The following is a 139,597-nucleotide window of genomic DNA, read 5'->3' as shown; positions in this document are numbered from 1 at the left end:
AACAACAATAACTACAACAATAAAACAACAAGGGCAACAAAAGGGAATAAATAAATAAAATAAAATATTTTTTTAAAAAATCATAGGAAGAAATGCTTAACACCAGTCTGCTTCAAGTTTGGTCAATTAAACTGTTTAAATGAGGACACTGTTTTTCCTCAGCACTCCAAGGAGGAGACACAAGAAGGGGACAGAGTAATGGGTGAAGTATTATAAATATTAGGAGTGTGTTACTGTAGTCATCATAGTAGTTGAAGGGACTTTATTTTTAACAGAGGCCAGAGTACATTGGAGATATGAACTAGTAACAGGCTGCTTTCTTTTTCATTGTTGCCAGCCAGTTGTTCTCTGCTTAAAATGTAGAAGTGAACTTTAGCCCTACATATTACAAGAATGTTATAGTAATCCATTAATCAAAGGTAACTCTCATGATTTGAATAGGTTCCTAACTTGCAGAATAAAAACTCTAAAACTGATAGTGGGATTAATTTGACTGTTCTTTTTAATTTTTTAAAAAATTATATTTATTTATTGGATAGAGACAGCCAGAAATCAAGAGAGGGATGATAGAGAGGGAGAGAGACAGACAGACACCTGTAGCCCTGCTTCATCACTCACAAAGCCTTCCCACTGCAGGTGGGAACTGGGGGCTTGAACCTGGGTCCTTGCGCATTGTAACATGTGCACTCAACCAGGTGTGCCACCGTCTGGCCCCTTGACTGTTCTTTTTTAAATTTATTTCTTTATTGGAGAATTAATGTTTTACATTTGACAGTAAATACAATAGCTTGTACATGCATAAAATTGACTGTTCTTTATTTTTATTTTTAACTGGAGAATTACTCAGTTCTAGATTATGTGGTACTGGAAACTAAACTTGGGACCCTGAAACCTCAGGCTCCAAGGTGTTCCCCCTCTTCATCATTCTGGCATATGGGATGCCAGGGAGTGAACTCATGCTTGAGAATACAACACTTAATCCACTGTGCCATTTCTTGGGCCCCTTATTTTACTTTTTTTATTTGCTTGCTTGTTTTTGTTATTATCACTATTATTGTTTTTTGTTGTTTTTTTTTTGCCACCAGAGTTATTGCTGGGGCTTGGTGCAGGTAAAATGAATCCACTCTCCTGGCAGCTTTTTTGTTTTTAATTAGATAGGACAGAGAGAAATTGAGAGAGAGCAGAGAAGGTAGAGAGGGAGAAAGATAGACACCTGTAGACCTGCTTCACCTCTCCTGAGTTGGACCCATTGTAGGTGGGGAGCAGGAGCTCGATCGAACCCAGGTCCTTGTGCTTGATAATATGTCCACTTAACCAGGTACACCACTACCTGACGCTCTTTATTTTACTTTAATAAAGGGGGAATATGTACATCAATATTGAATTGCTAACAAAAACAAATAAGGGGAGAGTATTACCCTAATTAATATTGAAAATGTCACCTTCCACTTAGAATATTTGTCCAAACATATAATTCAGAGTTGCATTTGGTCTTCAGAAGTTTTAAAAGTTTTTGTTTGCCCTGAAATGTTAATACTTTAAGAACAGGAGACAGAATAGGGTGAGAGAGATATCATAATGATTATACACAGATATTTTCATGCCTGAAGCTCCAAAGTCCCAGGTTCAATCCCCTGGGACCACAGCCAGAACTGAGCAATACTATGGCAAAAATAAATAAATAAATAAAAATAAAATAAAATAAGGGGCTGGGTGGTGGCACACGTGGGTAAGTGCAAATATTACCTTGCATAAGGACCTGGGTTTGAACTTCCAGTCCCCACCAATGGGGGAGAGCTTCAGAAGCGGAGAAGCAGGGCTGCAGGTGTTTTTGTTCTCTCTCTCCCCCTTTCTATTTCCTCTCCCTCTCAATTTCTCTCTATTCTATCAAGTAAAATAAATAAAGTTTTAAAAAGTAAAAATAAATAAAATAAAAACAGGACACAGAAAATCAAATTCTATGATAAGTTTTCTAATCAAGAATATGTGTGAAGTATATGCAGTAAAACTTAAAGTTAATTTAGAACTAAAATCCAAAGTATATTTCCTCCCTAATTTGAGGCCAGACCCCATAAACCTAACATTAGTTTGTATACAATACATGACACTCAATGCTTTAACAACTGGGAGATAATATAAATTCATCAGATGAAGAAAGGACTACAAAAGATGGATAAGGGCAAGAGACTGGCTCACTTAAAGATGGACTTTTTGCTCAATACTTTTTGGTCAATACTGGGCCACCCTAGCATCTGGGGCCCTAGTCGAGGAAGACTCTCCTGAAATGAGTGCAGCCTAGACTATTCCCAGCTCTGACCATGAACTGCAAGCTCAGACTGACAGGGACTCGGAGGTAACATAGCCTCCAGTGTGAAATATGAACATATATAGGCCCTGGGTCAGATCTGTGGGGCTAACAGTTAGTTGCATTGATATACTTTCTTCAAGTTTGGGAGCAACTCTCTAAGTCACCTTTCTAGCCCTATTCTCAAATCTGACACCATCTCTCCAGACAATATTTATAGCCCACCAACATGGTAGCTATGAAGTTCAAGCTAAAGTTACTAAAGTCATGTGCCCCTTCAAACATACTTAAAATAGACTTTCTACCTTCTATCCATCCTAAGATCCCTATTTTCACCTGCTCTATTCCTACTTTAAGGTACCTGTTTATTAAACATTTTGTCCTGCTTCATATTTTACCACCTTTCAGCCACCAAGTTGCATATAGTACAATGATTTCATCCTGACTTCCCTGGGCAGACAACCACACCAATGTGCCCTAGGACCTCACCTCTCCAGAGCCCTACCCCACTAGAGAAAGATAGAAACAAGCTGGGAGTATGGGCCCACCTACCAACATCCTTGTAAGGTGGAGAAGCAATTACAGAAGCCAGAGAACTCTTGTCTTCTGCAACTCAAAAAGGATTTTGGTGTATAATCCTGCAGGGGGAGAAATGTTAGGGGAAGATGACCAGAGGGCTCTGAATTTTAATTCCATCAGGATCTGGAGAGAGAAAATGATAAAAGGAAGGAATTTCAGTAGTAACTGGTGTAGGAGTGATTTAGAAAGGAAGAAGAGGCAAGGCCATAGGAAAAAAAGTATATATATATATATATAATAGTCAATTCATATCTGTGACTTTGGGAGAACTACTGCAGTTTCCAGTGGAGGGAAATGGGGACACAGAACTCTGATGATGGAATAGTGTGGAATTATACCCCTATTACCCCATAATTTTGTAAATAAATATTAAATCATTAATTAAAAAATAAAAGAATATGTTGGTAGACCAGGGAGATAGCATAATAGTTATGCAAGAGACTTTTATGCCTGAAACTCTGAGGTAATAGGTTTAGTCCCCAGCACCATCATAAGCCAGAGTAGTACTCTAAGTTAAAAAAAAAAAAAAAAGAAGAAGAGGAAAAGAAAGAATATGTATGTTGGTGTGTCATTTAAAATGCCATTAGAAAATTATAAACCAGGGAGCCAGATGGTGGCACACCTGGTTAGACATGTTACATACAGTGTGCAAGGGCTCAAGTTCAAGCCCCTGGTCTCCAACTACAGAGGAAAGCTTCATAAGTGTTGAAGCAGGGCTGCAGGTTTCTGTCTATCTGTCTCCCTCTCTATCTCCTCCTCCCCTCTCAATTACAGTCTGTCTCTGTCCAATAATAAATAAATAAATAAGTAAAATATTTTTAAAAGAAAAGGAAATTATAAACTATGTCTTGCTCACTAAACACCAGCACATTCTGTACATGCACATATGCATGTGTGTCTCACTCTGTGTGTAGATATGGTGCAATGCTTTTGCTAGAAATATAAGGACTCATTTCAAGACCAGTCTTCCTTGAGTGGCAGAGTATGTTGACCCCGGACTTCCTCTGGAGAGTGGGGCAATTTCTACCACTGTTGTTCTACATTGAGGGCAATGTCCTATAGAGGCCCACAAGAGGGCCTCTATGATGCTGATTCTGATGGAGATGACCAGTGATGGCGGAGAGAGGGATCTGTTAGAGGTCTAGGCCTATCACATTTATGTGGAAATCCCAGGATTCCCTGACTAGGGCCCCATATGAGCTGGTTGTAACCAAATGGGCTATCATTAAAATGTACAGGTCTCTTGCCCTTATCCAGCTTTTGTAGTCATTACTTTATCTGATCATTTGGATTTAGAGTGATTGAGGGAAGTGAAATAGGGAGTAGATGAGGAGGATATCTAGGTCTAAGTAGAAAATATTTGATTAAGTACATTATGGTGTCTCTTTTAGGTCTTTCTGCTTGCTTGCTGCACTTACTGAGTCGCTGTAGACTATTAGGTACTTTTACTTTAAGGTATGGAATGCGAGCTCAGACTGACAGGGATGCAGAGGTTACACAGGTTCCTGTGCTAAATATGAATAGCCAGAGGTCAGATTTATGGGGTTTACAGTTAATGATATTTATATACTTTTCCCATATTTGGGAGCTTCTCTATGCCCTGATTCAGCTTTCTAGTCCTATCCTCTACTCTGACACCATCTTCCCAGACAATATTCCTAGCCCACCTGCAAGTTACCTGTTGGGCTTAGTCAAAAATTAGTAAAGTTTTGGTCTGGGAGGCGGCACAGTAGATAAAGCAATGGATTCTCAAGCATCAGGTGCTGAGTTCAATCCCCAGTAGCACATGTACCAGAGTGATGTGTGGTTCTCCCCTCCCTCCCTCCTATCTTCTTCATGAATAAGCAAATAAAATCTTTTTAAAAAATAAAGTCATGGGCCCCTTGGAATATACCTAAAATAGATTTCCTAGCTCCTTCCAACAAGAAGACCTCAAATTTCATCTGCTATACTTTTGCCTTTAAGTTCCTGATTATTAAACAATCTTTTCTGCTTTATATCTTAATGCGTCTTATCCACCAAGTTGCAGATGCTACTATGATGTCAACCTGACTTCCCTGGGCAAACAACTTCAACAGTGTGTCCTGGAACCCCACCTTCCCAGAGCCCCACCCCACTAGGTAAAGACAAAAACAGGCTGGGGGTATGGATTGACCTGTCAACACCTATGTTCAGCAGAGAAGCAATTCCAGAAGCCAGACCTCCCACCTTCTGTACCCAATAAAGATCTTTGGTCCATATGCACAGAGGGATAAAGAATAGAGAAATGTCCAGTGGAGGGAATTGTACCCCTCTTATACCACAGTCTTGTCAATCATATTAAATCACTAATAAAATTATTTTTAAAAAACATGTACTAACACAGACACACAAAAAGAAAAGAAAAGAAAAGAAAAGAAAAGAAAAGAAAAGAAAAGAAAAAGAGATATAAATATAAAGACTTTGCCCACTCTTAGGTAAGGTTGGAAGGCTAGATACAGTGTCAGCGTATGAGCCATATATAACTGTTATCCAGGAAATTAAAATATAAAGTTAACCAAAAACCTGGTAAAGATTTTAGGGATTGTTTTCATTTTTAAATACATTTTATTTGTCTATTTAGATACAGAGAGAAATTGAGAGGAAAGTGGGAAGACAATAGGGAGGGAGAGAAGGAGGGGGAGAAAGAGAGTGAGAGAGAGAGAGAGAGAGAGAGAGAGACAGAGAGAGAGAGACCGAGAGAGAGAGAGACAGAGATCTGTAGCACTGTTTCACCACTCATGAATCTTCTTCCCTGAATATGGGGACTGAGGATTTGAACCCAGGTCCTTGCGCATGGTAATGTAGACCCTGGTGGTGATTATAGAAATGATTCTTCCATATTTGGAAAAGGATTTGGGGAAGATTGTTGTGTGACAGTGATTATTGCTGGGCATAAAGTAGTGATTTAAGCAGCCCAAGGAATAAAAACTCCATAAGCAGGTGATTTATTTTCCTCCTCCCTCTTTCCTCCCTCCTTCTCTCTCTTCTTTCTTTCCTTCTTTCCCTCCCTCCTTCCTTCCCTTCCTTTTTTTTTTTTCTTTCTTTAGCTCACTTTTTAACAAAGCACTGCTCAGCTCTGACTTACGGTAGTGCTGGGGATTGAACCTGGGACCTCAGAGCTTTAAATATGTAAGTCTTTTGTATAGCCATATGCTTTCTGCTCATCACTTCCTTTAAAAAAATTTTTTAGTATGATTAATAGTTTGTTACAAGATAGTAAATTTAGAGTCTAGTTCCACACCATACCCACCATCAGAGTTCGTTGCTCCACCTTCCCTCCTTCCAAGGATAACCATGTAGTTCTCACTGGTCTTAGAGTTCGCTTGCTTCTGTTTTTTTTTTTTTTTTTCAAGTAGGTGTGTATCAGTTCTTTAGAATCCATATATGAATGAAACCATCTGCATTGCTCAGCTCTGGCTTATTGTGGTGCTGGGGATTGAATCTAGAATTTCTAGAACATCAAGTATGAAAGTCTTTTTGCACTTCCATTATGCTACCTCCCAGCCCACTGTGAATAGTTTTGTATGAAAAACATTTGCCAACTTTCTTGCAGTCCTCCAGTTTTATCACCATCTCTCACCTTTTCCCCCAGAAGACCTAAACTTTATGGTGGGGTCTCCTGTTTTACTATTATCCTAGGGACACAGGGCACTCTACCATCACACTCCTCCTCTAGTCTTCCTACCAATGAGAAAGAGGTAATCTTTTTTAAAAAGATATTATTTATTTATTCATGAAGAAGATAGGAGGAGAGAGAAAGAACCAGACATAATTCTGATACATGTGCTACTGGGGATCGAACTCAGGACCTCATGCTTGAGAGTCTAAGGCTTTTCTACTGTACTATCTCCTGGACCACAGAAGTAATCATTTATACCAGGGGAAGGAAAAAGGGAACTGTACTTTTCACAAGATCCACTTCTGAGGATTACTGAAAATCTAAAGCTTTGGCAGTGATGGCAGTAATTCATAGCAGAGGAAAAGGTTTTGAACAAGTGGGGTTGGCTGAATCTTATCTATATTCAAGTTCAAATCCTTGCTGAAAGAGACAGGGCAGGTCAAGAAAACAAGGAAGTTTGTTGGGCTGAAGAGAAAGTTTGATAAGTACTTCAGTACAAAGTACATGCCCTTTTTCTCTTACCTATCTACCATGAGTAATAGTTACTGCCACAGTGAGGACCAAAGAGCAGAGAGGAGCGGAGATAAGCTGCACTGGAGAGGTGATGTCCTAGAGGACTTTGAGCATAGCATTGCTTGATGTAGGAAAATTCAGAAATTCTAATATGAATGTGACTATTTTAGTATGAGCCATTCATTCAAATTGTGAGAACAAACCAAGCAAAGCAAACAAACCAACATGTCTGGGTCTTTAAAAAGGACCTCTCATTTCTGACTGCTGGCTTAACATACTAGCAGCGAGTAAATGAGCTGAGGAGAGGAGAGGGAATTCTGGTCAGAGGTGTTCCCTTTTGTATATGTCCATACTGCCAAAATGGCAGGCTTGCTTTTCAGTGACATTTTGTTCAATTCAGCAACTGTGCACAGAGTTGATCACCATTAGCTGAACTTTTTGCTACAGGCTGGAAAACTGTCACTGTTGACTTTTACAACTACTTTTAGAGAATTTGACAGAGCAGGCTCAAATATTCAGGCCCTATGACCATGGCTTTCAGTCAGACAGTAGATTAATGCTTATGGGGTCATAAGATTTAAAAGCTAGTTATTTTAAAAAATTTCTTTATTGGGGGATTAATGTTTTACATTTGACAGTAAATACAATAGTTTGTGCATGCATAACATTTCTCAGTTTTCCATATAACAATACAATCCCCACTAGGTACTCTGTCATTCTTTTTGGACTTGTACTCTCTCCCCACGCCCCAGAGTCTTTTACTTTGGTGCAATACACCAACTCCAGTTCAGGTTCTACTTGTGTTTTCTCTTCTGATAAAAACTAGTTTTTAAGACCACCCATAAAGAAAAAGTTGGATGTGTTAAATTTTTCCTTAACTTTTTTTTTATTTATAAAAAGGAAACATTGACAAAACTAGGATAAGAGGGGTACAACTCCACACAATTCCCACCACCAGACCTCAGTATCTCATCCCCTCCCCTGATAGCTTTCCTATTCTTTATCCCTCTGGGAGTATGGACTCACGGTCATTGTGGGGTGCATAAAGTGGAAGGTCTGGCTTCTGTAATTGCTTCCTTGCTGAACATGGGCGTTGACAGGTCGAGCCATACTCCCAGCCTGTCTCTCTCTTTCCCTGGTGGGATGGGGCTCTGGAGAAGCGGGGCTCTAGGACACATTGGTGGAGTTGTCTGTTCAGGGAAGTCTATTTGGCCTCATGGTAGCATCTGGAACCTGGTGGCTGAAAAGAGAGTTAACATATAAAGCCAAACAAGTTGTCGACTAATTATAAACCTAAAGATTGGAATAGTGCAGATGAAGAGTTGTGGGGGCGGGGAGGAGTCCTCCGTTTTGTAGATAGCTAGTAGGCATATTTTAGTTATATTCCAAAGGGCCCATGACTATACTCCTCTTTTTTTTTTTCTTTTCTGAGCCTGAAATCTGATATGCAGGTGGATCCAAGTTATTGTCTGGGAAGATGATGTCATGGGTGGAGAAAGGACCAGAAAGCTAGATCACGGAAGAGAGTAACTCCCAAATATAGGAAAGGTGTATTGTTGACTGCAAACCCCATCGATTTGATCTGACCTGGGTCCTATATTCAGCACTCACTCCAAAGCTAACCTTATCAAAGCAAGGACTACAAAAGCTGAATAAAGGCAAGAGATAGGCATACTTTACCAATGACTCTTTAGTCACTATCAGGCCACCCCATCAGCTGGGACCCTATTTGGGGAGTCCTGAAATTTCCAAACAGACATGATGGGCCTAGACCTTGAATAAATCCCTCTCTCCACTGTTACCAGTCATCTCTATCAGGAACAACAGAATAAACCCCTTTGTGGGCCCCCATAGGACCTTGCCCTCAATTTGGATCAACAAAAGTAAGAAATGTTCCATTCTCTGAAAGAAGCATGGACAACATACTCTGTGTTCCACCTGAGGAAGATGGGTCCTGAAATTGAGGCAGCTTGGAACGCTCTTACTCATGACCACAGAATGTGAGCTCAGATCTATAGGGATGCAGAGGTCACATAGGCTCCTAAACTTTTTTTTTTTTTTTTTTTTGGAGGGAAGGGCATGGGGAACTGCTTCATCATAGAGACCAGCTGAGTACTTCTTACCCTGTCAGTTTTTCCTCCAGTACTAGAGTAAAGTTATTTTTCCTTGGAGTGAGTACCGGCAAAGTAGTCACTTGATTTTTGAGGCTAAGATCTCAGAATGACAAGGCTGTCTTATATGAGAAGGGGAGTATGATCCGAGATTGGTGGATTAGATTGAATTTACATATCTTTATGCTGTCTACAGTCAGTATGCTGAAATTAAATTTGGAAAATGTGTGTCCCGAGAGGTGGTGCTGTGGATGGATAAAGCATTGGACTTTCAAGCAGGAGGTCTCAAGTTCAATCCCTGGCAGCACATGTGTCAGAGTGATGTCTGGTTCTTTCTCCCTCTCTCTCTCTCTCTCTCTCCTCTTATCTTTCTCGTTAATAAATAAAAAAAATTTTTTTAATTTTTGGAAAATGAAAGGATATACATTCCCACCTCCACTGCTGTTGAGCTGGTCCTTTTAAAATAATAAGGAATAAATTGAGACCCATTAAAAAAAAAGAACTGGGGAGACAGCATAATGGCTATGTAAATAGACTGTCAGCCTTGAGGTACCAAAGTTCCCAGGTTCAGCCCCCAGCACCAACATAAGACAGAACTGAGTAGTACTCTAGTAAAAAAAAAAAAAAAAAACACCAATTATAGGCTTTGTTCTATGAGGTAGTGTAAGACAGACATGAACCAGAAGGTGGGAACATCTGAGGACATCACCCCCCCATCCCCTAGATCTAGATTCCTTGTTTTCTGGCCCTATATGTTCTATGTCTCTCTCTCTTTCTCTTTCTCTCTCTCTCTCTCTTTCCCTTTTTGGCACCGGGGTTATTGCTGGCACTTAATGCCAGCACTATGAATCCACTGCTCCTGGTGGCTATTTTTTTTTTAAATATATATAAACTTGACAGGACAGAGAGAAACTGAGAAGGGAGGGTGAGATAAAGAGAGAAAGAAAAAGAGAGATGCCTGCAGACCTACTTACCTACTTCACTGCTTGAGAAGCATTCCCACTGTAGGTGTGGAGTGGGGGTGGGGGAGGCCTCGAACTCTCGTTCCTGCACATGGTAATATGTGTGCTTAACCAGGTGTACTACCACCCAGCCCCCCCTTACTTGACAGAACAGGGAGAGTTGATTTGAGTAATAGCTCCTGCTTCTGTTGTAGGTTTGAATGTAAAAAAAAAAAAAAAAAAAAATTTCCTCAGTGCAAAATCTGATGTGACAGGGTTTGACTTTTTGTGGCTGTTTGACTTTCTGTGACACCAAAGCAGTGGACCTGGTAGGGGAAGCTGAGGGCTGTGGGTCCCTGAACCCCAGTTAGCCAGCCCTATCTGAGACCAGAGCCCTTATATATATATATATATTTATTTATTTTTCCTTTTGTTGCCCTTGTTGTTCTTTATTGTTGCTGTAGTTACTATTGCTGTTGTTATTGATATCATTGTTGTTGGATAGAACAGAGAGAAATGGGGAAGACAGAGAGGGGGAGAGAAAGAGAGACACCTGCAGACCTGCTTCACCGCCTGTGAAGTGACCCCCCTGCAGGTGGGGAGCCTGGGGCTTGAACCAGTGCTTTGTGACACTTGCACTTAACCCGCTGTTTTTGCCACATGTTGCCCCTATGAGAAGGGAAGAGTTAAAAGAGCACCAGGAAACACCATTCACCACAGGAAAGGATTTAGAAAAGGAGCAAGGTGGGAGTTGGAAGGTAGCACAGTAGATTAAGCTCATGTGGTGCCAAGCATAAGGACTGGTGTAAGGATCCCAGTTGGAGCCCCTGTCTCCCCACCTGCAGGGGGGTAGCTTCACAAGCAGTGAAGCAGGTCTGAAGGTGTCTGTCTTTCTCTCCCCCCTCTGTTTCCCCTTCCTCTCTTCATTTCTTTCTGTCCTATCCAACAACGACAGCAACAACAACAATAATAACTACAAGAACAATAAAAAACAAGGGCAACAAAAAAGGAAAATAAATAAATGTAAAATTTTTTTTTAAAAAAGAAAAGGAGCAAGGCCTGGAATAGCAGTCCAATCAAAAAGATATTCTCTACAAAACCTTCAAAGAAGACCTAATACCTCTACTTTTAAAAGTCTTCCAGAAGATTGAAGACACTGGAATACTCCCTGCCAGCTTCTTCTTCTTTTTTTTTTTTTTGCACAAAGACAGAATGAAATTGAGAGAGGAGGCGGTAGAGAGGGGCCAGCCTCAGCAGGTAATTAGGGTACCTGAAAGAAATGGGGAGTTCCTGCCAGCTTCTATGAAGCCAACATCACTCTGATACCAAAAGCAGACAGGGACACAACCAAAAAAGAAAACTACAGACCAATATCTCTGATGAACATAGATGCGAAAATATTGAACAAAATTCTAGCCAACCGGATACAGCAGTATATCAAAAAGATTGTTCATCATGACCAAGTGGGGTTTATCCCAGGCATGCAAGGTTGGTTTAATATATGTAAATCAATCAGTGTGATCCACCACATCAACAAAAGCAAGACGAAAAACTACAAGGTCATAGCAATAGATGCAGAGAAAGCCTTTGACAAATTCTAACATGCCTTTATGATCAAAACACTACAAAAAATGGGAATAGATGGAAAATTCCTGAAGATAGTGGAGTCTATACATAGCAAACATATAGCCAACATTATACCCAATGGTGAAAAACTGGAAGCATTTCCCCTCAGATCAGGTACTAGACAGGGCTGCCCACTATCACCATTACTATTCAACATAGTGTTGGAAGTTCTTGCCATAGCAATCAGGCAGGAGCAAGGAATTAAAGGCATACAGATTGAAAGAGAAGAAGTCAAACTGTCCTTATTTGCAGATGACATGATAGTATACATGGAAAAACCTAAGGAATCCAGCAAGAAGCTTTTGGAAATCATCAGGCAATACAGTAAGGTGTCAGGCTATAAAATTAACATTCAAAAGTCAGTGGCATTCCTCTATGCAAACACTAAGCTAGAAGAAATTGAAATCCAGAAATCAATTCCTTTTACTATAGCAACAAAAACAATAAAATATCTAGGAGTAAATCTAACCAAAGAAGTGAAAGACTTGTATACTGAAATTTATGAGTCACTACTCAAAGAAATTGAAAAAGACACAAAGAAGTGGAAAGATATTCCATGTTCATGGGTTGGTAGAATTCACATCATCAAAATGAATATACTACCCAGAGCCATCTACAAATTTAATGCTATCTCCATCAGTATCCCAAGCACATTTTTTAGGAGAATAGAAAAAATGCTACAAATGTTTATCTGGAACCAGAAAAGACCTAGAATTGCCAAAACATCTTGAGAAAAAGAACAGAACTGGAGATATCACACTCCCAGATTTCAAATTGTATTATAGGGCCATTGTCATCAAAACTGCTTGGTACTGGAACATGAACAGACACACTGACCAGTGGAATAGAATTGAGAGCCCCCTGAGCAAGTTGTGGTATATATACACAATGGAATACTACTCAGCTGTAAAAAAATGCTGACTTCACTGTTTTCAGCCGATCTTGGATGGACCTTGAAAAATTCATGTTGAGTGAAATAAGTCAGAAACAGAAGGATGAATATGGGATGATCTCACTCTCAGGCCGAAGTTGAAAAACAAGATCAGAAAAGAAAACACAAGTAGAACCTGAAATGGAATTGGCGTATTGCACCAAAGTAATGGTGGGTGGGTGGGGAGAATACAGGTCTATGAAGGATGATAAATGACATAGTAGGGGTTGTATTGTTAAATGGGAAACTGGGGAATGTTATGCATGTACAAACTATTGTATTTACTGTTGAATGTAAAACATTAATTCCCCAATAAAGAAATAAATTTTAAAAAAATGAATTGAGAGCCCAGAAGTGAGGCCCCACACCTATGGACATCTAATCTTTGACAAAAGTGCCCAGACTATTCAATGGGGAAAGCAGAGTCTCTTCAACAAATGGTGTTGGAAACAATGGGTTGAAACATGCAGAAGAATGAAATTGAATCATTCTATTTCGCCAAATACAAAAGTAAATTCCAAGTGGATCAAGGACTTGGATGTTAGACCAGAAACTATCAGATACTTAGAGGAAAATATTGGCAGAACCCTTTTCCGAATAAATTTTAAAGACATCTTCAATGAAAGGAATCCAATTACAAAGAAGACTAAGGCAAGTATAAACCTATGGGACTACATCAAATTAAAAAGCTTCTGTACAGCAAAAGAAACCAATACCCAAACCAAGAGACCCCTCACAGAATGGGAGAAGATCTTTACATGCCATACATCAGATATGAGTTTAATAACCAACATATATAAAGAGCTTGTCAAACTCAACAACAAGACAACAAATAACCCCATCCAAAAATGGGGGGAGGACATGGACAGAATATTCACCACAGAAGAGATGCAAAAGGCTGAGAAACACATGAAAAAATGCTCCAAGTCTCTGATTGTCAGAGAAATGCAAATCAAGACAACAATGAGATACCACTTCACTCCTGTGAGAATGTCATACATCAGAAAAGGTAACAGCAGCAAATGCTGGAGAGGGTGTGGGGTCAAAGGAACCCTCCTGCACTGCTGGTGGGAATGTCAACTGGTCCAACCTCTGTGGACAACATTCTTGAGAACTCTCAGAAGGCTAGAAATGGACCTACCCTATGACCCTGCAATTCCTCTCCTGGGGATATAGCCTAAGGAACTCAACACATCCATCCAAAAAAATCTGTGTACACACATGTTCTTGGCAGCACAATTTGTAATAGCCAAAACCTGGAAGCAACCCAGGTGTCCAACAACAGATGAGTGGCTGAGCAAGTTGTGGTATATATACACGATGGAATACTACTCAGCTGTAAAAAAATGCTGACTTCACTGTTTTCAGCCGATCTTGGATGGACCTTGAAAAATTCATGTTAAGTGAAATAAGTCAGAAATGGAAGGATGGCTATGTGATGATCTCACTCTCAGGCCGAAGTTGAAAAACAAGATCAGAAAAGAAAACACAAGTAGAACCTGAAATGGAATCGGCATATCACACCAAAGTAAAAGACTCTGCGGTGGGTGGGTGGGGAGAATACAGGTCCATGAAGGATGATAAATGACATAGTGGGGGTTGTATTGTTATATGGGAAACTGGGGAATGTTATGCATGTACAAACTATTGCATTTACTGTTGAATGTAAAACATTAATTACCCAATAAAGAAGTAAAAAAAAAAGATATTCTCAGTGGTCCGGGAGGTGGCGCAGTGGATAAAGCATTGGACTCTCAAGCATGAGGTCCTGACCTGAGTTCAATCCACGGCAGCACATGTACCAGAGTGATGTCTGGCTCTTTCTCTCTCCTTCTATGTTTCTCATTAATAAATAAATAAGTAAATAAAATGTTTTTTAAAAAAGATATTTTCTGGAACACAATGGTGCAGGAGGATCTAGTGGGGATTGAATTGTTATGTGGAAAACTGGGATATGTTATGCATGTACAAACTATTGTGTTTTACTGTGAACTGTAAACCATTAATCCCCCAATCAAGAAATAGTAATAAAAAAAAACCCAGATACTCTCAACAGGCCAATAAAAGTTGAGTCCAGGTGAGAGTAGGTCTGAGGATAAAATAAGGAAGAGGAGCCAGTGGGTTCTGTACTGTGTAACCCTTGTAAGTCTAAGCTCTCGTCATCTGTTCTTCACTAATAAATCTGTTCCTGTACACAATCTAAATCACTTTTCTGAAGTAAAGTTTGCATGCTACATCCACAGAGTCTTCTGTCATTCTTCCAAAGTGACATCTGTGAACAGAGTAGCAACCCTGGGGAGACTGGTCATTAGGACCCTCTTGGACCCAGAGGCAACCCTCCTGCAGTAAACTTATATTCAGCTTTAATTTTCGACTAAGCAGTTCTAAAATGAATTTTTGCCTTAAAGATTGGCATCCAGGCTGGCAAAATAGCTCACATGGTTAATGGGCTGCTTTGTCATGTGCTCTACATGGATTCAAGCCTGGCACTGACTGCATTGAAGGAAGCTTGGGTGCTGTGGTCTCCCTGTCTCTCTCTGCGATGGACCGCTCAGGTGGAGGAGCAGCAGGAAGGATCAGGGAACTCTGAAGGTTACCACCAGGGTGGGTCAGGAGGAGAACAGAATACAACACACTCTGTTGGAGGGTGAATCTGAACTCAAGTTTTATTTAGCAAGTGAGAGTTTATATATTCTTCAGCCTTACATAAACAATATCTGAATACAGAAATTAATGGCCTTTCGGTTTTACAGAAATGTCATACTTCGTGGGGTGATGTATTTCTGAGTAACAGGCTTAGCAGATAGTATCTTACGTAGAGTTTTAACATATTTAATAAGAGGGGGTGAGTAAGTATTATTAAGAATTTTTCCTAAAACTTTATGTATTTGATGACCCATAACTTTGTACACTTCATTTCTTGTTCATCTGTATCTAATCTGGGAACAGGGGCTGTTTGTCCCCGATTACAAAGCATCATTACCATGTATATAATGAAAACAATAATCAGAGTTTGCAGTTTAGATTTGCTCAGGATGCCAAGACCCACTCCCAGAATTCTTCTTCCTTGAAGAGAGTTTTCCTGGGTGCTGACCCTGTCAGACCCATCATTCTGGAGTTGAGTGGGGCGTGGCATCTCTCTGTCTCCCTCTCTCTCTCCTTCTGTCTAAAAACAACTGGAATCAATGGGAATGCTCACACTGAGAGTTGTCCAAGGACTGAATCCTCTAGGACAAAAGGTGGATTTCTGTTCCTTCCCTCTCTCAAAACGATACCTGTGTGCAATAATCACTATTTTACTTTTCTCATCTAATGTCTGTAGTCTTGAAATTTAAATTAAGGCACAAGGCACTAGACAATTCTATTGTAAGTATTTGGTTATAAGAAAAGTCATGATTTTTTTTTTTTTATCAAAGCATTGCTCAGCTCTGGTTTATGGTGGTGTGGGGGATTGAACCTGGGACTTTGGAATCTCAATCATGAGAGTCTTTTTGCATAAACATTATTCTATCTACCTCCACCCTCATGGTGTATTTTTGTATAGAAAAATATTGGGATTCGACTTCCAGAGGTGGAGCTACGAGCAACAGATCGCTTTCTCTCCTCTCCTCTCCTCTCCTCTCCTCTCCTCTCCTCTCCTCTCCTCTCCTCTCCTCTCCTCTCCCGGATCAACTAGGAATACCAAAGGAGACCAGTAAAAAAGAAGTAAGAGATCTCAAAAAGAGATTAAGAGATGCTGAAAACAACAACAGAGTCCTATGGGATGACTGCAAAAGAAACAATATATGCATTATTGGCATACCAGAGGAAGAAAGAGAAGGAGAGGAAGAAAGCATTTTCATAGCTATACAAGCACACATTAGGAAACAAGAAAAAGCACAAATAAACAGCCTGATTGCACATCTTAAAGTCCTAGAAGAATAACAACAAAGGAACCCTAAAGGAACCAGAAGGACAGAAATCACTAGAATTAGGGCAGAAATAAATAACATTGAGAACAGGAAAACCATACAAAAGATCAACGAAAGTAAACACTGGTTCTTCGAAAGAGTGAACAAAATCAACAAACCTTTAGCCAGACACACAAAACAAAAAAGAGAGAAGACCCAAATAAATTGGATAGTAAATGATAGAGGAGATATGACAACAGACACTGCAGAAATTCAACATATCATGCGAGGCTTCTATGAACAACTATATGCCACCAAGCTAGAGAACCTGGAAGAAATGGACAATTTCCTAGATACCTACCAACTTCCAAAACTAAGTAAAGAGGAAGTGGATAACATGAACAGGCCCATCACAGCTAATGAAATTGAAACAGTTATCAAAAATCTCCCCAAAAGTAAAAGTCCTGGACCAGATGGTTTTACAAATGAATTCTATAAAACCTTCAAAGAAGAACTAATACCTCTACTTTTAAAAGTCTTCCAGAAGATTGAAGACACTGGAATACTCCCTGCCAGCTTCTATGAAGCCAACATTACCCTGATACCAAAAGCAGACAGGGACACAACCAAAAAAGAAAACTACAGACCAATATCTCTGATGAACATAGATGCGAAAATATTGAACAAAATTCTAGCCAACCAGATACAGCAGTATATCAAAAAGATTGTTCATCATGACCAAGTGGGGTTTATCCCAGGCATGCAAGGTTGGTTTAATATATGTAAATCAATCAATGTGATCTACCACATCAACAAAAGCAAGACCAAAAACCACATGGTCATATCAATAGATGCAGAGAAAGCCTTTGACAAAATACAACATCCCTTTATAATCAAAACACTACAAAAAATGGGAATAGATGGAAAATTCCTGAAGATAGTGGAGTCTATATATAGCAAACCTACAGCCAACATCATACTCAATGGTGAAAAACTGGAAGCATTTCCACTCAGATCAGGTACTAGAGAGGGCTGCCCACTATCACCATTACTATTCAACATAGTGTTGGAAGTTCTTGCCATAGCAATCAGGCAGGAGCAAGGAATTAAAGGCATACAGATTGGAAGAGAAGAAGTCAAACTGTCCTTATTTGCAGATGACATGATAATATACATGGAAAAACCTAAGGAATCCAGCAAGAAGCTTTTGGAAATCATCAGGCAATACAGTAAGGTGTCAGGCTATAAAATTAACATTCAAAAGTCAGTGGCATTCCTCTATGCAAACACTAAGCTAGAAGAAATTGAAATCCAGAAATCAGTTCCTTTTTCTATAGCAACAAAAACAATAAAATATCTAGGAATAAACCTAACCAAAGAAGTGAAAGACTTGTATACTGAAATTTATGAGTCACTACTCAAAGAAATTGAAAAAGACACAAAGAAGTGGAAAGATATTCCATGCTCATTGGTTGGAAGAATTAACATCATCAAAATGAATATATTACCCAGAGCCATCTACAAATTTAATGCTATCCCCATCAAGATCCCAAGCACACTTTTTAGGAGAATAGAACAAATGCTACAAATGTTTATCTGGAACCAGAAAAGACCTAGAATTGCCAAAACAATCTTGAGAAAAAAGAACAGAACCGGAGGCATCACACTGCCAGATCTCAAACTATATTATAGGGCCATTGTCATCAAAACTGCTTGGTACTGGAACATGAACAGACACACTGACCAGTGGAATAGAATTGAGAGCCCAGAAATGAGGCCCCACACCTATGGACATCTCATCTTTGACAAAGGGGCCCAGACTATTACATGGGGAAAGCAGAGTCTCTTCAACAAATGGTGTTGGAAACAATGGGTTGAAACATGCAGAAGAATGAAGCTGAATCACTGTATTTCACCAAATACAAAAGTAAATTCCAAGTGGATCAAGGACTTGGATGTTAGACCAGAAACTATCAGATACTTAGAGGAAAATATTGGCAGAACTTTTTTCTGCATAAATTTTAAAGACATTTTCAATGAAACGAATCCAATTACAAGGAAGACTAAGGCAAGTATAAACCTATGGGACTACATCAAATTAAAAAGCTTCTTCACAGCAAAAGAAACCACTACCCAAATCAAGAGACCCCTCACAGAATGGGAGAAGATCTTTACATGCCATACATCAGATAAGAGTTTAATAACCAACATATATAAAGAGCTTACCAGACTCAACAACAAGACAACAAATAACCCCATCCAAAAATGGGGGGAGGACTTGGACAGAATATTCACCACAGAAGAGATCCAAAAGGCCGAGAAACACATGAAAAAATGCTCCAAGTCTCTGATTGTCAGAGAAATGTAAATCAAGACAACAATGAGATATCACTTCACACCTGTGAGAATGTCACACATCAGAAAAGGTAACAGCAGCAAATGCTGGAGAGGATGTGGGGTCAAAGGAACCCTCCTGCACTGCTGGTGGGAATGTCAATTGGTCCAACCTCTGTGGAGAACAGTCTGGAGAACTCTCAGAAGGCTAGAAATGGACCTACCCTATGACCCTGCAATTCCCCTCCTGGGGATATATCCTAAGGAACCCAACACATCCATCCAAAAAGATTTGTGTACACATATGTTCTTGGCAACACAATTTGTAATAGCCAAAACTTGGAAGCAACCCAGGTGTCCAACAACAGATGAGTGGCTGAGCAAGTTGTGGTATATATACACAATGGAATACTACTCAGCTATAAAAAATGGTGACTTCACCGTTTTCAGCCGATCTTGGATGGCCCTTGAAAAAATCATGTTGAGTGAAATAAGTCAGAAACAGAAGGATGAATATGGGATGATCTCACTCTCAGGTCGAAGTTGAAAAACAAGATTAGAAAAGAAAACACAAGTCGAACCTGAAATGGAATTGGAGTATTACACCAAAGTAAAAGACTCTGGGGTGGGTGGGTGGGTGGGGAGAATACAGGTCCATGAAAAATGATGAATGAAATAGTGGGGGTTGTATTGCTAAATGGGAGTCTGGGGAATGTTATGCATGTAAAAAAAAAAAAAGAAGAAGAAGTAGAAACGCAAAGCAGAAATTGACTGAGTTTGGAGTATGGCACCAAAGTAAGAAAGCAGAAGTATACTAGAGTTTGCAGTGAGTACCTCCCTAATACTTCCTCTCCACCTTTCCAAGCTTTGGGTCCATGATTGCTCAACAATTTGTTTGGCTTTGTATGTTAACTCTCTTTTCAGTCACCAGGTTCCAGGTGTCATCAGGATGCCGGCCAGACTTCCCTGGATTGAAGACACCACCAATGTGTCCTGGAGCTCAGCTTCCCCAGATCCCCATCCTACTAGGGAAAGAGAGAGGCAGACTGGGAGTATGGACCGACCAGTCAACGCCCATGTTCAGCGAGGAAGCAATTACAGAAGCCAGACCTTCTACCTTCTGCAACCTCAATGACCCTGGGTCCATGCTCCCAGAGGGGATAGAGAATGGGAAAGCTTTCGGGGGAGGGGGTGGGATATGGAGATTGGGTGGTGGGAATTGTGTGGAGTTGTACCCCTCCTACCCTATGGTTTTGTTAATTAATCCTTTCTTAAATAAAAAAAAAAATGTAAAAAAAAAAAAATTCTTCCAACCCATGAACATGGAAAAAAAAAAAAAAAAGAAAGATATAGTGGTGGGTATATTTATTTAAAAAAAAAAAAAGAAATTGAAAAAGACACAAAGAAGTGGAAAGATATTCCATGCTCATGGGTTGGAAGAATTCACATCATCAAAATGAATATATTACCCAGAGCCATCTACAAATTTAATGCTATCCCCATCAAGATCCCAAGCACATTTTTAGGAGAATAGAAAAAATGCTACAAATGTTTATCTGGAACCACAAAAGACCTAGAATTGCCAAAACATCTTGAGAAAAAAGAACAGAACTGGAGGCATCACACTGCCAGATCTCAAACTATATTATAGGGCCATTGTCATCAAAACTGCTTGGTACTGGAACATGAACAGACACACTGACCAATGGAATAGAACTGAGAGCCCAGAAATGAGGCCCCACACCTATGGACATCTCATCTTTGACAAAGGGGCCCAGACTATTACATGGGGAAAGCAGAGTCTCTTCAACAAATGGTGTTGGAAACAATGGGTTGAAACATGCAGAAGAATGAAACTGAATCACTGTATTTCACCAAATACAAAAGTAAATTCCAAGTGAATCAAGGACTTGGATGTTAGACCAGAAACTATCAGATACTTAGAGGAAAATATTGGCAGAACTCTTTTCTGCATAAATTTTAAAGACATTTTCAATGAAACGAATCCAATTACAAGGAAGACTAAGGCAAGTATAAACCTATGGGACTACATCAAATTAAAAAGCTTCTGTACAGCAAAAGAAACCAATACCCAAACCAAGAGACCCCTCACAGAATGGGAGAAGATCTTTACATGCCATACATCAGATAAGAGTTTAATAATCAACATATATAAAGAGCTTTCCAGACTCAACAACAAGACAACAAATAACCCCATCCAAAAATGGGGGGAGGACTTGGACAAAATATTCACCACAGAAGAGATCCAAAAGGCTGAGAAACACATGAAAAAATGCTCCAAGTCTCTGATTGTCAGAGAAATGCAAATCAAGACAACAATGAGATACCACTTCACTCCTGTGAGAATGTCATACATCAGAAAAGGTAACAGCAGCAAATGCTGGAGAGGGTGTGGGGTCAATGGAACCCTCCTGCACTGCTGGTGGGAATGTCAATTGGTCCAACCTCTGTGGAGAACAGTCTGGAAAACTCTCAGAAGGCTAGAAGTGGACCTACCCTATGATCCTGCAATCCCTCTCCTGGGGATATATCCTAAGGAACTCAACACATCCATCCAAAAAGATCTGTGTACACATATGTTCTTGGCAGCACAATTTGTAATAGCCAAAACCTGGAGGCAACCCAGGTGTCCAACAACAGATGAGTGGCTGAGCAAGTTGTGGTATATATACACAATGGAATACTACTCAGCTGTAAAAAAATGGTGACTTCACTGTTTTCAGCCCATCTTGGATGGACCTTGAAAAAATCATGTTGAGTGTAATAAGTCAGAAACAGAAGGATGAATATGGGATGATCTCACTCTCAGGCAGAAGATGAAAAACAAGATCAGAAAAGAAAACACAAGTAGAACCTGAAATGGAATTGGCATATTGCCCCCAAGTAAAAGACTCTGGGGTGGGTGGGTGGGGAGAATACAGGTCCATGAAGGACGATAAATGACATAGTGGGGGTTGTATTGTTAAATGGGAAACTGGGGAATGTTATGTATGTACAAACTATTGTATTTACTGTTGAATGTAAAACATTAATTCCCCAATAAAGAAATAAATTTAAAATAAAAAAGAAAAATATTGTGTGAGTTTTCTGAGCACCCAATAAATGCCTCTATGTAAGACTAGCTTTTGCAGGAACCATACTTTTAGATAGGGCAATCAGTATTTCTGAAAGTATAGTCTAAACATTCCTAGAAGTTTTTAAGCATTCTGGGGGGGGGCACATATGAAGTAAAAGCTATTTTTATTGCAATACCAACATGCTATTTTCTAAACAAATACATTAATTAAAGTTAATGTATTTATTTATTATTTATTGAATAGGGACAGAGAAATAGAGGGGAGAAGGGAGATAGAGAGGGAGAGAGAAAGAGGGAGAAGGAGAGGGAGAGGGAGAGAGAGAGAGAGAGAGAGAGAGAGAGAGAAAGGAACCTGCAGCACTGCTTCACTCTGAAGCTTCTCTCCTGCAGGTGGTACCTGGGATCTTGAACCCAAGTACTTGAGCATTATAACATGTAGCACCTCCTACCCCTTTTCCTTGTTTTAAATGCTTATCCACACAAATGTATTTCAAGGTTCAGAGAAAATCACCCTGAACACCTCTGGGTTCTTCTACGCTGGCAACTAATCAAACAAACATCAGACTGATTGAATAGAGAAAGAAACTAAAGTGGATTTTTAACAATAATCACACAGAACTCCTATATACATGGGAAAAATTAAAACTGAATGTGGCTGGTATATCAGAAAGCCAAACAATGTAACAGTGGTTTTTGCTGGAAGGAAATAGCTGTTTATTACAGTCCAGAGTGCAATGGTGACCTGAAACGTGCTCAGATCTACCTCCCGTAGCCTCTTTATATAGGCAGATTTATATAGGCAGAAGGAGGGATTGGCAATGTGGAGGTGAGTTTTGAAGCAAACTGGATGGGAATTTGAGGCATTAAATTACCTGTCCTCCTAGATCATGATAAGTTTTCCTCTCTTTTAAAAAATACTTTTATTTATTTATTTATTTTTAAATTTTCTTTATTGGGGAATTAATGTTTTACATTCAACAGTAAATACAATAGTTTATACATGCATAACATTTACCAGTTTTCCATATAACAATACAACCCCCAACAGGTCTTCTGTCATGCTTTTTTAACCTGTATTCTCCCCCCTCCCCACCCATCCCAGAGTCTTTTACTTCGGTGCAATACGCCAATTTCACTTCAGGTTCTGTTGGTATGCATGAGACCCCTTCTGTTTCACTTGGTTTAAATCCCCCCTGCTTAACACTATTCTATTTACATACCCACTTCATTCTATTTACATAACCACTGTTAACAAGTTCCACCCTCCCTCCAGGGCATTTGTGGTTCAGTGATAGGATTCTCGCCTGCTCTGCCCCCTCTTTGTCACACTCTGATTTTCACCAGTCACTTTTCTCTCCACCCTCTCTATGTCACATCCTGTTTCCACCTTACTTGGCAAGTATATATAAAGACAGCATTGTGAGTTTTACAGTACTGTACTTTGAGTTTAACTTAGCTCGTCTTAGATTGTGCTGCGTCCTGCATGAATAAAGAGATACTGCCTACAGCTCAACCATGAGTCCCTGGTCGTCTGTTTCCCGCCCGTGAAGCCAGCCCGGCGAAAACAACATAACCCATTGAAAACAACATAACCCATTGAAAACAACATATGGCGCCTACAACATGGGACCAGACCTGCGCAACTCCCAGATAAGTGAAGACTTTGCCTACCTATGCACTATGGTCTTCTCTTCTACTTACGAAGAGGTTTGCCAAAGCCTCTACTGTTTCATTATGAGACAGTTTCTCTGTCTCTGGAACATTTTACTCTGGGCCACACTTCGGTTCCCTGACCGGGAACTTTGGTTTCTTATGACCGGGATCATAGAGCTTGGGAGATGCACGGAGATTTCTCCTTGGACTTTCTGGATTCCCTCTCCCATGTTTCCTGAGGAAAAGGACTACATTTTGCTCCGGGCCACAGTTTGGTTCTTTATGACTGTGATCGTAGACCTTGGGATATGCATGGGGATTTCCACTGGGACTTTCTGGACTTCTTCTCGAATGTTTCCCGTGGAGAAGGACTACACTAATTTGAAGAACATTCTCAAGTACCCTGGCAGTTCCCAAGTATGCAGACACGTGGTTAGTTCTACTCTCCTGATTGGATTCTTTCTTCGATGGGAAGACGCTTTTAAAAATGGGTGCCTGAAGCAATCCAGCAGGAACAGTCAGAAGCACCCTAAATGGAATTTCGAGGAGCTTTTTGGACTAGGACGCCCTCCGGGGACTCTTAATCCTACATGGTGAGATCTTGATAATCTGGTTCAAGTTGCGTTTCATAAGAGAATGATTTGAATGACTGAATTTTTGTTTCACATTGACTTAAAAAAAAATGCTGGACGCAGCCATGATTTCTCGAGACATCCAGAAACAATCCAAAAAATTGTTTTTTTCCTCCTTTAATTTCTCTTTTACGTCTTGGCATAAATCTGAAATGTTTAATCCTCAAAAAGGTATGAGTTATGGGTGGGGCAGATAGTGCAATGATTATGTTAATTATTCTCATGCCTGAGGCTTTTAACTGTGGTTCTTCTGTTTACCTTTCCACATTTTATTGAGTTTAAACTGTTTAATCAACCTTAAAATCATACTAGAAAAGACTTCCAATTATAATGGAATTATCAATTATAGTAAACTTCTAATCTGCTACAAGTTTTGTTCAACAAGTAAGTGAATTTCAGCTGTCAAGTCTTCACATGAAAAAGCATCTACTCAAATGGAATTCCCGGAAATCCATTTGGACCCCTGTTCTCTGACATCACCCACAAGATGGAATGACTACAACACACCCCCGGAAACCAATGATGAGACCTGGCACGACCTGAAGAAACAGATTCACAGACTCCAAAGATCAATCTCTACAGAAAATCAGAATTCTGGTGGCCAACATTCCCCATCGAGACAGACATGCAGCGTTTCATCCTCCAGCATTTTCTTCTGTGGTCAGCTACTTTGGACTGACACCTCCATCGGACTTACTGGTGCACACTGCTGTGTTCTCAAAGACTAACTTCAGCCAATTGCCTTGAAACTTTATAGACCATGTCCCCTCGCCTGCAGGCTCTGTCCCAGAGGTAGAAAACTCCCCCTCCTTATTAGGTTATGCCCACAGAGGCATGAAGCGTCCCAAGAGGCAAGAGATGCCCACAGAGGCAGGAAACGCCCTTTGAGGCAAGAGATGCCCCCAGAGGCATGGAGCATTCCCAGAGGCAAGAAATGCCATTTCGCCTGCTAGGCCTTGTCCTCTGAGGCAAGAAATGTTCCCCTTGACATCACATTGGTTATTGCTGCTCGCCTATTTTGTTTTCCATGTCTTATGCCAGTTCTTTTGAAAATGCCTGTACAATATACGTTTCTGTTCACCCCACAATGGCCATTAGTTAAAAAGAAAGGGGGAATTGTTGGTATGCATGAGACCCCTTCTGTTTCATTTGGTTTAAATCCCCCCTGCTTAACACTATTCTATTTACATACCCACTTCATTCTATTTACATAACCACTGTTAACAAGTTCCACCCTCCCTCCAGGGCATTTGTGGTTCAGTGATAGGATTCTCGCCTGCTCTGCCACCTCTTTGTCACACTCTGATTTTCACCATTCACTTTTCTCTCCACCCTCTCTATGTCACATCCTGTTTCCACCTTACTTGGCAAGTATATATAAAGACAGCATTGTGAGTTTTACGGTACTGTACTTTGAGTTTAACTTAGCTCGTCTTAGATTGTGCTGCATCCTGCATGAATAAAGAGATACTGCCTACAACTCAACCATGAGTCCCTGGTCGTCTGTTTCCCGCCCGTGAAGCCAGCCCGGAGAAAACAACATAGCCCGGCGAAAACAACAAGGCTCAACTTGTGTTTTCTCTTCTGAACTTGTTTTTCAACTTCTGCCTGACAGTGAGATCATCCCATATTCATCCTTCTGTTTCTGACTTATTTCACTTAACATGACTTTTTCAAGGTCCATTCAAGATCGGCTGAAAATGGTAAAGTCACCACTTTTTATAGCTGAGTAGTATTCCATTGTGTATATACCACACCTTGCTCAGCCACTCATTTGTTGTTGGACAGGTTTTGGTTGCTTCCAGGTTTTGGCTATTACAAATTGTGCTGCCAAGAACATATATGTACACAGATCTTCTTGGATGGGTGTGTTGGGTTCCTTAGGATATATCCCCAGGAGAGGAATTGCAGAATCATAGGGTAGGTCCATTTCTAGCCTTCAGAGTGTTCTACAGACTGTTTCCCACAGAGGCTGGACCAATTTATATTCCCAGCAGCAAGTGTACACATTATTACAGTGCACAGAACTCAGGTTCAATCTCCTGGTCCCCTACTGCAGGGGGGAAATCTTCATGAGAGGTGAAACAGGGCTGCAGGTATCTGTCTCTTTCCCTTTCTCTTTCCCCCTTTCCTCTCAATCTCTCTCTGTCTCTGCCCAATAATAAATAAATAAAAATATTTTAAATAAAATATTTGCTCACTGATCCTTCCGAAGGCGGAGCTACGAGCAGCAGATCGCTTTCTCTCCTCTCCTCTCCTCTCCTCTCCTCTCCTCTCCTCTCCCGGATCAACTAGGAATACCAAAGGAGACCACCCGGACCGAAACAAGACAGGACTACAATGACCACAGGAATCCAGTAAATCACCCGTGAGAACAAACACACGTGGCTGGTGACAGAGAAGAGAGAGGGGCGTAAGGAGAGATTAAGTGACTGCTAACAGTTCAACAGTTTATCAGTTGAGACACCACCTCCAGTCTGCTCCACCAACAAGGGGACAGCTGAAGGGAGGAAAGGACTCCCCAGAGACTCACCAAGTGCAACTCTGAGTCTCCATTGCTACTACCCTCAGAATCTGGAGCAACAACAGGGAGGGACACCAGGGGACAGAGATCTAACCGGGAAACTGAGGAGAAGACCTATACCTCGGTGGCATAGCTGAGGGGCTGTGAAAGTCTCTTTGCATAACCACTGGATTATCTCTGCCACACCCTGCTTTATCTCTTGCTCAGGAGTCAGTGATTAAGCTAAGAAGCCTATTGATCTCACAGCAGCCTATGACACGGTCTGGCACTGTGGTCTCCTGGTCAAGATCTCAAGATGCCTGCCTCCATGGGTGGCCAACACTATATCGTTTCTTCTCCAAAACAGAAGATTCCGGGTACATCTGGGTGACAAGTCTAGCAGATGGAGACTTGTCTCAAGTGGCCTCCCCCAGGGCTCTGTTCTGGCTCCTACGCTATTTAAAATTTACATCAATGACCTCCCAGAAACTTCTTCAAGGAACTTCATCTACACCGATGACATCTGCTGTGCAACTCAGGCATCAAAGTTCGACATCCTCGAGGAAACACTCACAAAAGACATGTCTCTGATATCTGATTACTGTAAAAAATGGCGACTAATTCCTAGCACTGCTAAAACGGTATCATCTGTTTTCCATCTATACCATGCCTCGGCCTCACGTGAGCTTAATGTGCAGCTTGGCGATACGAGAATCCGGCATGAAGCCCAGACAGTCTATCTTGGTGTTACTCTCGATCGCACTCTGTCATTTCACAAACATCTCACAAAAACTGCAGCAAAGGTGGGAGCGAGGAATCACATCATTGCAAGACTGGCCAGCTCCTCATGGGGCACGAGCGCTTCCACACTACGATCATCATCTCTGGCATTATGCTATTCCACTGCAGAATACTGTGCCCCAGTATGGTTCCGTAGCCCCCATGTCCACTTGGTCGATTCCAAATTATATTCCTCCATGAGGATAATTTCTGGAACCATCCGTTCCACCCCGGTTCCATGGCTGCCAGTTCTTAGCAACATCGTCCCGCCAGATATTCGCCGGGATGCGGCATCATCTAAGTTCATTTCCCACGTCTACGCTCCACCGGACCTGCCAATATACGCGGATATCTTCGCCCACCCTGTTCAACGCTTAACGTCTCGTCACACAATCTGGTACCCTACGCCGACACCGAACTTCTCTGTTCCAGTCTCTTGGAAACAGAGCTGGCAGTCAGCTGAGGTAAAGAACAAACACCTCATCACAGACCCCTGCAACTGTCAACCCGGCTTTGACCTAGCACGTTATGATTGTGCCCTTCTCAATCGCTATCGAACAAGCCATGGCCTGTGCACCGCTATGTTCCATCGCTGGGGAGCCAGAGATGACCCGAACTGCCCCTGTGGCTACAGACAGACTATGACCCACATAGTCAACGACTGCCACCTCTCCAGATTCAAAGGAGGTCTCGAAACTTTACATTAGGCTCAACCTGATGCTTTTGACTGGCTACGGAAGAAGGGCAAACGCTAGAAGAAGAAGAAGCCTATTGATAGTTTAAAAGCCCTCAGGCTCCCATAGCCTACAGGGAAGAAAAAAAAGAGGCTTTTACACCACTGAGCTCCAACTCAGGGCTTGAAAAAACTGTTAATTTCCACCACGGTAAACCCTTTAATTAAATTACTTAGACACAAGTCAATCCAGGCAATAGTGATCAATAATTTGAAAAGTACTGATAAAGGGAACTCATAACATAATATATAAAATGGTTAAAACAACAAGAAAAAATATTGAAGACTCGAACCAGGACAAGAGTCCAGTAAAACTCCTCCAGAGGGTGAAGAACAAAACAACGAGTTCAACATCCAAACATTAGCTAAGGAAATAATAACAGGAGTGAGTAAAGAATTTGAAAAAATTGTAATCAGAAATGCAGGAACAACAAATGAGAATATGGAAGAAAATTCTAATAATCTCATGGTTATTAGAGAGCTGAAAGCTGAAATCGCTGAGCTAAGAAGGCAACTAGCTGAACAAGCTAAAACAGTATCAGAGCAGGGCAACAAAATAGATGAACTCCAGAAAGCAGTAGAGGGCAGAGAGAATAGAATCTATGAGGCTGAAGACAGAATTAGCAAGATTGAGGATGAATTAAAGACAACTAAAAAAGAAGTAAGAGATCTCAAAAAGAGATTAAGAGATGCTGAAAACAACAACAGAGTCCTATGGGATGACTTCAAAAGAAACAATATACGCATTATTGGCTTACCAGAGGAAGAAAGAGAAGGAGAGGAAGAAAGCATTCTCCAGGCCATAATAGCTGAAAATTTCTCTAGTCTCGACAACACCAAAGACATAAAGATTCAAGAAGCCCAGAGGGTCCCAAACAGAATTAACCCAGACCTAAAGACACCAAGACATGTCATACTTAGATTGGAAAGGAATAAGGATAAAGAAAGGATCCTCTAGGCTGCAAGAGAAAAGCAGAGTCACCTACAAAGGAAAATCCATAAGATTAGCAGCAGACTTCTCCATACAAACACTACAGGCCAGAAGAGAATGGCAAGATATCTATCGAGTGCTCAATGAGAAAGACTTTCAGCCAAGAATACTATATCCTGCTAGACTGTCATTCAGACTACATGGAAGCATCTAAACCTTCTCAGACAAGCAACAGTTGAAGGAAGCAACCATCACCAAGCCTGCCCTGAAAGAAGTTCTGAAAGGTCTCCTATAAACAACCAGACCACCACAAATAGGACATATATCAAAACACCCTAAAACTCTACAAGAATGGCGTTAAAATATCTTCAATCTTTGATATCAATAAATGTCAATGGCCTGAATTCACCTATTAAAAGACACAGAGTAGGAAGATGGATCAGAAAACACAACCCAACAATATGTTGTCTACAGGAAACTCACCTAACGCAACAAGACAAACACAGACTTAAAGTGAAAGGATGGAAAACTATCATTCAAGCCAATGGCCCACATAAAAGGGCAGGAACAGCTATTCTCATATCTGACATGATAGACTTGAAAATAGATAAGATTAAAAAAGATAGGAATGGACACTACTTAATGCTCAGAGGATCAGTCAATCAAGAGGACTTAACAATTATTAACATCTATGCACCCAATGAAAAGCCATCTAAATACATCAAACTTCTACTGGAAGAGCTACAGCAATATATTAACAGTAACACAATCATAGTAGGGGACTTCAACACCCCACTCTCTCAACTTGACAGATCATCCAGGAAGAAAATCTGTAAAGACATAAGGGAGCTAAATGAAGAGATAGATAAACTAGAAATATTGGACATTTTCAGAGTCATGCATCCCAAGAATCTGGAATACACATTTTACTCAAATCCACATGGATCATTCTCAAGGATAGACCATATGTTAGGCCACAAAGACAGCATCAGCCTATTCAAGAGCACTGAAATCATTCCAAGCATCTTTTCAGACCATAGTGGAATTAAACTAACACTTAACAATCAACAAAAGATTAGTAACAGTGCCAAAATGTGGAAGCTCAACAGTACACTTCTTAACAACTTCTGGGTCAAAGAGGAAATCAAGGAAGAAATCAAAATGTTTCGAGAGTTCAATGAAAATGAAGACACAAGCTATCAAAATATTTGGGACACAGCTAAAGCAGTCCTAAGAGGGAAGTTCATAGCTATACAAGCACACATTAGGAAACAAGAAAAAGCACAAATAAACAGCCTGATTGCACATCTTAAAGACCTAGAAGAAGAACAACAAAGGAATCCTAAAGCAACCAGAAGGACAGAAATCACTAGAGTTAGGGCAGAAATAAATAACATTGAGAATAGGAAAACCATACAAAAGATCAATGAGATTCAACTTCCGGAGGCGGAGCTACGAGCAGCAGATCGCTTTCTCTCCTCTCCTCTCCTCTCCCGGATCAACTAGGAATACCAAAGGAGACCACCCGGACCGAAACAAGACAGGACTAGAATGACCACAGAAACCCAGTAAATCACCCATTCGACTTCCGGAGGCGGAGCTACGAGCAGCAGATCGCTTTCTCTCCTCTCCTCTCCTCTCCTGGATCAACTAGGAATACCAAAGGAGACCACTCGGACCGAAACAAGACAGGACTAGAATGACCACAGAAACCCAGTAAATCACCCGTGAGTACAAACACGCATGGCTGGTGACAGAGAGGAGAGAGGGGCCTAAGGAGAGATTAAGTGACTGCTAACAGTTCAACAGTTTATCACTGGAAACACCACCTCCAGTCTGCTCCACCAACAAGGGGACAGCTGAAGGGAGGAAAGGACTCCCCAGAGACTCACCAAGTGCAACTCTGAGTCTCCATTGCTACTACCCTCAGAATCTGGAGCAACAACAGGGAGGGACACCAGGGGACAGAGATCTAACCGGGAAACTGAGGAGAAGACCTATACCTCGGTGGCATAGCTGAGGGGCTGTGAAAGTCTCTTTGCATAACCACTGGATTATCTCTGCCACACCCTGCTTTATCTCTTGCTCAGGAGTCAGTGATTAAGCTAAGAAGCCTATTGTTAGTTTAAAAGCCCTCAGGCTCCCATAGCCTACAGGGGAAAAAAAAAAAGGCTTTTACACCACTGAACTCCAACTCAGGGATTGAAAAAACTGTTAACTTATATAAAATGGTTAAAACAACAAGAAAAAATATTGAAGACTCGAACCAGGACAAGAGTCCAGCTAAAACTCCTCCAGAGGGTGAAGCACAAAACAACGAGTTCAACATCCAAACATTAGCCAAGGAAATAATAACAGGAGTGAGTAAAGAATTTGAAAAAATTGTAATCAGAAATGCAGGAACAACAAATGAGAATATGGAAGAAAATTCTAATTATCTCATGGTTATTAGAGAGCTGAAAGCTGAAATCGCTGAGCTAAGAAGGCAACTAGCTGAACGAGCTAAAACAGTATCAGAGCAAGGCAACAAAATAGATGAACTCCAGAAAGCAGTAGAGGGCAGAGAGAATAGAATCTATGAGGCTGAAAACAGAATTAGCAAGATTGAGGATGAATTAGAGACAACTAAAAAAGAAGTAAGAGATCTCAAAAAGAGATTAAGAGGTGCTGAAAACAACAACAGAGTCCGGGATGACTTCAAAAGAAACAATATACGCATTATTGGCTTACCAGAGGAAGAAAGAGAAGGGGAGGAAGAAAGCATTCTCCAGGCCATAATAGCTGATAATTTCTCTAGTCTCGACAACACCAAAGACATAAAGATTCAAGAAGCCCAGAGGGTCCCAAACAGAATTAACCCAGACCTAAAGACACCAAGACATGTCATACTTAGATTGGAAAGGAATAAGGATAAAGAAAGGATCCTCAAGGCTGCAAGAGAAAAACAAAGAGTCACCTACAAAGGAAAATCCATAAGATTAGCAGCAGACTTCTCCATACAAACACTACAGGCCAGAAGAGAATGGCAAGATATCTATCGAGTGCTCAATGAGAAAGGCTTTCAGCCAAGAATACTATATCCTGCTAGACTGTCATTCAGACTACATGGAAGCATCAAACCCTTCTCAGACAAGCAACAGTTGAAGGAAGCAACCAACACCAAGCCTGCTCTGAAAGAAGTTCTGAAAGGTCTCCTATAAATAGTCAGACCACCACAAATAGGACATATATCAAAACACTCTAAAACTCTACAAGAATGGCGTTAAAATATCTTCAATCTTCGATATCAATAAATGTCAATGGCCTGAATTCACCTATTAAAAGACACAGAGTAGGAAGATGGATCAGAAAACACAACCCAACAATATGTTGTCTACAGGAAACTCACCTAACGCAACAAGACAAACACAGACTTAAAGTGAAAGGATGGAAAACTATCATTCAAGCCAATGGCCCACATAAAAGGGCAGGAACAGCTATTCTCATATCTGACATGATAGACTTGAAAATAGATAAGATTAAAAAAGATAGGAATGGACACTACTTAATGCTCAGAGGATCAGTCAATCAAGAGGACTTAACAATTATTAATATCTATGCACCCAATGAGAAGCCATCTAAATACATCAAACTTCTACTGAAAGAGCTACAGCAATATATTAACAGTAACACAATCATAGTAGGGGACTTCAACACCCCACTCTCTCAACTTGACAGATCATCCAGGAAGAAAATCAGTAAAGACATAAGGGAGCTAAATGAAGAGATAGATAAACTAGAACTATTGGACATTTTCAGAGTCATTCATCCCAAAAAACTGGAATACACATTTTACTCAAATCCACATGGATCATTCTCAAGGATAGACCATATGTTAGGCCACAAAGACAGCATCAGCCTATTCAAGAGCACTGAAATCATCCCAAGCATCTTCTCAGACCACAGTGGAATTAAACTAACACTTAACAATCAACAAAAGATTAGTAACAGTCCCAAATGTGGAAGCTCAACAGTACACTTCTTAACAACTTCTGGGTCAAAGAGGAAATCAAGGAAGAAATCAAAATGTTTCGAGACTTCAATGAAAATGAAGACACAAGCTATCAAAATATTTGGGACACAGCTAAAGCAGTCCTAAGAGGGAAGTTCATAACAAGCACACATTAGGAAACAAGAAAAGGCACAAATAAACAGCCTGATTGCACATCTTAAAGACCTAGAAGAAGAACAACAAAGGAATCCTAAAGCAACCAGAAGGACAGAAATTACTAAAGTTAGGGCAGAAATAAATAACATTGAGAATAGGAAAACCATACAAAAGATCAATGAAAGTAAATGTTGGTTCTTCAAAAGAGTAAACAAAATCGACAAACCTTTAGCCAGACTCACAAAACAAAAAAGGGAGAAGACCCAAATAAATCGGATAGTAAATGAAAGAGGAGAAATCACAACAGACACTGCAGAAATTCAACATATCATGCGAGGCTTCTATGAACAACTATATGCCACCAAGCTAGAGAACCTGGAAGAAATGGACAATTTCCTAGATACCTACCAACTTCCAAAACTAAGTAAAGAGGAAGTGGATAACATGAACAGGCCCATCACAGCTAATGAAATTGAAACAGTTATCAAAAATCTCCCCAAAAATAAAAGTCCTGGACCAGATGGTTTTACAAATGAATTCTATAAAGACTTCAAAGAAGAACTAATACCTCTACTTTTAAAAGTCTTCCAGAAGATTGAAGACACTGGAATACTCCCTGCCAGCTTCTATGAAGCCAACATCACCCTGATACCAAAAGCAGACAGGGACACAACCAAAAAAGAAAACTACAGACCAATATCTCTGATGAACATAGATGCGAAAATATTGAACAAAATTCTAGCCAACCGGATACAGCAGTATATCAAAAAAATTGCTCATCATGACCAAGTGGGGTTTATCCCAGGCATGCAAGGTTGGTTTAATATATGTAAATCAATCAATGTGATCCACCACATCAACAAAAGCAAGACCAAAAACCACATGGTCATATCAATAGATGCAGAGAAAGCCATAGACAAAATACAACATCCCTTTATGATCAAAACACTACAAAAAATGGGAATAGATGGAAAATTCCTGAAGATAGTGGAGTCTATATATAGCAAACCTACAGCCAACATCATACTCAATGGTGAAAAACTGGAAGCATTTCCACTCAGATCAGGTACTAGAGAGGGCTGCCCACTATCACCATTACTATTCAACATAGTGTTGGAAGTTCTTGCCATAGCAATCAGGCAGGAGCAAGGAATTAAAGGCATACAGATTGGAAGAGAAGAAGTCAAACTGTCCTTATTTGCAGATGACATGATAGTATACATGGAAAAACCTAAGGAATCCAGCAAGAAGCTTTTGGAAATCATCAGGCAATACAGTAATGTGTCAGGCTATAAAATTAACATTCAAAAGTCAGTGGCATTCCTCTATGCAAACACTAAGTTAGAAGAAATTGAAATCCAGAAATCAGTTCCTTTTCCTTTTTTTTTTTTTAAATACATTTATTTCTTTATTGGGAAATTAATGCTTTACATTCAACAGTAAATACAATAGTTTGTACATGCATAACATTCCCCAGATTCCCATTTAACAATACAACCCCCACTATTTCATACATCCTTTTTCATGGACCTGTATTCTCCCCACCCACCCACCCACCCCAGAGTCTTTTACTTTGGTGTAATACTCCAATTCCATTTCAGATTCTACTTGTGTTTTCTTTTCTAATCTTGTTTTTCAACTTCGGCCTGAGAGTGAGATCATCCCATATTCATCCTTTACTTTCTGACTTATTTCACTCAACATGATTTTTTCAAGGTCCATCCAAGATGGGCTGAAAACGGTGAAGTCACCATTTTTTACAGCTGAGTAGTATTCCATTGTGTATATATACCACAACTTGCTCAGCCACTCATCTGTTGTTGGACACCTGGGTTGCTTCCAAGTTTTGGCTATTACAAATTGTGCTGCCAAGAACATATGTGTACACAGATCTTTTTGGATGGATGTGTTGGGTTCCTTAGGATATATCCCCAGGAGGGGAATTGCAGGGTCATAGGGTAGGTCCATTTAATATATTGCTGTAGCTCTTTCAGTAGAAGTTTGATGTATTTAGATGGCTTCTCATTGGGTGCATAGATATTAATAATTGTTAAGTCCTCTTGATTGACTGATCCTCTGAGCATTAAGTAGTGTCCATTCCTATCTTTTTTAATCTTATCTATTTTCAAGTCTATCATGTCAGATATGAGAATAGCTGTTCCTGCCCTTTTTTGTGGGCCATTGGCTTGAATGATAGTTTTCCATCCTTTCACTTTAAGTCTGTGTTTGTCTTGTTGCGTTAGGTGAGTTTCCTGTAGACAACATATTGTTGGGTTGTGTTTTCTGTTCTATCTTCTTACTCTGTGTCTTTTAATAGGTGAATTCAGGCCATTGACATTTATTGATATCAAAGATTGAAGATATTTTAACGCCATTCTTGTAGAGTTTTAGAGTGTTTTGATATATGTCCTATTTGTGGTGGTCTGGTTGTTTATAGGAGACCTTTCAGAACTTCTTTCAGGGCAGGCTTGGTGATGGTTGCTTCCTTCAACTGTTGCTTGTCTGAGAAGGTTTTGATGCTTCCATGTAGTCTGCATGACAGTCTAGCAGGATATAGTATTCTTGGCTGAAAGTCTTTCTCATTGAGCACTCGATAGATATCTTGCCATTCTCTTCTGGCCTGTAGTGTTTGTATGGAGAAGTCTGCCGCTAATCTTATGGATTTTCCTTTGTAGGTGACTCTGTTTTTCTCTTGCAGCCTTGAGGATCCTTTCTTTATCCTTATTCCTTTCCAATCTAAGTATGACATGTCTTGGTGTCTTTAGGTCTGGGTTAATTCTGTTTGGGACCCTCTGGGCTTCTTGAATCTTTATGTCTTTGGTGTTGTCGAGACTAGAGAAATTTTCAGCTATTATGGCCTGGAGAATGCTTTCTTCCTCTCCTTCTCTTTCTTTCTCTGGTAAGCCAATAATGCGTATATTGTTTCTTTTGAAGTCATCCCATAGGACTCTGTTGTTGTTTTCAGCACCTCTTAATCTCTTTTTGAGATCTCTTACTTCTTTGTTAGTTGTCTCTAATTCATCCTCAATCTTGCTAATTCTGTTTTCAGCCTCATAGATTCTATTCTCTCTGCCCTCTACTGCTTTCTGGAGTTCATCTATTTTGTTGCCTTGCTCTGATACTGTTTTAGCTTGTTCAGCTAGTTGCCTTCTTAGCTCAGCAATTTCAGCTTTCAGCTCTCTAATAACTATGAGATAATTAGAATTTTCTCCCATTTTCTCATTTGTTGTTCCTGCATTTCTGATTACAATTTTTTCAAATTCTTTACTCACTCCTGTTATTATTTCCTTAGCTAATGTTTGGATGTTGAACTCGTTGTTTTGTGCTTCACCCTCTGGAGGTGTTTTACTGGACTCTTGTCCTGGTTCGAGTCTTCAATATTTTTTCTTGTTGTTTTAACCATTTTATATAAGTTAACAGTTTTTTCAATCCCTGAGTTGGAGCTCAGTGGTGTAAAAGCCTCTTTTTTTTTCTTCCCTGCAGGCTATGGGAGCCTGAGGGCTTTTAAACTATCCATAGGCTTCTTAGCTTAATCACTGACTCCTGACCAAGAGATAAAGCAGGGATATCTCTTGGTGGCAGAGATAATCTTGTGGTTATGCAAAGAGACTTTCACAGCCCCTCAGCTATGCCACCGAGGTATAGGTCTTCTCCTGAGTTTCCCTGTTAGATCTCTGTCCCCTGGTGTCCCTCCCTGTTGCTGCTCCAGATTCTGAGGGTAGTAGCAATGGAGACTCAGAGTTGCACTTAGTGAGTCTCTGGGGAGTCCTTTCCCCCCTTCCGCTGTCCCCTTATTGTGGAGCAGACTGGAGGTGGTGTCTCCACTAATAAACTGTTGAACTGTTAGCAGCCACTTAATCTCTCCTTAGGCCCCTCTCTCCTCTCTGTCACCAGCCATGCGTGTTTGTACTCACGGGTGATTTACTGGGTTCCTGTGGTCATTCTAGTCCTGTCTTGTTTCAGTCCGGGTGGTCTCCTTTGGTATTCCTAGTTGATCCGGGAGAGGAGAGGAGAGGAGAGGAGAGACCAGTTCCTTTTTCTATAGCAACAAAAACAATAAAATATCTAGGAGTAAACCTAACCAAAGAAGTGAAAGACTTGTATACTGAAAATTATGAGTCACTACTCAAAGAAATTGAAAAAGACACAAAGAAGTAGAAAGATATTCCATGTTCATGGGTTGGAAGAATTCACATCATCAAAATGAATATATTACCCAGAGCCATCTACAAATTTAATGCTATCCCCATCAAGATCCCAAGCACATTTTTAGGAGAATAGAAAAAATGCTACAAATGTTTATCTGGAACCACAAAAGACCTAGAATTGCCAAAACATCTTGAGAAAAAAGAACAGAACTGGAGGCATCACACTCCCAGATCTCAAACTGTATTATAGGGCCATTGTCATCAAAACTGCTTGGTACTGGAACATGAACAGACACACTGACCAGTGGAATAGAATTGAGAGCCCAGAAATGAGGCCCCACACCTATGGACATCTCATCTTTGACAAAGGGGCCCAGACTATTACATGGGGAAAGCAGAGTCTCTTCAACAAATGGTGTTGGAAACAATGGGTTGAAACATGCAGAAGAATGAAACTGAATCACTGTATTTCACCAAATACAAAAGTAAATTCCAAGTGGATCAAGGACTTTGATGTTAGACCAGAAACTATCAGATACTTAGAGGAAAATATTGGCAGAACTCTTTTCTGCATAAATTTTAAAGACATTTTCAATGAAACGAATCCAATTACAAGGAAGACTAAGGCAAGTATAAACCTATGGGACTACATCAAATTAAAAAGCTTCTGTACAGCAAAAGAAACCAATACCCAAACCAAGAGACCCCTCACAGAATGGGAGAAGATCTTTACATGCCATACATCAGATAAGAGTTTAATAACCAACATATATAAAGAGCTTGCCAAACTCAACAACAAGACAACAAATAACCTCATCCAAAAATGGGGGGAGGACTTGGACAAAATATTCACCACAGAAGAGATCCAAAAGGCTGAGAAACACATGAAAAAATGCTCCAAGTCTCTGATTGTCAGAGAAATGCAAATCAAGACAATGAGATATCACTTCACTCCTGTGAGAATGTCATACATCAGAAAAGGTAACAGCAGCAAATGCTGGAGAGGTTTGGGGTCAAAGGAACCCTCCTGCACTGCTGGTGGGAATGTCAATTAGTCCAACCTCTGTGGAGAACAGTCTGGAGAACTCTCAGAAGGCTAGAAATGGACCTACCCTATGACCCTGTAATCCCTCTCCTGGGGATATAGCCTAAGGAACTCAACACATCCATCCAAAAAGATCTGTGTACACATATGTTCTTGGCAGCACAATTTGTAATAGCCAAAACCTGGAAGCAACCCAGGTGTCCAACAACAGATGAGTGGCTGAGCAAGTTGTGGTATATATACACAATGGAATACTACTCAGCTGTAAAAAATGGTGACTTCACCGTTTTCAGCCCATCTTGGATGGACCTTGAAAAAATCATGTTGAGTGAAATAAGTCAGAAACAGAAGGATGAATATGGGATGATCTCACTCTCAGGCAGAAGATGAAAAACAAGATCAGAAAAGAAAACGCAAGTCGAACCTGAAATGGAATTGGAGTATTACACCAAAGTAAAAGACTCTGGGGTGGGTGGGTGGGTGGGGAGAATACAGGTCCATGAAAGATGATGAATGACATAGTGGCGGTTATATTGTTAAATGGGAATCTGGGGAATGTTATGCATGTACAAACTATTGTATTTACTGTTGAATTTAAAACATTAATTCCCCAATAAAGAAATAAATTATTTTAAAAAAAAAGAAAGAAAGAAAAATATCTATGGTTTCTCTTAGTGGCTAAGTCACAGTTTACACTACTGTGATTTGTTGTTTATATATATAATAGAAGGAAATGAATTTCAGTCAGAAGTTAGTGAAAGTAAGGATGTCACATTTTTTCCATCCAAGTTCATAAACTCTCTGGAAATCTAGCCACAGATCTCTTAGGTTCTGGTGGACCCTATGCTAAAATCTTTTTTAAAAAAAAATTTGCTAACCTTCAAGAATTGCAAAAACTGGATCCAGGCAGTGGTGCACCTGGTTGAGTATACCTGTTACTATGTACAAGCAGTGCTGCAGGTATATCTTAGTCTCTCTCCCTCTTTTTTTTTCAGTCTCACCTTCTCTATTCTTGTCTACCTCCCTCTTCCTTCTCAGTTTCTCTGTCTCTATCAAATAAATAACTATACAAAATTTTAATTAAAAAAGGAACTGCAAAAACTTAGCATGAAAACTCCATTCAAAAAACTCAACCGGGGCTGGGGAGACAGCATAATGGTTCTGCAAAAGGCTTTTATGCCTCCTCAGGTTTTGAGTTCCCAGGTTCAATCTCTAGCACCACCATAAACCAGAGCTGAACAGTGCTCTAGTCTCTCTCTTTCTATGCAATAAAAATAAAAATTAGTTAAGTGCATGTGGCGCAAAGTGCAAGGACCCATATGAGGATCCCGGTTTGAGCCCCGGCTGCCCACCTGCAGGGGAGTTGCTTCACAGGTGGTGAAGCAGGTCTGCAGGCGTCTGTCTTTCTCTCCCCCTCTCTGTCTTCCCCTCCTCTCTCCATTTCTCTCTGTCCTATCCAACTACAATAACATCAACTACAACAATAAAACAACAAGGGCAACAAAAGGGAATAAATAAATAAATAATAAAAATAAAAATAATAAAAATTAAAATAAATAAAAATTTAGAAAGAAAGGAAAAAAGAAAACTTGATTAAATTTTATCACCCTTTCTAGCAAACTAGGGCCCATCTGGGGATATAGCAGGCCCTGTTTGAGTTTCTGCCTGGAAAAGTTCAGGTATGTGGGGCTGACTAGTGACTCACCTAGTTGAGTGCATATATTGCAACGCACAAGGACCCTGGTTCAAGCCCCTACCACTTTTCTGCAGGAAGGAAGCTTCACAAGTAGTGAAGCAAGTCTGCAGGTGTCTTTCTTTCTCCCTATTCCTCTTTACCTTTCAATTTCTCTCTGTCTCTATCCAAATAAATAAATAAGTAAATTGTAGAAAAATTAGAAGACTAAGGAGGAGGAGGAGTATGTAGAGGAGGAGGAGAAGCAATGTCAGGAATTCCAAAAGAATATACTGTTTGTCCCCCTAATGCTGGAATTATAGGGTCCTAGCCTCCCTTTCTAAGAACATTTCCTCAAAGGATATATGAATATAAATCCTCCCTCTGTCCCGTCCTTCCTGTCTTTCCTTCTCCTTCTCCTTCTCCTTCTCCTTCTCCTTCTTCTTCTTCTTCTTCTTCTTCTTTTTATGTGATGATGTGAAACCACTGAGCAAATTCCTGGGCCCATTTTTCATTGGGTAGTTTTCTGAGAAGGAGTGGCAGACTGATGTGGTCCGAGAGTTGGTGCAGTGATGGAGCTTTGGACTCTCAAGCATGAGGTCCTGAGTTCGATCCTCGGAAGCACATGTGCCAGAGTGATGTCTGGTTCTTACTCTCTCCTCCTATCTTTCTCATTAATAAATAAATAAATAAATAAATAAAATCTTTAAAAAAAAAAAGAGTGGCAGACAAGACAAGTGGGAGATACCACAGCACCATATCACCACAGAAATCCCCCTAGTGGCATGTATAGTACTTTCATATGTTACTGGTGCTTGAATCCAGGGCCTCACACACAGTAGGATGCTAATCTCCAGCCCCCTCTTCTGTCTCTTTGAGATGTAGTCACACCTCCTACAACTCAAGAGTACCTTTCACAGTGACCTGAAAGCTATTCTTTTGGGAAGCCAGGTGGTGGTGGTGCACCTGTTTGAGTGTACATGTTACAATGAACAAGGACCCAGATTCAAGCCTCTGATCCCTACCTGCAGGAGGGAAGCTTCACAAGTGGTAAAGCTGGTCTGCAGATGTCTCTCTATCTCTCAGATTCTCTATCTCCATATTCCCTCTGAACTCCTCTTTGTCTCTATCCAAACTAAATAAATAAATAAATAAACAATATTATTTTTTAAAAAGAAAGTTATTCTTTTGAACTGTAACCATCAGGAAGAATAAAGACCCTGTCTTTCAGTCTCCGGGAAGAAAAAAATCCTAACTTTGGAGAACTGCAAGCTAGCAGACACAGCTGCCAAATTAGTTGTGTAGTGACCAACCCTTTGTTGTTTTTCACTTCCCAGACTGTATCTGAGCCTCTGCTCACTCCCTATCTCCTCTTTAAATGTCCAGTCACCTCTGAGCAAAAATGAATGGATCTCAGCTTTTATCACTTATGTCAATGGTTAGTGGATAAAATCTATTTCAGTGCTCCTATTGATGTTCAGGTTTGTTCATCTCTGAAATTTTTTAAAGAATTTATTTATTTATTCATGAGAAAGATAGGAGGAAAGAGAGAAAGAACCAGACATCACTCTGGTACATGTGCTGCCGAGGATTGAACTCAAGACCTCATGGTTGAGAATCTAGTAATTTATCCACTGTGTCACCTCCCAGACCTCCATCTCTGACATTATGATCACTAAAAATCACTTAAATCAGAAGTCAAAGGCAATTGTAAAGGAAGATAAAACAAAACACCTAGAAGTAGAGGTGCTCACAAAGATTAGCAGATCTCTGTCAACATACAGTCGGGTCGTACCGTACCAATAAATCTATTGCAACTTGAAAATAAATTTAGGTAAGCACACATGGTGTGAAGCACAGGGACTGCACAAGGATCCAGGTTCCGGCTCTGGCACTCCACCTGCTGGGGAATCACTTCCCAGTGGGGGAGAAGTGAAAGGAGCAAGAAGATAAGAGGGTTCTGAACTCCAGCTTCATCAGGACCCGGGAAAGAGGAAGAAAAAGGGAAGAACATTTGGATGTAATAATAAAGTCATGAGTGGCTTAGAGGGGAAAAGATGACTGGATCTGGAAGAAAAAAGGGGCAATTATATACAAATGTAGACAGATAGCTGTAGAGATGATAGTTAACCCATGTCTGCAACCTTGGGAGAACTGCAATGGTTTGCAAGGGAGGGATTGGGGATTCAGAACTCTGGTGGTGGGAACAGGATGGAATTATACAGATCCCTGTTGAAATGTAATTTTTTAAATCAATATTAAATACATAATAAAAGATTATGAAAACCTAAAAAAATTTTTTAAAAAAGAAAGATGTTTCTCAGCTTCTAGCCTGGCAAATCTAAACCACTCACAAGTAAGCAGCAGAACAGAAGACAGTATCCAAGGGCCATCTGAAATAGTGACTGGGTCACTAATAATCCCAGGACAAAGTTAGAAATTGTTACCTAAGCACAGGACTGTTACAAAGATGTTTGATATCAAGGCTTGGGCTGAATTTGTTGTGTGGAACGGGCTGTAAAATAACAAGTTATTGGAAGTCCTGCGGTAGCACAGTGGGTTAAGCACACGTGGCACAAAGCACAAGTACTGGCATAAGGATCCCTATTCGAGCCCCCGCTCCCTACCTGCAGGGGAGTCACTTCACAGGCAGTGAAGCAGGTCTGCAGGTGTCTGTTGGTGTGCTTCTAAATTCTGCTTCTAAGACCCCTTCTGTTGCATTGCTTGACGTTGTGGTCTATTTACATACTCATTGTTTTCATTGGTTTAATCCCCACTGGTTCAAGCTATTTTCCTTCTCCCCACCCCCTATCCTATGTACTTCCTCTTCCTGACACTTCTGCCTCAGGAGATATAAAAGACAGGGCTTTCTAATGAAGAGAGATTAGAAGAGATTAGATTGTTGAACTGCATCCCCGCTCGTCAATAAAGATTGAACTGCGTTCCCAGCTCAGCCATGAGTCCCTGGTCATCTGTCTCCAGCCTGTGAAGCTAGGCCGGCAGGTGACTATCTTTCTCTCCCCCTCTCTGTCTTCCCCTCCTCTTTCCATTTCTCTCTGTCCTATCCAACAACGACATCAACAGTAATAACTACAACAACAATAAAAAAAAAACAAGGCCAACAAAAAGGAAATAAATAAATAAATATTAAAAATCTTAAAAATTTAAAAATCTTAAAAAAAAAAAAAGACAAGTTATTTTGGCCCTTAATTAATTGTTTCTAGCAAGTACTGGACTGCTTTGAAAGTCTGCAAAGATGATTGAGACCAGGGACAAGCAGCGAAAGAAGAAGCAAAAAGTAAAGAAAACATTGCACAAGCTAAACAACCGAAAAGGGATTGAAGGAGGGCAGGACAGAGGTGCACAGGGTTAAGCACACATATTATTAAGCTCATGTACCCAGGTTTGAGGCCCCACTCCTCATCTGCAGCAGTCCGCTTCAAGAGTGGTGAACCAGGTCTGCAAGTCTCTCTCCTCTCTCTTTGCCTTTCTCAAGTTCTTTTTTTAAATTATTATCATTGTAGTTATTATTGTTGTTATTGATGTTGTCGTCGTTGGATAGGACAGAGAGAAATGGAGAGAGGAGGGGAAGACAGAGAGGGGGAGAAAAAGATAGACACCTGCAGACCTGCTTCACCACTTGTGAAGCAACTGCCCTGCAGGTGGGGAGCCAAGGGCTCAAATCCGGATCCTTATGCTGGTCCTTGAGCTTTGCTCCATGTGCACTTAACCTACTGCGCTACCGCCCGACTCCCCTCTCTCCATTTCTTTCTGTCCTATCCAATAAATGGGAAAAATGGCTGCCTGAAGTAGTAGATTCTTCGTGTTGGCACCGAGCCCCAACAATAATAGAACCGACTCTGCAACTATGGTAAAAAAAAAAAAAAAAAAGGGCCCAGGGAATTGGTAGGTAGCACAGCGGATTAAGCGCACGTGGCGCAAAGCACAAGGACCGGGAAGGATCCTGATTCAAGCCCCCGGATCCCCACCTGCAGGGGAGTCGCTTCACAGGTGGTGAAGCAGGTCTGCAGGTGTCAATCTTTCCCCCGTCTGTCTTCCCCTCCTGTCGATTTCTCTCTGTCCTATCCAATAACAACATCAATAAAACTACAACAATAAAATAACAAGGGCAACAAAAGGAAATAAATAAATATTTTTTAAGATAAAAATGGCCTAATAAGATCTCTTCTCTGGTGAGTTGGAAGGTAGTGCAGTGGGTTAAGCGCACGCGGTGCGAAGCGCAAGGACCAGAGGAAGGATCCCGGTTGGAGCCTCCAGCTCCCCCGCAGGGGAGTCGCTTCACAGGCAGTGAAGCAGGTCTGCAGGTGTCTATCTTTCTCTCTCCCTCTCTGTCTTCCCCTCCTCTCTCCATTTCTCTCTGTCCTATCTAACAACATCAACAACAGTAATAACTACAACAATAAAACAACAAGAGCAACAAAAGTGAATAAATATTTTAAAAAAGATTTCTTCTCTGGACTTTATGACAAAAGTATTATGTGATAAATGAATTCTGAACATATGGAAGAATTTTGTTAGTTCTGGTCTCATCTTGTAGCAACTTTTGGACTCCAGTGTAGAAGTCTGTTGGCAGTTCTTATAAACTGACACAGAGAGAGAGAGAGCCCTTACTCATGTGATGGCAGGCTCACCTTAGACAGCAAACCCGGCACATAGGTCTACCTTATAAACATCCAAGCCCCACCTTCACCTCCTTCTTAAACAATACCCACACCTGTTACCACTATTTCCTGTACAATAATTTCCAAGTGTGCCTAAGGAACATGTGTTTTGACGGGATGTAGTAGTGTCAATGTTCCCCTACTTACTTCCTTTCATTTCTGATGTGAACAGTTCCACTTTTCCACTTACTTTTTTATTAGTGATTTAATATTGATTTACAAAACAGTAATAAAAACAGGGGTATAATTCTATACAATTCCCACCTCCAGAGTTTTGTGTCTCATCCCCTCCATTGGTAACTTCCCTATTCTTTATCCCTCTGGACCAAAATTCTTCATGGGGTGCAGGAGGTAGAAGCCCTGGCTTCTGTAACTGCTTCTCTGCTGGACATGGGTGTTGGCAGGTGGATCTATAATGCCAACCTGTTTCTATCTTTCCCTAGTGGGGTAGGACTCTGAGGAGGTGGGGTTCCAGGATACATCGCTGTGAGATAATCTGTCCAGGGAAGTCAGGATGGAATTGTAGTAGCATTTGCAATTTGGTGGCTGCAAGCAGTAAGATAGAAAGCAGGACAAAATGTCTAATAGACAGTATCCAAAAAGTAAGGATAGAGAAAACAAAATTAGGAATCTTTGTGTGGGAAGAAGCTAGGAAGTCTATTTTAGGTATGTTCCACGAGGCCCATGATTTTAGGAATTTTAGCCTGAGCTTCATAGCTACCATGTAGATGGGCTATAAATATTGTCTGGGGAGATGGTGTCAGAGTTGAGAATGGGGCTAAAAAAGTTGACTTAGGGCAGATAGTAGTAGCTCCCAAACTTGAAGAAAGTATGTAAGTACAATCAACTGTTTACCTGATAGACTTGACTAGGGCCTATATATATTCATATTTAGCATATGAGCCTGTGTAACCTTTGAGTCCCTGTGGATTGAACCTGGGACTATATGGAGCCACAGGCATGAGAGTCTCTTTCCATAACGTTACACCCCCACTTACCATCTGCTTCTAACTCTGGTCTCTCTTTTCAGCCTTTCTTTTTTTTTTATTGGGGAATTAATTTTTTACATTCAACAGTAAATACAATAGTTTGTACATGCATAACATTCCCCAGATTCCCATTTAACAATACAACCCCCACTATGTCATTCATCATCTTTCATGGACCTGTATTCTCCCCATCCACCCACCCACCCCAGAGTCTTTTACTTTGGTGTAATATTCCAATTCCATTTCAGGTTCTACTTGTGTTTTCTTTTCTAATCTTGTTTTTCAACTTCGGCCTGAGAGTGAGATCATCCCATATTCATCCTTCAGTTTCTGACTTATTTCACTCAACATGATTTTTTCAAGGTCCATCCAAGATTTTTCAGCCTTTCTAGGGGGTCACCAAGAGGCATATAGTTTCCAGTTGACTATCAAAGTGTCTGACACTCCCTGAGTTACGTTATTACAACAGGAGTGGTAAACCTTTTTCTGTCAAGGGTCATTTCCCTATTTATAACAGCAGTCACAGGTTAAACAAAATTATCAACTTAAAAATTAACACTTAAAAAAATTTGCACTTAATGCCACCATGAAAAAAGTTCCCGGTGAACATTGCCATGGCAGGGCCAGACCGAGTGGTCTGTATTATAAGTGCTGTCACTGTTTTCTATATTCCTATCATGATTCTTCTTTTTTTTTTTTTAATTGTTGTAGTTATTATTATTGTTGTTGTCGTTGTTGGATAGGACAGAGAGAAATGGAGAGAGGAGGGGAAGACAGAGAGGAGAAGAGAAAGATAGACAACTGCAGATCTGCTTCACCGCCTGTGAAGTGACTCCCCTGCAGGTGGGGAGCCGGGGTTCGAACCGGGATCCTTATGCCGGTCCTTGTGCTTTGTGCCACCTGCGCTTAACCCGCTGCACTACAGCCCGACTCCCCATGATTCTTCTTTTAAAAAATATTTTATTTATCGGGAATCGGGCGGTAGCACAGCGGGTTAAGCGCACATGGCACAAAGCTCAAGGACTGATGTAAGGATCCCAGTTCAAGCCCCCAGCTCCCCACCTGCAGGGGAGTCGCTTCACAGGTGGTGAAGCAGTTCTGCAGATGATCTTTCTCTACCCCTCTCTGTCTTCCCCTCCTCTTTCCATTTCTCTCTGTCCTATCCAACAACGACTACAACAGTAAAACAACAAGGGCAACAAAAGGGAATAAATAAAAAATATTTTTAAATACTTTATTTATTTATTCATGAGAAAGATAGGAGAAAAGAAAGAACCAGACATCACTCTGGTACATGTGCTGCCAGGGATCAAACTTAGGACCTCATGTTTGAGAGTCTAATACTTTATTCATTGCACCACCTCCTGGATCACTCATTATTCTTTTAATAAACAAAAATATGTCATATACAACCCGCAGGGCAGGCATCCTCACACCTGTTTTAGAGTTAGAGTTAGCCACACTGTCATTCTGGAATGTCACAGGGAATATGTATTTTAGGATTATTTATTTGAGTAAAGCTTTAGCCACACTGTGACTTTCTCCATCAAGGAGGGAGAAGCCTCACTTCACTCTGTGAACAAACATCTCAATAACTGCACATCAATAGATAGCTAGCTGATGATGGGCCAGGAAGGCAACACAAAGGTTCTGCAAAAGACTTTCATGCCTGAGGTTCCAAGGTCCCAGCAAGTTCAGTCCCAAGCATTATGAACAAGAGCTGAGCAGTGTTCTGGGTTTTTCCTCTGTGTCTTTCTCTCTGTGCCCCTCCCCTGGCCCCCAGGCCCCCCTCCCCCACTCTCTCAAAATAAAATAAAATAACACTAAGGAGAGGGGGAGAGAGAGAAAGAGAGAGAGAGAGGGAGAATGCATACCGATGTTTCTAGGCTCACAACTCCATGGCAAAATCTTCTTGCCAGGCATCACAAATACCATTCCAACAACTTTTTAAAAAAATTGATATTTTTTTCTTTCTTTTTGTTGCCCTTATGGTTTTATTGTTGTAGTTATTGTTGTTGTTGTTATTGATGTTGTCATTGTTGGATAGGACAGAGAGAAATGGAGAGAGGAGGGGAAGACAGAGAGGAGGAGAGAAAGATAGACACCTGGAGACCTGCTTCACTGCCTGTGAAGCCACGCCCCTGCAGGTGGGGAGCTGGGGGCTCAACCCGGATCCTTCCCCAGGTCCTTGTGCTTTGCTCCACCTGTGCTTAACCTGCCGCTACTGCTTGACTCCCCATTCCAACAACTTAAACTTGTCTTAGAGGATTTGGCTGTTATGGGATAATTTTTGGCACATATTATACACTTCTGAATGAACTCTCAAATGGGGGGAAAAAAAGGCTTTTTAATGACCTGAATGATGGTCAACATAAATACTTATTTTGGATCAATGACTGGAGATTTAAAAAATAGGCATGTTCGGGGGCTGGGTGGTGGCACACCTGGTTGAGCACACATGTTACAGTGCACAAGGACCCAAATTCGAGGCCCCAGTCCCCACCTGCAGGGGGAATGCTTTGCAAGTGGTGAAGCAGTGTTGCAGGTGTCTCTCTATCACCCCCTTCCCTCTCTATCACCCCCTTCTCTCTCAGTTTCTGGCTGTCTCTATCCAGTAAATAAAATAAAGATAATAAAACAAATTTTAAAAAAATAGGCATGTTTGAAAATGGGATCTTGGGGCCAGGTGGTAGTGCATCTGGTTGAGCACATACGTTACAATGCTCAAGGACCTTGGTTCAAGCCCCCCGTCCCCACCTGCAGAGGGAAAGCTTTGCGAATGGTGAAGCAGTGTTGCAGGTGTCTTTCTGTCTCTCTCCCTCTCCATCATCCCCTTCCCTCTCAATTTCTGGGTGTCTCTATCCAGAAAATAAGTAAAGATAATATAAAAAAGATTTTTAAAGCAAAGAAAGAAAATGGCATCTTTATGACTCAGAAAAAGCCTCACTGATGATCATGGAAAACCAAGAGCTCTGCTCATGTGGATCACTGAGAAGCAGACACAAAGATAGGTTTTGATGTGCATGGAACATATAATGAGGAATGTCAGTGAGAGGTAAATGCAGAGGGGCCAGGGGTGGCACATCTGGTTGACTGCACATATTATAATGCACAAGGACCCAGGTTTGAGCCCCCTGATCCCCACCTGCAGGGGGAAAGCCTTGTGAGTGGTGAAGCAGGGCTTTAGGAGTCTCTCTATCTCTCTCCCTCTCTATCACTCCCTTCCATCTCAATTTCTGGCTATCTCTATCAAATAAATAAAGATAAAAATATTTGAGTACAAATGAAAAAAGAGATAAATGCAGAAAGAGAGAAAGGACATGGGGAAGTAAGGGAGAGGAATTGCATAGGTGTTTTAGAGTGTAAGCCAAGTGCTAGCATGCTAAACTGATGGAGAGCCCTGGAATCAAAGAGGATGGCTAACAGAAGTTGTTATCTCACAAGAACGGTGCACCTTAGAACTTGCACCATGCTCACTGGTGGGTGGGGAACAGCAGGAATGGAGATTGTGGACAGCCTAGGTAGCATGCAGGGCTGCAGGTAGGAGCTACTGTTCTTCCCAAAGGGGTTTTCTTGAGGGAGACCGGAGTCATCATGTCCAAAAGGACCACAAACTCCATTCATTTTGATGAAACTATAGAGTCAATGCTAAGTAGTTAATATTATCTTTTAAAAAAATCATTTATTTTCATGCATATTTGTTCATCAATTTGGTCGGTGTTATAAGTGCTGTTATAATTTCCTATATTCCTATGATGACTCATTTAATATGCAAAAATATTTTAAAATCCAAATAGAAAGACAAAAATTCGGTCTCTTCTCTGTGATTATTGGGCTTTGCCTTAACTTACCACTTTAATAGGTCACAAGCATTTAAATTGTTGTGAGTGTTAATGATGCAAATTTAAGCCAACAATCACACCCCTCCAAAGCAACCAATATTGTAGCTAGCAGGAACCTAATAAAGCAGCTAAGTGCTTCTCTTTGACAAGTATTCTCTTCCTGCTTTTTTTTTTTTTCATTTCAGATAGCATCTTTCATGCTACAGCACCTCTCCACTGTTGAACTTCCCCTGGTGTCATGAATGGTGTTCCTATATGGTGCCAGGTTCTTGAACCTAGGTGTTCACACATGGCAAAATGTGCAGTCTACCAGGTGACTACAACTGATCCTACAATTACTTTTCTGTTTGTTTATTCTTACCAGAGCACTTATCAGCTCTGGCTTATGGTGGTGCAGGGATGGAACCTGGGACTTTGGAGGTTCAGGCACGACAGTCTGTTTGTAGAACCATTATGCTGTCTATCTTTCATCCCAACCAATTTTCTTTATTCTGGTTTTATTTGATATACTTGGCTACTAAACCATGCTAAACAAAATTGGTATATGGCAGCGGACATACATTCTTTTCCTTTACTCAAGCAAGACACCTAGTGGCTTAGTCATAGAATGAATATCATTACTTACTTACTTTCCTGGTGGAAGAAATGTGATGTTATTGTCGATCACTACTTCCACAAAACTTTGTGTAGATTTGAGTTTTTCCCTATTTGAAAGAAATGTAATTTAAAAATATTAATTGGGGCCAGGTGGTGGCGCACCTGGTTGAGCACACATGTTACAATGCACAAGATTTGAGTCCCTGGTCCCCACCTGCAGGGGGAAAGCTTCACAAGTGGTGAAACAGTGCTGCAGGTGTCTGTCTCGCTTTCTCTCTATCCCACCCTTCCCTCTCGATTGCTGGCTGTCTCTATCCAATAAATAAAGGTAATAATTTTTTAAATAATATTAATCTATTACTGCTGTCTTTTTCTGTGGTCTGTTCTCATGTGTTTTTTTTTTAATTGAGTAAACATTTTCCTGGAATAATTACAGAATTTAATAAAAGAAAAATCACAACACCATCATTTCTCCTGTGGCATTTATCACTTTTTATTTCATTTTATGATTGCCACTGGAAATACTTTTGTTGATTAGAGAAACAAATGTTTAAAACGATGTGCTTGGCAGCCTAGGAGGTCATGTAGGGGTAAAATGTTGAGAGTCTCAAGTATGAGGTCGTGAGTTCAATCCCTGTTACTGTATGTGTCAGAGTGCTGCTCTGGTTCTCTCTCTCTCTCTCATAAATAAATCTTTTTTTTTAAACAATGTTCTTAGGTCAACAAAGTAGCATTCCTCCCACTCCCCTAATCATTTTTCCTTTTTTTTTTTAAATATTTATTTATTCCCTTTTTTTTTGCCCTTCTTCTTTTATTGTTGTAGTTATTGATGTCATTGTTGTTGGATAGGACAGAGAGAAATGGAGAGAGGAGGGGAAGACAGAGAGGGGGAGAGAAAGATAGACACCTGCAGGCCTACTTCACAACTCCCCTGCAGGTGGGGAGCCAGAGGCTAGAACCAGGATTCTTAGGCCGGTCCTTGAGCTTCACACCATATGTGCTTAACCCGCGGCGCTACCGCCCAACTCCCTCCCCTAATGACTTTTATCAAGTGTCCCAGTACCATACAACTATACCTATCATTAAACTGCCTATCTTTTGAAATCTGTTGTAATGCTCTCTAAATTAACCTGTTCTTAATTTTCTTTTTTTTAATACTTACTTTATTTACCTCATATGAGATAAAAGTTTCGTATGAAAGAAGTCAGAGGCCCATTCCAGTAAACGTGCCACCAGAACCAAAGAGGAATCTCAGGTACATGTTTTAGCAATTGAGCTATTCCCCAGCAGTCCTCAATTTTCTAAAAGAAAGCAAATACGTTAAAAAAAAAATCCAACTTCTCTCTCCCTCTCCCTCTATGGAGTCAACATCATAGGCAGAATTTGGGAAGAGTGCATGAAAAGGATATGAATATTCTACAGTTTTTAATGGCGATCACATATACTTCAAAACTCACAAAGATGACCTAGCCATTCATGCGGCTGCACTGTTCTTGTCAGCAGCTTTCCTTTGCATGTTCGCAACCAATAAACCAGCAGCACCTCATCCCCAAAGTGAGCCTCCTGGAGCTCGGCACAGGTGCCCCCACCCAGGAGCGCTTAGGACAACGTCACCTGCAAGGTAGCAGCGTCCTCTAGCGCCCAGCGGGGGAAGTCCCCCCAACCTGGGTCGCCAGTGGCTCGGGTTAATGTCCTGGCGCAGCTGCTGCTGTCAGTGCACCCACCAACGCGCCGCCAGGGCTCCGCCTCTCTCCCGACCCCTACCCTGCCCACCACTTTCTCGACCCCGCCCACCCTGGCCCAGCACTTCACTAGCATAGCCCCGCCCACCACTCGCTCGATCCCGCCCCTCAGTCGCCGGTCCCGCCCACCAGTGCTCGACCCCCGCCGTGGCCCCGCCCCTCACTCGCCCGGCCGCTTCCGCCACTCACCAAGCCCCGCCTACCACCCGATTGATCCCAGCGCCCTGGCCCCGCCCCAATTCTCCGGCCCCGCCCACCGCTTGCTCGGGCCCGCCTCCTCACGCGCAGCAGCGGCAGCATGGAGGGTGAGAGCACGTCGGCGGTACTGTCGGGCTTTGTGCTGGGTGCGCTAGCTTTCCAGCATCTAAGCACCGACTCGGACTCGGTGAGACGGGGCGGACCGGGGCGGCGGTGCCCCCTGCGGACGGCGGCCCTGCCCGCGCCTCTTCCTGCCTCTCTTCCCCGCGCCGGGCGGCTTCCGGGAGCGCACAGGCTGCCTTTGCGAGATGGGGTGCGCCCTGGGGCGCTCGCTTTCTTTTGAGACTGTAGTGGGAGAAAAAGCTTATTCGGGAATAGCGGACACTGGTTTTGTTTGCATTGGCATCGCATTTATTTTTAAAGCCTTCGCTAGTTCCCTTTCTTGTGCTTTCTGCTATGACTTATGTGTGTATAGGCCTATGTTCAAGTAGTAGCTAGCTTCTGCCTAGGTTCAGAAACCTTTGGATGAAGTTAAGTCTTTTTTTTTATATATATACATTCAGTGTGCAATTTCTAAAACTTGAAGGAAAAAATTAAAGCACTAGAGCTTTCATCCTAGCGTCTTAGAATGAGAGCTTCTTTTTTAAATATTTAATTTATTCCCTTTTGTTGTCCTTTTTTATAGTTCTGACATTTTATTAAGTTTTTATATTTATCAAGCCATGGATTTATAGGGAGTGGGTTCCAGCAGCTCTGGTTGCTTTCCATTGGTTCTCACAAAGTGTGCTTCTCTGGGTGGAGCAGGGTGGCACTTCAGTTGAACCCAAGTCCCCTTCTCTTTGGCTTCCTTTTTTTTCTGATCATTTTCCTTCAAACGTTTCAAGAAGCTGTCTCTGCTCTTAGAGTGCTTAATATGCTCAATACGAACATTAATTCTCTTGGCAAGAATCTTGCCCTTTTACTTCTTTGTTTACAACAATGCCAACAGCATGCTGGGTAACATTGTAGACTCTTTCAGTTTTGCCATGGTAACATCTGTGGGACATTCCTTTTTGAACAGCGCCCATTCCCTTTATAACTATAATACCACCTTTTTATTGTTTATTATTATTATTTTTTTAGATAGGACAGAGAGAAATGGAGAGAGGAGGGGAAGACAGAGAGGGGAAGAGAAAGACAGACACCTGCAGACCTGCTTCACCCACTGCGCAACCTCCCGACTCCCAATATCACCTTTCTTATAGATCCGCATATATGTGGCCAAAGGAACCGCATATATGTGGCGAAAGGAACAACTCCATGTTTTCTAAAAGACCTAGAGAACATATAGCGGGGTTCCTCTCCTCTTTCCCTCTGTGTTAGTCATTTTGGCGATTTACTGTGTGCAGTCTCCAGACGACCCCAGAGCACCGCCTCCGTAGCCACCAGGCTACAACCAAAGTTGATAGAACACGCCGGGCGCCTGGAGCCACGCAGGAACCGTACCTTTGTTGTTGTTGTAGTAGTAGTTACTATTGTCATAGTTGTTAGATAGAACTGAGAGAAATGGAGAGAGGAAGGGAAGACAGAGAGGGGAGAGAAAGACACCTGCAGACCTCCTTCACCACTTGTGAAGTGGCTCCCCTGCAGGTGGGGAGCCAGGGGCTGGAACCAGGATTCTTATGCCTGTCCTTGCATGTTGCGCCACGTGCACGTAACCCGCTGTGCTACCGCCCGACTTCCAGAATGAGAGCTTCTAACTTGCACATAGTTGGAGACTGCCACCAAAGCTAAATGCTGTGTCCATTTTCTTTTTAAAATTTCTTATTTGTTGTTGTAATTATTATTGTTGTTATTGATGCCCTCGTTGTTAGGGCAGAGAGAAATAGAGAGAGAAGACAGAGGGGGAGAGAAAGACACCTGCAGAAGACCTGCCTCACTGCATTTAAGTGACTCCCCTGCAGTTGGGGAGCCTGGGGCTGGAACCAGAATCCTTAGGCGGGTCCTTGGTGTTTTGCACCACTTGCACTTAACCCGCAGCGCTACCGCCCGACTCCGTCTTTCATTTTCTAACATAACATCTGGCCCAATCCATTTAAGATCAGAATTGATCTCTTTCATGTAGCTAATTTAGTTTTAGATGGAGACAGAATTTTAGGTAGAAGCAGTCAAGGAGAAGACAGCACTGGAGCTACAGCACTGGACGCCTGCTCCTGCATGTTATGCACGTTAACTAAGCTTGTAGGTTAACAACTAGCAAGTAGACAGTTATTTAAGATGTGTGTAACTGTGGAAATTATTTTTTGGATTATCTTAGTGTATCCATAAAACAGAATGGCTTCTTAAATTCTCTTGATCTTAAGGGACTAGCTTTTGGAAAATATCAGTGTCAGATCCTTTTTTAATTTAATTTTTTGTTGGTTTTTTAAAAAATATTTATTCCCTTTTGTTGCCCTTTGTGTTTTATTGTTGTGGTTATTATTGTTGTTATTGATGTCATTGTTGTTGCATAGGACAGAGAGAAATGGAGAGGAGAGGAAGACAGAGGGTGGAGAGAAAGACACCTGTAGACCTGCTTCACCATTTGTGAATTGACTCCCCTGTATGTGGGGAGCCTCGGGCTCGAACAATTATCATCTTTTTAAATTGTAGACTAGTACTCCATTGAATATATATCTTGTAACTTTTTTATCTAGTCATCTGTGAATGGTCATTTATCTGCTTCCATTCCATGGCTATTGTGAATAATACAGCTATGTTCCCTCAAATTAGTGTTTTCATGTCCTTTTTATTTATGCCTAGGAGTGGATCATAAGGTAATTCCAGTTTTATTTAAAATACTGTTTCCCATAAGGACTACAGTTAGTTTGTACTGATAACAACAGTGTGTCAGAGTTCTTTTTTCTCCACATCACACTTGGCATTTCCTTTTTTTGTTTATGTAGGCCCAGGTGTGGCGTGGAGTCTCAACATAGTTTTAATTTACATTTCTATAATGATAAGAGGGATTTGTTTACATATGTATATGGGCTATTTTTTTAATACAATCTATTTAGATCTCTGGCCCACTTTTAGTAAGTTGTTTTTGTTAACTGAGCTGTATGATTTCTGTATAGATGCTTGATATCAATACCCCATCGATGTATGATGTGCAAATGTCTTTTCCCAATTACTGGGTTGTCTTATCCTGGATGTTTTTAATGTGTAGAAGCTTTTCAGTTTGATGCAGTCCCATTTATTTAACCCTTCTGCACACACATCTTTGATGTTTCATTTATATTTTCTTTTGTGGATGGTATAGTTTAAGGTCTAATACCCAGGTGTTTGACCCATTTTGGTGTATGGTGTTAAGTGGTTGTCTAGTTCCATTTTTCCTTTTGCACCTGATTTTATTTTATGTGCTCCCAATACATTATAAAATAAAATACTTGGGAAATGGAGATAGCAAAATCGTTCACTTGGACAGTGTGCTGCTTTGTCATGCATGTGAGCAAGGCCCAGACCCCACCACACTGAAGGAAGCTTTAGTGTTGTGCTCCTCTCTCTGGCTCTCTCTTTCTCTGAAAGAAAAAAAAATCTTGGAAAATGGTGTTTAAGTGACTGAATGGCTATTTTATCACTGTATTTAAAAAAAATATTTATATTTTCCCTTTTTGTTGCCCTTGTTGTTTTATATTATAGTTATTATTGTTGTTGATGTCGTTAGATAGGACAGAGAGAAATGGAGAAAGGAGGGAAGACAGAGGGGGAGAGAAAGGGAGACACCAGCAGACCTGCTTCACCGCCTGTGAAGCGACTTCCCTGCAGGTGGGGAGCTGGGATCCTTACACCGGTCCTTGGTGCTTTGCGCCATGTGCGCTTAACCCACTTTGCTACCACCGACTTCCTATCACTGTATTTCATATGCTGCTTATTTCTGTTTTCCATAGGAAGGTTTTCTCCTTGGGGAAGTGAAAGGTGAAGCCAAGAATAGTATAACTGATTCGCAAATGGATGATATTGAAGTTATTTATACAATTGGTGAGTCAGTTATTTCTTTGTGTCTTCTATTTTTAATAGCTTATGCTAAAATAGGTCAGCATAAATTTCAGCTGTTAAAACATTTGCTAAGTGTGAAAGTCTTAAAAATAATAAGCCATGACTTATTTACCAAGCTATGACTTCTATTTTTGGTACTACAAAATAGTATTAAAAAGGTAGGGAAGACAGCATATTGGTTCTGCAAAAGACTTTCATGTCTGAGGCTCTGAAGGTCCTAGGTTCAATCCCCAGCACTACCATAAACCAGAGCTGAGCAGTATTCTGGTGAGAGGAAAAAACAAAAAAAAACACACAATATTAAAATTAACATTTTATAGATCATATATATATATTAATTTATTTAAAATATTTTATTTATGAGAAAGATAAGAGGAGAGAAAGAACCAGACATCAGTCTGGTACATGTGCTTCTGGGGATTAAACTTGGGACTTCATGCTTGAGAGTCCAATGCTTTAGCCACTATACCACCTCCCAGACCATTATAGACTATATATATTTGTGCCTTTGAGTGTATTCTGAAAGTTAACTTTCTAGAAGTAGGAAATCTTACCTTGAGGACTGCTTCTTGGAAAAGTCCTATCTTAGATTCTTCAACCTTATATTCCAACATCTAAGTCCTTATATTCCAACATTTGAGTCCCCATGTTCTTACCAACAGGAGGTACCATCAAGTCTTTTAGTATTTGCCAATTAGCTACATTTCTATTGGGCTATTTTGCCTTTTATTTCCATTTTTTAAATTTCTCTGTTGGGGATTAATAGTCTACAGTTGACAGTAAAATACAGCAGTTTGTACATATGTAACATTTCACAGTTTTCCACATAACATTTCAACCCCCACTAGGTCCTCTTTCACCATCACGTTTCAGGACCAAAACCCTTCCTCCACCCCAGTCTTTTATTTTGGTGCAATATATTTTGCCTTTTCCTATTGATTTTTTAATACTACAACTGAAGGTAATTAAACTTTTACTCTATATGTGTTTATACAGTATGTAACTTTAATTTGTTAATGTCTTTTCCTGTTTTGACAGGTATTTTTTACAAGTTTTATTTTTTAATACATTTTTTTTTAAATGAGAGAGAGATATATAAAGACAGAAATACCAGGGCACTTATCAGCTCTGTCTTTATGATGATGCTAGGGACAGAGCTTGGGACTTCAGAGCCTCACGCACATAACCTTTTGCATAATCAGTGCTATCTTCCCCAGCCCTGACAAACTTTTTAAACAAGCCCTTAGGACTTTATTTCCTAATTGGAATTGGCATACTGCCCAAAGTTATCTAACATATTTGGAGGAATTTAATTATGCAGCCATTTATTGAGCAACTAACTATTGTGCTAGGAACCATGCTGAGTTTTAAGGTATTAGGTAGGTGCTATAGATATTTATTTACTCAAATTTATTTGAAATTTTTGGGTTACTTTAAAAGCAGGTAAAACCTCAGTTCTGACAAAGTAATACATTGCTTTAACAAGATATTTATCATATTTGATAATTCCCCTTGTCTGTCATAGAGTTTAACATGTTTTGGTGGATGTCATTTCTTTAAAGGTTCGTTTCACCAGATAGAGAAGATCAAGGAAATCACACAGTGGTTGAAGCAAAAACACTTTTATGCCTGAGATAAATACAAAGAAAGAGTAGACAACCTTAGGGCCTCCTGCTTCAAGTTCAGTGCTCTGCACACTAACTACATCACCTCCTTAACTGTTTCCTAATCATATTGATAAGGGAAAAAAATTGTCAGGTGGGGGTAGATAGCATAATGGTTATGCAAAGAGACTCTCAAGCTCAGGGATTCAAAGTCCCAGATTCAGTCCTCCCACCACATAAACCAGAGCTGAGCAGTGCTCTGGTCAAAAACAAAACAAAACAAAACAAAACAAAAACAGCCATTATTGAATGAAACATTTGAGGCTTCTGTACACTATACAAACTGTCTCTTAAAGCTGAAAATTCTAAGAGCCTGTTAACTAATTTGAGGATTGGCTATCAGTTACAAACACAATACCTGTTCAGTATTTTGTTTTGATTTTTTTTCTCAGACAGGATCTATCCCAAAACAGAATACATTTGCTAGAAGAAAAATGTCTGGGGCCAGTTGGTGGCGCACGTTACAGTGCTCAAGGGCTCAGGTTCAAGCTCCCATCCCCACCTGCAGGGGAAAGCTTTGTGAGTGGTGAAGCAGGGCTGCAGGTGTCTCTGTCGCTGTCTCCTCTATTACCACCTTCCCTCTCAATTTCTGCCTGTCTCTCTCCAATAAAGATATTAAGAAAAAAAAAAGGCTTAAAAATCCCGGTTCGAGCCCCTGGCTCCCCACCTGTAGGGGTGTCGCTTCACAAGTGGTGAAGCAAGTCTGCAGGTGTCTTATCTTTTCCTCCCAGTCTGTCTTCCCCTCCTCTCTTGATTTTTCTCTGTCCTATCCAACAATAGCAATAACAACAATAACAGTAACAACAAGGGCAACAAAAATGGGAAAAATGGCCTCCAGGAGCAGTGCATTCGTAGTGCAGGCATGAGCCCCAGTGATAACCCTGGAGGCAAAAAACAAACAACAGAAAAAAAATTTTAAATATCTAATGAATTTTCACTTTTCCTGCATAGATGTCATATTTAAACTGACTAGAGAATAAAACTTATCTCTATTTATTATTGGATAGAGACAGAAATTGAGAGGGAAGAGGGAGACAGAGAAAACAGACAGAGACACCTGCAGCCCTGCTTCACTACTTGTGAAGCTATCCCTCTGCAGGTGGGGAACAGGGGCTTGAACCCAAGTCCTTACACACTAGTGTGTGTGCTTAACCAGAGTGTGTACCACTGTCTAGTGTGTGTGCTTAACCAGAGTGTGTACCACTTTTAAAAGATGACTTTTTTCCCCCTGTAGTTAACTTTGATAGATCCTTTATGAAACAACCACTTGGAATAACAAAAGAAAAACCCCTTTAGTAGCTATTTTCATCAATTGGGTAAAAAAAAAAAAAGCGGGGGGTTTCTACAAACTTTTAAAAACTGAATGAAAATAAATCAGTTTGAATTTATCTTTTGATATGTGGTCTCTATTTGGGTTTAAAACAATTTAGAAGGAATAGTGTTTGAGTTACAAATGAGACTTTCTGTCAAGTCTCACTACACCACCCACTTGGCTGGGCTACTTAATTTCTTACCTCATCTTTAAAATGGAAGGACTGATAACATCTGTCTCATTCTTAAGGTTAAATAATGTAAAATGCTTGAACATGGCATGTTCAAAACACATTATTCCAGTTATAATTAAGGTAATTGTGGCCAAAATTCTTCTTTTCCAGACATTCAGAAATACATTCCATGCTATCAGCTTTTTAGGTGAGTAGTTAAAGAACATGTCAGTGATCAGTGATCCATTGTAAAGATTCTTCTCTGCATGTAATTTGTTAAATTAACAACATATTTTAGTTATAGCTATACAAGGTGGTATTAACTAATAAGAGAATTTCCACCAAAAAAAAAAATTCACTAGTAACCCTAATAATTCTCTGCATTGATGATTGATGTCCTTACTTTAGCTGGTCTCCACTGCCTTCCCAGATGGATGCCAGTGTTCCTTGAGGATTGCTTTTCCTTCTCATACCCAGTTACTTCATTGCACAATATAAACTCAGCAAAGGAGTCAGGTGGTAGCGCAGCGGGTTAAGTGCAGGTGGCACAAAGCGCAAGGACTGGCGTAAGGATCCTGGTTCCAGCCCCCCGCTCCCCACCTGAAGGGGAGTCGCTTCACAAGCAGTGAAGCAGGTTTGCAGGTGTCTCTTTCTCTCCCCCTCTGTCTTCCCCTCCTCTCTCCATTTCTCTCTGTCCTACCCAACAACAACAGCATCAATAATAACTACAACAATAAAACAACAAGGGCAACAAAAGGGAATAAATAAATATTTAAAAAAATCTCTAGGGGCTGGGTGGTGGCACACCTGGTTGATTGCACATGTTACAGTGTGCAAGGACCCAGGTTTGAGTCCCTGGTCCCCACCTGCAGGGGGAAAGCTTTGCAAGTGGTGAAGCAGGGCTGCAGGTGTCTCTCTCTCTCACTCTCTCTCTATCTTCCTCTCCCCTCTCAATTTCTAGCTGTCTCTATCCAATATAATAAATACAGATAGTTAAAAAAAAATCTTTAAACTCAGCAGCACATCCTCCTTCCTCAGCAGCAGTCCTGTTGTTGCCATCAATGGTCCTTCTCTGGGCCCCAGAACTGGCAGAGTCGTACACAAAACAGTGTGTTCACCAAAGCTTAAAATAATTATCTTTTGACTCTTTACAGAAAAACTGCAAGAATTTCTGCTATATTTATTTTAGCACTTCATCTTATGGGCAAGTGGATATATGGATTTGTTCTTTTTTAAAAATTATCTTTATTTATTTATTGGATAGACAGACAGAAATTAAGAGGGAAGGGGGGGGAGATAGAATGGAAGAGACAAGAGAGTCACCTGCAGCACTGCTTCACCACTCATGAAGCTTTACCTCTGCAGGTAGGGACTGGGGACTTGAACCTGGGTCCTAGCGCATTATAACATGTACGTTCAACCAGGTGCACCACCACCTGGCCCCTATGGATTTGTTCTTAAGAAACTAAAAGTACAATTAAAGTCATTCGTGTTTTTAGTTTATTTGAAATGCCTTTGATTTTGGCTTTTACAGTTTTTACAATTCTTCTGGTGAAGTAAGTGAACAAGTTCTGAAGAAACTGTTATCAAGTGTCAAAAAGGTATTCCCCGATCTACCTTTTCTATTCTAGTACTATTTGTATTTTCAGCTCCTAATAAAACATGTACACCTTGGAAATCACATTTAAAGATTTGTCATCATTTTGCTCTTTAAAGCTAGTGACCAAAGACTTATACTTTCCAGAAATTCAGTGGGTTGCTAGGAAAGTAGAATAGCCATTGGTATTATCTTGTTCTTGTACATCTCTGGACTTGCTCTAATATGGATCTCTTTTTTCTATACTTTTCTTTTTAATTGATTAATTTTTTTATCAGAGCACTGCTCAACTCTGGCTGATCATGGTGCAGGGGATTGAACCTGGGACTTTGGAGCGTCAGTCATGAGAGTCTCTGCATAGCCATTATACTATCTACCCCCACCCTATACTTTTTTTTTTTACCAGAGCACTAGTCAGCTATGGCTTATGGTGGTGTGGGGAATTGAACCTGGGACTTCAGAGGCTCAGGCAAGAGAGTTTTTGCCTAGCCGTTATGTTACCTACCCCCCGCCCCCGGGCCCTTACTCCCTGTATTCTACCATACCCTTCCCAGTACCATTTATTCTAGGACTTAAATCTTCTATTAAGTTACATAGCTGCAGTAACTATTTTTAAAGCACTGGGACAATTTCCTATACTTCCCTATACAGACACCATAAAGAAAATCCATAGAAAGTTTTTTCCCCTTTAATCTGTAGAGTAAAATTGTAGTCCAGAAATTAGAAAGTAATTTAACTACAAGTCAGTTTGCTTATTTTACAAAAGAGAAAACATAAGGAAATGGGGCCAGGTGGTGGCACCCCTGGTTGAGTACACACATTACAGTGCAAGGACTAGGGTCCAAGTACCGCAGTCACCACCTGCAGGGGGGAAGCTTCACAAAGGGTGAAGTAGTGCTGTAGTTCTTTTTTTTTTTTTTTCCATATATATATATATATATTTTATTTATCCCCTTTTGTTGCCCTTGTTGTTTTATTGTTGTAGTTATTATTGTTGTTGTCGTCGTTGTTGGATAGGACAGAGAGAAACGGAGAGAGGAGGGGAAGACAGAGATAGGGAGAGAAAGACACCTGCAGACCTGCTTCACCGCCTGTGAAGCGACTCCCCTGCAGGTGGGGAGCCGGGGTTCGAACCGGGATCCGAACCGGGATCCTTATGCTGGTCCTTGTGCTTTGTGCCACCTGCGCTTAACCCGCTGCGCTACAGCCCGACTCCCCAGTTCTTTTTTTTTTTCTCTTTCCCTTTCCCTTCTTCCCTCTCAATTTCTCTGTCCCTATTCAAAACAAAAGAAAATCTTTTACTTACATATGCCCAGAACCTTACAAAATACTGAGAAAACTACTTTTTAAGGCTGTCAAACTTATTATGGTAAGACACTTAATAAATGTGACAAAGATGGTATACACTTTTTTTGTTTGTTTGTTTGTTTTACATTTTCTTTCAGGATGTGGTTGGTTGGTACAAATTCCGACGTCATTCAGACCAGATCATGACATTTAGAGAGAGACTGCTTCACAAAAACTTGCAGCAACATCTTTCAAGCCAGGAGCTTGTTTTTCTACTAGTAACACCAAGTATAGTAACAGAAAGCTGCTCGACTCATCGGTTGGAGCATGCCTTATATAAACCTCAGAAGGGGTAAGTGTTAGCCAGTCATCTGGTAACAGGAAAACGTGCCTAACATTCTTGTATTTTTTGCAGTTTGCTGAATAGTTTTGTGTATTGTTGCATTAGGTTGTCACAATAGTTCTCTGAAGTCAGTCTTATCACTTGGTCCTTAAATGAAGGCCTGATCAAGAAGTTAGAAGCCCAGTATGGAACAATGTTTTGTTTCCGATATTAAAGATTTACTAGTCTTTACTACAAAAAAAAAAAAAAGTCCTCTAGATACAGATAGCTGAAAGATAAATGTAGAATGCCGGGGCCCCCAACCTGCAGGGGGATCGCCTCATGGGAGATGAAGCAGGTCTACAGGTGTCTGTCTTTCTCTCCCCCTTTCTTCCTGTCCTCTCTGTTTCTCTGTCCTATCCAACAACAACCACAGTAATAACAACAATAATAACAACAATGATAAACAATAAGGGCAATAAAAGGGAAAAAATAGCCTCCAGGAGCAGTGGTAGTACAGGCACTGAGCCAATTTTTTTTTTCCTTTTTAAAAAATTTCTTTATTGGGGAATTAATGTTTTACATTCAACAGTAAATATAATAGTATCTACATGCATAACATTTCCTAGTTTTCCATATAACAATACAACCCCCACTAGGTCCTCTGCCAGCCTCTTTGGACCTGTATTCTCCTCCCCTCAACCCACCACAGAGTCTTTCACTTTGATACAATACGCCAATTCCATTTCAGGTTGTACTTGTATTTCCTTTCTGATTTTGTTTTTCAACTTCTGCCTGAGAGTGACATCATCCCATATTCAGCCTTCTGTTTCTGACTTATTTCACTTAACATATTCCCTTTTGTTGCCCTTGTTGTTTTATTGTTGTAGTTATTATTGTTGTTGTCATTGTTGGATAGGACAGAGAGAAATGGAGAGAGGAGGGGAAGACAGAGACGGGGAGAGAAAGATAGACACCTGCAGACCTGCTTCACCGCCTGTGAAGCGACTCCCCTGCAGGTGGGGAGCCGGGGTTCGAACCGGGATCCTTATCGGTCCTTGTGCTTTGCACCACCTGCGCTTAACCTGCTGCACTACAGCCTGACTCCGGAAGTCACCATTTTTTATAGCTGAGTAATATTCCATTGTTATATATATACTACAACTTGCTCAGCCACTCATCTGTTGTTGGACACCTGGGTTGCTTCCAGGTTTTGGCTATTACAAATTGTGCTGCCAAGAACATATGTGTACACAGATCTTTTTGGATGGGTGTATTGGGTTTCTTAGGATATATCCCCAGGAGAGGAATTACAGGATCATAGGGTAGGTCCATTGCTAGCCTTCTGAGAGTTCTCCCCACTGTTCTCCACAGAGGTTGGACCAATTTACATTCCCACCAACAGTGCAGGAGGGTTCCTTTGACCCCACAATCTGTCCAGCATTTGCTGCTGTTACCTTTTCTGATGTATGACATTCTCACAGGAGTGAAGTGGTATTTCATTGCTGTCTTTATTTGCATTTCTCTGACAATCAGAGACTTGGAGCATTTTTTCATGTGTTTCTCAGCCTTTTGGAGCTCTTCTGTGGTGAATATTCTGTCCATGTCCTCCCCCTATTTTTGGATGGGGTTATTCGTTGTCTTGTTAACCGAGCCAGTTCTTGATAATGCATCAAAATGAGCTCAAACTCCTCATGGGTTGTTCAAACATTTTCATGGAACATGGTAAGTAAAATAAGTGCCAACCGACACTTTTTCTTAAACTTGTATTTTATTTCTGCAGACTTTTTCACAGAATCCCTCTAGTGGTAGCCAACCTGGGTATGTCTGAACAACAGGGTTATAAAACCGTATCCAGCTCCTGTATGTCTGCTGGTTTTAGCAGAGCCGTGAAAACACACAGGTGAGATTCCTCAGCTGCTTCCCTGCTAGTTATTGTCGTTCACTTTTTAATACTTTGTTACACAACAGCATGATAAAAATGTAAGGAAGTATCACTCAAGTAAATGCCCTATTTTTTACTTTCTGTTTCTTTTTAGAATATGTCAGTTGAAAAGGAATGTTTCATATCTTCATATTTTAATATATTCTTGAATAAAATTAGCTAGCCTCAAAACAACTAGTCCAGGTTTTTGTTTCCTAAGGCAGCATATATTAAAATAGCATTATTAAAAAAAAAGAAACAAAAAAGATTTTAAAAAAATGAGACTTTAGGGAGTCGGGCAGTAGCACAGTGGGTTAAGCGCACGTGGCGCAAAGCACAAGGACTGGCATAAGGATTCCAGTTCGAGCCCCTGGCTCCCCACCTGCAGGAGCGGGAGTCGCTTCACAAGCGGTGAAGCAGGTCTGTAGGTATCTTTCTCTCCCCATCTCTGTCTTCCCCTCCTCTCTCTATTTCTCTCTGTCCTATCCAACAACGGCGACATCAACAATAACAGTAAAAAAAAGGTAACACAAAGGAAATAAATGCTTAATAAAAAGAGACTTTAGCCAACACACACGATAACATACAACTTTTTTGCTTTTGTTTAAGGAAATGTGAGAAATAACATTGATAATATAGGATACTTTTTACGAGAGTATAAAGTTTATGAAAATAAGGACTAGATTCTGTTTTTGTTTTCATAGTACATAGTGGCATATTTATGTAAATTGAAAGCCACATTTGATTGATTCTAAGTTGCACACATTTACGTTTGTCTTAAATTGGGGTGGATGTTTTACAAACCTTGTGCTATTAACATTTCTTTTCTTCATGGCATATAAAATGTTTCTCAGTAATGAATTAAATTCAACAAATATTTTTTAAATGCCAAGAAACCTTTCTTCCTCCTCCATAGCCTTTATTTTTTTACTTAACCTCTTTTCAAGCCTGGCAGTGGTACTTAGAAGTTAAAAAAAGTTTCTTGATGTAAAAAAAATGAACGAGGTTTTCCTGGTAGATTTTGACGTGTACATGTAGGCTTGTCAAAATTATTTTACAAAGCCTGTAAAAGAATCTTTCATCATTCCTCAGCTATATACAGGTCTTTTGGTTGTACAGGTATAGTAAGCTATCTATACTAGGTTTGTCTAAGGAAATGGTAATTTTTTTACAGCTCTGAATTTTTTAAGGAAGATGGATCTTTAAAGGAAGTACAAAAGATAAGTGAAATGTATGCATCTTTACAAGAGGAATTAAAAGTAAGTGATTATTTCAAACACTTAAAGACACTTCATATTATAATGCTCACAAACTTTTTGAGTATAGTCTGGCATTAAGTTTATAATTTCATATTAATCTGATTCAGTAACAAAGACATAAAAATGTCTCAGTGGCCTAAAAATAAACCAAAGTTAAGTCTTATTTACATAATAGCTCAGCTACAGCTCTGTTATAAACATCTTCATTTTAGGATCCAGGAGTGTATGTGTAAGACATTGTTCTTATGACAAGGGAAAAAAAGAGCAAGAGAGCTGGTAGAAATTCAGAATAGCTCTTAAAAGTTCTGCTCAGAAGTGGCATGCTATATCCATTCACATTTCATGGACTACTGCATGTTACAGAGAGATAGGCAGGAATTTGTAATCCTACTTTAGGATAAAAATGGAAGCAAGTATTTGGGAACAAAGCAATTAACCACAGTGCCAACTTCTATTGTATTTTATTATGTTAGTTTGGGTCCTTTGAGAATTAGGCATCAAGATGGGATTAGATATGCAGCGATTTATTGGGCCTGAGAAGAATCAAGGGGAGTAGAAACAAGCAGAGAGACTTACGTTGTTGATTCTGATGTCTGAGAAAGGAAGTAGAGAACAGAGGATGATGGGCTAGAAAGACCTTTAGATGACAAGGCCAGAAAATGCTTGGTCAGGAGGATGGGGGAGTGTGTGCAAAGCTGCACACTACAGGAGGGGACTTGGACTGTTGGTTGTATGTTCAGTCACTGGCAAGGGAAGCCTGGCCTAAACACCAAGTAGACTCAAAGGAGAGTAGCAAGGGCTGTCAGACAGCTGCTTTTTCCTCAAATGAGATCTGAACACTTTATATCCCATTTTATCCTCTTCAGAAAACTGCTCCTTTATTCAGAGTGAAGCCATATTTCCATGGCTACTGTTGTCATTGACACACCACAGCAAAAGAAACGGAGTTGATCTATTTTATTTATTTTAAATTTTTAAAATATTCTTTATTATTGGATAGAGACAGAGAAATTGAGAAGGAGAGGGGGAGATAAAAAGGGAGAGGAGACAACTATAACAATGCTTCACCACTCATAAAACTTTTCCCCTGCAGGTGTGGGGACCAGGGCTTGAACCTGGGTCCTTGCACACTGTAATGTATGCACTTAACTGGGTGCACTACCTCCTGGCCCGAGTTGATATATTTTAAACATCACTGTTATTATACATTATTGACAACACAGAATAGCCAGTGCACAGCTCTTGCATCTTCTGGTCAAGAAATTAGCTGTTTGCCAGCCACCTATATAATGCCTCTGTGTCAGCTAGGTTGCAAGTTGGTCAACAGGTGCTGGCAATAAACAGGCAAACACCCAAAGAAATATTCATTATTACTGCCGGGAGTTGGGTGGTAGCGCACCGGGTTAAGCTCACGTGGCACAAAGCTCAAGGACCGGAGTTAAGATCCCAGTTCGAGCCCCCGGCTCCCCACCTGCAGGGAAGTTGCTTCACAGGCGGTGAAGCAGGTCTGCAGGTGTCTATCTTTCTCTCCCTCTCTGTCTTCCCCATCTCTCTCCATTTCTCTCTGTACTATCCAAAAACAACGACATCAGTAACTACAACAATAAAACAACAAGGACAACAAAAGGGAATAAATATTTAAAAAAAATTTATTACTGCCACCCAGTTACTTAAAGTTATTTTTCTTTTATTTGGTATTATACAAATTAAGAAACACCATCTTCTAAGATTTTAATATAATCTCAAGATAAGTCACTGAGTCGATGTTAGGAATTCAAAGTGCTGATATGTAAGGTCAGCTTGCAAAAAGTAATTTTATAGCAATTCAAACCTTGAATATAGATCTTTCATAATGGCAAAACAAGTCGTTTTCCATTGTGTGCATGAGTCTTTCTCCCTCTCCCTCCCTTTCTCTCCCTCAAGATACCACAGCACTCAAGCTTCCCACAGCACGTAGGGCCCTCAAGAGACCACAGAACTCAAGCTTCCCATAGCACGTGGGGACCGAGCTCAGACCTGCTGACACACATAGCAAAGCAGTGCACTGTCCAACGGAGCTATTTTGCCAGCCTCACTTTCCTTTCTACTTACTGTCAGTTTCTTAATGTTAAATTCATACAGTAGCCATGTATCTCTTAAAAGTTTTTAAAAAATATTTATTTATTCCCTTTTGTTGCCCGTGTTTTATTGTTATAGTTATTATTGATGTCATTGTTGTTGGATAGGACAGAGAGAAATGGAGAGAGGAGGGGAAGACAGAGGGGGAGAGAAAGATAGACACCTGCAGATCTGCTTCACCGCCTGTGAAGTGACTCCCCTGCAGGTGGGGAGCTGGGGGCTCAAACCGCGAATCCTTATGCTGGTCCTTGTGCTTTGTGCCACATGTGCTTAACCCCCTGTACTACTGCCCAACTCCCAAAATAGTTCTTTTTTTTTAAATGACTTGATTTTTTTGACTTTCTGTGTTATTGAGGAAATAGCTGGTAAGATAAAGCTGTGTATAAATGGAAAGCTAACATGTCTGAAAAAGATTTTATAACTTAAATGGCACCGATAAAGTTCCTTCAGAAAATAGCAAAATAAACAATAGAAGCAAATATTTGACATTATGTACCTCACAGCACATTGCATTATTGGGGAGTTTAGACTGTAAGACACAACTTGGAGTTTCACTATGCCCTTCCATTATTTATTCTGCAGAGTATATGCAAAAAAGTAGAATATAGTGAGCAAGCAGTAGAGAAACTGCTGAAGGATGTAAACAGATTAAAACAAGAAATTAAAAGAAAACGAGCACAAAGTAAAACAGCACGTAAGTATAAAGTTTATACATCAATACAATCTATTTTTTTAATATATTTTCCCTTTTGTTGCCCTTGTTATGCTATTGTAGTTATTATTGATGTCGTCATTGGATAGGACAGAGAGAAATGGAGAAGAGGGGGAGACAGAGGGGGAGAGAAAGATAGACACCTGCAGACTTCCTTCACCGCCTGTGAAGCGACTCCCCTGCGGGTGGGGAGCCGGGGGCTCGAACAGGGATCCTTCTGCTGGTGCTTGACCTTTGCACCATGTGCACTTAACGCGCTGCGCTACCCCTGACTCCGTTCTTTTTTTTTTTTTTTTTTTCCTCCTTTTTTTTAACCACAGCACTGTTCAGTTCTGGTTTATGGTGGTGTGAGGGATTGAACCTAGGAATTTGGAACCTCGCACACAAGAGTCTCTTGGCTTAACCGTTACGCTATCTACCCCTGCCCTCTGTCAATACTTTTCCTACAAAGCAGTTTCACCAAATTTGAATTTTGGATGAAGTAGCTGAACTAATGAGTTTGTCCACCTTGGGATTGAAAGTAATTGTTTGATCAATGTTAAACAAAGAGCATGGTAGTTCACTGTTTTGTTCATGGTAAGGAATATAGCTTTAATTTTCTCCTCAGATATTCTGGAATATAATTTAGAATTATGTAATTTTTTTCACTTATAAGTCTCATGCCTGAGGCTTTGAAGTCCCATTCAGTCCCCCACACCACAAGCCACAGCTGAGCAGTGCTCTGGTTAAAAAAATAATAATGATAAAGATTGCCATATTTGATTTAACGGATAGTTATAAAAAATTCTTTAAAAAGTATTTTATGTTAAACTGCTTTTTTGTTTAGGAGAGAAGAATGTACAAAAAGACTCTCAGGAGAATGTTTTGCTTTGTCAAGCTTTACGGACTTTTTATCCAGATTGTGAATTTCTTCATTCAAGTGTTATATCCTTGACAGATAGACACATTTCTAAATCTACTTGTAACACCAAGCATGAACTCAGTATGGTCGACAGCCTAACCTTAATGGTAGAGTACAGTGACATTCCTGAACCTAGTCCAGCTAAAATGAGCGCACTTCAAGAGACTAAGTGCAGAGCTCTCGACCCAGCTAACGAGTGGCAATTCAAGAGGGCGCGGCTGTCAGAGACACCAAGCAAACTGTCTAAAACAGATACCAGTAGTGGTAACCAAGAGAAAGCATCCACAATAAGCAGCCCGGAAACAGATGAAGAGATTGAGAAAATGAAAGGTTCTGGTGAATATCCAAAGTCTCCTACATTTTGATCCTTTATATGGCCAAAGAGGCTGGAGGGTAAAACCAAACATTTCTGTTCCGCTATTTGCAGATATTGATACACAGATAAACTCTTGCATGTTTTAAGAAATACCTTTAAAAAGTCAGATGATTTTATTGTAAATCTTTTTTTCTTTTGTTTCTTTGAAAACTTGAATAGCTTTTCTTTTAATTGTACAGAATTGAAAAAGAAACTGGTCTTCTTTTTTTTTTTTATAAATCTCAGTTTGAATGCTTTCATTAATAAAGCTGGTAGTTTTAATTATAGTACATGTGTAGTGCAGCAGGTACAGTAATCTCTTCCTATTTCAGACTCCTCTACACACAGTTGAGTGAATCCAAAATCTGAGTGCAGTGCAAGTCTGGTAATGAACTTTATTTGAGACCAACAGCTGATCAACTAGCTGCAAAGGTTATAGTGGGATTTGGAAATGACATACAGATACTACTTATAAGTGTCTATCACAGAGATTTAAGTTTTAATGTAAAAAAGATGTATATGTTCATTTGTTAGCCTTTTTGTGGTAGGGCCAAGAAGCTTTGTGCAACAAGTCCAGTGAATGGAGTTCTTATGTAAATCGCTCTTATTACTTAATCTTTACAATTCCCAGTTTGTTTCTGTAAAGAATCCAAAAGGGGGGGCAGGTGGTAGCGCAGCGGGTTAAGCACACATGGTGCAAAGCTCAAGGACCAGCTTAAGGATCCCAATTTGAGCCCCTGGCTCCCCACCTGCAGGGAACTCACTTCACAAGTGGTGAAGCAGGTCTGCAGGTGTTTATCTTTCTATCCCTCTATCTTCCCCTCCTCTCTCCATTTCTTTCTGTCCTATCCAACAACAGTAATGACAACAATAATAATAATAACAACAAGGGCAACAACATGGGAAAAATGGCATCCAGGAACACTGGATTTGTACGGAGCCCAAGCATAACTCTGGAGGAAAAAAAAAAAGGAAGAGAGAAAAGAAAGGCTGAGGAGCTAACACAGTTATTTATGTAACAAACTTTCATGCCTGAGGCTCAGAGGTCTCAGTGCAATCCCCAGCACCACCACAGGCCAGAGGTGAGGTGCTCTGATAAAAAAAGAGGAGAAAAACACTAAAGGGGATGGGGAAACAGCACAATGGTTAGTCAACATCCCTATTGAGCAGTGCTCTGGCAATAAAAAAGAATAATGAAAGAAGGTATCTTAAGTGGGAAAAAAATGGTGATCAGGAGTGGTGATGTCATGTAGGCACCAGACACCAGCAGTAAATATGGCACAAAGTATTTAGCTCATTTGTATATATTTTGTACTATGACTCATCTCCTTTGAAGACAGCAATGCTGAACTCAGTCATCGAAGCTTGTTGGGGTCAGTACACAGCTGCGCTTCTATTTTTTTTTAAGTATTCCCTTTTGTTGCCCCTGTTTTATTGTTGTAGTTATTATTGTCATTGTTGTTAGGTAGGACAGAGAAAAATTGAGAAAGTAGGGGAAGACAAAGAAGAGAGAGATATGAAGCACCTGTGAAGCAACTCCCCTGCAGGTGGGGAGCCGGGGGCTCGAACCAGGATCCTTACACCAGTCCTTGTGCTTTACTTTGCACCACCTGCACTTAATCTACTGCTACCACCCGATTCCCTGCACATCTATTTTTTAAAACCATTTTAGTTGATTGAACAGAGAAACTGAGTGGGGGGGGGGGAAGGTAGAGAGAACAGAGTTCTCTCAGTTGTGAAGCTTTTGCCCTGCAGGTGAGGACTGGAGGTTTGAACCTGGGTCCTTGTGCATGGTGGTACATGCACTTAACCAGCTGCACATCTATAACTGAGCTTGATGACCACCTTTTCAAGATACTCAAGGGGGGGGGCAGGTGGTGGCACACCTTGCACAATGTACAAGGACACAGGCTCAAGCCCTCAGTCTCCACCTACAGGGGGTAAGCTTCATGATCGATGAAACAGTGCTGGAAGTGTCTCTTTCTGTCTTCCCATTCCCTCTGTCTACCCAAAATAAATAAAATTGAAAAGGGGGTGGGGAACCACTATAGGTCACCCCTCAATTAGTCTCTAACTTTTTGTCTTTTGGCAGTTTGTATCACTACAGTCAACAGTAAGACATAATCCAGACATAAATGGTAGGTCCTGCGACACACTACTTCCCACCCCCCATGTAACATCTCCAACAAGGGAAGACCCCACTATCTTAACCAGGCAAGCATATTTATGCTGGCTGAAAAGCTTCCTGAGTAATTTCAAGGCTATACTCTACCACATGGAAACCATTCCACTTTCCTGGATCCATCTCTCTGAAATCCCATGTATAAGAAAGAAATAGGTCCTAAAGTAGATTTCCAACGTAAACCTTTATTCCATGTTTATCATCTCAATGTCAGTAATATATTTGGGGATGAGATACAAGGGACAATGTTATAGTTCCATTTCTAAATTCTTATGTAAAATGTGTCACATTTCAAATAACTTTTCACTAATACTCATTGTTAGGAAAAGATTCCTGAAATACATTAAAAAAATTTTTTTTAATTATCTTTATTTTTATTAGATAGAGACAGCCAGAAATTGAGAGGAATGGGGAGATAGGGAGAGACAGAGAAACACCTGCAGCCCTGCTTCACCACTTATGAAGCTTTCCCCCTGCAGGTGGGGACTGGGGGCTCGAACCTAGGTCCTTGCACACTGTAACGTGTGTGCTCAACCAGGTGTGCCACCACCCAGCCCCCTGAAATACGTTTTCCTCATAAGATCTCAAACTGTTCAGAGTTAAAAGCCAAGTAATTTAGTTTGATAAGATTTAGCATATCAATTCTTTACTCAAAGTTTACTAAATTTTAGACTTAGTATCAATATCATTTATTGTGAAAATAAGTTTATTGATGGTAACATAGTTTACTCTGGATATTTAATATCACAAACTTTAGGGTCTTTGAGATAGGCTGGATCCTTGTATGTAACAGGCATAAACCCTGTAAAGATAATAAAAAGTCTTCACAAAAGGTGAAACATTTTTGATTATCCCAACTCAGTATTTCAGATGTTCTTACCCATTATTTGAGCTCTCTTAATTGCTTTAGTGATTTCTCTTTGTTTCTTCCCACAAAGACCTATAAAAGAAAAGGCTTTATTACTCATAAAACATACCAACCCTGTAATTTTTTAAAATGTCTTACAATTGTCAACAAAGGGTTGGAAAGCCTGTTAAAGGCAGGCAGTTAAATATCTTGTACTTTACTGGACATACAACTCACAAAACAGCCAGAGACATTCAGTAAATAAATTATTTACAAAACCAAATGATATTATCTGATTTGGCCTATCGGTAATTCACTCCTAGTTTAAAGGCATGATTATACTAGTAGTATATCCCCAGGGCCAACAATATTTAAGCCCAAGTTTTCTACATGTCAGCAAATGGTTAACTGAGCCTATGAAAGGGTGCATAATTATGTCCTTTTGGTCTTTTAAGAAGTTACATTTTTCGGGGCTGGGTGGTGCATGTGGTTGAGCATACATGTTACAATATGCAAGGACCCAGGTTTGAGCCCTCAGCCCCCACCTGTAGGGGGAATTTGCTAGTGGGGAAGCAATGCAGGTGTCTGTTTCTCTTCCTCTCTGTATCCTCCTTGCCTCTCAATTTCTGGCTATCTCTATCCAATAAATGATAATTATATATATATATATATATATATATATATATATATATATATATATATCTACTTTTTTCAAACTACAGGTAGTGTTTTATAGTACTATAAACTATCCGTTTTCTTAAATAACACAAGTAGATTTATATAAATCTTATCAACACTTGAGTTGCTATAACGAAACAGAATACCTGTTATGTGCCGTCCATAAATGCGTCCAGTGAATGGAGAAACAAACTGCGACAAAAGCTGGTTTAAGTTTTGTTTGGAGAAAGAAAAGTATATTAATATATTTGTTGACCATTATTGTGTAAATTCCAACAGACTTTGTCACCTTCAAAACATGTAACGGTTAATTTCAGGAAAACTTCATTATTGATAAAATGACTGAACTATGTGCATATGCTACTAACCCATCATCTTGTTAAATAATGAGTTAGATCTAGTGTGTTGAAAAAAGTCTACAAGAGATCAGTGGGCACCTTTGAGTACTAAGGTTGTTTTTGTGGCTTTCCCATGTATTTCCTTTAAAAAAAATTACTTCATTTTATATTTTTATAGAGGATGAGACAGAGACACCTGTGAATCTTTCCTGCTGACAGTAGGAATGAGGGGCTTGAATCTGGGTCCTTGAGGATAGGAGCATGTGCATTCCACCAGGTATACCACCACCTGGTCCCTATAGATATTTTTCTAAAGTATACATACTTCAGGTACTAAGTATTTCAGTGTACAGATGAGGATTGCCAGTAAAAGTTTACTACAATGAATAGTTTTTATAAAGGGCTTTGTATGACTGATTATCTCTCTATTATAGAAAAAAAATACTGCTGGATGAATTTTAAAAGGAAAACTCTATTTGTAATGTTGGTTATTAGAGGGGAAAGAAAACTGGAAATAAATGCTCTAGAATCTCTAAGAAGCCTCTTTCAATTTCTCCTACATCTTTGATTCCCAACTCCAGAACAAAGACCTCTAAATTAAACCAATACCTATTCTTCTATCAATTCCCAATTATGGTTACCTTTTGAGATTAGCAATGGACTATATTTTTGTTACTGTGCTTCATTACTCACATTACACATACCTTTGTATATATCAATATTTTAAAAACTTTTAGTAAACTGTTATAAAATTGTGAACAGGGACCAGGTGGTGGCACACCTGGCTGAGTGCACATTACAGTGAGCAGGGACTCAGGTTCAAGCCCTTGGTCCTCACCTATAGGGGGAAGGCTTTGCAAGTGGTGAAGCCGTGTTGCAGGTATCTTTCTGTCTCTATCGCTCCTTCCCTCTTGATTTCTGACTGTCTCTATCCAATAAATAAATAAAAATAATAAAAATAAATTAAAAGAAAAAAAAGGAAAATTTTGAGCTACAAAGATGTACTTCACCAGAGAAGCTTTTCCTACACTATGCAATTTAGCTCCAGTCAACTACTATTGATAAGATCACTGGGGCAGAGGAAAATAAATACAACTAAAATCAGTGAGGCAGAACCCAGAGATGGCCACACTGTACCTTTACACAAAAGTACAAGCAGATTTAAATGAATGAAGTTGCTAAAGCAACTGCCTCTGCACCATACCGGTTACATAACAAACTGGATTCTCTTTAGAAAAGGCTGAAAAGGGAGCAAAATCCTGGAATCAAGTATCGTAAGTGAAGGAAAATCAGATCTCACCTGTACATTTTTATATTCTACATGTTTTCCACACAAGATACATTTTTTAAGAGGCTCCTTATAAGGATTTTCCATAGAAATGGGCTAGGAAGAGAGGGAAATAATGATACAGTTTAGTGCACTGATTTCTGAATTAAAGTTAAATGTTAAAATTACCATACTTGAAAGCTATCCAAAACACTAGTTGTATCTTACTGTAAAAAACAGTAAATGCAGACTTCCCTGGACAGACAACCCCACCAATGTGCCTTTGAGCTCCACTTCCCCAGAGCCCTCCCATACTAGGGAAAGAGAAAGACAGGTTGGGAGTATAGATAGACCTGTCAACACCAATGTTCGGCGGGGAAGTAATTACAGAAGCCAGACCTTCCACCTGCATCCCACAATGATCTTGGGTCCATACTCTCAGAGTGTTAAAGAATAGGAAAGCCAGGAGTCGGGCGGTGGCGCAGCGGGTTAAGCACATGTGGCACAAAGCAAAGCTCAAGGACAGGCGGAAGGATCCGGGTGAAGCAAGTCTCCAGGTGTCTATCTTTCTCTCCCCCTCCTCTCTCCATTTCTCTCTGTCCTATCCACCAACGACAACATCAACAACAATAATAACTACAAAATGTTAAAAACAAGGTCAACAAAAGGGAAAATAAATATAAAAAAAAGAATAGGAAAGCTATCAGGGAAAGGGATGGGATACGGAGGTCTGGTGGTGGGAATTGTGTGAAGTTGCACCCCTCTTATCCTATGGTTTTGTCAATGGTCCCTATTTATAAATAAAAAATTTAAAAAAAGTAAATGCAACAGTTTGGCTTATGAAAGAAAGTCCTTCAGAAAAAGACTCAGCATTATAAATATTTCTCTGTACACAATTTAATTTGATGACTGGGGAGACAGCATAATGGTTATGTAAAAGCCTTTTTAAAAAAATATTTATTCCCTTTTTTGCCCTTGTAGGATAGGACAGAGAGAAATGGAGAGAAGAGGGGAGACAGAGAGGGGGAGAGAAAGATAAGACATCTGCAGACCTGCTTCACCGCTTGTGAAAAGACTCTCCTGCAGGTGGGGAGCTGGGGGCTTGAACTGGGATCCTTATGCCTGCCAGTCCTTGCGCTTTGCGCCACCTGTGCTTAACCCACTACGCTACAGCCCAACTCCCTGCAAAAGACTTTCAAGCCTGAGGCTCTGAGGTCCCAGGTTCAATCCCCCAGCACCACCATAAGCCAGTATTGGGCAGTTTTCTGGTCAAAAAAAAAAAAAAATTAAGTAAACCTATAGCACAACAGGAATCATGTGTTTCTTAAATTAATATAGTCCTTAACCACATCCTCACTCCCCCCCCCCCCAATCAGATGTTTTGTCACTCTCTTATGTTGTAAGAAGGCAATGCCCTTTCTTGGTTTTTCCATCTTCACAACTACATTTGATCATATCACAGTCGATACCTACAATCAATATAGGCATTTACAATCTAGACTGTAAACAACCTAGAAATGGCTTTGAAGTCCTTGAACTATACAAATTTTCAGATGAATGCAACTGAATGTCTTTTTCTAGAAATCTGTAGTCTCAAGAGGGGTTTATGACCTAAAAAAAAAAGCTGCTCAATGATTTTCTTTACTCTTAAATTATTATTTATTCTTTTAGCCAAAGGGACTCATCTCCAGCTTATGGTGACAGCCAGGGATTGACCCTGGAATCTCACAAGCCTCAGGCATAAAAGTCTGTTACATAAACCAAAGTGCTATCTCCCAGCTCCTTAAACTTTGTTAATCCAGTTTATATTAAGGTTACAGAATGCTATACGAGCTAATGTTTTTGTGTGGTCTCTTTTTATTTTGATGTGGTCTAATTTGTATCAAATTATTCTCCCTACACCCTGATACCAAAAGCAGACAGGGACACAACCAAAAAAGAAAACTACAGACCAATATCTCTGATGAACATAGACGCGAAAATATTGAACAAAATTCTAGCCAACCGGATACAGCAGTATATCAAAAAGATTGTTCATCATGACCAATTGGGGTTTATCCCAGGCATGCAAGGTTGGGTTAATATATGTAAATCAATCAATGTGATCCACCACATCAACAAAAGCAAGACCAAAAACCACATGGTCATATCAATAGATGCAGAGAAAGCCTTTGACAAAATACAACATCCCTTTATGATCAAAACACTACAAAAAATGGGAATAGATGGAAAATTCCTGAAGATAGTGGAGTCTATATATAGCAAACCTACAGCCAACATCATACTCAATGGTGAAAAACTGGAAGCATTTCCACTCAGATCAGATACTAGACAGGGCTGCCCACTATCACCATTACTATTCAACATAGTGTTGGAAGTTCTTGCCATAGCAATCAGGCAGGAGCAAGGAATTAAAGGCATACAGATTGGAAGAGAAGAAGTCAAACTGTCCTTATTTGCAGATGACATGATAGTATACATGGAAAAACCTAAGGAATCCAGCAAGAAGCTTTTGGAAATCATCAGGCAATACAGTAATGTGTCAGGCTATAAAATTAACATTCAAAAGTCAGTGGCATTCCTCTATGCAAACACTAAGTTAGAAGAAATTGAAATCCAGAAATCAGTTCCTTTTTCTATAGCAACAAAAACAATAAAATATCTAGGAGTAAACCTAACCAAAGAAGTGAAAGACTTGTATACTGAAAATTATGAGTCACTACTCAAAGAAATTGAAAAAGACACAAAGAAGTGGAAAGATACTCCATGTTCATGGGTTGGAAGAATTAACATCATCAAAATGAATATATTACCCAGAGCCATCTACAAATTTAATGCTATCCCCATCAAGATCCCAAGCACATTTTTTAGGAGAATAGAACAAATGCTACAAATGTTTATCTGGAACCACAAAAGACCTAGAATTGCCAAAACAATCTTGAGAAAAAAGAACAGAACCGGAGGCATCACACTGCCAGATCTCAAACTGTATTATAGGGCCATTGTCATCAAAACTGCTTGGCACTGGAACATGAACAGACACACTGACCAGTGGAATAGAATTGAGAGCCCAGAAATGAGGCCCCACACATATGGACATCTAATCTTTGACAAAGGGGCCCAGGCTATTACATAGGGAAAGCAGAGTCTCTTCAACAAATGGTATTGGAAACAATGGGTTGAAACATGCAGAAGAACAAAACTGAATCACTCTATTTCACCAAATACAAAAGTAAATTCCAAGTGGATCAAGGACTTGGATGTTAGACCAGAAACTATCAGATACTTAGAGGAAAATATTGGCAGAACTTTTTTCCGCATAAATTTTAAAGACATTTTCAATGAAACAAATCCAATTACAAAGAAGACTAAGGCAAGTATAAACCTATGGGACTACATCAAATTAAAAAGCTTCTTCACAGCTAAAGAAACCACTACCCAAACCAAGAGACCCCTCACAGAATGGGAGAAGATCTTTACATGCCATACATCAAATAAGAGTTTAATAACCAACATATATAAAGAGCTTGCCAGACTCAACAACAAGACAACAAATAACCCCATCCAAAAATGGGGGGAGGACTTGGACAGAATATTCACCAAAGAGATCCAAAAGGCCAAGAAACACATGAAAAAATGCTCCAAGTCTCTGATTGTCAGAGAAATGCAAATCAAGACAACAATGAGATATCACTTCACTCCTGTGAGAATGTCATACATCAGAAAAGGTAACAGCAGCAAATGCTGGAGAGGGTGTGGGGTCAAAGGAACCCTCCTGCACTGCTGGTGGGAATGTCAACTGGTCCAACCTCTGTGGAGAACAGTCTGGAGAACTCTCAGAAGGCTAGAAATGGACCTACCCTATGACCCTGCAATCCCTCTCCTGGGGATATAGCCTAAGGAACCCAACACATCCATCCAAAAAGATCTGTGTACACATATGTTCTTGGCAGCACAGTTTGTAATAGCCAAAACCTGGAAGCAACCCAGGTGTCCAACAACAGATGAGTGGCTGAGCAAGTGGTGGTCTATATACACAATGGAATACTACTCAGCTGTAAAAAATGGTGACTTCACCGTTTTCAGCCGATCTTGGATGGACCTTGAAAAAATCATGTTGAGTGAAATAAGTCAGAAACAGAAGGATGAATATGGTATGATCTCACTCTCATGCAGAAGTTGAAAAACAAGATCAGAAAAGAAAACACAAGTAGAACCTGAAATGGAATTGGCATATTGCCCCCAAGTAAAAGACTCTGGGGTTGGTGGGTGGGGAGAATACAGGTCCATGAAGGATGATAAATGACATAGTGAGGGTTGTATTGTTAAATGGGAAACTGGGGAATGTTATGCATGTACAAACTATTGTAGTTACTGTTGAATGTAAAACATTAATTCCCCAATAAAGAAATAAATTTAAAAAAATTATTTTCCCTAGAGCAAGAAAACCTACACTGTCCAAATTCAATGCTAGTAACAAACCCATAAATATGTATCTACAGCTTGTTATAAAACTAATGTTGATCCCTCATTTATTAGATGGCTCTCTACTCCACGACTGGTGAATGGGACAAGAGAACTAAAAGCTGGAAGATAAAAATAAGTTTTGTAAAATCCCTTTCTTGGATTTTACAATGATTCCAGATCCCACCCACCAAAACTTTTTTTTTGTTTTGTTTTACATTTTTAAATTCCCAAAATGCATATTTTTAAATTTAAAATCTAAGAAGAAAAATGTGGTATACAGAAACCATGCTTGGGGAGTCGGGGAGCAGCGGGTTAAGCGCAGGTGGCGCAAAGCACAAGAACAGGTGTTAAGAATTCTAGTTTGAGCCTCCTGGCTCTCCACCGGCAGGGGAGTCGCTTCACAGGTAGTGAAGCAGGTCTGCAGGTGTCTATCTGTCTCTCCCCCTCTCTGTCTTCCCCTCCTCTCTCCATTTCTAACAACGATGACATCAGTAACAACAATAATAACTACAACAATAAAAAGGGCAACAAAAGGGAAAATAAATATAAACAAAATTAAAAAAAGAAAAATAAACCATGCTTCTTGTTAAGAAATCTAGGAAATCTGTTATTTCAAGTCACATAGGGACTATCAGGTGGCTCACCCTGTAAGACACAAGTTACTATGTACAGTGACCCAGGTTCAGGCCCTGGCCCACCACATGGGAGAGCCTGCTATGGAGGAAAGCTTCAGGAGCAGTGGAATGGCACTGCTGTGTTCCCCCATCTTCTATTTAAAAGGAGAAAAAGAAGAAAAAAAAATAGGTGCAGGGGACAGAGGAGTGGTGGAGGCACTGAGCCCCAGTAATAACCCTAGTGGCAGAAAAAAAAAAAGTCACTACTCGCCAGTGAGTTATAATTTTCAAACTCAATGTATTAATTATAACTTTCTTCTCTAAACAGTTAAAACAAGAATTTGTTGAGGGCGGGCGGGGTAGATATAGCATAATGGTTATAGAAAGAGACTCTCATGCCTGAGGCTCCAAGGTCCCAGGTTCAATCCCCCTCACCACCATAAGCCAGAGTTGAGCAGGGCTCTGATAAAAAAAAAATCTTACCAGGTCCTCACTGCTGGTTACCTGTCGATATTGCGAACAACTTTTCCACAGCACTGCAATTAAACAGAAAGAGCAACAAACCAACACTGTCAACTGGGTAGCTAAAAGAGATTTTTATGGAGGAAAGATGAATCAAGGGAAAAAAATTTAAAAAACTTTTCTGTTCACTAAACTTTGTGATTGCATAAAAACGCCTTTGGGTTTGAGGCATGGTTAGGATTTAAAGGGGTGTGCTTTCCAGGGATTTGGAAAATGCACATATTTAGCCACCCGTTCACCTCTCACCTGCTTTTTTTGACATTTATTTTTTCCTTCACTCCACCGATATGGTGATTAGAACGCAAATGCTAATGGTAGACAGGAGAGCGCTCCAGGACTGCAGATAGATAGCAGGGCTGCAAGTGCACAAGCACCCAGCACAGTCTGGAATTTGCTGCCCGCTGACTGAAATGTCTTTTCCTTCCCAAATCTTACCTACTCCCTGCCACCTCCCTCCCCCATCACCCTATGACTCTTCTTGTACATTTATCTTAAATAAACGACATCTCGTGCTACAGTAATGAAACTTGGTCTCCTAGAAGCTGGAGTCGAATCGCTCAAGGGGCGTCTCCTCCAGCCCCGCTAGAAGGAGTGAGGCGCACGACAATTACCCGCGTGAGTCCCGGGACCTGCGAGGCCCACAGCAGTCTTCCCAAAATGCGTCCACTCTTTCCTCCCTAGGGCACTGCAAAAAGCAGCCATAGCTGCCATGGTTCCTTCTGCTTCCGTTCTGCTGGTAGAAGCGTCCGCACAAATCCTTCCGGTGCTCTCCCCCGAACCGCCAGAGTAAGGTTCCGCTGATCAAAGGTACGAACTAGAGTGGAGTGAATAGAGGTTTCAATGGATCTGCGCGGCATTTCCCACGATTCCCTTTTCACACCGCTAACTGGGCGCTTATGATTGGACGAGAAAGAGGCGGGCTCTGACGTTGGTGCTGCTACTTCCGGTCGCGCCCTGACTATTAATTTGCTGTCCTTCCGGCAGGTGGATGGAGGGGTCTGCGTTTATAGCCCCAGCTGCTCTCCTCGCTCTGGTCGCCATCGCCCCCTTCCGCTGGGTGGTGGCGGCGAGGTTGCCGCGGTGACGTTCGCGCGGGCTTCTCGGCCCCGTCCATGGATGAAGGAGGTTCCCGCATCCGCCGGCGGGTGTCTGTCCGCAAGAGGACGCGCCCTGGTCTGGAGAGCGCATTCCCCGTTCCCGCCGCGGCGGAGCTCGGGCCAAGGGAGTCGGGGGAACCGCGGGAGCCCGAGAAGCTGGAGGAGGAGGAGGAGGAGCCGTGCGCCGGGGGCCGGCGGCGGAGGACCGCTGAGCTGCAGCCGCTGGAGGTACTGGCGCCCCGCAGCCCCAGCCCTCCGGGACCCTGGCCCGCCGCGGCCTCAACGTGGGCAGGTCCCTTCTGGGCGCAGCCGACCGGCGATCAAGAAGCTTTCTGCCTGCTCTTGCGCACGGCTGCTCGTTCTCACTCCTTTAAAAAAAAAAAACATACATTTATTAGCATTTATTTATTTATTTATTTATTTATTTATTTAAGTTTTTACCATAGCACTACTCAACTTCGGCTTATGGTGGTGCTCAGCAATGAGAGTCTCTGCATAACCACTATGTTATCTACCCCCTCCTCATTCTTGTTCTCTCCATGTTTTATTTAGTCATGAAAACAGACCACCCCCCCCCCCATACATAGGTTGTCACTTAGCAAATAAGTGGCGTGACTGGGACACAAGCCTAAGCTTGGTTGTTACTGCTGCCTGGTTTACTAATACCATTTCTTGCCGATCAACTACTTAAACCAGCTGACTTAACAGATAACAAACCCATATATGAAGACAAGCCTCCAGGTGCTGTGCTCATAATCACTTAATTGTCTCCAGATTTGCATTCTTTCTATTTGGTAGACAGGCTAGTCAGTGTGCAGACTCTTACTCAAACTTAATAGTCCTAAGAACAGAATCTCCCTGGAATGACCAGTAGTATACGCATGATTTTATTGCAAACCAATACCTGTAGGAGCCTGGAATGGGGTGGGAGGGTGGTACTACAGTTATGAAACTTTTCACTTTGTGAAATGGTAATATTCTCTGTTTTAGAGGCTGATTTACATTTAAATCTTTGGTCCATGTGTGACTAGTTATATACTTGATACAACCTTAGGCCAAAGCTTTAATTAATGAAGCTAGAATTGATCACAAACATTTTTTCTTTCCAGCATAATGACAGCGAGGAGGACATGTTTGGTGACAATGATAGCTTTGCGGAAAACTCTATTTTAGCCCAAGTTGATGATCTGGAACAAAAGTATATGCGAGTCTCTGAACACAGGGAAGATAGCACTGATGTCACCACTGAAAATGTCTGTTTAGAAAACGTGGAGTGTGACAGACTCAGCAATACTGCAGCAGGCGATTCAACTAAATTAAATGTGAATGGATATACAAAGAACCAGAGGAGGCTTAAAGCAGCCTCTCATGAACCAGAAGCTGATGTTTTGTATGACATACCTTCTTCACAGGTTTTATACTTTGAAAGCATGCAGAACTTTTCAGATAATTTGGGTGGTCAGACTAATAAAGATAGGAAATGGGACTCATCCTCTTGCAAGATGGTGAGTGAAGAATTGTCACATAGCATCAAACAACCCCAGGGAACTGATGAGTCTTCTTCTAAAGTCAGAAGTAGTTCAGATGTGAATAGGAGAAAAAGTCTTAAAGATTACCTAAAAAGTGCCATGACTGGAAATGCCAAGGCCCAAACACCAGTGCTTTCTAGGACTAAACAGCTCCAAGAAACTCTCCTAGCTGAAGAAATCAGCATGGCTAAGAAAACAATGGAGTCCTCATCAAATGACCTTGGTCCTTTTTATTCATTACCCAGCAGAGTGAGAGACCTTTATGCTCAGTTCAAGGGAATCGAACAATTATATGGTAATTTTTTTTTTTTTTTTTTTTTTTTTGCTGAGCTGAAAAAAAAGTGACATTCTTACCATAATATTAACATAAGGTCAACAGAAAGCAGATGATTTCCACGGCTATATTTTTTCAACTTATAAGTCAATCAAAACATTAATCCTCTCTAACATTTTATCTCTGCCTTATTCCCAAACCTCCGTCCTTACTTTCATGGTCATAGTTCACAAGCCCATTTCCTTGCTGTTTTCCATCTCTCAAATAATTTGCTATGCATTCCAACTCTGACTTTGTATTCTCATTTATGATTACTAGAGTATCTAAACTCAGTGATACTTCTGGTATCTTCCTAACTCCTAGTAGCTTACCTGATGCAACTGTATAAGCCCTTCTTGAAATACTAATTTCTGAACTTTCTTGACTCCTTTATTTTTTACCTCAGTTTTTATAGTTGATATTTCCTAGGCCGATTCTTCACTACCAGTATTGAAATGCCATTGGTACTCAAGATATCTAAAAAAATCAGTATTACCACTGATTAAAATTAAGTAACTTTGAAACAGCTGAGATTAAGTGCAAAGAGAAAGTTTTAATAGTAATAAGGGCATTTTGAAGCATTTTTCAAAAGTCCCAGGCTGTTGCATGTACTTGTGTATATATCATTTGAGTCAGAGGGCCAATAGGTAACATATTGGAAAAGCCTGTGAGCCAATCATAAGGTTTTGTTTGTTTGTTTTTTAATATTTTGTTCATATGATATAATATCACATGAAAAAGAGAATAAGCTCAGAGCACCTTTTTGGTTCATGTGGTGCCAGAGATAGGAACCAGGAACCTTAGACATGAATGTCCTGTACTCTACTAGCTAGCACTGTCACCCTCTTCCCTGCCATACTTTAAGTTTGGGGTTTGTTGTTGTTGTTGTTGTTTCCCCTCCTGTGTTTTTGTGGTTCTGGGGAATGGATTCAGGACTTCATGTATGTGTGTTGTCACTACTGAGTGGTGTAGGTCATTTGAGAAAGAGACACACCCACCCTGCTCCACCCTCCATGGAGTTCCCTGGTTTAGCCTGTGCTGTTCCCACCAAACTCGAACCCTGGACCTCATGTATAGGAAAGCATGCACTACCCCAGGTGAACTTCTTTCAGCCCAATTGTAAGTATTCCTGAAACTAAGTCAGTGTCTTATGAAACATGAGTTTCCACCTAAGGGAGAAGAAGATAATTAGGTTGGAGAAGTAGGACTACTGGAGACAAAGTCTAACATAAACTGCAGAAGTCTGATTTCAAGTTGTGAGGGCCACAATTAAGAGCTAGTGGTATGTATTGTCCTTGAAGTAGATTTTAATATTCTTCCATCTGCTGTTCTAGCAAAAGTGCTAGAAGTTCTTTGTTTCACCTGCTTCTGCTTGAATGAGTACCCTGAGAACAGAGTTTTAACTCATCTTTTTTTCTGCCTGGTACCTTTTCAACCATTGAGGAACTGACAGCTTAGTTATGAATTAGAATTCTGACCCTCTCATATAAACACAGGTTTAGATCTCTGAGCCTTACCTAGTGATCTATTAAAAAGAGCTGGTAATGCTAATGATAATAATTATCTTACGAGTAGATACTGTATCACAGACATGCCAAACTTAGACTTGGGTAGTGACTTTCAGTGATTATTTTGGTAACTTTTTTTTTTTAAGTTTAGCATCTGCTGATGCTTTAATAAGCTTCATCAAAACCTTCACAGGATCACCATTAACATAGTAATTGGAAACATGAAAAGCTCTTTGTGAACTTCATCAGGCCTCTGATTCTATAACAACTCCATAAGGGGCCTCTACTTCTGAAACATTTCGCCTCTGAGCAAAAGAACTAACCCAGCACTCAGGCAGGACTTCTCTGGTCAAGGCACAGGGATAGGCAGCACAGCAGGACAGTTAACACAGGAAACCTACAAGGAGAAATTGAAGAGTCCACAGGCTTTGGGGTCTCAGGCTTCCTGTCTCCTTTCAGTAACTTCTAATAAACTTAAGAAAACAACTTGTAATCTTTTTTTCTTCTTTCACTTGTAGGCCTGGCTTCATACATAATAAGATCAATTTAAATGGTAAATATCTGTGCTACTTTTTGTTGCACTAAAGCAGTGGTTCTCAAAATGCAGTTTCTGGACTGTAAACTTGTTTAAATCTGAATGTACAGACCCCACTTGAGGCCCACTGAACCGAAACATCTGGGGCTGGCACCTGGTAGTCTGTCTCAACAAATCTCTCTAAGGGAGTTAGAACCACTGAGCTGGAAAACCTCAACCTTTTATTGTTATTTTTGCCTTTTAATCATAAATTGTGCTTGATGTTTTTATGTGTAAATGCTGATGACTAAGTTTATTTTTTTTTTAGATGTGAAGATAAACGATACTCTAAAATTCTCATTATTTTGAATACTAACTTTAAAGATCTGAGTTGGGGGGGGGCAGGCGGTGGCACATCTGGTTAAGAGCATACATTATAGTGCACAGGGACCTAGGTTTAAGCCCCTTGATCCTCACTTGCAGGGGGAAAGCTTTACAAATGGTGAAGCAGGGCTGCAGGTGCCTCTCATCTTCTTCCCTCCTTATCTCGCCTCCCCTCCCTTCCTTATCTCTCCTCCCCTCTCAATTTTTCTGACTCTATCCCGTAATAAGTAAATAAAATTTTTTTAAAAATCTGAGTTGGTTGAGATGTTGATATGATCAAGTTGTCATTCACAAAAATGTGCAGCTTGATAACTAATGGATGATACCAGTTGGGAGGTTCTGACATACTTAACTATTAAATATTTTTGAAATGTTTAAGTGAAAAAAAAAAAAGGACATAGGGAGTTGAGCGGTAGTGCAGCAGGTTAAGCGCACATGGCACAAAGCACAAAGGACTGGCAGAAGGATCCCAGTTCAAGCCCCCGGCTCCCCACTTGTAGGCGAGTCGCTTCACAGATGATGAAGCAGGTCTGCAGGTATCTATCTTTCTCTCTCCCTCTCTGTCTTCCCCTCCTCCAGTTCTTTCTGTCCTATCCAAGAACGACATCAATAATAACTATAACAGTAAAACAAGGGCAACAAAAGGGAATAAATAAATATAAAAAAAGAGAAAAAAAGGACATAGACATTTGCATGCATTTGGAAATCACCAGAGCAAAATAAAGTTACTTGTAACTGTTATTCAGAGATGACTTTTTCCCCTTCATCACAGGGGCTTTTGCTGCTCCAGGCTGACATCCAGAAAGAGACAGGGAGAAAGGGAGCAATCAAAACACAGACTTCCCGCAGTGTAGTGGGAGCTAGTTTCTGAAGTCACTCATGCACATGGTACACCAAGTGCCTTCCCAAGTGAGCTATTTCCCTGCCTAGATTTACATTAAAAAAAATTTTTTTTTTAAGATGTGTATTTTTTTAAGAGAAGAAGAGAGAAAAAGAGAACTAGACTATCTGTATGCAATGCCAAAGATCAAACTCTGGACCTCATGTTTTCAAGTTCAGTATTCTACTCACTGTGCCACCTCCTAGATCTCAACTGTTTAATATCTGCAACTTTTTTCATTCAATATTTTCTTTCTTTTTTTTTTTTAGAAAACATGTAATACAGCCAAAACCAATTTTTCTATGCACATATCATAGTATATACACATAACTGGGTTCATACTAACACACTTATGATTTACTTTTTTTCCACCTCTATATTAAGTATATAGTAATCTACCTTCCATCTCCCTTTTTAAAAATTTTTTTTATATTTATTTTCCCTTTTTTTGCCCTTGTTTTTTCCTTAATTGTAGTTATTGTTGTTATTGATGTTGCCATTGTTATATAGAACAGAGAGAAATGGAGAGAGGAGGGGAAGACAGAGGGGGAGATAAAGATAGATACCTGAAGACCTGCTTCACCACCTGTGAAACGACTCCCCTGCAGGTGAGGAGCTGGGGACTCCAACCGGGATCCTTATGCCATCTTTGCGCTTCGCGTCACGTGCGTGCGTTTAACCTGCTGCACTACTGCCAGACTCCCACTCTTCCTTTCTTTACCCTTTCTCCCTTCCTTCCTTCCTCCCTCCCTCCTTTCTTTCCTCCCTCCCTCCCTCCTTTCCTTCCTTCCTTCCTTCCTTCCTTCCTTCCTTCCTTCCTTCCTTCCTCCCTCCCTCCCTTCCTTCCTGCCTTCCATGATTCTTATGCAGTTCTTTGCGCTTTGCACCGTGTGTGCTTACCCCGCTGCAATACCACTTGACTCGCTGTCTTTTCTTTTGTCAGGGTTATTGCTGGGATTTGATGACTGCACTATGAATCCACAGCTCCTGATGGCCACGCCCCCCCATTTTGTTACTTTTTGCTATAGCTGTTGTTGGATAGGACAGAGAGAAATCAAGAGAGGAGGGAAAGACACAGATCTGCTTCACCACTTGTTAAGTGACCCCTCTGCAGGTGGGGAGCCAGGGGCTCAAACCGGTATCCTCAGGCCAATCCTTGTGCTTTATGCCATGTGTGCTTAACTTGGTGTGCCATCACTGAACCCCCCTGTTGTTTTTTCTTTTTAAAAAAGCCAAAACTATATTTTCATGAGAGAAACACTACTCAGCTTTGGCATATGGTGGTTGTAAGAAGCAAACCTGAGATTTCAGACATGTATGTTCTGTGTTGTGCTGCTGATCTCCCTGGCTCTGGTCCCTCTTGATGAATTGTACCTGGGTAACTTATGGGGATCCTAGCTGTGCTAGTCGGTAAGTATGGTTCACTCTGTCAGTTCCAGGTAGCATGAGGGCCATTCGTAGTATAGCTCTTTCAAAAGCCAATTGAGTAATTTTTTATTCATTTATTTTTCTCCTCTTCCCACTTTCGCTCTAAGATGATATTTGGGTGAATATAGAAGGGAAGGTTAGAAAAATCTTACAGAGTGGTCTGGGAGGTGGTGCAGTGGATAAAGTGCTAGACTCTCAAGCGTGAGGTCCTGAGTTCAAGCCCTGGCAGCACATGTACCAGAGTGACGTCTGGTTCTTTTTCTCTCTCCTATCTTTCATCACTAAAATCTTAAAAAAAAAAAGAAAGAAAAAAGAAAAGAAAATCTTACAGAATGTAAGAACCTTAAGTTCAAATAAATCCTCTTGAACTGTCCTTCAATTTTTCTCATGGCCCAGATAATGCCTCTTGTCACATTTAAGTCTGCAGCTGGCACCCAGGAGGGCTAATTCCCCTGAGCAGCTCTGAATTCCAATTTTAGATCACATCTCACAAAAAAAAAAAAAAAAGGGGGATTTTGGTGTTTAGTATTGATGCATGATCCCATCATTAGAAGATTGCTACATGGTAGAATTTGACTTCCTTCTTAGAAAGTTCCTGAGATTGTTGGAGGAAATAATGCTTTTTATTTAAAATTCCACAGAATGGCAACACACTTGCTTAACACTGAATTCTGTGCAAGAAAGAAGAAATTTAATATATTCCTTGCCAACAAGTGGTGGAAAAACCCTAGTAGCTGAAATATTAATGCTGCAAGAACTACTTTGCCGGAAGAAAGATGTTTTAATGATCCTACCTTATGTGGCAATTGTCCAAGAAAAGGTTTTATTTATTTATTTATTTTTTTGGTAATGTGGTATTTGCTGATATTGTAATATTAAGACAAAAACTAGTCAACAACATTTTATTGAGGAAAAAGAGTTGCCTCTACTAGTGACAGGATTAATATTTTGGGATGTATAAAAATAATATGTACTTATCAACAATCAGCACTAAAATACCTGTTGTAGAGTGTTATTTTTTAAAATAATGAATTGTTTTTATGTCATGGGAGAGAGACCATAGCAGTCCTCTGGCATGTGTGCAGCTAGGAATCAAAACTCAAGACCTCATGTTTGCAATTACAGAGCCCTCCTACTGTGCTGCCTTCCCAGGCCACTATAATGGGTGGATTCAACTATTTTCAATGGCCTGCGGATATTTAGTCTTCTTTATCAAGTAGAAAATAATCAAGTATTTTATCAAAGCAAATGTTTATGTTGATGTTCTTAAAAAATATATATTGGAGTTGAATTTATTTTCACATTTTTTATATAGTTTAAAAATTGTTTCCATTTCTTAGATACATGTTGTGTGTGTGTGTTCCTACTGATCAGTATTATGTACTTAGGTGTTTTATATACCTGTGAGTACTTAGAGTGCTTATTTTTCTGGGTTTTGTTTGTTTTAACTAATCTAGATTTCAAGTTTGTCAAGTTTTGCTATAGAACTCGGTTTCTTTGTTGAAGAATATGCTGGAAGCAAAGGAAAATTTCCTCCAATTAAAAGAAGGGAAAAGAAATCACTATACATTGCTACTATTGAAAAAGGACATAGTCTGGTGAACTCTTTGATTGAAACTGAAAGGATTAATTGTTTGGGCCTGGTTGTTATAGATGAGGTTGGTTCCTACCTCTTTATTTATTTATTTATTTATGTAATTATTTATTTTTAATAGAGACAGAGTGAAGTAGAGAGGGGAAGAAGAGATAAGAGGAGACAAGACACACCTGCAGCTCTGCTTTGCCATTCATGAAGCCTCCCTGCTATATGTGGGGACCAGAGGGTTGAACCTGTGTCCTTGTACACTGTAATGTGTGCACTCAACCAGCTGTACTCCCTTACTTTTGTAATTTATTGAGTTTTTTTTTTATTATACTTTCATCAACATAGGGATCTGCTTCATAGCTCTAAGAGAATAATATGAGAAACTACAAAGGAAGATATTTTATACCTGATCATCTTAAATTCAGTTTTGTGGGTGGGGGTAGATAGCATAATGGCTATACAAAGAGATTCTCATGCCCAAGGCTCTAATGTCCCAGGTTCAATCCTTTGCATAAGCCAGTGCTCTCGTGAAAAAAAAAAAGACAATCTAGTGGGGGCCAGGCAGTGGTGCAACTGGTTAAGTGCTCATGCACATTACAGTGCACAAGGATCCAGCTTCCCTCCTGCAGAGGGGAAAGCTTCATGAGTGGTGAAGCTGCAGTTGTCTCTGTCTCTCCCTCTCTTTTGCCCCCTTCCCCTCTAAATTTCTCTGTCCAATAATTAATAAATAATAATAAATTCAGTTTTGTGTCAAGTGTTTCTTGAAATGCAGATGAATATTTATATGCATATTGAATTTTATAAATGCTTATAGTTTCCAGATGTTGACCCCAAATCTCATTAACTCATAATTAGAATAATGCACCTGTACTCTACCTGTATACCCAAAATGATTGAGTTACAAGGAAGGCTTACTCCATGTCATACAAATATATGCATGCTCTTAGAGGTATTAAGTGCGGACTCACTTTGTTCCCTTTGCTTTTAGTTGCACATGATTGGTGAAGGAAGTCGTGGGGCTGTACTGGAAATGACCCTCGCAAAAATCCTCTACACTAGCAGTGAGTGTTTTATTGAAATGTAGTTACTGATAGATTTGTAATCAAGTGACCTATAAAAGGCGTAATTCTGTCACTACTTAGATAATGTATACTAAAGATTTTTACCTCAATTTTTTCATTTCTAAAGTTTATATATTCAAATTTTCATTCTCAAGTTTATAAATTTTGTTGAAGACAGGATGTAAAATGGTGAAGACAAATGAAGCTGCCATTTAAGAACATCTGCTGTCATTTTTCCTTACATCTTGTCTGTCATTTTTCCTTACATCTTGTGCTCAGACATAAGATTTGGTCTTTCTGTTTTTCATCTGTGTAGTTTTATTGCCTTTACCTTCTTCCTCACCCCCTTTTATCAATGACTGAGGAAGAATCAGAACATAAAGACAAGTTGTGAAATTACTGGTATGCTATTACTGATTAATGTATTTTCTTTAATACTTTTTTTTTTTAGAAACAACTCAAATTATTGGAATGAGTGCAACATTGAATAATGTCAGAGATCTACAACAATTCCTCCAGGCAGCATATTATACCAGTCAGTTTAGACCAGTATGTACCTAAAGTTTGTACTGTGTTGGTTTGTTATGTATCGTCTTAGAAAAGTAGCAAACATACTATAAAAAAATTACTTGGGTTAAGTGAAAAGGCATAATTCCACCTGTATTATACTTTAATAAGTTTCTGTGTAGAGTATAAACTCAATTCACATCATTGACCTATTTGATATACCTGGAACAGTGCCTGGCCCATCAGCTTTTAATATTTATTGAAAGAGATTTTCTGACTATTCTATTTTTCCATATTTTTTCTCTCTATGTCAGCTTTTTCATTTGGTAAAATCCAGTGGTTGAGTTTCTTTTTTTGTTACTGGCACATAAAAAAACATCATCTTAAAGTTTTCAGATAGTTATGCTTTGGTAGATACAGTGATTTTTTTTTTAATATAGCTTTATTTATTATTGGATAGAGACAGAGAAATTGAGAGGGTGAGAGAGATACAGAAGGAGACAGGGAGACACCTGCAGCCCTGCTTCACCACTTGTGAAACTTTCCCCTTGTAGGTAGGGACCAGGGCCTTGAACCTACATCCTTGTGCATTGTAATTTGTGTGCTTAACCAGGTACACCACCACCTGGCCCCAAAAAGTGATTTTTTAAAAAAGATATTTTTATTTACTTATTAATGAGAGAGATAGGAGGGGGGAGAGAGAGAGAGAGAGAGAGAACCAGATTTTACTGTGGCACATGTGCTGCTGGGGATTAAATTCAGGACCTCCAGTGCTTTATCCGCTGCACCACCTCCCAGATCACATATTTTAATAAGTTAAAGTTTTGCATGGATTCAAGTTTAAAGTCCCTAATAATAGTGTTCCCAAAAAGCTTTTAAAAAGTAAACAATCATAATTCCTTTAAAATAGAATATATATACGTACGTGTTCTATGTCTAAATAACTATTCAGAAAATAATTTTAATTTGAAATTTGATGGTTCTGCATTTGTATCAAATATAGAATTTTCTCATTTTCTCACCTTAATTGTCAAATTAGACATTAATTCTTTTAAGATACACTGCACTTATAGTTACAAATTTTTGGTCAAACATTTTTTTCTAGAGTTATACATTTTTCCTGTAGATAAAATATAAGGTGGTTTTTGGAATTTAAACTACAGACTAATAAGACAAAAAGTTTTAGGTTTTTAAAAATATTTTTTGCATTATCTTTATTTATTTGATAGAGACAGAAATCGAGAGGGAAAGGGGTGATAGGGAGAGAGACAGAGAGACACCTGCAACACTGCTTTACCACTTGCAAAGCTTTCCCACTGCAGGTGGGGACCAGGTTCAAGCCCAGGTCCTTGCACATTATAACATGTACACTCAACTAGGTATGCCACCACCTGGCCCCCCAGAAGTTTTATATTTAATTTTTTTTTATTAACCTTATTTGTATATTAGACAGTAGAGGTGGCCAGAAATAGAGAGGGAAGGAAAGACAGAGAGGGAGAAAGACACACCTGCAGCCCTACTTTACCACTTGTGAAGCTTTCCACCTTCAGGTGGGGACCAGAGGCTCAACCTGGGTCCTTGCACATTGTAACATGTGCATTCAGCCAGGTGCACCACCATCTGGCCTCAAAAGTTTTAGATTTTAAGGAATTGTACAGATAACTTCGTAATAGAGTGTGTCACTTGACTTCTTTGTATTTTTTTCCTAGGACCATTGTGTCTGGTTTCTTTTTATTTTTTTTTTTATATTTCATTTATTTTCCCTTTTTGTTGCCCTTTTTAAAAATTATTGTTGTAGTTGTTGTTAGATAGGACAGAGAGGAATGGAGAGAGGAGGAGAAGATAGAGAGGGGGAGAGAGAGATAGACACCTGCAGACCTGCTTCACCACTTGTGAAGCGACTTCCTTGCAGGTGGGGAGCCAGGGGCTGGAACCTGGATCCTTATGCCGGTCCTTGTGCTTCGCACCACGTGCGCTTAACCCACTAGGCCACCACCTGACTCGGTTTTCTTTTCAACATTTTATTTATTTTTAATGAAAGACAGATACCAGAGCACTGCTCATCTCTGGCTTATGGTGGTGCTAAAGACTGAACCTCAGAGCCCCAGGCATGAAAATCTTTTGCCTAACCGTTATGCTGACTCGCCAGCCCCTAAAATCCCAGGTTTAATCCCCCACACCACTATCAGCTACAGTTGAGTAGTGCTCTGGTTAAAAAAAAAAAAATCATTTATTACAATTTTGAAAACTAAAAAAAACTCTAGAAAAAAACTGAAAATGTCCTCTTAATTCAAGGTTGAATTAAAAGAATATCTGAAGATAAATGAGACAATATATGAGGTTGACAGCAAAACTGAGAATGGCATGACTTTTTCACGTCTCCTTAATTATAAGGTACTGTTGATAACCCTTAACCACAAGATTTCCAGTCTTTGTTCAGTGGGTGCCGTGGGATAATTTAAATATTTGGAAGAAACAGCTGGTACGTGACATCTTTTGGACACCAAACACGCTATTGGTTCAGTCTTTCCTTCCAATTTCAGCATCTCATCGTCTATATATTTTTTTAAAAAAGTATTTATTTATTCCCATTTGTTGCCCTTGTTTTATTGTTGTAGTTCTTATTGTTGTTGTTATTGATGTCATTGTTGTTGGATAGGACAGAGAGAAATGGAGAGAGGAGGGAAAGACAGAGATGGGGAGAGAAAGACACCTGCAGACCTGTTTCACTGCCTGTGAAGCGACTCCCCTGCAGGTGGGGTGCGGGGAGGTCGAACCTGTATCCTTTCATCGGTCCTTGTGCTTCGTGCACTTAACCTGCTGCCCTACTGCCCGACTCCTTCATCATCTATATCTTAAAGGGTTTTTTAAAAATATTTATTTATTCCCTTTTGTTGCTCTTGTTGTTTTATTGTTATCGTCACTGTTAGATAGGACAGAGAGAAATGGAGAGAGGAGGCGAACATAGAGGGGGGAGAAAAAGACACCTGCAGACCTGCTTCACCGCTTGTGAAGCGACTCCCCTGCTGGTGGGGAGCTGGGTGAGCTCGAACCGGGATCCTTATGTCGGTCCCTGTGCTTTCCGCCATATGCACTTAACCCGCTGCACTACCTCCCGACTCCTTCATCATCTATATCTTTGTGAAGTTGGACTTTTTTTTTTCCTCCATGGTTATCGCTGGGGCCCAGTGCCTGCACTACAAATCCACTGCTCCTGGAGGCCATTTTCCCCACTTTGTTGCTTTTGTTGTTGCCCTTGTTGTAGTTGTTATTGTTGTTATAGCTGTTGTTGTTGGATAGGACTGAGAGAAATCAAGAGAGGATGGGGAAGACAAAGGTGGTGAGAAAGACAGACAACTGCAGACCTGCTTCACCGCTAGTGAAGCGACCCCCCCCCTGCAGGTGGTAAGCCAGGGACTCTTAATGGGATCCTTACTCAGGTCCTACACAGGTCCTTGAGCTTTGTGCCATGTATGCTTAATCGGCTGCGCTACCATGCAGCTCCCCTGGACTTTTTTTTTTTTTTTGAAGTTACAATAAACAAATACCATATGAATATTATATGAGCCAGGAAATGAGGTTTACTGCTGTCAACTAAAATCTCAGGTTTGAAAGACTGCACAGTTAGTTGGGTGTTTGGATTACTTAAGAGTGAAATATATTTTTTATTCAGCTGGTGTATATCAGTTATTCAATCGGCAACCAAATAGTTGAGGAAATACATACTAAATTGCATCTAATTACCTCATTAACAAAATGATTAGATATATCTTTTGGACTTGAGATTGCATGGGTGACTAAACTTGGGAGATCTCTCATATAAGCATTCAGTAGCAATAGCAACATAAATCAGATTTTGATATATGGAAATGTTAGTGTCTACTATGTCAAAGTTTGGTTTTATGAAGGATATTGAAAGGCAGGGAGGACACTTTGTAGTAGTTTCAGAATTCTTTTTTATATATATATATTTATTTATTTTCCCTTTTGTTGCCCTTGTTTTTTATTGTTGTAGTTATTATTGTTGTCATTGTTGATGTCATCGTTAGGACAGAGAGAAATGGAGAGAGGAGGGGAAGACGGAGGGGGAAAGATAGACACCTGCAGACCTGCTTCACTGTGAAGCGATTCCCCTGCAGGTGGGGAGCCGGGAGGCTCGAATCAGGATGAATCAGGATGCATATGCCGGTCCTTGCTCTTCGCAACACGTGCACTTAACCTGTTTCGGTACCGCCTGATTCCCAGTAGTTTCAGAATTCTATAGAAATATATTATGTCTGTATTTCAGTCTGCTTTTTAAATTAAGTTTATATTGTTTATATTACTGTATTTCAGTCTGAGATTTTTTTTTAAAGATTTTATTTATTTCATTAATTTTTTTTTTATTTCTTTATTGGGGAATTAATGTTTTACCTTCAACAGTAAATACAGTAGTTTGTACATGCATAATATTCCCCAGTTTCCCATATAACAGTACAACCCCACTAGGTCCTCTGTCATCCTTTTCAGTCCGAGATTTTAAATTAAGTTTATATTGTTCTTTATGTTCTTGGAGTACCTTGTGACAGCTTGCTAGATATATTTTTTATTTATGAAAATATATCCTATAATATGAAAATCTGGTGTGTGTGTGTGTGTGTGTGTGTGTCTATGTGACTGAATTTATTTTTCCAACTCCAATATCACTTACAGGATTTTGTTATCACAAGGATACATTTCCACATTTCCTCAAAACAGATGTTAGTACTTTCATTCTCAACCTAACCATTATCTTGTTTCACCCTAGGGATTTAGGTTTCCTTGGTACTCCTCCTTCCTCCTGAATAAATCTGTTTTTGAAAACTTGTAGTAAACGACATATCTTACTTTTGCAGTCCTTTGACTACCTTTGCTTCTTGGGACTGTTTTTTTTTTTTTTTTGGTTTGGTGGAAAAATATATCTAGCAGGGTTACTAATAACAATTTTTTTTCACTTCTTCAGTTAAAAATTAATGTTTATTTAATTTATTATTATTGTTATTACTATTATTTTTATTTACCAGAGCACTGCTCAGCTCTAGCTTTATGGTGCTGTGGGGGATTGAACCTGGGACTTTGGAACCTTAAGCATGAGAGTCTGTTTGCATAACCATTATGTTATCTACCCTCCACCCCAGTTTATACTTAATTATACCCAACAAAACTTCATAACTCAGAAGAAAAGTGGGGCCTACCATTTGATGTTTAATTAGGTTTCATTTTATCTTTTTTCACCCCTATCTTGGGATTCCTTTTATTTATTTATTTATTTGAGAAAACACATTTTGCATAATGTGTAGGATAGAAAATTTGGGGTGTTACTTGATTTCAAAAGCGTTCTTGGTGATACAAAGCTATATCATATACTGATTATTAATTTTTATTATATAGTTAGTGATTCAATATTGGTTTACAAAATTACAAGATAACCTGGAAATAATTCCACACATGTGGTCCAGGAGATGGCGCAGTGGATAAAGCATTGGACTCTCAGGCATGAGAGTACGATCCCCAGCAGCGCATCTACCAGAGTGATGTCTAGTTCTTTCTCTCTCCTATCTTTCTCATTAATAAATAAATAAAATCTTAAAAAAGAAAGAAAGAAAGAAAGAGAAAGAATTCCACACCTTACCCACCACTAGAGTTCTCTGTCCTCATTCCCTGTATTGGAAGTGGCAGCTGTTCTCCCAAGGTCACAGACAGGGGTTGACTATTTTTTTTTAATTTATTTTTTATTTAATAAAGGATAAATTAACAAAACCATAAGGTAAGAGGGGTACAACTCCACACAATTCCCACCACCCAATCTCCATATCCCATCCCCTTCCCTGATAGCTTTCCCATTCTCTATCCCTCTGGGAGTATGGACCCAGGGTCGTTGTGGGTTGCAGAAGGTGGAAGGTCTGGCTTCTGTAATTGCTTCCCTGCTGAACATGGACGTTGACTGGTCGGTCCATACTCCCAGTCTGCCTCTCTCTTTCCCTAGTAGGGTGGGTCTCTGGGGAAGCGGAGCTCCAAGACACATTGGTGGGGTCTTCAGTCCAGAGAAGCCTGGCCGGCATCCTGATGGCATCTGGAACCTGGTGGCTGAAAAGAGAGTTAACATACAAAGCCAAACAAATTGTTGAGCAATCATGGACCCAAAGGTTGGAATAGTGGAGAGGAAGTGTTAGGGGGATACTCACTGCAAATTCTAGTGTACTTCTGCTTTCAGGTATATATTTTGCAGTAGTTTATGGATACGTGTGAACATATCTCTCTCTCACAGAAACTGGTGTATATCTAGGTTTTGGGACTTTGTTAGAAAGTGAACGACCTGGGATGGAATTAGAGAATACTATGAAAGGAAAGGTCTCACCCGAGTAATGAAGCCGAAGGGTTGTCATTCCACACATGAAGTCTCTGGACACAGTCTGAGGTGAAGCATGTTGAGGTGGCAATCATTGCGTTGATTAGGTTGCGATCTATTATTTGATATGGATTGGGAGAGGCATGCGGGAAAGTGGGCCCTATCCTAAGGTTCCAGGACTGGGGAAATATAGGCTCTGTAGTGGAGATGTGAGGTTTCCTGCTGCCTTAGGGTTCAAAACACAATGGATAGTTAATGTTATCATCACATTATTTGGTAATTGGGTTAACTTTGAAAAGTCCTTATGTTAGGGTTTGTTGTATAGTACCCAGTATCTTGTATATAGCTGTGCTATTGGTTGCTTCTGATCTACTTGGTCTAGGCTTTTGAGAGAATCCACATATCAAATACATAGCCTATATAGCTGCCTGCCTGCTTGTCTGTCTGTCTGCCTGCCTGCCTGCCTGTCTGTCTGTCTTATCTGTCTGTCTGTCTATCTATCTATCTATCTGTCTGTCTATCTGTATTTTTGCCCATTTTTTCCTATGGTCCTGCCTTCTCTTCCTTTCTAAATCACAACTACACCTATTACTACTTCTGAATATCTTTCCTTTCCTTTTTTTTTTTTTTTTTCTTCTTCTCTCTGGATCCCAATGGAATTGGGTTTCACAGTTCTCTAGTCATCTTCCCCTAATATTTTTCCCCCTCTGGGAGTATAGACCAGAATTCTTTATGGGGTGCAGAAGATGGAAGTCTGGCTTCTGTAATTGCTTCTCTGCTGGACATGGTCATTGGCAGGTCAGTCCCTACCACTAGCCTGCTTCTGTCTTTAGTGATAAATTTATCTTTTACATGATCACACATATTCAAAGAAGTAAAAATTATACATGGTTCACTTATTTTACAGAGCACACAGGTGAAACAACAGGCATTCATGATTGCTAACTGCTTTATTCCTACATCTTTTGCAGTATTCTGATGCTTTGAAAAAGATGGATCCTGATCATTTGGTAGCATTGGTGACAGAAGTTATCCCCAACTATTCCTGCTTAGTTTTTTGTCCCACTAAGAAGAACTGTGAAAACGTAGCAGAAATGATATGCAAGTTTTTAAGCAAGTATGTTAATCTTTAAATATATATTCTGTTGTTTTATTGCTATCACAATTTTTACTATTTATATACTATGTCTTCTATTCAACTAGCACAAATGATTTCTTATTATGATATTGTACTAGACTCCTAAATCCCTGACCTTGAAGAAAGTTTAGCTGCAGAGTTCACATTATTCTCCATATATCACTTTTCACTTTTTTAAAAACATTTTTAAATCTTTATATCTTTTATTATTGGATAGAGACAGAGAAATTGAGAAGGGAAGGGGAGATAGAGAAAGAGAGAGACAGAGAGGCAGCTGCACACTACTTTACCACTTGTGAAGCTTTTCCCCTGCTGGTAGGGACCAGGGTCTTGAGCCTATGTCTTTGCTCACTGTTGTGTGTGTGTGCTTAACCAGCTGTGCCACCGCCTGGTCCCCATATATCACTTTTCATAGACTAGTTTAAGATAATACAGAACTGACTTAAGTGATGTGGAAATTTAAAGACAAGCAACTAGAAAGTTTATTAATTTAGTATTATGTATCCTTGACTTCTTTTTTTGATAAGTCTACTTGAGTTGTAAATATTTGTATTTAATATTATAGCATTTAAAACTTTGGTTTTCCACAACCCTTAGTTAATGAGTTGTGATGAGTATTCTTGATGCTGTCTTAAAGAGACAGAAATTAACACTTTTCTTTTTGAGGGAAAACTCTGTAAGATACGCTTTGCATGTTACTTGCTGCTTTTGTACACTATGTGTTCTGAGTTTAACCCCTCTACTTTGGGGTCATTAACTAAAATGTTGAATCTCATAGCACACTTATAAAATACTATTCTGTAATTTAGATGTAAATGAAGTGAAATCTAAGGCTAAAGAGATTCTGATCTCAAGGTCTTTTTTTTTTTTAACTTTAGAACATTATTATTTTTTTCTTTATTGGAGGATTAATAGTTTACAGTCGACAGTAAAACGCAGTAGTTTGTACATGCATAACATTTCCCAGTTTTCCACATAAAAACTCAACCCCTACTAGGTCCTCCTCTGAATACGGACTTTTTTTTTTTAACCAGCACACTGCTCTGCTCTGGCTTATGGTAGTGTGGGGGATGAAACCTGGGATGTTTGTGTCTCAGGTATGAGAGTCTCTTATGTAACCATTATACTATCCACCCCTGCAGGACTTCTTAAGAGTCTTGGAGTGTTAACTTTATCTTAACTATTTACCCTCTTAAACTGTGGGAAGCAGATTTCCCCAAAGTGATTGTCTGAATCTCAGGGGAAGTTATTATTATTTTTTGTAATTGTTATTTCCTTTTCACTTTAAAGTTAAAAGTCTTTTTTTTTTTTTTTTTGCCTCCAAGGTTATTGCTAGGACTCAGTGCCGGCACTGCGAATCCACTGTTCATGGAGGCTATTTTTTCCCCATTTTTGTTGCCCTTGTTGCTATTGTTGTTATTATTGTTATTGATATTGTCTTGTTGGATAGGACAGAGAGAAATGAAGAGAGGAGGGGAAGACAGAGAGGGGGAGAGAAATAGAGACACCTGCAGACCTGCTTCACCGCCTGTGAAGTGACTCCCTTTCAGGTAGGGAGCTGGGGCCTGGAACCAGGATCCTTACGCTGGTCCTTGCGCTTTGCACCACCTGTGCTTAACCCGCTACGCTACTGCCCAACCCCCTAAAAGTCTTTTTAAAAAATATTTTATTTTAATTAGAGAGAGAGAGAAAAATGAGAACATTGCTCAGCTCTGACATATGGTGGTGCTGGGGATTGAACCTGAGACATCAAAGTCTCAGGCATGAAAGTCTTACAGAACCATTATGCTCTCTCTTCAGCCCAAGAGTGTCTTTTAAACACTATATACAGACAGTAACCAAGGGTGTGGTCATATTTTCCTCTGAAAATATATTTAAAAATTGTATTTCAGTGCTTCTTTGTCTAGAATTCAGGCTAAGGTTTGACTTGACTTATTTATCCAGTATTATTTCTTTCTCCATTCATCCTACGATTCATCCTTGCTGAACTACTTTCTTTTAAAAATCTTCCTTATTATTAGTTTTAATATTTTATTTATCTTGGCTAGAGACAGAGAAATAGAGAGGATATGGGGAGAGAGAAACAAAGAGATACACTGGAAATACTGCCTCAATGATTGTGAAGCTTCCCCCATGCAGATGGGGACGAGGGCCTTGAATCCAGGTCCTTGCACATGGTACGCCACCACCTGGCTTCCTTGTTCTCTTCTTTCTACACTGAACTTCCCATTTTCTTTTTTTCTTCTTTTGTCCCTTCCCCTCCTTTCTTCCTTCCTTTTTGCCAGCAGGGTTGTTGCTGGGACTCAGTGCCTGCATAACAGATACACCACCCCTCGTGGCCATTTTAAAGCCCTCCCCCCATTTCTATCTGAGAGGACAGAGAGAAATGGGGAGGGGAGGAGGAGACAGAGAAACAACCACAGCACTGCTTCATCACTTAAGATGGTTCCTGCCTACAGATAGGGACCAGGGGCTTCACCCTGGATCCTTGAGCATGTTAATGTGTGCACCACTGCCCAGCCCAAACTTCCATTTTCAATATCTTAATCATGCTTAACTCTGCCATGAATGTTGTTCCTTGTCCCTTCACTAACACCTCTTAGCATTTGTTCTTTAAGACCCTGCTCATTCTTATTTTCTATCACAAAAAACCCTTCTTTGTTTAATCAAATCTTGTCAGGCCAGTTACAAATCATGCCTTCACCCTCTAAAATTACATAGTGATGATCCATATTCCCAGCCCTTGTAGGGCTTAACTCCTTGAGAAGGGTTTATTGTCAGGTGCGTCCATTTCAGGACCTCACATACTGGCTGGAAAATAATTCCTCCCCACCTAATTCTGTCTCTGTCTGAGTAACAAAAATGAACAAGGTAGCCTGGAAGCAGTGAAGTCACACATATGTGAGGTCCGACTCTGCAAAAGCAAAAGCAATCATCTTCAATAAAGATGTATGTTCTAGTGAACAAAGAGTCGTAACATCTAGAGCAAGGAACCTGGCACTCATGAGTTCATAGGAAGTCTAGGAATGAACTTCAGGAAGTTCATAGCCCTCTGAAATTATGTGCAAAATGGTATATGGTTTTTTCCCTTAGCATATATCGGATTTTTCATAGAGTTCTGTGATCCCGCCCTCAAAAGTTGAATAGTACCACTTAATGAAATTAGAAAGTAAATGCTAAGAACACTATGTATTTATAGCAATAGAAGTAATACATCTCCCCTCCTATCCTAGAATCTTGTCGATCATTATTAAATCACTAATAAAATAAAATAAATGAATATGTAATAAAAAATAAAAAAGAAGTAATACATCTTTTAGAAACAATCTCTAATATATCTATCTCCTAAAATTAACACAATAGATACTATGTCTCTAGAAGATCAAGGCTTCATACTTCTTTTATTATTATTATTATAATTATATTGCTACATGTGTAAAATTACATGTGTAAAATTTCTGTTTTCTGAAAAACACTCTGACCCCCAGGCAAGGGGGGGTCACCATCATGCACCAGGATCTGAACCAATCCCCCACCCTCACTACCACAGAGTTTTTTGCTTTGGTGCACTACACCAAACCCAGTTCAAGTTCCGCTTTGTGTTTCTGCCTTCTATTCTTATTTCTCAACTTCTGTATATGAGTGAGATCATCCCATATTCATCTTTCTTTCTTTCTTTTTAAATATTTATTTATTCCCTTTTGATGCCCTTTTTTATTGTTGTTGTTATTGATGTCTTTGATGCTGGATAGAACAGAGAGAAATGGAGACAGGAGGGGAAGACGGAGAGGAGGAGAGAAAGATAGACACCTGCAGACCTGCTTCACTGCTTGTGAAGCGACTCCCCTGCAGGTGGGGAGCTGGGGGCTCAAACCGGGATCCTTGAGCCGGACCTTACGCTTTGTCTATTCATCTTTCTTATGTCCCTTAACACAATTCTTTCCAAGATGAGGTGAGGAAGGTGAATCCATTGTTCTTCATAGCTGAGTAATATTCCACGGTATATAGACCACAACTTGTTCAGACACTCATCTGATGTTGGACATCTGGGTTGCTTCCAGGTTTTGGCTATTGCAAATTGTGCTGCTATGAACATAGGTGTACACAAATATTTTTGGATAGGTGTGTTGGGTTCTTAGGATATATCCCCAGAAGAGGAATTGCAGGGTCATAGAGTTGGTCCACTCTATGGCTTCATACTGCTAACAGATCTTTTTCCTAGGGACTATCTGAAGCACAAAGAGAAAGAAAAACACGAGGTGATTAAGAACTTGAAGAATATCAGCAATGGCCATGTGTGTCCTGTTTTGAAACGCACCATACCTTTTGGAGTTGCCTATCACCATAGTGGTTTAACGAGTGATGAAAGGAAGCTGTTGGAGGAGGCCTACTCCACAGGAGTTCTCTGCCTCTTCACCTGCACATCCACTCTAGCAGCAGGTGTTAACCTGCCGGCTCGCAGGTTAGTGTTGGTCAGGCTCCACACTGACTACTGCTCACTTGCCTAGGTTTGCTGTTCTTTCATGCTTTCCTGCTCATAGGTGAGATTTGTCAAAAGTCCTTCAGCATTTATTGTTTTGATTATTTTATTTCCTCCACTATTTTAATGAAAATAACACTGGTCGATTTCATGTTGTTAGCATTCCCATCTCTTTTTTTTATATTTATTTATTTATTTCCTTTTTTGTTGCCCTTGTTGTTTTTATTGTTGTTGTAGATGTCATTGTTGTTGGCTAGGACAGAGAGAAATGGAGAGAAGAGGGGAAGACAGAGAGGAGGAGAGAAAGATAGACACCTGCAGACCTGCTTCATCACCTGTGAAGTGACTCCCCTGTAGGTGGAGAGCCAGGGGCTTGAACCGGGATCCTTGGGCCGTTCCTTATGCTTTATGCCACATGCACTTAACCTGCTGCACTAGCGCCCGACTCCCCATTCCCATCTCTCTTTTGTGCTTTCTCTATGCTGATTTTGATGTAAAGATTTTATTCCAATTGTACTGAGCCTTCCACTGTTTTTGGTCATCTGAGCTTAGTTGCATCAGGATTTCCTTGGTTCTTTCGAGTACTCATCTGTGGAGACTTTTGAGTCTAGTTAGTTTTTTGTAAACTAGATTCTTTTTCATTATAATATTTTCTTTTTAAAATTATTTTAAAATTTTTATTATTAATGGATAGAGGCAGAGAGAAATTGAGAGGGGAGGTAGAGATAGAGAGGGAGAAAGACATACACCTGCAGCCCTGCTTCACCACTCATGAAGCTTTCCCCCTGTAAGTGGGAGCCAGGGGCTTGAACCTGGGTCCTGCGCACTGTAGGGTGTGCGTTTAACCAAGTGCACTCCCGCCTGGCCCCTAAAAATTTTAAATTATCTATTTATTTGATAGAGACAGTTAGAAATCAAAAGGGAAGGGGGAGATAGAGAGAGAGACAGAGACACTTGCAGCACTGCTTCATCACTCCCAGTACTTTTCCTCTGCAAGTGGGGACCAGGAACTTGAACCTGGGTCCTTGTGCACTATAACATATGTGGTCAGCCAGGTTTGTCACCACCTGGCCCCCATAAAATGGATTCTTGTTTACCTTTACAGTTACTAATGAAGCTACAGACCTTTATATTTGATTTTTATCCTTTATAGCTTGTGGCATTTTTCACCAAAAATAGTTAATCTTTATAAATTATATTCCTCTTTCATGAGTGTTCATTTTTATATATCTTGACATCACAGTTATTGTGTTAGCAGTCATTCTATTTTATTTATTTATTTACTTATTTATTTAATTTTAGCATGTATGTTTCCTTGATCTGTCTATTTCAGAAAGGGATGCTAGTCTTCATTCTGAAATTTTGGAATTACAAGTTTCCCCCTGCTTTTAGAAATTTTTGCATGATATATTTTAAAGCTATCAAAAGCTGCAGATTTGACTCAAATATTTTAATGTTGAATTGTACTTTTTATTATTATATTAAGTACAAACTTCTATATAAATTTGAAGGCTAAACTTACCACATTTGTAGGTCAAAACAGCTGAAACCTATTATTTTGTATAGTCAATAATTGTACAAATTCATAAGTAATAAAAATTCATAAATTGGATTTTTTTATGGAATGAAAATTTAAAAAATTTAAAAATCAAAAAAGCCTTTGGAGACTTGTTATAGTAGATTGACCCATAAGCTTTGTAAGTAGAAACACTTGAGTTTAAATCATGGTTCTGGTAATTATTCATTTGTGGTTTGAGGTAAATTGTGCTTCAGTTAACTCATTTAGTAAAAAATTAACATATGTACTATTACCAAGAGGATTTTTTTTTTGTAAGAATTACAGGTGATATACATAACCTCGGGCTTCCTAGGTTCTTGGTAAACAATAATTACCTATGTGTATAAATTTACTATGTTAACATGTAATTATTAATTTAGAAATTTATTATTTTAATATGTCTTTAAATTTGCTACAAGAAATATAGTGAAATGTAAAGCTTAAAAACTAGATGCTATTGCTATAGAGGGAGTATCAACTTTAATTTTGTAACTTCCACAGAGTGATTTTAAGAGCCCCATATGTTGCTAAGGAATTTTTAAGGAGGAATCAGTATAAGCAAATGATTGGCAGAGCTGGTCGTGCTGGAATAGACACAACCGGAGAGAGTATCCTCATATTGCAAGAAAAAGACAAGAAACAGGTAGTACTCAGCCTGATGGGTTGATCATTTATTTTGTCTTCTTGGTATTTGTGCTAGCCTTTCTATTAAAGCATCTTTTAAAAATTAATAATGCTCCTCTAATTACACTTTCTCCTCTATAGTTATGTATTAGAAAGAGTAGTGAATACTTTTGTGTTTTAGACAATAAAAATATTTCCCTATTTATCTTCCATTTTTATGAAAATATCTGTTAAGTCTTTATTTTTTGTTCCTCCTTGCCTCCATAAGATTTATACAGAATATAGACTTTATATGAAACACCATTTACTCCTTTTTAAGCTATTTTTTCTATTTGTGATTAATAGTGGGCTACAAGATTGTAAGATTACAAGGTATATTTCTACATCACAGCTTTCCAAAGATAACACCCATAGTTCTCACAAAGTCTTAGAAACTGTTTGCTTTTTTTTTTTTTTTTTTTACAGATTCATGTGTTTCAGTTCTCTCAGTTCCATATATGAGTGGAGCCATTCAGTAGTTGTCTTTTACCTCTTATTTTGCTAGGCAGATTCACCTCTAGTTTATCTATTTTGTCCCAAAGGTCACAGTATCATCTTGTTTTGATGGCAAGGTAGTATTCCCTGCAGTATATATCCTATAACTGATTTATCCAGTCTTCTGTTAGTGAACATATATGCTGCTCCCATTGTTTAGCTATTGTGAATAAAGCAATTATGAACATAGGGGTGCATGTATCCCTTTGGATCAGTGTTTACACCATATACTTTATTATCTATTTATTTATTGGACAGAGACAGCCAGAAATCGAGAGGGAAGGGGGAGATGGTGAGGGAGGGAGAGAGACAGACACCTGCAGCCCTGCTTTACCACTTTTGAAGCTTTCCCTCTGCAGGTGGGGACCAGGGGCCTGCACTTGAGTCCCTTGCACACTGTAACATGTGCACTCAACCAGGTATGCCACCACTTGGCTCCTGCACCATTTACTTTATACAACACATTGCTTTACATTTCTTCTTCTTCTTTTTTTTTAGGTATTAGATTTAATAAGCAGCCCATTGGAAAACTGTTATAGCCATCTTGTTCAAGAATTCACCAAGGGGATTCAAACATTGTTTCTCTCTTTGATTGGCTTGAAGGTATTTTAAAGTATAACTACTGTTACTTGGCATCGTAAATGTTAAAAAGTTATGATGACTTTGAAGAATAAGTAAAACTATTAACTTATCTGGTGTGGAAAAGAATAGCCTGTGACATGGTGAATCCAGATCTGGGTTTATATGTACATTTTTTATTCTTTGAATTGTAACAAATATGAGAAATCAGCAAGTCATAGCTAGGCTTACACTACAAGTAAGACATTGTTGGATGGGAGTCAGACAGTGGTGCAGTGGGTTAAGCACATGTGGCACAAAGCACAAGAACCGGCATAAGGATCCCAGTTCGAGCCCCCAGCTCCCCACCTGCAGGGGAGTCAGTCGCTTCACAGGCAGTGAAGCAGGTCTGCAGGTGTCTATCTTTCTCTCCCTCTCTCTATCTTCCCCTCTTCTCTCCATTTCTCTCGGTCCTATCCAACAACGACGACATCATTAACAGCAACAGTAGTAACTACAAAAACAGTGGAAACTAGCAAGGGCAACAAAAAGGAAAATAAATAAATATTTAAAAATTTTTTAAAAAACATTGTTGGATACTAAGAACACACAGAGCTATAAAGATAATGGTCCTGATACAGCTTGATCTATCACCTGTAGCCCTGTGACAATTTATAGGATATTATAAATATTTTTATAATTATTTTTGTTTATTCATTTATTGGTTAGAGACAGAGGGAAATTGTGAGGGGAGTGGGTGAGAAAGAAAGACACCTGCATTATGGCTTCACCACTTGTGGAGCTTCCCCTTCCCCTCTGCAGGTGGCCATTGGGGACTTGAACCCGAGTCCTTGTGCACTCGTACACTCAACCGGATGCACCACCACGCAGGATATTATAAACATTTGTGGAATCAGGAAGAAAAAAGCAGCAGAGCATTATATTTTCTAAGATTTAAAATTAGCTCTCCTGGGCTAGAGAGATAGCTCACTTGGTAGAGGATATGCTTTTTTTGTTTGTTTGTTTGTTTGTTTCAAAGATTTATTTGTTTATGGGGGCTGGAGGTGAAGGGAAGAGAACCAGGACATCACTCTGGTACATGTGATGCTGGGAATCAAACTCAGGACCTCATGCTTGTGAGTCTAACGCTTTCTCCATTGTGCTATATCCTGGGTCACTCATTTCACTCTCTAATTGGTGTTTTGTTTCATCCCTTTCTTTTATTTGATAAGACAGAGAGAAATTGAGAGGGAAGGAGGAGACAGAGTGGGAGAGAAAGAAAAAGACACCTCAAGTTCAATCTCCTGCACCACCATAAACCAGAGCTGTGTAATGCTCTGGTTAAAAAAAAAAGAGAGAGAGAGAGAGAGAAAGATATCTATAGCACTGCCTCACTAATTGTGAAACTTCCTGCCTGTAGGTGGGGACCAAGGAATTTATTTATTTATTTATTTATTTATTGGGGGATTAATGTTTTATAGTCAACAGTAAATACAATATTTTGTACATACACAACATTGCTCATTTTTCCACATAACAACACAACCCCCACTAGGTCCTCTGCCATCCTGTTCCAGGACCTGAACTCCCCCCGCCCCCCACCCCAGAGTCTTTTACTTTGGTGCAATACACCAACCCCAGTCAAAGTTCTGCTTAGCGTTTTCTCTTCTGATCTTGTTTTTCAACTTCTGCCTGTGAATGAGATCATTCCATATTCATCCTTCTGTTTCTGACTTATTTTACTTAACATGATTTCCTTAAGCTTCATCCAAGATGGGCTGAACAATGGTGAAATCACCATTTTTACTCTGAAAATGTCCAATAGTTCTAATTTATCTGTCTCTTCATTAGCTTCTTCATTTCTTTATTGATTTTTTTTGTCTGGTTGATCTGTCAAGTTGAGAGAGTGAGGTATTGAAGTCCCCTACTATTACTATTAGCAACTGTGTTGCTGTTAATATATTTCTTAGCTATTTTTCAGTAAATGTTAGATGGCTTCTCCTTGGGTGCAGAGATATTGATAATCATTAAGCCCTCTTGATTGATTGATCCTCTGAGCACTAAGTAATGGGACCAAGGAATTTTTTTTTTTATTATTTAAGAAAGGATTAATTAACAAAACCATAGGGTAGGAGGGGTACAACTCCACACAATTCCCACCACCCAATCTCCATATCCCACCCCCTCCCCTAATAGCTTTCCCATTCTCTATCCCTCTGGGAGCATGGACTCAGGGTCATTGTGGGCTGCAGAAGGTAGAAGGTCTGGCTTCTATAATTGCTTCTCCACTGAACATGGGCGTTGACTGGTCGGGGACCAGGGAATTTGAACCTAAATCATTGGACATCGTAACTTGGGGAACATGCCTTTTCTTAAAAAAAAAATAAGGGGGTCGGGTGGTGGCGCAGTGGGTTAAGCGCATGTGGCGCAAAGCGCAGGGACCGGCGTAAGCATCCCGGTTCGAGCCCCCGGCTCCCCACCTGCAGGGGAGTCGCTTCACAGGCGGTGAAGCAGGTCTGCAGGTGTCTATCTTTCTCTCCCCTTCTCTGTCTTCCCTTCCTCTCTACATTTCTCTCTGTCCTATCCAACAACGAATTGCGTCAACAAGGGCAATAATAATAACCACAACGAAGCTACAACAAGGGCAACAAAAGGGGGAAAAAATGGCCTCCAGGAGCGGTGGATTCATGGTGCAGGCACCGAGCCCAGCAATAACCCTGGAGGAGGAAAAAAAAAAAGAAAAAAAAATATATATATATTTATGAGAGAGGGAGAGGGGGAGAGAAAACTAAACCATTACCCTGGCACATGTTATGCTAGGGACTGAATCCAGCACCTCATGTTTGAGGGTCCAACATCTCATCCACTGAGCCTCCTCCTGGGCCACAAGGGTTTATGACTTTCCATATATACCTCATATAAACCCTGTTTTGAACCCAGCACCAAGTGGGTCGTTTTTTGTTGTTGTTTTTTTTTTTTTTTAAGTGTGTGGAGCAGTATAATTGCACATGTACAAGGCACTGGCTCCACAAACAACAGCCAATCATTTTTTTTAAAGTTTTTTTTTTTATTAAGTTTTTATTTATTTATTTATTTTCCTTTTTTTGTTGCCCTTGTTGTTTTAATATTGTTGTGGTTATTAATATCGTTGCTGTTGGATAGGACAGAGAGAAATGGAGAGAGGAGGGGAAGACAGAGAGGAGGAGAGAAAGACAGACACCTGCAGACCTGCTTCACCGCTTGTGAAGCGACTCCCCTGCAAGTGGGGAGCCGGGGGCTCGAACTGGGATCCTTACCCAGGTCCTGGCTATTTGCGCCACGTGCACTTAACCCGCTGCGCCACCGCCTGACTCCCTTTTTAAAAGTTTTTAAAATATTTATTTATTTTCCCTTTTGTTGCCCTTGTTTTTTTATTGTTGTTGTAGTCAATTGTTGTTATTGATGTCGTCGTTGTTGGATAGGATAGAGAGAAATAGAGAAAGGAGGGAGACAGAAAGATACCTATACACCTGCTTCACCACCTGTGATGCGACTCCCCTGCAAGTGGGAGTGGGTCTTAAACCGGGATCCTTACGCCAGTCCTTGTACTGTGGGCCACATGTGCTTAACCCGCTGTGCTACTGCCCGACTCCCTGCGGATCAGTATTTTAAAGGAATCCTTTTAGGGCCAGTGAAATAGCGTATTTAGATAGTGCGCTGCTTTGCCATTTGCATGATCCAGGTTTGAGCCGGCCTTCAATGCAATGTGGTCTCTTTCTTTTCCTTTTTCCCTTTTTCTTTTTCTTTCTTCTTTTTCTTTCTCCAAAGGGGTGAACCACTGGCTTCTGGTGAGAACAGGGTTTGAATCTGAAGCTCTGTCTGCCTCAGAGCCCATGTGTAGAGCCACTACACCAGGTCAACACTCTGCTCAATGTGGTCTCTTTCAGTTTCTTTTTTTTGCCTTTCTCTCTCTCTCTCTTAAAATAACAAAAAATAATTTTTTTAATAAAAAATCATTTAAATCACTATGTCAAAAAGTTGTGCACAGTGGTAGGTAGAAAGATAACATGATCTAGATAGACAGGATCAGTAAAGGGCTTTTTTTTTTTTAATGCCAAATCTTTACTGTAACAAACCAAGAAGAAAACAATATAGAAAAATAAGTATGTAGGTAATCCACAAACTGAGGATCCGTTCTTGACTATCCTAAAAGTGCAGTTCTGGGGAGTTGGGTGGTATCGCAGTGGGTTAAGCACACGTGGCGTGAAGCACTAGGACCAGAGTAAAGATCCCTGTTGGAGCCCCCAGCTCCCCACCTGCAGGCAAGTCGCTTCACAGGCAGCGAAGCAGGTCTGCAGGTGTCTCTCTTTCTCTCCACCTCTCTGTCTTCCCCTCCTCTCTCCATTTCTCTCTGCCCTATCCAACAACGATGGTCAACAACAACAATAATGACTATAACAATAAAACAACAAGGGCAACAAAAGGGAATAAATAAATATTAATTTTTTTTTTAAAGTGCAGTTCTAGGGCCTGGGTGATGGCACACCTGGTTGAGCACATGTTACAGTACGCAAGGACCCGGGTTTGAGCCCCTGGTCCCCACCTGTAGGGGCTAAGCTTCACAAGTGATGAAGCAGGGCTGCAGGTGTCTCTCTGTCTCTCTCTATCACCCCCTTCTCTCTCAATTTCTGGCTTTCTCTATCCAATAAAATAAATAAAGATAACAACAAAAAGTGCAGTTCTGGGAGTCGGGCGGTAGCATAGCAGGTTAAGTGCAGGTGGCACAAAGCACAAGGACCTATGTAAAGATCCCGGTTCGAGCCCGGGCTCCCCACCTACAGGTGAGTCGCTTCACAAGCGGCGAAGCAGGTCTGCAGGTGTCTGTCTTTCTCTCCCCTCTCCATCTTCCCCTCCTCTCTCCATTTCTCTCTGTCCTATCCAACTACAATGATATCAATAATAACTACAACAATAAAACAACAAGGGCAACAAAAGGGAATAAATAAATAACAGAAAGGTATAGTTCTAGCATAAAGGAATACTCTAGGAATACTAAGAATTATTTTTATTAAAAGGATAGATAATAGAATATGCCTGTGTTCCATATTTTTATTATCTCTTTTAATGGCTTCACATGAAATAATTACTTAGGTTTTCTAGTTGAAATATCAGAATTTTAAGGGAAAGAAATGTACTTATTAATTTATTATATTTTAGCATTATGTGCTGATTTCATTGAAATTGGCTAATATGAAATTATTCTAGCTTAGTGTCGACTCTACCTCTGAATGCCAAATGATGGGCTGAGGAAATGACATTATTGTCATGATAAGTTTTTTATATCATGAATAAAATAGAGAAAAAGGCAGCAAAAGCATGAGAAAAGGAGTTGGGACTGAGAGGCAGCTCTGTAACTGCTCCTTTTAAAATTACTTACTTATTGTTGGGTAGAGACAGAAATTGAAAGGGGAGGAGGAGATAGAGATGGAAAGATACAGACATCTTCACCACTCATGAAGCTTTCCCCCGAAGGTGGAGATCAGGAACTTGAACCAGGATCTTTGCGTACTGTTAGGTATTTGCTTAACAAGATGTGCCACCACCTGGCCCCCCCACTCCTTTTTTTATTGGGGATTGATGGTTTACAGTTGACAGTAAAATACTATGTACAAAGGAAGCTTAACCAATGTGGAGCAGTATTGCAATGTCTTTTCTCTGTCTCTCTGTGTTTTTCTGATATTGAAGGAAAACAGAAACTTCACCATTTGTGAAGCTTCCTTCTGCTGGTGGGAACTGGGTATTTTTTTTTTATTTAAATTTTTTTTCTATTATCTTTATTGGATAGAGACAACCAGAAATTGAGAGGAATGAAGAGATTGAGAGAGAGACAGAAAGACACTGCAGCTCTGCTTCACAACTCGTGAAGCTTTCCCTTTGCAGGTGGGGACCGGGGACTTGAACCCGGGACCTTGTGCACTGTAACATGTGCGTTTAACCAGGTGCGCCACCACCCAGCCCCTGGGACTGTAGTTTGAACCCGAGTCCTTGTGCATGGTAATGTGTACTCAACCAGGTGTACAACCACCCAGCCCCTACATAACACTTTTTTAAATGGGGAAAAAAATCTTAAGTATTTGAATGTTAAATGTGTAGATGTTTTAGGTGAAAATGTGAATCTTCTCTCTTTTTTTGTAATAACTTAAAGGTGTCCTTATAAAATTACAGTAGTCTTCTCTTATCTGGGATAGACTGTGCTTCTTCCTAAATGTGTGTGTATATATATATATATATATATATATATATATATATATATATATAATCTGTCATAAAGTTTACTTAATAAACTACCATAACATTTACTTAACACATTCAGCCCAATAAAAGAGATTAAGTTATTAATTATAAGATAAGATGTATAATATATTATAACAAAGCTTATGTGAATGCAGTGACTCTCAGTTTACTATTGTAACTGAATCTGGAGAAAGCAAAGCCATGGACAAAGAGGGCTACTGTATTTTTACATATGCAATTATGTAGATCTTATTCTAATTTTGTGTTCTAGTAACTTTGAAATATGGGAATGAGTCATCTAGATTAATATGTATTTAAAATGATACCTTGAATTAAGGAGATACTCCAGTGATACTCTGAATTGTTTCAGATAGCAACAAATATTGGTGATATATATCACTTTATGAGCGGTACATTTTTTGGTGTTCAGCAAAAGATTTTGTTGAAAGAAAAAAGTCTGTGGGAAATCACTGTTGAAGCACTTAACTACCTGACAGAAAAAGGACTTTTACAAAAAGACACTATTTTGACAGAAAAAGAACTTCTACAGGAAGAAACTATTTCTAAGTCCAAGGGAGAGTTCCAATGTAATTTTTATATTACAAAGTTGGGACGAGCTTCTTTTAAAGGTAAGAGTCTATGTACATGTCATTATTGATCAGAGAAAATACTGTAGAAAAATGTGAATCATTTTGTTATTTTAAGCTGGATCAATAATGTAATCTTAGTAATAAAATATTATAAGCTGCTAGAATACTCCCACTTTTAAAAGTTAAACATGTTCTGAGTCGACTGCTGCATACGTCCATAGAGAAAAAGATATGACATTGCTCCTTCACATTCTTCTCCCCTAGAATCGCACAGATCTTAACAAACCTACCAGGAATCATTGATATACATATTTCCAAAGATTTTTTTTTGTACATTTCATTTTAATATATAATATACATGTAATTTTTCTCAAATAATCTTACTAGGGAGGGATAATGGTTTATAGTAAAGGTATTAATACATGGCTGTAACTTCTCTACGTAGAGTTTTAAGATACTTGCTTTAATTTTTTATTTTTTTTATTTTTATTTGTTTACTTTTTTAAAAAGATTTTATTTTATTTTATTTATTTTGTTCACAAGAAAGACAGGAGGAGAGAAAGAACCAGACATTGCTCTGGCACATGTGCTGCTGGGATTGAATTCGGGACCTCATGCTTGAGAGTCCAGTGCTTTATCCACTGCACCACCTCCGGGACCACAAGATTCTTGCTTTTAAACAATTATTTTTGTTCTGGAATTTGCTGCTTCTTTTTTTGCTATATATTTTTTTTCAGAAATTTTTTTTCCATAATAGTGAAGTTTCTTAATGGCCACATCATGATTTATTTAATAAAAAATAATACAAATGTGTTGTTTAAAAAAAAAAAATCCTGGGTGCTGGCTGGTAGCGCAGCGGGTTAAGCGCACATGGCGCGAAGTGCAAGGACCGGTTAAAGATCCCGGTTGGAGCCCCCGGCTCCCCACTTGAAGGGGGTCGCCTCACAGTTGGTGAAGCAGGTCTGCAGGCGTCTATCTTTGCCCCTCTCTGTCTTCCCCTCCTCTCTCCATTCTTTCTGTCCTATCCAACAATAACACTAGCAACAGTAATAACAACAGCAACAATAAACAACAAGGGCAACAAAAGGGAAAAAAGATTAATAATTTTAAAAAATCTTAAGGACTCCAAATTTTGTACTGGAAGATCTCATTCTTCCCCATTTCTACTCTTCTAGGAGTTACCACTATTAGCAATTTGAACTTGGGTCCTTGTGCACTGTAATGTATGTGCTTAACCAGGTGTGCCACCACCTGGTCCCAAATTGTTAAAAAACAATTTGTTTTTTAAATTTTTACTTTAGGAACTATAGATGTGGCTTATTGTGACATACTTTACAAAGACTTGAAGAAAGGTCTTGAAGGACTTATGCTGGAAAGCCTTCTTCACCTGATCTACCTAACAACTCCCTATGACATGGCTCCTCAGTGTGAACCTGACTGGATGATCTACTTCAGGCAGGTGAGAATAGAAGCTGCAGGGCTAGGTGGTGGTGTACCTGGTTAAGTGCACACATTACAGTGTGCAAGGACTCGGGTTCAAGTCCCCTGGTCCCTACCTGCATGTGGAGAGGCTTCATGAGTGGTGAAGCAGGGCTGCAGGTGTCTCTCTGTCTCTCTCCCTCTCTATCTCCTCTTCCCCTCTCAATTTCTGGCTGTCTCTATTCAATAATAAATCAATAAAACTATTTAATGAAAAAAAGAATAGAAGCTGCTCTAGGGAGGCTACTTCACTTTAAAAATGATAATAGGATTTGTGTCCAGTAGTTGCTCTCTCTCTCTCTCCTTTCTCTCTTGCTCTTTCCCTTCCTCCCTCCATCCCTCTCTCCCTCTCTCTTATCCTATTAAACATTTTAAATTGAGCCATTAGTTTTCTGCTTGTTTCTTTTTTTAATATGGCAACAAGCATTTTTTGGATTAACTTAGATATTACTTTTCTGTTATGTATAAATATGTCATTATAAAAAAAGGTACAGGGAGTTGGGCAGTAGCGCAGCGGGTTAAGCGCACATGACACAGAACGCAAGGACCCGAGTAAGGATCCCAGTTTGAGCACCTGGCTCCCCACCTGTGGGGGGGGGGGAGGTCACTTCACAAGTGGTAAAGCAGGTCTGTAGGTGTCTCTGTCTTCCCCTGCTCCATTTTTTTTTTTTGCTCCATTTTTTTCTGTCCTATCCAACAACAATGACATCAATTACAATAATAATAACAATAAAACAACAAGGACAATAAAAGGGGAAAAAAAAAGCCTTCAGGAGCAATGGATTCATGATTTAGGCACTGAGCCCCAGCAATAACCCTAGAGGCAAAAATTAAAATAAAATAAAATAAAATAAAATAAATAAGGTACAGAAAGAAAAAAGGATCCCTGGTCCTATCTTCTCAAAAACAGCTACTTTAGTGCTTTGGTGACCACTACATTTGTCTGGAATATGAAGAAAACAGTAAAGCCATTAGTTTGTGATTGAGTTTAAGTGCAAGACAACTCTTTCAGAGTTCACCAAACACGGTTATGTTGTTACCTGAGAAGGAACACCTCCATTACCACCAGTTCCAAGATGGAACTTGCCCAACTTGTGACAAAGCCAAATGGTGGATTACAGTCTATCACTCTTACTGTGAACAGGCTAATATAGGAACACTAGATATGGGCTGGGGATATAACATAAGGGTTATGCAAAAAAGACTTTCATGCCTGAGCTCTGACAGGTTTGAACCCAGACCTCACTACATTGAAGCAAGTTTTGGTGCTGTCCTCTCTCTCTCTCTCTCTCTCTCTCTCTCTCTCTCTCTCTCTCTTTCTCTCCCCTTCTCCTTTACTGGCACAGAACAAACCTAGAACCTCAACATGCAAGTTCTGTGCTTGGAAAGGTGATCTCTCTCCTTGGTAACTTCACAAAGACTTACGCTGGAAAGGCTTCTTCATCTGCTCTACTTAACAGCTCCCTACAAAACATGGTTCATATACTTACTTCCAAAATCTTTCCCTCTGACTCCCTCCCCCCAAACATCTCAAACATTAAACATAATCACATAGTCCATGGAAATAAGCACTGTGACATCTCTTAATAATTTTACAAAGCATATTATAGTTTAATAGTACACTTTTAAGACCGCAGTGTTTATAAATAAAATTCATGTTGTTTTTCATATGCTTTATAGTCATGAAAATGAAAAGCCAAAAAAATATTGGATTGGGCTCAAATGCCACATTTTTTAAAGTTACAAATTTATTTTTACTCTTATTATTTTTTTCTATACAGTTTAACCAACTCAGCCCAGCAGAACAGAAGGTAGCTGCTCTTGTTGGAGTATCTGAAAGCTTTATTGGAAAAAAAGTTTCAGGTCAAGCTATCAAGAAGGTACTTCTCTCCTTTCTAATTAAATTCATCAAATAAAATCATTGCTAATGTCCTTTGTTGACTTAATCTTTTTATTTCACATTTTTTTTACTTTAGTAAGTCCCATTTTACTAATTAAAAGGTATCTGAGAATCAGAGATGTATGCATACTTTTTCTATTGATGTAACATAGTATTATATAAGTTTTAGGTGTTTGTCATATATATATATTTTTTTTTTTTCTGTCATCCTTGGGGCTTTACTGTTTTAGGCCAAAATGATCAGGTATAGGAGAGCTTTTTTAGATACATAGATACCACAGCAACAAAGACTTGAGCATGTCTTATCTTTGGTGGGGTGTGGGGAGGCGGCAGGAAGGATATTTCATTTAAATTGGAAACCATTTAGTATATGTATTTGGAGTAGTGAGGGGCTGGTTAAGTGCTCCTGTTAACATATACAAAGACCCAGGTTAAAGCCTGTCCCCACCTGCAGGAGGAAGCTTTGTGAGTGCAGAAGCAGTTCTGTAGGTGTGTCTTTCTCTCCTTCCCTCTTTTTTATAATACCAAATTTATTTATTTATTCATTTTGCCTCTAGGGTTATCGTTGGGCCTCGGTGCCTGCATTACGAATCCACTGCCCCATAGCCATTTTTTTTATATATTATTATTTTTTTAATAAGACAGAGAAGTTAAGAGGGGAGGAGAAGAAAGAGAGGGAGAAAGATAGTCACTTGCAGACCTACTTCACCATTTGTGAAGTGACTCCCCCTGCAGTTGTGGTGTGGTTCAAACCGGGATCCTTGTGGGTCCCTGCACTTGGTACTTTGTGCGCTTAACCCAGTGAGCCACCGCCTGGACCTCTAATTTATTTAGAGACAGAGAGAAATCAAGAGGGAGAGGGGGACAGAAAAGAAGAGAGACAAAGAGACAGTTGCACCACTGCTTCACCACTTGTGAAGCTCTCCCTCTGCGGGGGGGGGGGGGGGGGGGCTGAACCTGGTCTCTATGCATTGCAGCATGTGCACTCAACCAGGTGCACCACCACCTGCCCCCCCATCCTTCTCAATTTCTCTGTCTCTATCCAATAAATAAATAATAAAAATAAATAAATATTTTAGAAGTGATCATCAGTTGTATTAAAACACGTCTTAGAAATTAGTTTCATTTTGGGTGGAGGGTAGATAGCATAATGATTATGCAAACAGACTCTCAGCCTGAGGCTCCAAAGTCCCAAGTTCAATCCCCTGCACCACCATAAGCCAGAGCTGAACCAGTGCTATGGTTATAAAAAAAATAAAAGAAATTAGTTTAATTTCTGTCGAATCATTCTATAGTTCTGCTCCTTGTAATATAATTTTATTCACTTTACTTTTGTCTGATTTGAAGATAATGTACATTTTCAGTAGATGAAATAGATAAATTTGATCATTATGGTCTAGAAGGTGGTGCAGGGGGTGAAATGTTGGACTTTCAAGCATGAGGTCCTGAGTTTGATGCCCAGCAATCACAGGTGCCAGAGTGATTTTCTAGTTCTCTCTCTCTCCCCACCCCCTTCTCATTAATAAATACATTCTAAAAAGAAAAATTGATTATCTCTTTTTAGAAGGTGGACAAGAACATTGTCAACAGACTATATTTAGCTCTTATCCTTTATACTTTGCTGAAAGAGACCAACATTTGGAGTGTTTCTGAAAAATTTAATATGCCTAGAGGATATATACAAAATCTTCTCACCGGTGCTGCTTCATTCTCATCCTGTGTGCTACATTTTTGTGAGGTAATTTTGTTTATATAGAGGCTATGTACTTCATTTCTTGTTTTAACTGTTACTAAACTCATTAGCAAGTTAGCATTTTCTCAGTGCTAACTTATTCTGTTATTATTAAAGCATTTAATACAAATTTAAAGCATATCCTTTTTTTTATCCACTTACAGAAATACTAGATACATACTTAAGGTAGAGATGCAAAAGTGACAAAATCAACTAAAATATGTAATGTACAAATACAAAGCACCAAGCTAGCCCCACTATTAGAACCGCCATTAATAGCTTCAAGCATTTGGAATCAACTTTTAAAAGGACATTTCTTCATTGATATATAGTCTATGTGAGTGTCTATCTTATGAATGATAACCATGTAAGGTATTTGAGTAGTAGTATATTACTGATATCCAGCAGCTCCCCTGTGACTAGCTCCATGTCCTCTATTGCACACTAGTTTACTATTCTGTTTCCTTTGTTAGCTATTTTATATTTCTACATCAAATGTTTATTTTAGAGAAGCCCTCAATATGAATATATATATATATATATATATATATATGTCATATGCATTTTGGGTATATTTGTGTAAGGTTTTACTAAAAGAAGCTTTCTGAAATTCCTTAAATAATTCAACCAAGCTTGTCAGATGTTTTATTCAGATAATTTTTTATGAATTATCTGAATAAAATTGTTTAGTAGTATTTAAGTTTTACTTTATTGGGATACTTGCCAGATTTATTTTAGATTTAATTTTTTAAACTTCCCCCCATAAGTTCTATTTTTAAACTTAAAATTACCTTCATTTTCCTATCATATCTCTATATCCTATGTAAGTATATATAGCAATTAACTAGCATGTATATACTAATGAGTAGATGATCTAAAAATGCTTGATTTGGGTGCCAGAGAGATAGTATAGTGATTATACAAAAGACTTCCATAAGGGCCAGGAGGTGATGCACCTGGTTAAGTGCACACAAGAACCCAGGTTCAAGCCCCTGGTCCCTACCTATAGGGGAAAAGCTTCACAAGTGATGAAGCAGGTTTGCAAGTGTCTCTCTCCCTCTCTATCCCCCCTACCTTCTCAATTTCTCTCTGTGTCTATCCAATAAAAAAACAATAAAAAGATTTTTTAAAAAAAGATCTATATACCTGAGGCTCTGGAGTTACAGATTCTATCCTTGGCACCACCATAAACCAGAGCCGAGTAGTTCTTTGGTTTAAAATATGAAATGAAATCCAAGGCTAAAAATGCTTGACTTTGACTGGAATGCTACTTACTTTTCTAAATATTTTACATTTATGCTGATTTTTTAACATTGGCTGACTTTTCCTAGTCAAGTGCTAGGTAGGAGACCAAGGAGATAGCACAGTAGATAAAGTCTTGGACTCTCAGGCATGAGGTCTCAAGTTCAGCTTTTCAAATTTTATGTGTTAGAGCAATGTCTTAGTTTTCTTGCTCTCCCTACATTAACGGATAAATCTAAAACAAACAAACAAAAACTTAAAGAGTACTAAGGAGAAACTAGGCATTAAAATGGAATTTTTTAAGGGTTTCTGTGTTTGTTGCTCTCCACATTTAAGGACCCTTTCTTTATATACTTTCTGTCCCTTTGTTTTACTTAGGGCTAGAAGAATTTGAGCCTTGTAGAAATGTTCAAGTAAAATAATTTATATGATGAACTTAAACAATTATAATTTGATAGTTGGTTCTAGGAAAAATCTACCTGACAACTGTGCTTTTGTGAATTTAGTCAATATTTTAATTGGTTTTTCTTCTTAAAAACCTGTGAGTCGTCTTTTGTACCTGAGGCTTCAAGTCCCCACCCACGTTCAACCTCTGACAACACCATAAGCCAGAGCTGAGATGTGCTCTAGTTAAAAAAAAAAAAAGAAAAAAAAGTTATGAGTGGTATAAGTAATGTTCCAATTAAATTAGTTAAGATGTTGTTAACTATAAGTAGAAGAAAAGCTCCCTAGCTAGAACTGTAAGCGATCAGGAAAATGACTACCACACTTAAAACAAGGCTAGAGTGGGAGTCGGGCGGTAGCACAGCAGGTTAAGCGCACGTGACGCAAAGTACAAGGACAGGCATAAGGATCCGGTTTGAGGCCCCGGCTCCTCACCTGCAAGGGGGTCGCTTCACAGGCAGTAAAGCAGGTCTGCAGGTATGGATCTTTCTCTCCCCTCTCTGTCTTCCCCTCCTCTCTCCATTTCTCTCTGTTTTATCTAACGATGATGACATCAATAACAACAACAATGAAAAACAAGGCAACAAAAGGGAAAATAAATATAAAAAAAATTATTAAAAAAAAAAAAAAAAAAACAAGGCTTTTGCAACAGTTCCAGAGCTGGTTCAAGGCTTTCTTGTCTTATTTGTACTTTGCCATCTGGAGTGTACAGGCTACTTTTCTAGAAGACAAAAATGTTAGCTAATGTCAATGCATCTCATACTCCCACAATTATACCCAATAGTGTTAATTAAATCTTAAAACTATTATAGAAAATTTCAGACATATACATAAGAAAACAACATAATATAAGGAATCCCATCTTACCAACTCACAGTGTCCAGTATCCTTACTGTTTTAAATATTGCTCTACTGAGCCTCATCTTGTATTTGAGTCATTTTATGTTTAGTATTTTCTCTCTAGGGTAAGTTCCCAGAGATAGGAATTGCTTTCAGTTATTTGGGATAGAAAAACTATGATTTAATTCCCTGATGTGTTGATAAAATCGAATGCAACTGTTCTTATTAACCTTTCAATTTCTAGTAATTTTCCTTTTTCTAAAATCAGCTCATCAGATTCCTCTGAGTTAAAAAAAAAAAGTTCTCTTGAGTGGCTGTCTTATTTTCTCATCACAATTTTGCATAGACTTATTGTATACCTTTGGCTTAATTAAAATTCTAGAATTTAAATAAATAAACATCTTCTCTGATTTCACAACCACACCAACTAAAGTTTGAAGTGACTTACCAGATGTGAATCCTAGGTGTTTCTTCATATTTTACAGGAACTTGATGAGTTTTGGGTTTATAGAGCCCTTTTAGTGGAACTTACCAAGAAGCTGACTTACTGTGTCAAAGCAGAACTAATCCCTCTCATGGAAGTGACTGGAGTTTTAGAGGTCAGTAATTTACTAGTTTCCCATTTGAGATTACTTCAACTAATTGAAGATTAAGTTTTACTATTTTGTATCACTGGGTAGGGCCAACAGCACTCTTCATGCTCATGGGTCATGAGAGTCCCCTTTATTAAAATACATTTCTGTCATGACATTCTCAGAACCCCCTGTTAATTTGCAAGCAGCTCTGATGAAAAAAAAAACAAGACTTCTGTGAGAAAATATATAACAATGGGGATAAAATACTCAAGTATGTATGTTACTACTTGTTCTTAGCATGCATGTTTTCCGTACCACACTCCACATCATCTACCAATTTATTTATTTATTTTTAAATTTATTTATTGGGGAATTAATGTTTTACATTCAACAAACAGTAAATACAATAGTTTGTACATGTATAACATTTCCCAGTTTTCCATATAACAATACAACTCCCACTAGGTCCTCTGTCATCCTTCTTGGATCTGTATTCACCCACCCACCTACCCCAGAGTCTTTTACTTTGGTGCAGTACACCAATTCCATTTCAGGTTCTACTTGTGTTTTCTTTTCTGATCTTGTTTTTCAACTTCTGCCTTAGAGTGAGATCATCCCATATTCAGCCTTCTGTTTCTGACTTATTTCACTCAACATGATTTTTTCTTTTTTTTTCTTTTTTTTTTAATTTTATTTAAGAAAGGATTAATTAACAAAACCATAGGGTAGGAGGGGTACAACTCCACACAATTCCCACCACCCAATCTCCATATCCCACCCCCTCCCCCGATAGCTTTCCCATTCTCTATCCCTCTGGGAGCATGGACCCAGGGTCATTGTGGGTTGCAGAAGGTAGAAGGTCTGGCTTCTGTAATTGCTTCCCCGCTGAACATGGGCGTTGACTGGTCGGTCCATACTCCCAGTCTGCCTCTCTCTTTCCCTAGTAAGGTGGGTCTCTGGGGAAGCTGAACTCCAGGACATATTGGTGGGGTCTTCAATCCAGGGAAGTCTGGCCAGCATCCTGATGACACCTGGAACCTGGTGACTAAAAAGAGAGTTAACATAAAAAGCCAAACAAATTGTTGAGCAATCATGGACCCAAAGCTTGGAAAAGTGGAGAGGAAGTATTAGGGAGGTACTCACTGCAAACTCTAGTGTACTTCTGCTTTCTTACTTTGGTGCCATACTCCAAACTCAGTCAATTTCTGCTTTGCGTTTCTACTTCTTTTTTTTTTTTTTTACATGCATAACATTCCCCAGATTCCCATTTAACAATACAACCCCCACTATTTCATTCATCATTTTTCATGGACCTGTATTCTCCCCACCCACCCACCCACCCCAGAGTCTTTTACTTTGGTGTAATACTCCAATTCCATTTCAGGTTCGACTTGTGTTTTCTTTTCTAATCTTGTTTTTCAACTTTGGCCTGAGAGTGAGATCATCCCGTATTCATCCTTCTGTTTCTGACTTATTTCACTCAACGTGATTTTTTCAAGGTCCATCCAAGATCGGCTGAAAACGGTGAAGTCACCATTTTTTACAGCTGAGTAGTATTCCATTGTGTATATATACCACAACTTGCTCAGCCACTCATCTGTTGCTGGACACCTGGGTTGCTTCCAGGTTTTGGCTATTACAAATTGTGCTGCCAAGAACATATGTGTACACAGATCTTTTTGGATGGGTGTGTTGGGTTCCTTAGGCTATATCCCCAGGAGAGGAATTGCAGGGTCATAAGGTAGGTCCATTTCTAGCCTTCTCAGAGTTCTCCAGACTCTGTTCTCCACAGAGGTTGGACCAACTGACATTCCCACCAGCAGTGCAGGAGGGTTCCTTTGACCCCACACCCTCTCCAGCATTTGCTGCTGTTACCTTTTCTGATGTATCACATCTCATTGTTGTCTTTATTTGCCTTTCTCTGACAATCAGAGACTTGGAGCATTTTTTCATGTGTTTCTCAGCCTTTTGGAGCTCTTCTGTGGTGAATATTCTGTCCATGTTCCCCCCGCCCTTATTTTTGAATGGGGTTATTTGTTTTCTTGTTGTTGAGATTTGCAAGTTCTTTATATATTCTGGTTATTAGCCTCTTGTCTGATATATGGCATGTAAAGATCTTCTCCCATTCTGTGAGTGGTCTCTTGGTTTGGGTAGTGGTTTCTTTTGCTGTGCAGAAACTTTTTAATTTGATGTAGTCCCACAGGTATATACTTGCTTTAGTCTTCTTTGTTATTGGATTCGTTTCATTGAAGATGTCTTTAAAATTTATACGGAAAAGAGTTCTGCCAATATTTTCCTCTAAGTATCTGATAGTTTGTGGTCTAACATCCAAGTCCTTGATCCATTTGCAATTTACTTTTGTATTTGGTGAAATACAGTGGTTCAGTTTCATTCTTCTGCATGTTTCAACCCATTTTTTCCAACATCATTTGTTGAAGAGACTCTGATTTCCCCATTGAATAGTCTGGGCACCTTTGTCAAAGATTAGATGTCCATAGGTGTGGGGGCTTACTTCTGGGCTTTCAGTTATATTCCACTGATCAGTATGTCTGTTCATGTTCCAGTACCAAGCAGTTTTGATGACAATGGCCCTATAATACAATTTGAGATCTGGGAGTGTGATGCCTCTGGTTCTGCTCTTTCTTCTCAAGATTCTTTTGACAATTCTAGGTCTTTTCTGGTTCCAGATAAACATCTGTAGCATTTGTTCTATTCTCCTAAAAAATGTGTTTGGGATCTTGATGGGGATAGCATTAAATTTGTATATGGCTCTGTGTAGTATATTCATTTTTATGATGTGAATTCTTCCAACCCATGAACATGGAATATCTTGCCACTTCTTTGTGTCTTTTTCAATTTCTTTGAGTAGTGACTCATAATTTTCAGTATATACTGACACTTGCAGCAGCGGGACGCAGAAAAAGGAGGTTTGGAGCAGAAAGGGAACTCAATCCTTTATTTGCGCTGGCACCTCAGAGTTGGGTGAGAGAACAGCAGTTTGGGCCACGTGGAGGTTGCAAAAATGGCCACCTCGCACAGCAACCTTCCCTGTGTCTAATCACCGAAGTGAAAGGTGGGCAAGAGAGAAAGGGGCGGAAGAAGGAGGCCTTTTATGGGAATGGGAAGAATGGAAGGGGGAGGAGTAACCATAGCACTCCAGGGTAGGATAATAACTCTTGAGAATGGGAAGGGGGAGGAGTAACCAAAGCACTCCAACTATCTCAGGGAATTGACAATGCCCTGAGGGCACAACATGGCAGAACAGGCACTCCGAGAATGTCCCAACTCTCTCGGGAACTAGCAATAGCCTGAGGGGACAACATGGCAGATGTGACTGCATCTGCCCAGCAATATACAAGTCTTCCACTTCTTTGGTTAGGTTTATTCCTAGATACTTTATTGTTTTTGTTGCCATCTACCAATTTAGACCCAGGGCTTGTTTAATCAGATCGTGATATGATGACCATGAGGCTTACTTATATTTCCTGACAGGAAGAAGTAGCTGTCCTCACCTGGCTCCTCAGCTTCTGTGTTTGGCTAGTTTTTTTATTTCCATTTATTCTCTTAATCAGTTCTTGAATCAGAAGAGTTGTTCTGCTTGAGATAGCACACACACATGAATTCTGAGTATATGGTGAGACTTATTTAAAGGATACTGGACTAGAATCTTTTGCTTAGAGTCCTGAAAGAATTCTTCTAGCCCCAGTTTCTCATGGGTTTCTCCTTTCTGCCTGCAGTACTCATAAGTTGACTTAAGCTCTCCTGTAGTCATATTTTGGAACCACCAAAAAGCATCTTTAATTTTTTTCTTTTTAATTGAATAGAGACAGAATTCAAGAGGGAAGACAGAGGGAGGGGGGAGAGAGAGACAGGCCTCCTTAGCATTGCTCTACCACTCATGAAGCTTTCCCCCTGTGGGTGGGACTCAGGACGTGCACATGAGTGCACATAAAGATCCCTGTTCAAGCCCCTGGCTCCCCACCTGCAGGGGGGGTCGCTTCACAAGCAGTGAAGCAGGTCTGCAGGTGCCTATCTTTCTCTCCCCTCTCTGATATCCCCTCCTCTCTCGATTTCTCTCTGTCCTATCCAGCAACAACAACAGCTGTAACAACAATAATAATTACAACAAGGTCAACAACAAGGGCAACAAAAGGGAAAAAATAGCCTCCAGGAGCAGTGGATTCATAGTGCAGGCACTGAGCCTCAGCAGTAGTAACCTTGGAGGCAAAATACTACTACTACTACTACTACTACTACTACTACTACTACTACTACTACTACTAATAAGTATACATCTGTAATGAAATAAATAAAAATGCTTCCTTTAAAAAGTGTCTCAAGGACTATGGTGGTTATCTTTAGGAGGCTTAAGGGTGGGGATATGGAACTTTGGTGGTGCATGTGGAACTATACATGGTAATCTTATAATCATCTAACAAACTATTAATGATAAAAAAAATTGTTAATGTTCTCTTTTACATGAATTTTTTTCAATGAAACACTTAATTTTACATTTTTGAACTACTGATTATAATAATATTTTTCAGGGTCGAGCAAAACAACTATACAATGCAGGTTATAGAAGTCTAATGCACTTAGCTAATGCAGATACTGAAGTGCTAATAGAGACAATTGATCACTTATCAAGACGTCAAGCCAAGCAGATTATTTCATCAGCAAAGGCAAGTAAACAATCCAATTTTAAACTTTAAAGCTTTCCTGTTCTTTTTTTTTTTCTTTTGCCTTCAGGGTTATCTCTGGGGCTTGGTGCCTGCACCATGAATCCACAGCTCCTGGAGGCCATTTTTCCCATTTTGTTGCCGTTGTCGCCGTTGTTGTTGTTGTTGTTGTTGTTGCTGTTGCTGTTGAATAGGACAGAGAGAAATTGAGAGAGGAGGGGAAGACAGAGAGGACGAGAGAAAGACACATGCAGACCTGCTTCACCACCTGTGAAGCGACCCCTTTGCAGGTGGGAAGTGGGGCCTTGAACTGAGATCCTTGCCCCAGTCCCTGTGCTTTGCACCATGTGCATTTAACCCGTTGTGCTACCGCCTGGCCCACAATTTTCCTATTCTTTATCCCTCTGAGAGCATGGACTCAGGGTCAGCTCTAGTTTATGGTGGTACTGGCGATTGAACCTGAGACCTTATTTTTGCAGAGTTCTTTTGCTGTGTCCCCAACCTGGAAGTTTTATTCTTAGATATATTATGTGGTCACCAGTACTAGAAAGTCTGCCTTGTTACATTTCAATCATTTTTTTTATATAATGTTTTACCATACTATGCTTTACATCAAATTGGCAGAGTGTGGATTTTCTTAAGCTTCCATTTTGTTTCTTGTAACTCTTTCCTATAACTATATTCAGTTACATTAGCAAACAAATACTTATTGATACCTATTTTGTTCTGTTATTAAAAAATACTTTCTTGGGTCAGCAAAATAGCTTGGATAGTGCATTTACTTTGCCTTACATGAGACCCAGGTTCAAGCTCGGCCCCCACTCTGCTGAAGAAACTTTCAGTATTGTGGTGTCTTTCACTTTCTGTCTCTGGTCCTGTCTATCTAAAAATGTCAGCTTGAAGTGATGAGGCCCTGGTGATAAAAACAGGACACATTTTCTTTGTTATATTTTTATTATAACTAGCCATGTTAATTTTAGAAACTTGAAAACCACTGAAAAATGTTTAAAAGGTAGCATACTATCTTTTAAAAAATTTATTTTACTTATTACATATGAGAGAGAGATTAATGAAAGAGATAGAAGGAGTGAACAAGACAAGCCAGAGTACTACTCTAGTATTTCCAGTGCTAGGGATCAAACCAGTAACCTGAAGTATGAAAGTCCAAAGCTCTACCAGTTAAGCTATTTCCCCATCAGCAGCATATTAAGTTTTGAGGAGTAATAACATGCATATATAAAGGATAACATTTTCAAAAGTGAATTGAATTTTTGCAACATCATCATGTATTTTATAGATTAAAAGCTCGTTTTCAAGCAATCGAATCATCAATAAAACACATTTCGAGACTATTAAAGCTCCTTTACTTTTGGTATACAAAATGCAGTGATCAGCTAAAGTGACTTTAGCTAAATGCCTCAGTTTTATTTGCTCTAGTGTCTTACTCTTAAGTGGCCATTTTTAGTCTCATCATTTGTTTTTATGTCTAGAGTGCTGATGTGTAATAATTCAGGTGTCTAATGGAAGGTGGTAAAAATATTGGCAATTCCCTGACTGCATATTTTGACCTCGTGTCTTGGTATTTTACTGTAGATGCTGCTGCATGAAAAAGCAGAGGCTTTGCAAGAAGAAGTAGAACAGCTGCTGAGGCTGCCCTCTGACGTCCCTGGCGGCGTGGCCTCTTCCACTGAAAAGGCATGAAGCTATCTCAGGAGCATGTGAAATATGAATTCATTCTGCATACTTTTATTAAAGCTCCCCTGTAACTTAACATTAAAAATATATTTTATTTATACTTTTAAGAACTATGGGTGATATTTGAATACCCTTCTAGCCCACAACTACATTAGCTTTACATCTCCTTTAATACATAAGCATTATTTCTCTGATGAAAAATCTTTATGTTCAGGGGGCTGGGCGGTAGCGCAGTGGGTTAAGTGCACATGGCGCAAAGTGCAAGGGCTGGCTTAAGGATCTGGGTTTGAACCCCGGCTCCCCACCAGCAGGGGAGTGGCTTCACAAGAAGTGAAGCAGGTCTGTTGGTGTCTGTCTTTCTCTCCTTCTCTCTGTCCTATCCAACAACAACAGATGTAATAATAGTGACTACAACAAGGGCAAGAAAATGGGAAAAATAGCCTCCAGAAGCAGTGGATTCGTAATGCAGGCACTGAGCCCCATTGATAACCCTGGGGGCAAAAAAAAAATCATTATGTTCAGGGTAGGGGAGATATCATAATGGTTGTGCAAACTCTCTTGACTGAGGCTCCAAGATTTCAGGTTCAATCTCCTACACCACCATAAGCCAGAGCTGAGCAGTGCTCAGCTAAAATAAAAAAATAAATAAAATTTTGGAGACTTCCGGAGGTGGGACTACGAGGAGCAGCAGCAGATCTGTTTCTCTCCTCTCCCGGATCAACTAGGAATACCAAAGGAGACCACCTGGGACTGAAACAAGACAGGACTAGAATGACTACAGGAACCCACCAAATCACCGGTGAGTGCAGACACACATGGCTGGTGACAGAGAGAAGCCTAGGGAAAATTTTAAGAAAGTCTATATGTTCACCAAAAGTAAAGCCCAACTTTCTCAGCCTATTTATTACATTTGTAGCCAGATCTTTAATTATTTTCTTACCCATTTCTTTCATCAAACTGGAGTCTTATCTGTTGAATAGAAGACCTCTACTACAGGTCAGATAGTAAATTAACTGAGGGTTTCAGGTTCTAAAGATTTTATTTATTTAATTTTTTAATATTTATTTTCCCTTTTGTTGTCCTTGTTTTTTTATTGTTGTTGTTATTGATGTTATCGTAGTTAGGTAGGACAAAGAGAGGAAGGGAAGACGGGGGAGAGAAAGATAGATACCTGCAGACCTGCTTCACCACCTGCGAAGCGACTCCCCTGCAGGTGGGGACTCGAACCGGGATCCTTATGCCAGTTCTTGTGCTTGGAACCATGTGCTAAGTACCCACTGTGCTACCGCCCAACTCCCAAGATCTTACTTATTTATGAGAAAGACAGCAGGAGAGAAAAAGAACCAGACATCACTCTGGCACATGTGCTGCAGGGGATCAAATTCAGGACCTCATACTTGAGAGTCTAAAGCACTTGAAAGTCACTGCACCACCTCCTGGACCACGAGTTTCAGGTTCTATAACTCAGAATTAGCTGTTTACTGAGATCTAACTCTGACAGGAAATAAAAGTTACAGCAATGTAGTATTTATTATTTCCTGATACTCAACTTACTATTATTTTTTTTAGAGGCAGATATTTCAGAATTACAGGTTTAAGTTTCAGAGCTCAGTTAAGGGGAAAGGGAGCTAGCTCAGCAGTACAACCCTGGACTTAGACTCAGGAGGTGCCAAATTTGGTCCCTGCCACAGCATATAACAAATTGAGAAGCCCTCTTCTCTCACCCACATGCTCATAAAAAATAAACAAAGCTCACAGGAATGGAGCGGTAGCGCAGCAGGTTAAGCGCAGGTGGCACAAAGTGCAAGGACCAGCGGATCCCGGTTCAAGCCCCCGGCTCCCCACCTGCAGGAAGGTCGCTTTACAAGCAGTGAAGCAGGTCTGCCGGTGTCTTATCTCTCCCCCTCTCTTTCTTCCCCTCCTCTCTCCATTTCTCTCTATCCTATCCAACAACAATGACATTAATAACAACAACTACAACAATAAAAAAAACAAGGGCAACAAAAGAATAAATACAAATTATAAAAATAAATAAACAAAGCTCAATTAAAATACTCTTCCTTAATGGAAAAAAAAAGCCAGACTGTTTGAAATCGTCAGTATTTAAACAGAACTTCAAGCTCTTCACTTCCTAAAGGAATGAAAACTTAAATTTAAAAGGTGCTTTGCACTTCAACTAAAAATGCTCTAGTACTGCCCCCCCCCCAATTATTCAAAGTCATACTCACACTTTATACTTTTTTTTCTAAAACTTTATTCACTTTTTTTTCTAAAATTTTATTTACTGCATAGAGACAGAAATTGAGATGGGAAGAGGAGATAGGGAGAGAGGCAGAAAGACACCTGTCCTTGTTTTTTATTGTTGTTGTTATTGATGTTATCGTAGTTAGGTAGGACAGAGAGAGGAGGGGAAGACAGAGGGGGGAGAGAAAGATAGATACCTGCAGACCTGCTTTACCACTCACGAAGCTTTCCCCTTGCAATTGGGGACAGGGGCTTGAACCTGGGTTCTTGAGCACTGTAGTATGTGTATTTAACTAGGTGCACCACTGCCTGGCCCCTGTTCACGTCTATATGTGTTGTAAGCCCCTGGTGTAATTTTATAAATCACTGATTAAAAAGTAATAGTAAAAAAGTAATTATTGCCTGGATAGTTGAAATGGCCTGGAAGACTCTGTGCTACAGTCCACCTGCTGTAGCCATATTGTGAGTTGAGAAGTTTCCTAGTGTTGTTCCTGTGCTTTATTTAAGCACTTCAATTTGCTGCTGCTTACAAACTGCTGTGATGCAACAAAAAATGATTCTTGCTTTTTCGGCAGTGCTGCCAGTCAGCACTGTGAGCGGACACAGAACAGAACCCCCAGGCCTGCTGCCTGGGATGGGGAGGGGCATCTTGCCCTCCTGGAATGCTCTAGAACCAGCAAATGGCAGAACTACATCACATGCAGCACAGAAAAAGGGGACAAGCTGGCTGTTGGTGCATCTGCTCAGAATCTGCTAGTTTCTTTTTGCTCTTTTTTGCAGATGTTACAGTCTGGTCACTTCCATTTCCCAGAATTCTTCACATAACTGGCCTTGCTGGGTTCAGTCTGGGGGTACTGACCTATCAAAAGATCGATTTGATCCTTCCTAGTTGACATTGAAATTTTAATCGACAAAGACAGATTAACAGGAAGAAAGCATACACGTGTATTTAGGGCAAACGCTAGAAGAAGAAGTAGAAGTTTTGTGTGACATCCAGAGAGAATGTTGATATTGAGTGTCTTATGCTAGGTTTGATGAAGAGAAGAGTTCATGGAGAAATGAACAGGGTATGAGGTGAGTACATTGATCTAGGGTGCATCTAGCAAGAACTGTTGGGCTTCTTCTCAGTGGGAGTTTGTCTTTGTAGGTAAGAAGGCGCCTTTCCTCTGGGCAAAGGGAGGGCACTCCTTAAGCAAGAGTCTTAGGAATAGTTTCAGGGGAGAAGGACAGGAAGATGAGTGCCCCTCTGATTCTGCTCTATCTTTTCTCTCTGTACCTCAGTGCTGGCTGAAGAGGAAAAACATCTGTTTATGCTCCCCAATTAGGATCAGTGCTGGGGCCTACAAATTTAATGGACAAAAGACTGTTGACTTCTGTGTAGACTGTGAATACACCTGGCAGTGCTCAGTGAAGAGAAACTCTAAGAGGTGGTTAGATATTAGGAACTCTTCTCCCCACTCACATCTGCCCAATAAAGTCTGACTCTCAGCTAGGCCTGTGTTGGCCTCTGAGATGCCAGAGTGGGATGGGGGGATGTGCCTTAGCCTCACTCCCACCTGTGGAACCCTCTGTGTTTTGTATCTTTCTGGTTCATTGTTTATTGTTCCTCTTTGGGAGTGAAGTCAGGAACTGCCTCTGTCGGTGACATCACCTAAATGTTAAGAGTGTCAAGGTTAAAAGACCCCATTCTAGACAACCATAAGAGTATGTTTAGTTATTTAGTTAGTGTCCAGTAAATACTAGGTGCCAATAGTAGTTGTAGTATTTGAGGATTAAGAAGACAAAAAAAAAGGGTATGTTTCCCCCCCTCCTTCTCTTCCTCCTCCTTTCTATCTTAACAGCCCCACTCTACTCCCCCCCCCCCAAAAAATGGAAACCCCATATGCTAGGCATTTGATGAATTGTTTATTTCCTCCTTTATGTGACACAAATGTAGTTAGTAAGCTACCACCACTGTACAAGGGCAAATAAGAGGTTTAATTCTCCTTTTCTGTTTCCTTTTCTAATTTCTCAGTCAAATGTATATAAATCCTTTGTGCTTTATAACTTAATGCTTTTCAGCCACAAGTTGCAGATACTACCATAATGCCAACCTGACTTACCTGGGCAGACGACCTCACCAATGTGTCCTGGAATCCCACCTCACCAGAACCCTGCCCCAGTAGGGAAAGGTAGAGATAGGCTGGGGTATGGATCCACTTGTCAATGCTTATGTCCAGCAGAGAAGCAATTACAGAAGCCATAAAAATTTTTGGTTCATACTCGCAGAGGGATAAAGAGTAGAGAAACTGGGGCCAGGTGGTGGCACACCTGGTTGAGTGCACATGTTACAATCTGTAAAGACCTAGGTTTGAGCCCCTAGTCCCCACCTGTTTCGCTTTGTGAGTGGTGAAGCAATGATGCAGGTGTCCCTGTGTCTCCCTCCCTCTCTATCTCCCCCTCCCCTCTCGATTTCTGACTGTCTCTATCCAATAAATAAAAATAAAGATTAAAAAGAAAAGACTAGGGAAGCTTCCAATAGAGGGGATGGGATATGGAACTCTAGTGGTGGGAATTTTATGGAATTGAACCCCTCTTATCTCACAACCTTATCAATCATTAGTAAATCACTAATAAAAACATAACAAAGTCTTTTGGGACATTAAAAAAATCCTTTGAATGACTCGATAAGTCTCTTGGTAGTTTCATATTCACCAGTACTTCCCCAAAGGCCTGGGAATCTGTTCTGTGAAATGGAGCTATAAGAAAGATAAGTCTCTTCAAAGATAACAACTAGTCTAAGCTTCTTCTTGATTTTTTCTCTTGCTTTGTTTAAGTGAGGCTACCCCATATACTTTTGTCTTCTTCTTCTTTTGGCTTATCTCAGTGTGATTCCTTCAAGTTCCAGCCACCTATCACAGGAAATACCTCTCTTATCCTATGGTCTTGTCAGTGTTTCTATTTTATAAATAAAGTAATTAAAATTAAAAACCTGCACAATAAAAACAGAAACTCTACACATAGGAAAACTGTCTGTAAATCATTATTCTCCCTCCCTGCCCTCCTTAAAGTGATTGGTAAAAGAGAAAACAAGCAAGAAAGGCAACACTCTATCTCCTAGTTTCCTGGGAGCAGATAGAGTTAAACCTTACTACTTTGACTTCAAATTCCAAAACCTGCCTTGTGTCATGGGTTAAACCTACCTACCCATCAGAGACTTCTGTCTTTCATCCCCTTAGTGGATGGACAGTCTGAGATCTGTATTACTTTTTAGTTTAATGCTTCCTTGATTGCAGAACTGTTCTCTTGCTCTTCTCTTTTAGTTTGTTTTTGTTTTGTTTTCTGTATCATGAGTCCTTGTCTTTAATTATGTTTCCCTCACAAATGTCTATTTATCAGAGTACTAACAAACAGAATCTATCAGAGATGCAAGCACACCTCTCTCTGTGGTTCCCAAAGAAGGCTAATGAACATCTATTTATTCTATTCTTTTCTTTTTCCTTTGGATCTTAATTCAGTTTAAAATCAAGCTGTCTGTCTTGAGGGAATGGAGAAGTGTAGCCTTGTAACAATAACAATCCTGCAAATCATCATTTTCTCAACAAGGTAATACTGGAGTTGGGGGAAAATGCAAATCAATCAGCAAAAATAAAAAATAAGTCCTTTCTCATTTGAATGCTCTTTGGGGTGCCAGAGATTGGACCTAAGCCCTCATATGCCAAGAGTGTACCCTATCACTGAGTTACATACCCAGACCACTTGTGTCTGATCTTAAAATCACTTTGAGGGTTGGCAAAAGAGCTCACTGGGTTAGTGTGCAACTTTGCCATGTGCACAATCCAGGATCAAGCCAGGCACCCACACAACTTAAAGGAAGTTTCAGTAATGTGGTCTCGCTCTTTCTCTCTTTGTCTTTTATTGGGGGGATTAGTAGTTTACAGTTGACAGTAAAATACAGTAGTTGGTACATATGTAACACTGTAACCCCTCACCTAGGTTCTCTTCTGCCATCATGTTCTAAGACCTAACACTCCACCCCACCCCAGACTCCTTTTACTTTGGTGCAATACACCAACTCCAGTCCAAGTTCTGCTTTGTGTTTTCCCTTCTGTTCTCTTTTTAAAAAATTTCTTTATTGGAGATTAATAGTTTAAGTCAACAGTAAAATACAGTAGTTTGTACATGTGTAACATTTCCCATTTTTCCACATAACAATTCAGCTCCCTCTAGGTCCTCCTCTGCCATCATGTTCCAGGACCTGAACCCTTTCCCTTGCCCCAGAGTCTTTTACTTTGGTGAAATACATCAATGCCAGTCCAAGTTCTACTTAATGATTTCCCTTCTAATCTTGTTTTTCAACTTCTGTTTGTGAGTAAGATCGTCCTATACTCATTTAACATGACTCAAGCTCCATCCAAGATGAGGTGAAGAAGGTAAATTTACCATTTTTTAATAGCTGAATATTATTCCATTGTGCATATGTACCACAGTTTACTCAAATCACTCATCTGTTGTTGGACACCTGGGTTGCTTCCAGGTTTTGGCTATGACAAATTGTGCTGCTAGGAACACAGGTATATACAAATCTTTTTGGATAGATATATTTCATTCCTTGGGACATATCCCCAGGAAAGGAATTGCAAGGTTATAGGGTAGGTAGACTCACTTCTAACCTGAGAGTTCTCCACAGGGGTTAGACCAATTGGCATTCCCACCAGCAGTGCAGGAATTTTTTAAAACTTTTACCCCCTGGTGTGGTTTCTTTCATCACTCTCTCAGCCTCTCAGGCTTCTCTCTCTCTCTCTCTAAAAAAATCATTTTTTATAAAAAGGAGGTTTTACTGCTTCATCTTTCTTTCCAAAAAATCATCCTATTCATTTTTTTTTTTTTAAGTCTCTTTCCTTAGACTGATACGGACACAGAGGTTATACAGGCTCCTGTGCTAAATCTGAATAGATATGGGCCCTAGCTCAGATTGATGGGTAAACAAACAGTCAATGGTAATTATATACTTTCCTCATGTTTGGGAGTTACTCTCTGCCCTGATATAGCTTTCTAGCCTTATTCTAAACTTTGACACCAACTTCCCAGACAGTATTTTTTGTCAACCTAAATGTTAACTACCAGGCTCAGGCAATGTACCTTGGAACATACCTAAAACAGACTTCCTAGCTTCTTCCCACCCAAAGACCCCTAATTTCATCTGCTCTATTCCTACCTTTGGGTTTCTGTTTATTAAGCAATTTATTCTACTTTATATCATACTGCCTGTCAGCTACCAAGTTGCAGGCACTACTATGATGTCATCCTGACTTCCCTGGGCAGATGACCTCACTAATGTGTCCCAGAACCTCATCTTTCCAGAGCTCTACCACAGTAGGCAAAGACAGAAACTGCTGGGAGTATGGATCAACCTGTCAACATCCATGTCCAGCAGAGAAACAATTGTAGAAGCCAGACCACCCACTTTCTGCACACCATAAAGAATGTTGGTCCAGATTCCCAGAGAGGGATGAAGAATAGAGAAGCTTCCAATGGATTGGATGGGACACAGATCTCTGGTGGAGGGAACTGTATGGCATTGTACCTGTTACAATATTGTTGATCATTACTAAATCACTAATAAAAAGAAAAAAGAAAAAGAAAGGGAGGAGGAACAACTAAAAAAAAAATTCCTAGGGGTGAGGTGATGGTGCACCTGGTTGAGCATATGTTTTACAATGTATTACATTACAATGTTTTACAATTACACCTGCATGGGGAAAGCTTTGTGAGTGATGAAGCAGTGCTGCAGGTGTCTTTCTGTCTCTCTCCCTATCACCCCTTCTCTCTTGATTTCTGGCTGTCTCTATCCAATAAATAAAAATTAAAAGAAAAAATGAAAAAATATTAAAAATTTTCTTTCCTTATTAGTAGGTTGCTATGTTTAATAAAAACAGTTCCCACATTTGAGTTCTATTAAGAAATAGGGGGCAGGGGTAGATAGCATAATGGTTATGAAAATAAACTCTGATGCCGAGGCTCCGAAGTCCCAGGTTCAACACCTCTCAAAACCATAAACCAGAGCTGAGTGGTGCTCTTTAAAAGAAAAAAAAAAAAAAGTTAAGTAGTGATTATCCCTTTTTTTTTTTTTTTGGACGGAAGGATAAAAATAAAATTCAAATCAGCTTAGTTATCAGGTTTCAGAGGAAAATGTTGAACTCCTGCATAGACTGCAAGATCGTGGAGGAAATTAATTTACCTTTGCTTCCTATGTAGCCATCCAAAGAGCAAGGAGTGCTGAATGTTAGATCTGAATTGAAGACTTCAAAATAGCAGCAAACAAGAGACAGCTAGAGGTTCTTCCTATCTTGTACTTTTAACTATTTGCTTTTAAAATAATCTTTATTTAAGAGGAAAGAACTTTATTATTATAATATTAATATGTCAACCTACAAACTTAGACAATAAAGTCTTAAGAGGAAATTTGTATTTAAAAAAATTTTATTTATAAAAAGGAAACGTTGACTAAACCATAGGATAAGAGGGGTACAACTTCACACAGTTCCCACCACCAGAACCCTGTATCTCATCCCCTCCCCTGATAGATTTCCTATTGTTTAACCCTCTGGGAGTATGGACCCAAGGTCACTGTGGGATGCAGAAGGTTGAAGGTCTGGCTTCTGTAATTGCTTCCCCGCTGAACATGGGCGTTGACTGGTCGATCCATACTCCCAGTCTGCCTCTCTCTTTCCCTAGTAGGGTGGGTCTCTGGAGAAGCAGAGCTCCAGGACACATTGGTGGGGTTGTCTGTTCAGGGAAGTCTGGTAGACATCATACTAGCACTGGAACCTGGTGGCTGAAAAGAAAGTTAACATACAAAGCCAAACAAATTGTGGACCTAAAGGCTAGAATAGGGCAGATGAAGAGTTGGTGGTGGTGGGGGTGTCCTCCATTTTGTAGGTAGCTAGTAGGCATATATATACAAATTTCTTTATTGGGGAATTAATGTTTTACATTCAACAGTAAATACAATAGGTTGTACATGCATAACATTTCCCAGTTTTCAATATAACAATACAACCCCCACTAGGTCCTCTGTCATCCTTCTTGGATCTGTATTCTCCCCACCCACCTACCCCAGAGTCTTTTACTTTGATGCAATATGCCAATTCCAGTTGAGGTTCTACTTGTGTTTTTTTTTTTTTTTTTTTTCCCTCCAGGGTTATTGCTGGGCTGATATGCTAGTGGATCCAAGTTATTGTCTGGGGAGATGGTGTCATGGTTGGAAAAAGGACCAGAAACCTGGATCAGGGAAGAGAGTAGCTCCCTAATATGGGAAAGGGGTATAAATATAATTGACTGGAAATTCATGGTTTTTTGTTTGTTTGTTTGTTTTCCCATCCAGAAAGAATACCTGCTGCCACTCTGATCATCTGTCTCTCCTTTTTGCCTTACATATATATGTACCTTTCAGCAGAGTAACTGAATGGACTCTTTACTGGTCCAGCACAAGGTGGCATATCATTTGTTTAGATTAACGAAACAGTCAGGGGGGCCAGGCAGTGGTGCACTCAGTTAAGTGAACATACTACCATACACAAGGACCCAGATTTGAGCCCCCATTCTCCACTTGCAGGGGGAATGCATTACAAGTAGTGAAGCAGGTCTGCAGGTCTCTCTCTTTTTCTCTCTCTATCATCCCTCCCCTCTCAATTTCTTTCTGTCCAGTCAAATAAAAATAGAAAGAAAAAAACCAATTGGGACAAATGGCTGCAGGGAGCATTGGATTTGTATTTATTTTATTTATTCCCTTTTGTTGCCCTTGTTGTTTTATTGTTGTAGTTATTATTGCTGTTGTCGTTGTTGGATAGGACAGAGAGAAATGGAGAGAGGAGGGGAAGAGAAAGGGGGAGAGAAAGACAGACACCTGCAGGCCTGCTTCACCGCCTGTGAAGCGACTCCCCTGCAGGTGGGGAGCTTGGGGCTCGAACCGGGATCCTTATGCCGGTCCTTGTGCTTTGCGCCACCTGCGCTTAACCCACTGCGCTACAGCCTGACTCCCGGAGCATTGGATTTGTAGTGCCAGCACCAAGCCCTAGCAAATAATCCTGGTGGTAAAATAAATAAATAAATAAATAAATAAATAAATACTACTTTTAACTTCTGGAAATTTTTTTTTTTTTTGCCTCCCCGGTTACTGCTGGGTCTCAGTGCCTGCACCATGAAGCCACTGCTCCTGGAGGCCATTTACCCCCCTTTTGTTGCCCTTGTTATTGTAGCCTTATTGTGGTTATTATTGTTGTTGTTGATGTCGTTCGTTGTTGGATAGGACAGAGAGAAATGGAGAGAGGAGGGGAAGACAGAGAGTGGGAGAGAAAGATAGATACTTGCAGACCTGCTTCATGACCTGTGAAGTGACTCCCCAGCAGGTGGGGAGCCAGGGGCTGGAACCCGGATCCTTATGCTGGTCCTTGTGCTTTGCGCCACGTGCACTTAACTTGCTGCACTACTGCCCAACCCCCTGGAAATAAATTTTTATGTAAAAAAAAGACAGGGACAGGAAATTGAATAAGCAAACTAATTAAATTAGTTTCTGAACAAAAACTTTCAAGAATTTATTTCTTTGTTTCTTTTTCACAGATTTATCACTTTTTTTTTTTTTTAAGTTGTGTGAACTTGCTGTTTTAACCATTCACTAGGTTCTACATCTTAAATACCTTCATGCCAACTAAATTAAAATTTCTTTTCAATCTCTCTTGGGCTAGCCAGAGGAATCAATGAAAATGGAATATTCCTCCTTTAAAGTTCTAGCCCCTAATGCCCTGTTTTTGGAAGCAGAATTTCTAAAAAGGCAATTGAGTTAAAATGGCATCGCTAAGGTTAGTCTTAGTCCACTGGAACTAGGTGATGTCCTTAAAAGGAGAGTAGGACCCAGCTACACAGTGGAAAGACCATCCAGAAGATGACCACGTAGAAGTCAAGGAGATAGGCCACAGAAGAACCCAATACTGTCAATAGGGTCTCTTGAAAGTCTTGTCTGCAGTATACTGAGAAAATAAACA

The 139,597-nt window shown here is 39.9% G+C and overlaps 3 protein-coding genes across 8 annotated transcripts; 2 read left to right on the top strand and 1 right to left on the bottom strand.

Annotated features, from left to right (window-relative positions):
- Positions 1-52,332: 52,332 nt before the first annotated feature.
- Positions 52,333-70,188, top strand: ABRAXAS1 (abraxas 1, BRCA1 A complex subunit). 2 transcript variants are annotated; one of them, XM_007537493.3, is made up of 9 exons: positions 52,333-52,448; positions 56,170-56,260; positions 59,598-59,634; positions 60,961-61,027; positions 62,469-62,662; positions 64,416-64,535; positions 65,731-65,815; positions 68,516-68,627; positions 69,472-70,188. In XM_007537493.3, the coding sequence occupies exons 1-9, from the start codon at positions 52,362-52,364 to the stop codon at positions 69,909-69,911; spliced, it is 1,233 nt and encodes a 410-aa protein (XP_007537555.1). In that variant the 5' UTR covers positions 52,333-52,361; the 3' UTR covers positions 69,912-70,188. The 2 variants fall into 2 exon arrangements, with proteins under 2 accessions (XP_007537555.1, XP_060043728.1); XM_060187745.1 differs by lacking the exon at positions 56,170-56,260.
- A 2,060-nt stretch (positions 70,189-72,248) lies between these two features.
- Positions 72,249-81,690, bottom strand: MRPS18C (mitochondrial ribosomal protein S18C). The gene is made up of 6 exons (XM_007537495.3): positions 81,428-81,690; positions 80,778-80,830; positions 75,247-75,330; positions 73,755-73,812; positions 72,964-73,023; positions 72,249-72,885 (listed from the first exon to the last, which is right to left on the bottom strand). Exons 1-6 carry the CDS (start codon positions 81,525-81,527, stop codon positions 72,809-72,811), a joined length of 432 nt encoding a protein of 143 aa, XP_007537557.1. The 5' UTR covers positions 81,528-81,690; the 3' UTR covers positions 72,249-72,808.
- Positions 81,691-81,727: 37 nt separating this feature from the next.
- On the top strand, positions 81,728-128,430 carry HELQ (helicase, POLQ like). Of its 5 annotated transcripts, none has more exons than XR_009548986.1 (18): positions 81,728-82,141; positions 83,023-83,737; positions 89,111-89,289; positions 89,927-90,127; positions 91,043-91,115; positions 91,567-91,664; positions 93,918-94,016; positions 98,961-99,106; positions 103,350-103,589; positions 105,667-105,808; positions 106,822-106,926; positions 113,525-113,783; positions 115,046-115,203; positions 117,005-117,103; positions 118,688-118,861; positions 119,020-119,192; positions 121,867-121,980; positions 126,504-126,516. XR_009548986.1 is itself a non-coding variant. In XM_060187743.1 (18 exons), the coding sequence occupies exons 1-18, from the start codon at positions 81,929-81,931 to the stop codon at positions 128,334-128,336; spliced, it is 3,258 nt and encodes a 1,085-aa protein (XP_060043726.1). In that variant the 5' UTR covers positions 81,729-81,928; the 3' UTR covers positions 128,337-128,430. The 5 variants fall into 5 exon arrangements, 3 of the variants coding, with proteins under 3 accessions (XP_060043726.1, XP_060043727.1, XP_016049984.1); XM_060187743.1 differs by lacking the exon at positions 119,020-119,192 and adding an exon at positions 128,229-128,430 and having other exon boundaries at positions 81,729-82,141; positions 126,504-126,638; XM_060187744.1 differs by lacking the exons at positions 89,927-90,127; positions 119,020-119,192 and adding an exon at positions 128,229-128,430 and having other exon boundaries at positions 81,729-82,141; positions 126,504-126,638.
- The last annotated feature ends 11,167 nt before the right edge of the window (positions 128,431-139,597 follow it).

This window comes from Erinaceus europaeus, chromosome 3 (assembly GCF_950295315.1).
Source record: "Erinaceus europaeus chromosome 3, mEriEur2.1, whole genome shotgun sequence".
Taxonomy (NCBI): Eukaryota; Metazoa; Chordata; class Mammalia; order Eulipotyphla; family Erinaceidae; genus Erinaceus; species Erinaceus europaeus.
Note: the sequence above shows the minus strand (reverse complement) of the source record. Positions and strands in the feature narration are given on the sequence as shown.

Bases quoted from the DNA above. Each gene is read 5' to 3' on its own strand.
- HELQ (XM_060187743.1), top strand. From the start codon at position 81,929: ATGGATGAAGGAGGTTCCCGCATCCGCCGGCGGGTGTCTGTCCGCAAG. The intron at 82,142-83,022 runs GTACTGGCGCCC...TTTTCTTTCCAG, and splicing joins CTGAGCTGCAGCCGCTGGAG to CATAATGACAGCGAGGAGGA. The intron at 99,107-103,349 runs GTATGTTAATCT...TCTTTTTCCTAG, and splicing joins ATATGCAAGTTTTTAAGCAA to GGACTATCTGAAGCACAAAG.
- ABRAXAS1 (XM_007537493.3), top strand. From the start codon at position 52,362: ATGGAGGGTGAGAGCACGTCGGCGGTACTGTCGGGCTTTGTGCTGGGT. The intron at 56,261-59,597 runs GTGAGTCAGTTA...CTTCTTTTCCAG, and splicing joins TGAAGTTATTTATACAATTG to ACATTCAGAAATACATTCCA. The intron at 68,628-69,471 runs GTAAGTATAAAG...TTTTTTGTTTAG, and splicing joins AGCACAAAGTAAAACAGCAC to GAGAGAAGAATGTACAAAAA.
- MRPS18C (XM_007537495.3), bottom strand. From the start codon at position 81,527: ATGGCAGCTATGGCTGCTTTTTGCAGTGCCCTAGGGAGGAAAGAGTGG. The intron at 80,831-81,427 runs GTAATTGTCGTG...GTTTAATTGCAG, and splicing joins AGGTCCCGGGACTCACGCGG to TGCTGTGGAAAAGTTGTTCG. The intron at 73,024-73,754 runs GTATTCTGTTTC...TTTCTTTTATAG, and splicing joins TTATGGACGGCACATAACAG to GTCTTTGTGGGAAGAAACAA.